Below are 121896 nucleotides of genomic sequence, written 5' to 3' on the forward strand. Positions count from 1 at the left end.
TCTGGTTCACCAGAAGCGGCTTAGTCAGTGGCGTAGGAAGGGTGGGGCGTAGGGGGCGGGGTGCCCCAGGTTCCAGGGGAAGAGGGTGACACTCCTCGGCCCATCCCGCCACTGCCCCGCTGCCTGCCACCCTGTCCGTGCCTCTTTACAGCCACTCGCTCACCGGCTTGTGGGGCTGCCCTGTCCGTAAAGCAGTACAGCCGGGGCAGCCCCACAACCCACCGCTCACTTGCCCACTCGTCGCGGGAGCAGCAACAACGGCAGGGATGCACTACGCATGCCTGGAAATTCCAGGCATGCGCAGTGCCGACACATGCGTCGTGATGTCAGCGCCCCCAGGGGTGTGCCTCCGCTCCGCTGCCCACGCAGCGAAGAGGCTTCCTCCGCCACTGGGCTTAGTCATGCACTTATCTACTTGCACTCTGACGTGCTTTCAAACTGCTAGGTTGGCAGGAGCAGGGACCGAGCAATGGGAGCTCACCCCGTCGCGGGGATTCGAACCACTGACCTTCTGATCGGCAAGCCCTAGGTTCTGTGGTTTAACCCACAGCGCCACCCGCGTCCCATCCTTGTGTCTAGGTGAGCTCTTTGGCTGACCAGTTAAGCGCCACGATTAGCATAACCAAAATACAGTGGTCCCTTGGTTCTCAAACGCCTTGGTACTCAAACGACTTGTAACCCAAACGCTGCAAACCCGGAAGTAAGTGTTCCGGTTTGTGAACTTTTTTCCGGAAGCCCAATATGCTCCACTGAGGTCTGTCTGTATTTGCTATTTGTTTTTTGTTTTCGCGGCTCTTTTTAGTTTTGTTTTTGTGACTGTGTGGAACCCAGTTCAGCTACTGTCAGGTTGATTATGTTACTGCAGTACATTGTTTATTGCTTTCATTTCATGGATCCATGGTCTCGTTGGAGAGTAAAATTCATGTTAAATTTGCTGTTTTAGGGGTTGTTTTTAAAAGTCTGGAACGGATTAATCCGTTTTGCAGTACTTTCTATGGGATTAATCCGTTTTGCATTACTTTCCATGGAATTAATCCGTTTCCCATTACTTTCCATGGGAAAGAGCGCCTTGGGTTTTGGAACGCTTTGGTTTTGGAACGGACTTCCGGAACGGATTCAGTTTGAGAACCAAGGTACCACTGTAAGTTGCTCTGTGCCATCAACTAAATGGCCTTCCCGTCAGCTGCCTGCTAGGCATGGGAGCAAGAGGCAAAATTTGGGTTGTGAGCTAAGCCGGAAAACAGGCTGAAAGGTGGAGACACAGAAACCTGCTTGCTCTGTGCTGGGTTCAAATTTGCAACTAAATGGGGAAGCAAGATCTGTCGGGGTGTCGATGCCACGAGCCTCTCCCTCCTCTGCTCAGGTTGCGCACATGCATAAATAAAACTATATATCCCAAGGACGCCACAGGCTCCGTGAACAAGCTGCTGTCTGTTATGTACGCCACTACTGCGGCCCATGTTTCATAGAATCCTAGAATCCTAGAGTTGGAAGAGACCCCAAGGGCCATCCAGTCCAACCCCCTGCCAAGCAGGAAACACCATCAAAGCATTCCTGACAGATGGCTGTCAAGCCTCTGCTTAAAGACCTCCAAAGAAGGAGACTCCACCACACTCCTTGGCAGCAAATCCCCCTGTTGAACAGCTCTCACTGTCAGGAAGTTCTTCCTAATGTTTAGGTGGAATCTTCTTTCTTGTAGTTTGAATCCATTGCCCCGTGTCCGCTTCTCTGGAGCAGCAGAAAACAACCTTTCTCCCTCCTCTAGATGACATCCTTTGATATATTTGAACATGGCTATCATATCCCCCCTTAACCTTCTCTTCTCCAGGCTAAACATACCCAGCTCCCTAAGCCGTTCCTCATAAGGCATCGTTTCCAGGCCTTTGACCATTTTGGTTGCCCTCCTCTGGACACGTTCCAGCTTGTCAGTATCCTTCTTGAACTGTGGTGCCCAGAACAGGACACAGTACTCCAGGTGAGGTCTGACCAGAGCGGAATACAGTGGTACTATTACTTCCCTTGATCTAGATGCTATACTCCTATTGATGCAGCCCAGAATTGCATTGGCTTTTTTAGCTGCTGCATCACACTGTTGACTCATGTCAAGTTTGTGGTCCACCAAGACTCCTACATCCTTTTCACATGTACTGCTCTCAAGCCAGGTGTCACCCATCCTGTATTTGTGCCTTTCGTTAGCCCCAAAATGGAAAACAAGCAAGGTCCCAACCGAAGGAGAATGCCAACTTAAACTGACGGAATATGCGCAGCTTGCGGACTTAAAATACAGAATATGAGGACAAGAAGTACATATGTTTAGAGAAGACTGGAAAACGTTTACTGAATATAAGGTGGGGGGGAACTGTGTACACTTGAAAACACTGGCAGCATTAAGATAAATTCAACAGTGTAAATAAGTTTTGATGGATGCAATAACGGAATGCTGAATGGTTTAGTTTATATAAAATATGCAGGGATTTAGGTTATGCAAAATGAACCACGGAAAGAGAAGAAGGGAAGTCATTGATGTTTTAAGGATGTTTAAATGGATATTTCAAATTGTGAAACAGAGAGTTTAATAAAAATGATATATATATATATATATATATATATATATATATATATATATATATTAAAAATGATGTGCCAATGTTGTGATTTTGGTGCCTGCGCTGTCGTTGTGTGTCACAAGGCTAGGAGGATAACGGATCGGGACCTCATCCTTTCCGCGCTCCCCCCCTTCCAAATCCTTTCTCCGCAGGAAGTGGGTTGGTGCGGCGCGGCGCTAAAAATACCCCAGCAGGAAAAGTGACTGCAGGCGTCCGAGAGGAATCTGAACAAAAGGGTCAGCGGCTGCTTCCCTTGCCTCAGACCTCCTGCGCCGCGTGGGTGGAAGCAAGAGACAGCGGTGCTGTAGCGGCAAAAAGGCCAGGAGGCCCCATTCGAGGCCTTAATCCAGCCTTCGCCATCCGGGTGCCCTCGAACTACAACTCCCAGCAGCCCAAGGCAGCCTGTGGCCGCGTCCACACCATACTTTTAAAGCACTTTGATGCCAGTTTATAAGCAGTCTTGGTTCCCCCCCCCGCACCCGAAATTCTGGGAGTTGTAGTTTGTTGAGGGTGCCAAAAGTTGTGAGTAGAGCCCTCCATTTCCCTCAGACTCAAGCAAACTATGGTGCTGCTCTGAACAGTCACACACACACACAAAAATAACTCTGGGGTATGTGGTTTGTGAAGGGCGGCGGGACTTGTTAGGAGCACGCACCCGTTCTCCGCCCAGAGCTACAATTCCCAGAGTGGTTTAACAATCGATCCCGTCTCTCAGGGAATGCTGGGAGCTGTTGCTCCGTGGGGTCGAATCGGTGATGGATTTACATATAAGCTAAACAATCGATAGCTTAGGGCCCCACTCTCTTGGGGGCCCCAAAAAAATTTAAAGGGGAAAAAAACTGGATGTACATTTCCAAAATATAAGATAAAAAACCAATAAAACAAAACCTACACACAGCAACGGTGCTTCCTGTTGTGTAGGCTCCTAGGATGTAAGTCATGGGCCCCTCCTGCTCGCCTGCTCCCTAAAATATGCCTCGTTTGCTGTTATTATTTCACGTTATAGCAAGTTTCTATAGGCTAGATTATGAGACTTTGTAAATTGTGTTTCTAAAGGAACTGTTGTTATTGCCAAAGGCCAATGTGTTTGCATTATGACGTTTGTTATGCATAAAAAATCATTTTAAGTTAGAGCATAATCATTATTTCACTATGAATATACTTCTTCTTAATTGTATTTCACTATTAATATACTTCTTAATTGTGTTCAAGTTCAACAATTACTTTGATAAAGTACATATTTTGTCATGTGCAAATGGCTTTTGGATACCTATTAGGTCCAAAAATTATCATATACTGTAGCATATATTCAGCACGAAAAAACAAACGACAATTTGTTGTTGACAAAGGACAGCTGGACATATAAAGGGCCCCATTACCTTCAGTAGCTCAGGGCCTCATCAAACCTAAATCCGGGCCTGGATCGAATAGTAGGGCTGCTGTATGCCTGGGTTTTCCCGGACATGTCTAGGAATCGGGCTTGTCATTTCACATCCGGGAGGATTTGTCCAGATTTTCACTCTTGGGGAAATGCCAACCCTAGGAATACGGGGGTATCCCATCAACTCTCAGCACCTTCAACAAACTACATATCCCAGAATTCTCTGGGGGGAGAAGAGCTGCAGCTGTTTAAAGGGGCGTCATAGTGCTTCGAGTGCGAATCCCTCACACAAGCCGGCTGGAGCACCTTTTGGAAAGCCAAGAGCCACTTCTGAGCCAGTGACTCAGCCGACTTTCCTCCCAAGCCGGGTGTGGTGGGTTCAGGAACAATAGGAGGACTGTCGGGAGCAGAATGTGTGGGGCGCAGGAGAGAGGACTGAACCTAGAGTTGAATGGCATCTGGTGTGGGGTGCTGGGGGGCGGATTGGGGCTCCACGGGGCTTTTTTCTGGGAGTGTGGGACCCAGCTTCTTGCCACGGTTCTGGGCACCACAGTTCAAGAAGGATACTGACAAGCTGGAACGTGTCCAGAGGAGGGCAACCAAAATGGTCCAAGGCCTGGAAATGATGCCTTATGAGGAACGGCTTAGGGAACTGGGTATGTTTAGCCTGGAGAAGAGAAGGTTAAGGGGGGATATGATAGCCATGTTCAAATATATCAAAGGATGTCATATAGAGGAGGGAGAAAGGTTGTTTTCTGCTGCTCCAGAGAAGCGGACACGGGGCAATGGATTCAAACTACAAGAAAGAAGATTCCACCTAAACATTAGGAAGAACCTCCTGACAGTAAGAGCTGTTTGACAGTGGAATTTGCTGCCAAGGAGTGTGGTGCTGCACACATTTGTGTATCAAAAACGACCATTTCCAACACCAAAGGCAATGTTTTTTTCTTCTTTTTCATATCTCTTGTAGGGGTTATAAGACTGCGATCAGCGCCGTGGCAAGACCAAAGTCAAGATCTTTCCACGTCGGAGACAGAAAAGCCAGGCGATCGATTACCCAGACCTCCTGCCTGTTTCCATGAGACTTGCTTGGGAGAAACCCCCAGCCTGACCCACAATTTTCTGCCTGCAGAAACTCTCTCCCCAGACCTGCCTCTCCAAAAGGTAACCTAGCAAAACCCCTCCGGAACTTCGCAGCCGTTCCGGAGTAAAGTTTGTAATCCTTATTTGTCCCTGTGCGGAGACTCTCCGGGAGAAAACACGTAATGCACACATCCGTCCCTGGTGGAGGGAGAACCCAGCACCAGGAAAACCTCGACCAAAACAGGATAGACTCCTGGTATCCGTAGTAAAAAAGTTTGCTTAATGCCTGCACCTTTGAGTTGAAAAAGGGCAACGGGGGGGGGGGGAGTCGCCTTCCTGTGAAGGATGAGCAAATTCTGACTTCGAAACCCCCTGCCTACCCTCTGGAAAGGAAAAGGGCAGAGGGATGTTCCGGATATGAGACTCGGGCCTTGCAAATGCAGCTCCCAATCCATCCATGTGCAGCTCCCCCAAGGGAGGAAAATCGGGTTTGTTTGGCGCACGAGGCGGCGGTACAGATTGTTGCAGGAATTTATGTATAGGGATGGGGGGGGGTTGCCCCTCCAGCAGATATCATGCACATGCAGCCCACTATCAAAATCAGCACAATCACTTTTGTGACTTTTTTTATTCCCCCCCCAAAAAACACTTCATCCGTATTTCTTCCTATCTGTTCCAAGGGCCACTGCTGCACAATGCCAAATGTAACAATTCGCTGATAAATGCATCTATGTCCCGGCTCACTGGGAAAACTTCAGAAATCCGTATAGACACGTGAGCTCAGCTACCCAGCAGCTCCTCTGCCTGAGTGATAATCCCCGGCATCCTGATACCTGAGAACAGGTAGCCATTCCAGAAATAGCAAACCTGGATGAAGACAAAAGGGTGTGATTAACTTGGCTGGGAAACAGAGGAAATGTAAATATCTCTTTTGTTTCACTTGATGGGTGTTTGGTGGAGGGCAAGAGGCGGCAGGGGGCAGGGTCCAGGATGCTCAGGTCACTCCCGCCAGACCTCCCCTTTCATGATGTAACCATAATGTATTAGTGATGTAGTTTTTTTGGGGGTGTAACATGGGGATTAAAGGTAATGGACTCCTGGCCGTTCGGTCCAGTCGCGGACGATTCTGGGGTTGTGGTGCTCATCTCGCTTTACTGGCCAAGGGAGCTGGCATACAGCTTCCAGGTCATGTGGCCGGCATGACTAAGCGGCTTCTGGCGAACCAGAGCAGCGCATGGAAACGCCGTTTACCTTCCTGCCGCAGTGATACCTATTTATCTACTTGCACTTTGACATGCTTTCGAACTGCTAGGTTGGCAGCAGCAGGGACCGAGCAGCGGGAGCTCACCCCGTCGCGGGGATTCGAACCGCCGACCTTCTGATCAGCAAGCCCTAGGCTCTGTGGTTTAACCCACAGCGCCACCCGCGTCCTAGCATGGGGATTAGGAACGAATAAAAGTTGGGGTCTCCCTTTGTGCAGGGCTTCCATCTTGTTCCATCTCGGAGCAGGTGGGAGACCTGTCGCGACCGTCTTCGATGAAGACCAAGCCTACTGGGTGCGCTGTTTTGCTCTGGTATTCCTGGCTGGTGTCCTTGGTTGTTGTTTTTTTTTTAGTCCAAGGGAACCCTCAGATTTCTCCGTTAACAAGATTCATCATCAGGATGCAGCTGCCCTGGGAGGCTTTGTTAGGCCAGGAAACGGAGCCAGGGTGGGTCCCCTTAACCATTCTTTTTTTCGGAGAAAGCAGAAGTCTTTCGGTTGGGCAGAAAGCTGGGCTGCAGCTGGGCGCTGCTGAGTTTGTGTGTGTGTGTGTGTGTGTGTGTTTGGCTACTGGTGCATGCAGGAACGCCCTACTGGGAACACCAGCTGCTGACAAAGCAGGCACTGCCTGTGTTATACTGTTGTGGGTTTTGTGGTGTAATAAAAATATTAAGGTCTTTTATATATAATAAATGTCCATAAGTGTGCCAAGCAAAAAGTCAAAACAAAAACAAAAAAAAATTCCTTCCAGTAGCACCTTAGAGACCAACTAAGTTTGTTCTTGGTATGAGCTTTCGTGTGCATGCACACTTCTTCAGATACACTGAAACAGAAATATCTATATAAGGATCTGGTGACTTCTGTTTCAGTGTATCTGAAGAAGTGTGCATGCACACGAAAGCTCATACCAAGAACAAACTTAGTTGGTCTCTAAGGTGCTACTGGAAGGAATTTTTTATTTTATTTTGTTTTGACTATGGCAGAGCAACACAGCTACCTACCTGTAACCCAAGCAAAAAGGCCACATGTCTGAAGCAGCACAGGAAAAAAAGCCCTGAAACCATTTTTGACTCCCAATCTGACAAACTGTTTCACTGCAAGGAAGGAGGGGGTGAGAGAACCTTCCCATTGTCTCAGGAATTAAAATGATTACCATACCAGGAAAGGCTGGACATACCAGGAAAGGCAATCAGAGAAGGCATTATCAGGTAGCCTGGCAGGCTGGCAGGTAGGGGATAAACCAAGTTCTCAGATTTCTGTTGCAGACCACCCTTTTCTGTGTATGCATGATGCTTCTGGGGGTGGGGTGGTCTTGAACTCCAGCGGGGGCAATTTCAAATGTCTATATAAGAGCGGACACCCCTTTTTTCTGGCTTCCTTCTTTGTTCTCCTTTGTGAGTGGAAGGGCCCTGTTGCAACAGTTCAATAAAGACTTTGCTTCTCAATTTTCTCTGGTTGGCATCTGTTATATTCTCCTACCGATGGAGGACTCTACAAGGGCTCTTCTGTACCCCGTAAGGGAAAAGGGGCCAGATTTTTTTTTTACAGCAGTGGGGAACGGGTCAGTCTGGATGATGCCCTGGGTTCCCTTCCCATTCTTGCAGCCCGAGAGCTCCAAGGTCAGCTGCGGAACTCGCTGCCACTGGAGGCAGGGAGCGCCGGCAACCTAAGATTTGCCTAAGAGGATTGGGCAAATTGACGGAGGAGAGGGCTAACGATGGCTCGGCCTCCGCAGTTGGGGGAAAGGATCGCTTCACCGTGCCAGGCGCTGGAAACCGCAGGAAGGAGAGAGGGCTCTTGTGTTCGGATTCTGCTTGCGGGTCTCTCATTGAGGCCGTGGGCCTGATCCAGCAGGCTCTTACATATGTTCTAACCCAGCATCTAAGAGAGAACCAGTCCGAAAAGTTTCTTGGCAAGAAAATGGATTTAGCTGGCCGCTCAAGTAGCCTCATTGACATCCCCACAAAAATGAGTTTGGTTTCAAGAGCTGGAACTAGACAATGGGGCTCTCTTAAGAAATGGGTGGGCCTTTCCCCCGACCCACTCACCTAGCTTTTAGGTAAGGGAACAATAGTCAGAGTTTGGGGTGTGATCAGAGCCGGAATCAGGCTGGGAGCTGGAAACACAGCTCAGCCCTGGGTTCAAATTTGTGACTGACGGAGGAGCAAGATCTGCGGTTGCAGAGATGTGTAAATAAAACCGTAGATCTTAAAGACACCACGGTCTCTGCTGATGTCCATTCCAAGGAAACTCAACCACGAGGAAGCGTTGAAACTTCTGAATCACTCACCATTCGGGAACTGGAGTGTGGCATGCAGTATCATTTAAACAGTTATGGTCCCCCCCCCCAAAGCATCCTGGGAGCTGTAGTTTATGGGCGCTGAGAATTCTTACCAGATCCCTGCTCCCTCTCGCGGAGCTACGACTCCCAGAGTGGTCCATCTTTCCTCCTAGGAAACTCTGGAAGTGGTAGCCCATAGGGGAGATCTCAGCACCCTTTAAAAAAAACTACAATTCCCAGGATTCTTCGGGGGGGGGAACCATGCCTATTTAAAGTGGTATAATACCCTTTTAAATGTGTAGCGCAGATGGGGCCAGAGTCCCTCCCCGCTCAGAGACTCGGGTATGTGTAACGGCATTTTAATTCATAACGATGCCTAATTCATAATAATCGTTTTTATTTCCTCTTTAAATCAGCTGTCTCCAAATAGGGAGACGTGCTCTTGCTTCAAGCCTTTCCCCAGCCTCAACCCGGTGGAAGCCGAGCAGCAAATCCTTAGCAGTAAATTACTGGCCTACCCAACAAGACAGGTTTTTTTAAAAAAATTATTTTAAAGTCCCCATTCAAGATGTTCGAGAAACGACGAATAATCGCCGGACAACTTTAGCTTTATTGAAACAATGCAAGGATATACAGTTTGGCGACCTTACAAAGAGATTGTTTTGTTGCAGGCGTGCATGAATAAATATACCTGTATCTTTCTGCCCCCCTCCAAACTTTACCCAGACCAAAAGGGAACCAGCCCGATTGATCCAATTCCTGGCACTGAAAGCCACAATTCCACGACATGCCGCTTTCCCCGTTTGCCAGACACACCAGGGACACCTTCGAAAGGCGCACCTTTCGAACCCAGGTCTTTGGGGACATTCGTTTTCCACTTGGGGGTGCCGCCTTCGGCCCCATGCCAACGCAGAACCTTCCTTCCTTCCTGTCTCACCGGAGGGGAGGCCTTTTCCTAACACCTCCGTTTGAAAAGGGAAATCATCTCATTTCCTGAAAACTTATGCAAAGAAAAAGTTTTAAAAAAGAAAGTGGAATCTGGAGGAGGCAGGCTGGTGCTCCCTCAAGGTGTCTCCTGTTGTTCCATTAGCTTTTTCCTCTGTTTCTGAGGTTCCAGACCTCTTCTAGAAACTTCTGGAAAGTTCTTAGGCCCCCTCCGTTGCAACCTCCGGAGCGGCTGAAGTTCCAGACCTCTCCGTGTCCCCGTTCCCTACTTTCTTTCTGCTCCTGCCAGGCCCAGTTCCGGATAAGGTTCTCTGAACATGCCTTCGTTCACACCATCCTTTAAAAGTGCTTTGATTCCACTTTAAACGGCCAGCGCTTCCCCCAAGGCATTATGGGAACTGACACCCGAGGCCATAAACCCGGATTTTCCCGGGATTCCAATGACGGAATTAGTGTCTGGGGGAAATCTGGGGCTCAACAACTTTCCTTTAAGAAAACTCAACAACTTTATGTGTCCGGGTTTTTACTTCTTGAAATATGTGTTATAAACCCTATCTTATCCTCCTGCCCAGAGGCACAATTCCCAGAATCCCCTGGGAAGAGGGGTTGATGGTTAAAGCACTCTGGAACTATAGTTCTACGTGGGGCAGATGGGGGGGTCTCCCCTCAACACTCTTAGCAAACTACAGCTCCCAGGACTCCCATGAGAGTCAGTCCCACTTCCCAGGGAATTCTGGGAACTGTTGCCCTGTAGGGGGGAATGGAAGGGTCCCCTCGCAACTCTCGGCATCATGAACAAACTACAGTTCCCATGATTCTCTGGGCCGTGGCTGTTTAAAGTGGTATCGCACAGGGCTTTAATGGAACAGGGTGGAAGCGGCCCACGTGACCTGCAACATCTCTTCGAGACTGAGGGGAAGATCGGCAAACAAAGCAGCATCGCAGTCGGAAGAAGGAAACAGCAGCAATAATAATTATAATAATAATAATACTCAAGAATAACAATGGAGCACTAGGAACAGACAAGACAGATTTGGCCAGCAAAATAACACATTTAGAAAGAGCAAAGTATAACGTTAAAAAAAAACAAAATGAAGTCAAACAACGATTCTAATAAAGTCCTCTAACTCGGCCTTCTCCAGTTTGGCGCCTTTTGGCGGCTTTGGACTACAACTCCCAGCAGCCCAGGGCAGCCATACTCCCAGCAGCCTCAGCAGCAGGCGGCTGCGCAGGCCAGGGGGCTGATGGGAGTTGTGGTCCAGGAGAAAGGCTGGCTAGAGGTTTCCGTGCAACATTTGCCACCCCGCTGTCGAAAGATGCGGCTAGCTTTTGTCCTGTGGAGGAGGAGAGCAGAATCCATAGCTGGGGTGTGGGGTTAGCCCCTGCTTTGCATGCAGAAGGTTCTGGGTTCAAATCTCAGGAGCAGGGGAAAGTCTGCCCGAGAGACTCTGCTGGTCAAAGGAGTCAAGTACTGGGCTGAATGTGCCCCAGAGGATTCTGGGAATCCACGGTCACAGCTTCCGCCCCCCCAAAGCACCTTGGGAATCCATAGCCGTGGCCTCCCTCCAGTGAATTACGGGAGGGAACTCTAGTTTGTTAAGGGTTTGATAATTGCTAACGAGCCCTCTCCCCGCGCTACAACTCCCAGCAGCCCCTAACAAATGACACCGTGTGGTATTAAGGCCACTCCACACCTCTAAAGCACGTCGGAAGCAAATTCTTTCCCCCAAATAATTCCGGGCGCCGTAGTTTTCACCCCTCGCAGCCTCAGCAAACTACAGTTCCCAGAATCCTTTGAGGGGAAGGGCGTGCTTTAAAGGGACGGTGCATTTATGCAGCCCGAGAGGTGTATATCAGATGTAACAGCTTTTTCTGCTCCTAACCTAAGAACCTGCACTGATTTCTCTGTGGGCCCAGGACTTTCGCGCATGCCTTACACCTCTCCTCCTTTGAGCACCGAATTTTTGCACCTCTCCTCTTTTGAGCACCGAATTTTGCACCGCTTCCCAGGCGGTGCTTTGGCAGGAAAAGTGAGGGGGTATGACCCCTTCCTCTACAAAAGTTAACATATAAACTAAAAAGGCAAGAGATTGGAAACTCTGCTTTTACTATTTTGGCACTGCCTGCAGAGCCGTACATCAGCAAAGGCTTCTGGGGTTTTTTCTCCACCCCCCCCCCCAAGAGGGGAGTAGGGCCTAGTGGGTTTATATCTTGGGAGTTGGGGGCACGAACCAAGAATGTTTGCTCAGTATCTCCCCTGCCCTGATTCTGAATAATAACCAGCTCTGAATCTAAACATTCGAAACTTGCCGAATTGTCTAAATTTGGGGGGGTTTGGATCTGGCAGGCGTCTGAATGTTTCTTCATTTAATTATTCGCAGGAACCTCTTTAAATAATGGAAAAAAATGCAGCCACAAAAGAATGTGAGTCGGATATTCTGAGTTTCAGACACCAAAAGGTCCAGCTCTCAGGTGCAGGACAGGGAAGATTCCAAACTGATACCTGAGCGCAGAATTTGCCGGTTGGCGGATTTGTGGATCTGGAAAAAAACCCTCACAATACGCTCCCCGCTCAGCAGAGACCGGCGTAAGGGCCTTCGAGGACTTTGTAGCGGATCTTGGTGTTGGTGACGGCGCCGTGTTTCTGCCGCAGGTGCAGCCGCAGCTGGCTCTTGTGGCGGAAGCGGACGTCGCATTTCTCACACTGCGGAGAGCAGACAGGTGTCAAGGCGGGCGCCTCCGTCCCAAAGTGCTCCGGGGCGGCTTCCCCCCCAACCTGGCGCCCCTTCGGCCGCGTCGGGCTACAACTCCCATCAGGCCCAGGGCCGTACGGCCGTGCTGGGAGTTGTATTCCGAAACAGCGGCACGCCTCTCCCCTTACATCTCTGTGGCAAAAGGAAACGCTGGGAAGGCAGCGTGGTGCAGTGGTTAGAGTATCAAAGTGAGACTGGGGAGGCCTGAGTTCGAATCCCTACTCAGGCAGGAGCCAAAGGACAGTCCACCGCTTTCTGAGGGAGTCTGTTCCTCTGCTGAACGGCCCTCACTGCCAGAAATTTCTTCCTAATGTGTAGGTGGAATCTTCTTTCTTGTAATCCATTGATTTGGGTCCTACCCTCCGGAGCAGCAGAAAACAAGCTTGTTCCACCCTCCTTGTGACAGCCCTTCAGATATTTGAACAGGCCTTCCCAGTCTCCTCTTTTCCAGGTTAAACACACCCAACTCCTTCAACCGTTCCTCATCAGGCTTGGTTTCCAGACCCTTTATAGTATTATTATTATTATTATTATTATTATTATTATTATTATTATTATCATCTGGCTGGGTTTCCCTAGCCACTCTGGGCGGCTTCCAACAAAAAATTAAAAATACATTAAAACACCAGTCATGAAATAAAACTTCCCTAAACAGGGCTGCCTTCAGATGTCTTCTAAATGTCAGGTAGTTGTTTATTTCCTTGACATCTGATGGGAGAGTGTTCCACAGGGCGGGCGCCACCACCAAGAAGGCCCTCTGCCTGGTTCCCTGTAACCTCACTTCTCGCAGGGAGGTAACCGCTAGAAGGCCCTCAGAGCTGGACCTCAGTGTCCAGGCTGGACGATGGGAGTGGAGATGCTCTTTTCAGTATATTGGGCCAAGGCCGTTTAGGAGCTGTGGTCAGCAAACTTTTACAGGAGGGGGCCGGTCCACTGTCCCTCAGACCTTGTGGGGGGCTGGACTATATTGTGGTTTTTTGGGGGGGGAATTGAATGAATTCCTATGCCCCACAAATAACCCAGAGATGCATTTTAAATAAAAGCACACATTTTACTTATGTAAAAACACAGATTCCCGGTCCATCCGCGGCCTGAATTGAGAAGGCAATTAGGCCAGATCCGGCCCCTGGGCCTTAGTTTGCCTACCTATGGTTTAGGGCAGGCATGTCCAACAGGTAGATCGTGATCTACCGGTAGATCACTGGACGTCTGCGGTAGATCACTGGTAGATCATTGGCTCCCCCCAAAGAAGCTGATCAACTGTGGCTCCCCTTAAAAAGGCTGAACATTTTACCTCCTCCCTGAAAAAACTCAACAACTTTGACTCAAACCCCAAAAAGGGGGGGGGGTAGATCACTGCCAGTTTTTAACTCTGCAAGTAGATCGCAGTCTCTTGGGAGTTGGCCACCCCTGGTTTAGGGCTTTCAAGGTCATCACCAACACTTTGAATTGTGCTCGGAAACGCACTGGGAACCAATGCAGGTCTTTCAAGACCTGTGTCATGTGGTCTTGTATTCCCTCCTCCGCACATCTCCCAACTTGTCAACATCCTCCTTAAATTGTGTTGCCCAGAACTGGACAAAGGACTCCAGGTGGGGTCCGACCAAGGCAGAACAGAGGGGGGGACAATGACTTCCCTTTGACTTTGGACATTAGGCTTTTGACGCAGCTTCAAATCGCGTTTGCTTTTCCCCTGCTCCTGCATCCGACTCCCAGCCTCTCGAGGTTCACCCTGGAGGCTGCCCTAGTGAAAAGGTGCCCTAAAAATCTGGAGGAACCAGAGGACACGGCGACGGGGCGAGAACAGGAGCCACCCGGAGTCACCAAGACCCATTTCTCGTCCGCCACACCAAACACACCGTGGAAAAACTCCCCCTCTCCCCACTCACGTGGTAAGGCTTCTCTCCCGTGTGGATACGGATGTGGCTCTTCAGGGTCTGGAGGTGCCGAAATCGAGTCCCGCACGTCCCACACGGGTAGGGCTTCTCCCCGGTGTGGATCAGGACGTGGGCCCTCAAGTGAGCGACCTGGGAGAAGGAAGGAGGAGTGAGCAGGGCTTTCCGTGTTCAGCTCTGCGGTTCCACGATTGCATACCTTCAGCCTCCAGGATAGCGCAGGCTGCCGGAAAGCCGGATGCGGGAATTAACCGAATTGACCAATCATCCGAACATGAACCTGGATGGCAGACACCCGACTGGCCCTCAACCAGGGTGCAATGCCAGCAGGCACCATGTGGGGGAGCCCTTTGCTGGGGCAAATAAGGAGGAAGCCTGCATAGAGAGGGTGGTTCATGGGCAGCCACTCAGATGATGATGATGAATAATAATAATAATAATAATAATAATAATAATAATAATTTATACCCCGCACATCTGGCTGGGTTTCCCCCAGCCACTCTGGGCGGCTCCCAACAGAATATTAAAAACACAATAAAACTTCAAACTTCCCTAAACAGAGCTGCCTTCAGATGTCTTCTAAAAGTGAAGATAGTTGTTTATTTCCTTGACCTCTGGTGGGAGGGCGCCACCACCGAGAAGGCCCTCTGCCTGGTTCCCTGTAACCTCACTTCTCGCAGGGAGGGAACCGCCAGAAGGCCCTCGGAGCTGGACCTCAGTGTCTGGGCTGAAGGATGGGGGTAGAGACGCTCCTTCAGGTATACTGGACCTTTGAGGCCGTTTAGGGCTTTCAAGGTCAGCACCAACACTTTGAATTGTGCTTGGAAATGTCCTGGGAGCCAATGTAGGTCTTTCAAGACCGGTGTTATGTGGTCTCGGCGGCTGCTCCAAGTCCCCAGTCTAGCTGCCGCATTCTGGATTAGTTGCAGTTTCCGGGTCACCTTCAAAGGTAGCCCCACGTACAGTGCATTGCAGTAGTCCAAGTGGGAGATAACCAGAGCATGTGCCACTCTGGCCAGACAGTCTGCGGGCAGGGAGGGTCTCATCCTGCATACCAGATGGAGCTCGTAGACAGCTGCCCTGGACACAGAATTGACCTGCGCCTCCACGGACAGCAGTGAGTCCAAAATGACTCCCAGGCTGCGTACCTGGTCCTTCAGGGGCACAGTTACCCCATTCGGGACCGGGGAGTCCCCCACAAGGAGGGTGTTGCCTCCCGCCCAATGCCAGGTACCCCCCTTTTTTTACCTGCACAAAACGAGATCCGCAGGTCTCACACTTGTAGGGCTTCTCCCCGGAGTGGATACGCAGGTGAGTCTTGAGATTCGCCGGGCGGTTGAACTGGGCGCCGCAAATCCCACAGTGGTACGGCTTCTCTCCTAAGCGCGACAGGTAGCAGTGGCACAGGTGAGACTTCAGGGGCCAGTCAGTTACACAGTTCTGCATACCCCCCTCGCCCACCGATATGGGACTCCATCGCCCCACTCTTAATAGACTCCTGGAATCACAGAGTTGGAAGGGACCGCCAAAGGTCATCCAGTCCAACCCCATCTCAACTAAAGCACCCCTGACAGATGGCCATCCAACCTCTGCTTAAAAACCTTCAAGGAAGGAGAGTCCACAACCTCCCAAGGGAGTCCGTTCCACTGTCAAACGGGAGAAAGATCTCCCTGATGTTTAGTCGGAATCTCCTGTCTTGAAACTTGAAGCCATTGGTTCGAGTCCTACCCTCCAGAGCGGGAGAAAACAAGCTTGCTCCCTCTTCCATGGGGCAGCCCTTCAGATATTTGAAGATGGCTTTCATGTCTCCTCTTCTCCTGGCTAAACATACCCAGTTACTTCAACCGTTCCTCATATGGCTTGCTTTCCAGACCCTTGATCATCTTGGTCGCCCTCCTCTGAACACCTCCCAGCTTGTCAGTATCCTTAAATCGTGGTGCCCAAAACTGAACACAGGACTCAAGGTGTGGTCTAACCAAGAAAGATAAGAGTAAGGCTATTCTTTCCATTGATCTGGAAACTAGACTTCTGTGGATACAGCCTAGAATAGCATTGGCCTTTTTTGCTGCTGCATCACACCGCTGGCTCATGTTAAGCTTGTGATCCACTGAGACCCCCAGGTCCCCTTCACATATAAGCCAGGTGTCCCCCATCTGACATTTGTGCATCTGGTTCTTCCTGCCTAAGTGCAGAACCTCACATTTGTCCCTGTTGAGGTTCAATTTATTGTTTTGATTATAAATATTGATATATAGATACAGTTACAGGTGGGTAGCCGTGTTGGTCTGCCATAGTCAAAACAAAAGAAAAAATTCTTTCCAGTAGCACCATAGAGACCAACTGGTATCTGAAGAAGTGTGCATGCACACGAAAGCTCATACCAAGAACAAACTTAGTTGGTCTCTAAGGTGCTACTGGAAGGAATTTTTTATTTTGTTTTGATATATAGATATATAGGGATGCGGGTGGCGCTGTGGGTTAAACCACAGAGCCTAGGGCTTGCTGATCAGAAGGTCGGCGGTTCGAATCCCCGTGACGGGGTGAGCTCCAGTTGCTCGGTCCCTGCTCCTGCCAACCTAGCAGTTTGAAAGCACGTCAAAAGCACGTCATAAATAGGTACTGCTCCGACGGGAAGGTAAATGGTGTTTCCGTGCGCTGCTCTGGTTCGCCAGAAGCGGCTTAGTCATGCTGGCCACATGACCCGGAAGCTGTACGCCGGCTCCCTCGGCCAGTAAAGCGAGACGAGCGCCGCAACCCCAGAGTCGTCCGCGACTGGACCTAATGGTCAGCGGTCCCTTTACATTTGAGTTTTATATGCACTGGCCTGGAGCCCATGTTCTGGATGAAAACCCAGTTTAGACATGTTCAAAATAAGGCAAAACAAATCCTGCACGCACCGGTATGCAGAGATCTGTGGCTTGCGAGGTTCCCTTTGTAGCGGAAGGCCGAGTTGCAGAAATGGCATTTGTACGGCTTCTCCTCAAGGGCGCTTCCTGAGGCTGGGGGGCTGCTTCCTCCTCCTCCTCCTCCTCCTCCTTCCCCCTCTTCTTCGTCTTCCTCCAGGTATCCTAAGTCACAGGCACTGCAGTCGTAAGGGCCAGCCCCTGCAGAGTCACAAGCGCGAGGCGTTTGGGCCTGCCTGGTCTGTGCAAGAACACACCCTCTGGCTTGAAATCCCTTTTTTCATAGACTCCCAGAATTGTAGAGTTGCAAGGGGCGCCGGGGGGGGGGGGGGTCATCTAGTCCAACCCCTTGCAATGCAGGAATATCATACAGGATTCGAACCTGCAACCTTGGCGTTATCAGCACCATGCGCTTACCAACTGAGCTTTATTTATTTATTTATTTATTATTAATGTTAAAAATGTGTTGCGATATGCAACATCGCATTGACAAAAATGTGAAAACGAGGCAAAACGCCATCCGACCCTGTGCACGTTATGAGAAATTCGCGCTAAAACCCGGGTGGGTTTTCAGGAGACCCTTTTAGAAAAAAATTAATGAATTGCGAACTGATGTGGAGAGGTGGATAAACTTATTTTTATTCATCGATTAAATCTATCAGTCACTTTCTTTTTTTAACCAGAGGAACTCAGAGCAACTTGCAACGTATAAATGAACAAAGGGATACGTTAGAACTGGCACAGAAGGAAAAGGAAGAAAAACTAATAATAATAATAATAATAATAATAATAATAATAATAATAATAATAAATTACTTATAACCTGTCCATCTGGCCGGGCCTCTCCAGCCACGTTGGGCAGCTTCCAACAGGATATTAAAAACACGATAAAACATCAAACATTTTATTATTATTATTATTATTATTATTATTATTATTATTATTATTATTTATTTATTTATTTATTTGTACCCCGCCCATCTGGCTGGGTCCCCCCAGCCACTCTGGGCGGCCTCCAACAGATATTCAAATACATTTAAAATATCACAGGTTAAAAGCTTTCCTAAACAGGGCTGCCTTCAGATGTCTTCTAAAAGCCAGATAGTTGTTTATTTCCTTGACATCTGGTGGGAGGGAGTTCCACAGGGCGGGCGCCACCACCGAGAAGGCCCTCTGCTATCTCACTTTGGGGGAAAGCAGGGTTTGAAACATCCCACCCGCTCAAGGAGGCTGCAGATAATTCAAAGCCAAAAGCCTGGCAGAAAAGAAATGCCCTAAGGATGTCTAATAATGGCGCCAGGCGAGCCTCCCTGAGGACAGCGTTCTACAAGTGGGGAGCCACCACCAAAAATGCGCTGTCCTCGTGTTGTGTTGCAGCCCTCCGGCCCTCCCGAGGAGGGGGCACACGGAGGCAGGCGTCCGATGGCGACCACAGCCCCTTCCTACTCACCAGAAACGCAGGGGTCTCCCTGCCCCATGGAAGCGTCCTCTGGAGGGTGGGAGCAAAGCAGGGGGGCTGGCTGGTTGCAGGCGGAGCAGTGGGGCTGAGAGGAAGGCAGCCTGGGCGAGAACGGAAGGAAGGAAGGAAGGAAGGTTAGAGCCGGGCAGAAACGTACCTTCCTATTTATAGCCAAGCCTTTCATCCCAGGTCTCAGAGCAGTCAGCAACAAGACTAAAGCAATTAATACGATGGATTGCAAACAATTACCGGTAAAACAAACAACTGATTGATGGAAAAATAATTGCACATCCCCAAAAGGCAGGAGGGAAATATGTGCCTTTGTGCGTTTACTAAAGAATATCTAGTGTTTGAGGCAGGGGTATTATTAGTATTATGATTGGATGGTCATGTGTCAGGGATTCATAGAATCATAGAATCCTAGAGTTGGAAGAGACCCCAAGGGCCATCCAGTCCAACCCCCTGCCAAGCAGGAAACACCATCAAAGCATTCCTGACAGATGGCTGTCAAGCCTCCGCTTAAAGACCTCCAAAGAAGGAGACTCCACCACACTCCTTGGCAGCAAATTCCACTGTCAAACAGCTCTCACTGTCAGGAAGTTCTTCCTAATGTTTAGGTGGAATCTTCTTTCTTGTAGTTTGAATCCATTGCTCTGTGTCCGCTTCTCTGGAGCAGCAGAAAACAACCTTTCTCCCTCCTCTATATGACATCCTTTGATATCTTTGAACATGGCTATCATATCACCCCTTCACCTTCTCTTCTCCAGGCTAAACATACCCAGCTCCCTAAGCCGTTCCTCATAAGGCATCGTTTCCAGGCCTTGGACCATTTTGGTTGCCCTCCTCTGGACACGTTCCAGCTTGTCAGTATCCTTCTTGAACTGTGGTGCCCAGAACTGGACACAGTATTCCAGCTGAGGTCTGACCAGAGCAGAATATAGTGGTACTATTACTTCCCTTGATCTAGATGCTATACTCCTATTGATGCAGCCCAGAATTGCATTGGCTTTTTTAGCTGCTGCATCACACTCTTAAACTGTGATTTTTGCATTGCTAGATGACTAGATGACGCTTGGGGTCCCTTCCAACACTATGATTATTTTTTTCCCCCAAAGCCAAAAAGATACAAATAAATACTAATAATAATAATAATAATAATAATAATAATAATAAAGTTATAAATCACAAAGAATACAAATAAAGGTACAGAAATTAACAAAGAAAAATAATAATTAGCAGATCACACCAACCATTCCCCCCCTTTCCCACCCACCACCTTGCCATATACTTCTAATATATTTTAACATAAATTGAACTAAAATATGACTTCCTTCCATCCATGCTAGGCCTTGACTATGATTCCATTATTGTTATTTAATATGTTTCTATCCCGCCTTTCTCCAGAGCCGGCGGCAGACACTAATTCCGCAATCTGGGGGGAGCCACAGAAAAAGTCCTCCCCCCTCCCTCCATCTCACCACCAAAGGTGTTGGTGGGAACAGAGAGATGTTGCATCAACGAACAGGGAGTTCCATAGTTGCAGAATCGGCCCTCTCACGTCAACTCAACCTCTCAGGGCAGCCAAGTCACCAGCCACATTTTTGCATCCTGGCCCGCAAAAAAAGGGCAGAAGTAAAAAAATAAGATACAAAATTCAACTGCCCACAAACATGAACCACACAAGACAGCCTTGCCTAATCCCACTTGAAATTGAGAAAAATTCCTTGTCTTTGCATGCCCCCGTTTTCACACTCTGAACTGTTGAACCCAGACCCATAGCTATTTCAGAGAACCACAGAGTTGGAAGGGACCCCAAAAGTTCATCTAGCCTGGCCCCCTGCAATGCAGGTATATGCAGCTGTCCCATACGGGGATTCGAACCTGCAGCCTTGGCGTAATCGGCACCATGCTGCGCCTGAGGAGTGTGTTTGGAGCAAGGTGCGATGGGAGAGAAATGGCGCTCCGGACACACTCAGAGGCTTATCCCTATGCTCCTAGACGTGCGTGCAACAACAAGATGCGGAGGAAAGGCACTCTGCACAAGCTCAGAAGCACCCTCCTCAATTGTTACAATCAGGGAATTTCTGACACCCAGCCAGGGCCGGATTTAGGTTTGATGAGGCCCTAAGCTACTGAAGATAACGGGGCCCTTTAGATGTCCAGCTGTCCTTTGTCAACAACAAATTGTCACTGGTTTTTTGTGTGTTGAATATATGCTATATGGTCATTGATGGACCTCATAGGTATCTCAAGCCGTTTGCCCATGCTGCCAGGCAACCAGTCCATTATGCAGAATGTAGGCACCCTATATATAGAAAGGAGCAAACCCGGGATATTTTAGGGAGCAGGCTAGCAGGCGGGGCCCATGACTTACATCCTAGGAGCCTACACAACACAAAACACTGTTGCTGTATATAGATTTCATTTTGTTTTTTAACTTATATTTTGGAAATGTGCTTCCAGTTGTTGTTTTCCCCTTAAATCCCCCCTTTAAATCTACATCCAGTTCTTTTCCCCTTTAAATCCCCCCCAAGAGAGTGGGGCCCTAAGCTATAGCTTGTTTAGCTTATACGTAAATCTGGCACTGAGCCCAGCTGACACCCCCCGCCCCAAGGAAACTAAACATCTTTTTTTTCCAACATGCAGGCCGGAGTCCATCTGTAAAGCCCCCTCCCACCCCACTGGCTCCCTGACCTGTGAAGGAGGCTCCTGTCCCCGGGGTCTCCATCCCGGCCGGCCTGGCCGTGCGATTCGGGGGGGTCCGGCCTCCCCTCGCGCAGCATAGAGTTGAGGACGATGAAGCGGTACTTCTTCCAGTGGCAGGCTTTGGGGTCCGCGCCTGGGGGGGCGCAGCCGCTGGACTCGCGGGGGGAGGCCGGCTGGCCCGGAGGAGACTGGTCCCCGGCCCCTGGCGACATCGCAGACCCCAATTCCTTGTCCTTAGGGCAGTAGGGAACTGGCAGAGGGCAGCCGGAGGCGGTGGTGGGGGGTTCCTCTTGCCCCTGCCGTGGGAAACTGGGTGCGAGGGACCCCCCGGCGTCTTCCAGGGGTTTGTGGCGGAGGAAGGTGGGCGCCGGGGGGGTGAGGAAGAAGGTCACCCGGTCGTAGCTGCGTAAGAACATAAGAACAGGACACAGTAAGAAGGACTAGCGTCCCGTTCTCACAGCCCATTATGGAAACCCACAGTCAGAATTCGAACACAGGAGCCTTCTCCTCTGACTTCCAGCAACTGGGATTATTCAGAAGCATTTGCTGCCTCCAACTGTGTGGTGGCAGAGCTTAGCCGTTCTGGCTAGGTAAAGGTAAAGGGACCCTTGACCGTTAGGTCCAGTCGCGGACGACTCTGGGGTTGCGGCGCTCATCTCGCTTTACTGGCCGAGGGAGCCGGCGTACAGCTTCTGGGTCTTGTGGCCAGCATGACTAAACCGCTTCTGGCGAACCAGAGCAGCGCACGGAAACGCCGTTTACCTTCCCGCCGGAGCGGTACCTATTTATCTACTTGCACTTTTGACGTGCTTTCGAACTGCTAGGTTGGCAGGAGCAGGGACCGAGCAACAAGAGCTCACCCCGTCGCGGGGATTCGAACCGCCGACCTTCCGATCGGCAAGCCCTAGGCTCTGTGGTTTAACCCACAGCGCCACCCGCGTCCCTAGCCGTTCTGGCCAGTTGCCGTCAATAGCTGTCTCCTCCATGAATCTGCCTGGACCTCTTTTCAAGCCGTCCTGTGGCAGTGAGTTCCACTGCGCTGCGTGGGGGGAAAAATGCTTTGTCTGCCCTGAACGAGAGAAAGAAGCAGAGAAGGAGGAGGAAGTGGGATAGGCCTTCTGAATTGAAGGAGCCTTTGTTGTCATCTCCCCAAATTTCCACGGCTGCCTTTAAGACAGCCGGTCTGCATCTAGCACCTGCTCAAAGCTTATTTCCTTAGGCAAGCCTACCAGGTATGTTTTAAGAACGGCAGAGTGCTTATATTTTGACGAATTTTACACCGACGTTGCCTCCCACGTTTGATTTCACTGGCCCTTCTTTGGTCCAGCAGCGTCCTGCTCTCACAGTGGCCAACCAGATTCCCAGGATGAGAAACCCCCAAGCAGGATTCGAACACAGGAGCCCACTCCGTTCCTGCGTTTCCCAGCGACTGAGACTCAGAAGCATTTGCTGCCTCTTACCATGGACTGTTCTGGATGATAGCCTCCCCCCCCCCCAGCCTTTTCGAATTGGTCCAGTCCTCTTTTAAAACCATCCAAGTTGGTGGCGGTCGCCGCCTCCAGTGGCAGGGAGTTCCGCAGTTCCTCTGCCTCGAATCTTCCAACCCATTTCTCAGCGATTCGTCCTCTTGCCCTCCCCGCCCGCCCGCGTACCTGGCCTGGATGAAGCGATGGCAACTCTCCACCACGTGCTCCATCTGCAGGTAAGAGGCGGCAGCCAGAACCGCGGGCACGGTGCCCGGCGTGAGGATCAGGCGGGACGTGTACATGAAGTCGAGGAGGGCCTGGAACCCGGCGGGCTCGATGGAGCTGGGCAAGGTGAGCACGCTGACCTCGTGGCCCCCCTGGCCCAGGAAGATGGAGTAGAAAAACCCACTGGGAAGGGCACACAGAAGAAGGAGGAGGAGAGGAGTCAGGGCAAGAGGACCGCAAGTCCCAGCATGCATTGCTCCCTTAAGCGAAGTAGAAGGGACCACAGTTCCCAGCATGCTCTAGCTGCAGCCACTTTCTATGCCAGGATGTGGGAAGGTCACATAGGGCAAACCATGGTTTCCTTTAGGAGACCATGGTTTCCTTTGGGAGACCATGGTTTCCTTTGGGAGACCATGGTTCTGGAGCACCCTGGTTAGGATTTGTGAATATTATTATTATTATTATTATTATTATTATTAATAATTTATTTATACCCTGCCAATCTGTCTGGGTTTCCCCAGCCACTCTGGGCAGCTCCAAACATAACAACAACAACAACAACAACAACAACAACAACAACAACAACAATGTGATAAAACATCAAAACGAGACCCTTGCTGTTCCCAGGATGACACAGCTCCTGGGTCTTCCCACGGCACATGGTTCAACTTCGTAATTGTAATACGAATACTTTTATATTGTGCTGGACGGTCCGGGAATCAGCGTATTTTTACATGAGTAGAATGTGTGCTTTTATTTAAAATGCATCTCTGGGCTATTTGTGGGGCCTGCATGGGTGTTTTCACACCAGCAGAATGTGTGCTTTGGTTTAAGATGCATCTCTGGGTTATTTTGTGGGGCATAGGAATTTGTTCATTTTTTTTCTTCTTCTTCCAAAATATAATCCGGCCCCCCACAAGGTCTGAGGGACAGTGGACCGGCCCCCTGCTGAAAATGTTTGCTGACCGCTGCCCTAAGCTATAGCTTCAGTTACAGGTGGGTAGCCGTGTTGGTCTGCCATAGTCGAAACAAAATAGAAAATTCTTTCCAGTAGCACCTTAGAGACCAACTGAGTTTGTTCTTGGTATGAGCTTTCGTGTGCATACACACTTCTTCAGAACTTTATTCTGTAACTTTATTCTGTTTGTTTGTTAACGAATGCCTTTCGTCTAGCAAGTTTTTCGTCTAGCGAGGCATTCGTCTAGCGAGGGACCACTGTATTGTGCAACAGCTTTAGAAATTAAAAAAAAATCCTTCCAGTGGCACCTTAGAGACCAACTAAGTTTGTTCTTGGTATGAGCTTTCCTGTGCATGCACACTACTTCAGATAACTTTCTTTCAGTGTGCATGCACACGAAAGCTCATACCAAGAACAAACTCAGTTGGTCTCTAAGGTGCTACTGGAAAGAATTTTCTATTTTGTTTAAGCTATAGCTTGTTTAGCTTATACGTAAATCTGGCACTGTATCACATGCCATGTGGTTGCTCTGTGTCCTGGCAGCGCCATGTGTGCGCCACAAAACCGGTGCCCCATATCTGGGGCCTCTCGCACTCCCTGAACCATGTGGGGCTCACTGGACGTGTCTCCCAACCAAACGCTCCTCATGCGCTCCCTCTTACGCTTTCACGAGCTGCCGCTGCCCTCCTGTGGATCCCCTTGGCCACGCGTGGCACGGACACACACAAGTAGGGTGGGACGCTCACCTGCAGGCGGTGAGGACGGCTTTGTGGGCCTGCAGAGGGCACCCCCCCACCCGCAAGGTGACGTCCGTGAGGATGTGGCGCTTCCGGAGCTCATTCAGGTTCATCAGGACGTCGCCGGAGTGGCGCGTGAACTCGCGCACGTCGCTCTGGTCGCGTGGACCGGCCATCGCGCCTGCGGGAGCGGGAAGAGCCTTAGAATCGCAGAGACCACCAAGGGTCATCTAGTCCAACCCACCGTTGCGGGACTCGAACCCGCAGCCCTGAGATTAGGAGCCTCCCACTCTGCTGGCCAATAGATATACAGGACATAATATATACAGGTAGAGGGAAGTCAGTTGACACACAAGGAATAGGAAGAATGTGATGGTAAAGGGGAGAAAGAAAGAGGGAATATGAAGGTGATGTGTTGCTATGAACTTTGTGTATAGAATATTTGAACGATGGTTTGTACTCCTTAAATAACTTTGTGTACTTGACAAGTATTTTTTTCTTTTTTTATATATTTTCTTTTATGTATCGTTTTCTTTTTGCTACATGTGGGTGCATGGATTAATTTGTTTTCTTTTTTTGGTGAATTTTTAAATGCAATAAAGATATCTATAAAAAGAAAAGAAAGAAAGAAAAATTAAAAGCATATACAGTTACACCAAAAGCAAGAAAACCTAAAAGATCACGGGGAGAAAGAGAGAGAAAGAGAGAGAAACACACACACACACACACACACACAAAATATAGATTTAAATCTCTGGGGAAAACTTTGGAAGAGTGATTTGAAGTTCACAGCATGTTATTCACCGAAGGAGAACTACCTGAAAATGATTTATAGATGGTATTTAACTCCGAGTAGACTTGCTAAAATGTATATGTCCGAATCGGATAAGGGCTGGAGATGTAATGAGGTTAAGTTTTATCACATGTGATGGACTTGTAAAAGGATAAAAGAGTATTGGGAAATGATATATAATGAATTGGGGAAAAAATGTTTAAAAGTACCTTTCCAAAAGAAAACCACAGAGTCCTCTTTGCTGGGGATAATTCAGATGGAAATTCCCAGGTGTCAAAAAAGGCTATTTATGTATGCTACTACTGCGGCCTGTGTTTTGTTAGCCGAAAAATGGAAAAGGAGCGAGGTCCCAACCGAAGGAAACTCGAAAAATTAGAATATCGTGGAGAGGTTCATTTCTTTCAGTAATTCAACTTAAAAGGTGAAACTAATATATGAGACAGACTCAGGACATGCAAAGCGAGATATGTCAAGCCTTTATTTGTTATAATTGTGATGATTATGGCGTACAGCTGATGAGAACCCCAAATTAACAATCTCAGCTTTGGGGTTCTCATCAGCTGTACGCCATAATCATCACAATTATAACAAGCAAAGGCTTGACATATCTCGCTTTGCATGTCACGAGTCTATCTCATATATTAAACTCCAGTAGCTAATGAAAACAATCGCTTACATAAATGGACTATTCCACGATATTCTAATTTTTCGAGTTTCACCTGTAGAATAAGAGAACAAGAAGAACATACGTTTAGAGAAGACTGTAAAACGTTTACTGAATATATGGGTGAAAATTGTGTTCGTTTAAAAACGCTGGTAGCATTGAGATAAAAATCCAGCAATGTTAAATAAATTTCTATGGATGTAACAATGGTTTACTGAACGGTTTGGTTCATGTAAAATATGCAGGGATGTTTGGCATGCAAAACGGAACAATGGAAAAAGAGAAGGAAGGGAGTCATTGATTTAAGGTTGTTTAAATGAATATTTTGAAATGTAAATTAGAAAATGAGGGAGAGAGAGAGAGAGAGGGAGGGAGGGAGAGAATGAGCCTCACACTCTGCCGACTGAGCTGCCTTGAGCTCGGGTGTCCTGGAGTCATATCGAGAACTCGAGAGTTGGAAGGGGGCACCCCAGCGGCCATCTAGCCCACCCCCCTGCAATGCAGGAATCATAGCTGAAGAACCCCTGACAGATGGCCACCTGAGCTGTGTTTAGAAACATCCATCAAAGGGGAGTCTTCCCAGGCCAGGGACGCAGCTCAGAGCTGGAGGGCACAACCCAGGAATCCTGGCTGCCAGCCGGCTCTTTGATCCTCCCTCCATTCATTTACTGAAGAACGCAGAGGTCTTGGCGCCCTGCCTTTTGCGGCCGCACGCAGCTCACCTCCAAGAAGTCATGGAAAACCCTCCCGGGAGTCCCTCGTTCCCACGATCCCTTGCACCCAATTTGTTGTGTTTATTTAATGCATTTGTATCCAGCCTTCTTCCCAAGTTAGGATTCGAGGCGCCTTCAAATATCTGATGGATCGGTCGACGACTGCATTTGCATCTCACCTTTTTTCTCTCCAATTTGCTCAAAGGGGCACGCATGGTTCTTCCCCCCCACCCCCACGACAACCCTGCGAGGCAGTGACTGGCTCCAAGGCACCCAGGGAGCTTCACGGCCGAATGGGGATTCGAACCCTGGCCTCTCCCAAGTCCTGGTCCTGTGCGTACGCACGGTACATTCGAAGCGCATTTCCTTCTCCTCAAGAGAATCTCGGGTGCTGGGAATTGTAGGTTTGCGAAGGGCTTAAACTTCAGTTCCCAGGGTTCTTAAACCTCAAAGGGATTTCAGATTTGCCCATGCGTTCGAAGCCCATGTCCCTGCCCCTTTAAGAGTAATGGAAACTGTAGTTCTCCAAGGGTCCTTGGAATCATCGCACCCCAAGGGGTAAACTACAGTTCCCGGGATTTTTATTTTTGTTTTGTTTTGTTTTTTGAAATCATTTTTATTTGATTTCACAAATATAAATTTATATTCCAAATGGATTTTTTTATTCCGAATTATATATTTGGAATATAATTTACCTGCACGATGATGTGGATATGGCTCTATTGTCCTGAGCCTTTGGGGAGAAAAGCGCAAGGCGAGCGCATGAGACCATGGAAACTGAGACCGCCTCTCCCCCACCAAACCACCCCCCCGGGTCCCGTTTCCTCCCAGCCCGCTGCTAAGAACCTAAGAAGACCCTGGACTCATCTAAACCCAACCACCCTCTTTTCACGTGAAGCAAGCTGGTGCCCACGATGGAGAAACCCGCAAGCAGAACCCGAGCGCACGAGAATCTCTCCCCAGCAACTGGCATCCAGACGCATTTACTGCCTCCGACAGGGGACGGCGTAGAGCATAGCCCTCTGGGCTAGCGGTAGCCACGGGTAGCCTCTCCTTCACCCCTTGAACCCCGTTCCCCCCCCCAAGAAAAAAAAACCCACCTGCCCTTCACCCCTTTTGCGCATTTTTGGGAACGCCTGGTTTTGGGTACTTACCCCCCTGTCCCGCAGGGTCTTTCCTGGAGCCGCCTGCAAGGTGCTATCCCTGCCCGCAGGTGGGGAGGGGGCCAGAGAGCCAGCTGAACCCCCTTTCACCCCCCCGAAGCCGCGGCGCCCCGAGAACCAGCCTCAGAGGACCGCCGGGCCGGCATGGCCTTTTTATAACGTCGGAAAGGAAACGGCGTAAGTCACACATCCTTCCTTTCAGAGTTTGGCTCAGCTGTACTGGGAAGCAGAGAGAGGTGTGTCTGTGTGGGGGTTTTTTTGGCTGGGGGGGACAGGAGTGGGTGTATTTATAGCGCTTTCAGGAAAAAGAGGGGGCGCTTGCAACTCAGGGAAACTCTGCTCCGCGTCTTAGCCGTACCCCACAACCCCAAAGATAGAAGCATGACACCCCCCCCAATAAAAACCCTGGCTGCCTTCTTCCAGTTCCCCAAATCTTGATATCTTGCCAAACGCACTGGGTGGGGGGGGGATGTCCCTGATTCAAAGCCCCCTCCCCACCCCTAAGGCTTTTTCTAGACTTTGCTTCACGCTTCCTTACATTGTGACATTTCTTGCAAAGCGGAGGGCGTGCGTTGGAGGGGTTTTTAGGTTTTTTTTTGTTTTTTTTTTGTTGGGGGGGTGGGCGAAGGCCGGAGAGAGGAAGCACCTGTTTGCATGAGACCATTTCCTCCCCTCTCCCCCCCCCCCCCACCATCGCGCTTTTCCTGAGTCTTTGGTCCCGAGTTCAAACGGAGCCAAAAGGACGGCGGGAAGAGTGGGGGGGGGGTCCCAGTTCCCTCGGCCGTGGACTATCCGAGGGCGTTTCTCTCAACCCCACCCCCTCCACGCAGCTGGGAATGGAAAGGTGCGCTGCATGGACAGAGTGGACGGAGAAAAGTCGATTTCCCCATCTCTCCTAACTCCAGTGAGTGTTGGAAGATTTAGGAAAGGGGGGGAAGGAGGACTTCTTCGCGCGGCGCGGAGCTAATCTGCGGAACTCCCTGCCACAGGAAGCAGTGATGGCCACAAATCTAGACGTCTACTGGCCAGGCCATGGCTATGCTCTATCTCCACAATAGTTTTTTCTGGCACCTGCCCCCGAGTGGTTTTGCAAAACCCAGAGGCTTGCTTCCTCTGATGCCAGGCACAAACAGAGGAGCTGCGATCACCGGATCTCTCTCCTTTCCTAACTGATATTGGACAGCAGGCGTCTCCCTCGCAGTGGACTCCTAATCTCTTGCCTTCGAATTCCTGAACCATAAATCTCAGATTCTGCAATACTTGCTCAATGAAGGTGGTGGGAGCACTCTGTGTATGTTTGGGGACACTCTTCCTTCCTTGAAACCTCTGCTCTTCTTGTGTTCCAGTTCTTCCAAACAGCAGGTGAGATAGCAAACCTGTCTCTCCTGAGTCTCACCTGAGTCTCAAAAGTCATGGGTAGGCAAACTAAGGCCCGGGGGCTGGATCCGGCCCAATCGCCTTCTCAATCCGGCCTGCAGACGGTCTGGGAATCAGTGTGATTTTACATGAGTAGAATGTGTCCTTTTATTTAAAATGCGTCTCTGGCTTATTTGTGGGGCCTACCTGGTGTTTTTACATGAGTAGAATGTGTCCTTTTATTTAAAATGCGTCTCTGGCTTATTTGTGGGGCCTACCTGGTGTTTTTACATGAGTAGAATGTGTGCTTTTATTTAAAATGCGTCTCTGGGTTATTTGTGGGGCACAGGAATTCGTTCATACATATTTTTCCAAAATATAGTCTGGCCCCCCACAAGGTCTGAGAGACAGTGGACCGGCCCCCTGCTGTAAAAGTTTGCTGACCCCTGTCTGGACTGTTATTTAGCAGGAGGGTGGTTCTCATGTGCTGAAAACAGGCCTGTTATAAAATCACAGAACCAGAGAGTTTGATGGGGACACCAAAGGGTCCTCCAGCTCAACCCGCTGCAGTGTCAGGGAGGGGACTCGGTTTCACCCTCGTTGCTGACAGACTAGCTTTCTAGGTGAGAGGATATTGTTATAGTTCTGTGCAGAAGAGCATTCAGTGATTGCAATGTGAACAGCCATCTGTCTGGAAGTATAAGGCCTCTGCTGGACATTGGTCAGTTGGAAATCCCAATATAGGTCACGGAAATTGGGTAACTATTTCTTGTGGCAGACAGGTCTTCCTTGAGCTAGCCACCCTGGCCAGCAGTCATCAATAGCCCTCTCCTCTGCCATGAATTTGTCCGATTATACTGTAAAGCCAGCCAAGCTGGTCATTGCTGCCTTCTGTGGCAGGGAGTTCCATAGCTTAACTATTTGCTAACCATAGTTTACCTACCAGATGTGCTCAACATAGTTCACCTACCAGTTTAACTATGTGCTAACCATGGTCTATCTGCCGAAAATTTGTCACTAGCCGTATCCCAGAGAGAAGTGAATTCCATAATTGGGGTGCCAACACCAATAAGGCCCTGCTGTCTGCCACGGACTGAGTTATCCTCACACTTGGTCCTCTTCCTACAATGTGTCGGAAAAACATGCCGCTGGAGAGACTTAGCCATGGTGAAATGGGCAGGCTGGATCCCAGAGCTGGCTTGAGACGAGTGCGAATTCTGCACTGCTCCAGAGGCTCCCTTTAAAGTTCTCTTCCAAACTTTGCCTTTTGCAGCGCGGGATTTCTTCCCAATGCCATCATCCCCTCTTGAAGCTCTCTTTCCTTCTTTCTCCCCCGCAAGACAGTCAGCGCGGTGTAGTGGTTAGAGGGCTGGACTAGGACCTGGGAGGCCATGGTTCGAATCCTGCCTCCGCTACCGTCTCTCAGCCTGGCCTACCACACGAGGTTGTCAGGAGGAGAGAAGAGAGCCATGCACCCCCCCCCTTCTGCTCGATGGGAGGAAAAGGTCGGATTGAAACAAAATGAGCAAATAAACAGCCCTCTTGATTGAGAGGCAGTGTGTTGCAGTGGTTAGAGCATTGGATTAGGGTTCGAATTCCCCCCACTCGACCCATGGGAGTCATTCTCTCGGCCTCAACTACTTCGCAGGGTTGTCGTGGGGATTCAACGAGAAGCGGGAGAGAACCATGTAGGCACCTTGGAGCAAACCGGAGGATAAAAAGCCGAGATGAAATGCGATGAAATAAATGGGAATGGACCCCAGGAAAGGTGCTATGGACTTCCCTGCGAAAAAAACCCAACAGCAAAAGACCCTCGCTGGGCAAGACAGGTCAGCTTTTGGGTGGTGTGGTGGGTGGAGGGGAAGGGGGTGTCAGGAAAACGTGCAAAGGCAGAAATGAGGTCCTGGAGTCAGCTGGGTAATTTCGGGAGACTTTGTGAGCTGTTGGAAGAAGTTCCCAGGTCCGAAATAGCAAAAGGACTCCGAGATGCTCCTGCAGATTCGTATTATATTTAGACTTCAGATTTCACAGAACGCTGCAGCGGTCAGCAGGGTGGGGTGTTGGGGGGGGGGGCGTGCCCAGCCTTAAAAATAGACGCTTGCTCGCCTCGGGCGGAAGAAGATTGTGGGCAGGCCTCATTCCAGACCGCCAGAGTGCCAATGTGGCAGCCGGTTGGAGAACCGCCCTTTGGGCTTTCTTTGCCAGATGCCTGTTTTTCCTGATCTATAGCCTTCTCTCCATCCGCCCCCCCCCGGCTTCTTTGGCCTGATAGAAAGGACCGACCTGCGCTCTAACCACTGCACCACCCCACCGTTCCCTCCCCGATTCATCTCGCACACAGAACTGCGGCAATATTTGCTCTTTCCGGCTCTCCAGTGTCTATTAAAGCATTTGAGCCGCGGCCAAGATTGATAAAGAGGCCCGGCGGGGCCCGATAAGGTTGGGAGAGTGCTAGGGCGAACGAGACGGTGATTCACGTCCGTTTCCCGTGTGTGTGTGTATGTGCGTGTGTGTGTGAGCTTGCTCAGCAGGTCAAATCCCCGCCTCCTTCCTCAGAAGCCTCTCCCGATCACCTTCAGGCGTATATATGAACGTGAATCATAGACTTGCAAAGTGGGAGGGGGCACCCAGGGGTCATCCAGTCCAACCCCCTGCAATGCAGGAATCAGAGCTCAAAAAATCCCTGGCAGGCGGCCTTGAAAAAACTCCAAGGAAGGAGAGCCCACTATGAGGGAGTCCATTCCGCTATCAAATGGCTCTTACCGTCACGGTCTTTTGCACTCTGCACATGCCTTGGTTTCTTTATACCTAGTTCTGGCGTCTAAATGCTTAGTTCTGGCGTTGGAAGCAGAAAATAGGCTCTGGGGACCTTCCTTGGCTAGCTAAGGCACTCTTTTTCCAACCTGGTGCCTTCCAGATGTTTTGGACTACAGCTCCCATCACCCCATGGGAAGGGGACCCGAGGGTCATCTAGTCCAACCCCCTTTGTTGCAGGAATCCTGCCCCCAGTCGCCCCTGGGCGGGCTCGAATCACCAACCTTCTGGCGCACTGACCCAATGCGCCAGCTATACTGTAGGAATGAGACACCACCATAAATTTCAATCCATGGCGAACAAAAACCAAACCACCAAGGATCGAGTTTGTCAGGCAGCGTCCAGAGGAGGCTTAGGAGATCCGGGTTCAGATCTCGACTCTGCCGTGAAACATATCAGGCAGCCTCGGACTGAACCCACGCAGCCTGGACCTAACTCACAGTGTTGTTGTTCTAAAGTTAATGGGGACGGTTGGGGGCAAGAACACCCCACACATCGCCCCTCAAGGCGCTTGGGTGAAAAATGTAATAGGGGAAGGTGTCAACTCTCATTTCAGGATAAAGGTAAAGGGACCCCTGACAGTTAATTCCAGTCGCGGACGACTCTGGGGTTGCGGCGCTCATCTCGCTTTCAGGCCGAGGGAGCCGGCGTTTGTCCGCAGACAGCCTCCGGGTCATGTGGCCAGCATGACTAAGCCGCTTCTGGCGAACCAGAGCAGCGCACGGAAACGCCATTTACCTTCCTGCCAGAGCGGTCCCTATTTATCTCCTTGCACTCTTGACATGCTTTTGAACTGCTAGGTTAGCAGGAGCAGGGACTGAACAACGGGAGCTCACCCCGTCACGGGGATTCGAACCGCCGACCTTCTGATCGACAAGCCCTAGTCTCTGTGGTTTAGACCATAGCGCCACTGCACCTCTCATTAGAATCACCAAAAGAGTTTTGGGATTCTAGTTTAGTTACAACCATTTAATTTAATTGCATTTAATTGCCTTCCCTTGCCTTGCAACCCCACCATTTTTCTCCAAGGAACTCAAAGTGCTGCACACGGCTCTCATTTAATCCTCACAACTGCCCTGTGAGGTAGGTTCAGCCGAGAGAGGCGGCGACAGGCCCGAGGTCGCCCAGTGAGCTTCATGGCCAAGCGAGGATTTCAACCCTGGTCTTTCCTGGGGGTCCACACCGGCCTTCCCTGATGGGAACCGTAGTCCAGGCCACCTGGAGGGTCCTCAGCTGGGGAAGGGTGAGCTCAGACCCCCCCTTGTGACGGCCACGAAATCCCACTCCTTCTTAAGGAGCTGGCACCCAAAGGTCATCTGGCAAACCCCTCCAGTGCTGCGCCGATGGGATTTGTAGTCCGAGGCGTCTGGAAGGCTGGAGCAAGAGCTCTGACCGGGAAACATGAGCGGCGGCCAAAGGCAGACAGCGGCAGAGGCAGGGTAGGATCCCCTCCCCTGCCAGGCGTGCCGTGACACGCAGACCCCCGACCGGGATCCTGGCACACCCTGTCCCTGTCTCAGACACGCAACTCTGCATCACAGCTCCCTAGGCGAGGTGGGGGGGGGGGAATAGCGCCAGGCCCCCCCCACTCCTTTTCCAAGCCTGGGTGCCTAGGCCTGCCTCCGCCCACTAGACCCAACTGCCCTCAGGAATCCTGGCTTCCCACCAGGCCTTCTTTCCTGGGGAAGGGAACCCAGGAGTCCTGCTCCCCTCCCCCACCTTCCCCTGCCCCCCACCCCCACCCAAGAGGACCCAGGAGTCCTGCCCTGCTGGTACCCACCAGGAAAAAAACACCACTTTTATTATTATGATTTTAAGAAACTTTTAATTTTTAAACTACAAGCAAAAGACAAACCACACTGAACATACTGAAATGAAACAAAGAGGACCCAGGAGTCCTGCCACGCCTCTTGAGCTGGCAGACCCCCTTTTTAGAGGACTCTGGAGACCTTCTCTCCCCCCCCCAAAAAAAATCCTGACACACTTCCTCCCAGAGGACCCACCTAGAGAGAGAGGCACACTCCGTCCCTGGAGGACCCAGGCGTCCTGTCCTTCCCCTCCCCCACCCTTGCCCCCCCCAAGTGAGCCAGAAGTCCGGGTCCCCCAAGCCCTTTACTCTAAAAACCCTATGACCTCCTCTTCCAAGAGGAACCCAGGAGTCCGAGGCCACGGCGGAGAGAGGCAAAGCGGGGGACGGGACCCTCCGCCCCGCCCCCTACCAGACCCCCCCACCCACCCATTCACCCTCGCCCTCCTCCCACCGGAAGTGGCAGGAATTCCCAGGCTCCACGTGACGCTCTGGAATGCGGTGACGTCACCCAGGGGGGTCCATTAAGAAAAAAAGAAGTGTTGCGTGGGGGGGCGGGGGAGGGAGAGAGAGAGAAAGGGAAGGAAAGTTTTCTGGGACGGAAGAAAGTTTGCAAGAAAGTTGAGCGCGGCGCCTCGGCGCGGGAGGGGATCGAGCTGGGGCCGCAGGAAGATCGACCCCACAAGCTGCCAGCTCCTGGGATCAGGTGAGCCCCTGGGGGGGGGTGTGTGGAGGAGACCCCCCCACCCCACCCCACCCATTGCATTCAAGCCTGATGCAATTTTTAGGGTGGGGAAATCGGCCCCTTATTTCGAGCTGGGCGCGTCCCTAAACCCCTTTCCCTTTCCTGGGATCCCCTCCCTCCTTTTCCCTCCCCATATTCTCTAGGGTGAAAGTTGGCTGGCACCCAGGATCCCTTCTCTTCCCCCCCCCACCCCGTGCATGGGGGCTCCCCGCTCCCACTTTGGAGGCGATAGACAGCCCCTTTGGAGATGGAGGGCGAGAGCTCGGACGCCTGGGTCCTCCTCCTTCCTGCCCAGAGTTGTGGGGCGGCAGCAGCAGCCTTGGGGATCCGAGGGGGTCGGAGGGTTTGGGAGCCGGGACGCCCGGGTTCTTGCAAGGAGGCGGGGGGGTGCAGTAGTAGGCCTCGTCCTGATCTGGGGAGCTCGGCTCAGAACAGTCCCTCGAGCCCAGCGGGTGGATGGAGCATGTGCAAAGTGCCTTAAAAACCTGGCCTATGGGGACCGACCCATAACTGCCTTCCAGAGGGTCTGGGTGTGGCTTCGGAGCAGACCCTGGCATGATTTCCAGGGGGAAACTGAGAAGCTGGGCGATTTGGGGGAGGGATGGGAGAAAGCCAGATCTCGCCTTGACCAAAAAAAGGGGGTTCGTTGCTATGACACCCTTAAAAATCTGCTAGCCCAATCTCTTGCGTGGCTTGAGGGTGCTTCTAGATCCCACATTTGTGCAATAATAGCAAGTGTTCCCCTTCCTTCCCACACCCCAAATCTCCTTGCGGAAGTCCTTTTCGGACTGCATTTGCAGAAGTAATAATGATAATAATTTTTTTATTTATATCCCACCTATCCGGTTTGGTAATGGGACGCGGCTGTCGCTGTGGTCTAAACCACAGAGCCTAGGGCTTGCCGATCGGAAGGTCGGCGGTTCGAATCCCCGCAATGACGGGGTGAGCTCCCATTGCTCGGTCCCTGCTCCTGCCAACCTAGCAGTTCGAAAGCACGTCAAAGTGCAAGTAGATAAATAGGTACCACTCCGGCGGGAAGGTAAACGGCGTTTCCGTGCGCTGCTCTGGTTCGCCAGAAGCGGCTTAGTCATGCTGGCCACATGGCCCGGAAGCTGTACGCCGGCTCCTTCGGCCAGTAAAGCGAGATGAGCGCCGCAACCCCAGAGTCGTCCGCGACTGGACCTAATGGTCAGGGGTCCCTTTACCTTTACCTATCCGGCTTGGTTGCTCCAGAAGCTCCTCATTTAAACCTCCCCAGTGAAACAGGATTTTTTTTTACCGAAACCTGGAAGTCATCCTCCTTCGATAATTCTCTTTATTGCATTTGCAGGCCATCTTTTTTCTTCAGAGAAACTCGGGGAGTTTCTCCCCTTCTCCTCCTCCCATCCTCACAACAGCCCTGCAAGGGAGGCGGCACCGCCGGCTTTTAGCAGTTGGCCTCGTTTTTGGTGTGTGCCCGATGACTTCTTAAGAAGGTGTGGATTCTCTGAACATCGCAGTGAGGTTGAAGCCACCTTTCCCCAACCAGGCGCCCTCCAGGCAGCCTCGGACGAGTCTGAACCACCTGGAGGGTTCCAGCTTGGTTGGGAAGGTTAGTTTCCTAGCTTCAAGGGGCATCTCTGTTGTGACTAAACTAGAATCCCCAAAACTGGTGAATGATGCTAATAAGGGGTGCACATTTGACCCACTCGCTATCCTGAAATGAGTGTTGAAACCCCACTGAAATCCCGCCTCGCAGGGTTGTTGTAGGGAATTAGTGAGTAGAACCCAGTGCTTTTTTCTTGGGAGGGGGTACGCATACCCCTAAACATTTTGTGAATCTTTGTACTTTTGTCCATTTACTTTATTTCCCTCTGGTTTGAACTATAAAATGGTGATTTTCTTGAGTCAAAATGAGAGTACCCCTAAACATCGTTTTTTGGGAGGGGGGAAGGAAGCACTGACTTCACCTGTAACTCCTTAGAGAAAAAGGTGGGATAGAAATGCGATAAAAAAACAAAATATTTCCTCCTGGGATTGTCCAAGGGCTTCAGGGTGTCTGGCAACGAGTTCAAACGCTGCGGAACGGACCCAGGAGTCCTGGGCCCCGAGAACGCTCTCTGCTAACGTTAGCAGGACTGTAGTGACGCTTGTAATGTAACGAGAACTATGGACGCGATGGAGTTATAAAAATTTGGATTGTTAAAAAAAAGATGCGGTAGAAAAGGTTTAGCCATTGAACCCACGGAAGGGGAGAGGGCGAAGTCCAGAGATCCGTGGGGATCTTAAAATATGTAAAACTTTGAAAATAAAATGCAAAATTCTCTCTTTTTGTCCATCCCTAGCTCCCCCACGTGATGTCTGGCCCCACCTGGCTTCCCCCGAAACAGGTGGGGGTCCCGGGGCAGGCTGGGGTCACGGTTTCTGCTCCGGCCTCCTTCAAGCCCCAGAAGAGTTTTGCTTCTTCTCCAGGTGCCCCCCAACCCAACTATGGGTCTCAGGAGGCCAACGGGACGATGAGCGTGACGGGGCTGCCCCCGCAGTACCTACCCCCCGTGCCAGGTACGGTGGCGGCGGAGAACGCCAATGGATTCTTTGCATGGCAGCGGGCTGGGATGGATGACCTTTGGGGGTCCCTGCCAACTCTACAATTCCAGGATTACCTGGGGGGGGGGGTGCTAAGAATCAAGGGGGCGGCAGTGGGTCAAATTCATCAGTTTTGTTGCATTAAATAGATTTTACTGGATTTTGAGTGAATATGCAGTTTGTTGTGACTGTTTTGAATTTTGTGCTGTTATTCTGAATTATGCTCCTCGCAGGGGGAGGTAGGGGACGCTTGGGCTGGAGTTTACGGGACCGAGCAGGGAGGGCACCCAAAAAAATTGGGATCCGGAAAAGTTTGGGATCCGCTGTTTTAAGTCTTATTAGCCAGCAAATCTCCAGGTCTATGTGGCATCTTAAAGGACTTGGATGTGAAATTGCTGGTCTTCCAAGGAAACCCTCCTCGCAGGGTCGTTGTGGCGTTTTACTGAGGGGAGGAGGGTGAACCACGTACTCCTTGGAGAAAAATTTGGGAGATAAATGGAAGAAATAAGCTCTTCCGCTCACCTGCTTAAGAAAGCTGGAGGGGCCAGCCGGGCGGAGATGTCCATCGCCAACCCGGCGCCCAGAGACCTCGCGATTGGTCCCACGCCAGTTGGATTCCCGCTTAACTAGGTGGGGTTACTCTCACGAGGCAGCTGCTTCCTACCTGGGCTTACCTGGAAAAATGAGGTCACTCCCCTCGCCTCAGTCCCGTCGGGTTCAAGCAGATCCTAACTGGCTGGAAAAACTCTTATTCCTACTGTTTCCGTGAAAAAACAATCTATCAAAGGACCTGTTGAGGGCATTTTACCACTGTATGGTGGGAAGTGTACTAACCTATGGTCTGTGTGTGTGGTTTGGGAGTTGCACGGTTGGGAAAAGAACAGCGCTGCCCAGGATTGTAAAGACAGCGGAGAGGATAATTGGGTGCACTCTTCCCACTTTGGACCAAATTTATCCCTCCAGGTGCTACAAGAAAGCAACAGATATTGTGCAGGATAGTGTGCACCCCAGAAATGATCTTTTTCAGCTTCTGCCTTCTGGAAGGAGGTATAGGGTCATAAAGACCAGGACCAGCTGCCTGAGAAACAGCTTTTATCCAAGAGCGATTTCTGTTCTGAATGCAATGAAAGGGCAGTCTATGAGGGAGGGTCTGTACTCAGATATGGGGTATCGGAGTTTTAGGGGTAAATTAGGGGAGGTATCAGAGTTTTTAGGGGCTTATTATGCAGAGGATAATAATTATGCAGAGGGGACGCGGGTGGCGCTGTGGGTTAAACCACTGAGCCTAGGGCTTGCCGATCAGAAGGTCGGCGGTTCGAATCCCCACGACAGGGTGAGCTCCCGTTGCTCGGTCCCTGCTTCTGCCAACCTAGCAGTTCGAAAGCACGTCAAAAGTGCAAGTAGATAAATAGGTACCAGTCCGGCGGGAAGGTAAACGGCATTTCCGTGCGCTGCTCTGGTTCGCCAGAAGCGGCTTAGTCATGCTGGCCACATGACCTGGAAGCTGTATGCTGGCTCCCTCGGCCAGTAACGTGAGATGAGCGCCACAACCCCAGAGTCAGACACGACTAGATCTAATGGTCAGGGGTCCCTTTACCTTACCTATGCAGAGGTGGGATGGGTGGGGATAGCAGGTTGATGGTTGTCGTAAGTTTCATGTAGATGTTCAATTTCGTTGTTCTGCATTGGACAATGACAATAAAGATTATCCTATCTTTATCCTATCCTGTCCTAAACTTCGGAACTCCCTGCCTCTTGATAACAAGCAGGTGCCTCCCACATCTTCCTTCTGGCACCTGCTGAAAACATTCACGTTCGGACAAGCCGACCCTATTTCTGGGCCTATTTTTTTTTCTTTGCATGTTTTTAAACCGTTGTTGCAAATTGTGTGTTTTCCGAAACCGCTTTGAGCTGTTGCTTCTCTTACGCAGTCAAGGGGTGTGTAAGTTTAATATAATAGATTGAAAAAACAAACTTCCCTCTTGGTTTCTTCTCAATCCCCCCCCCCCGCTCCCAAAATCCTTTTCTCCAGGCCCTCCGCCCCATATTCACGACCCCACCGCTGACCATCATTACTCGTCCGCGGACGAGAGAGGATCCGGGGGTTCCTGGGGCAGCGTTTCTCCTCCTGGATATCCCCTGCAGGTAAGCTGGGCTTGCAGTTGGGTTTGTGCGGTGACACCAGGTTTTGGGATTCACAAACGCCCGAAACCCCATTGCACTAGGACCAAATTTCTCATGAGATCTGAGGACCTGCCTGACGGTTGCTGTTACGATTTCTTTGGTGCTTGGCTCTAGATCCTTGCTCCAGCTCTATGGGTCCAGGGTTGGGGGGGTGGGAGAAGGGTGCCCAGTGGCCCTAGAGATCTATGACAGTGGGTACTGCTCCTGTTGAACCGCAAGGAAGGGGGGGGGGTCCTGTCCAAATCTGGCTACAGTGGTACCTTGGTTCTCAAACTTAATCTGTTCCGGAGTCCGTTCCAAAACCAAAGCGTGTTCCAAAACCAAGGCACGCTTTCCCGTAGAAAGTAACACAAAACGGATTAATCCGTTCCAGACTTTTAAAAACAACCCCTAAAACAGCCATTTAACATGGATTTTACTATCTAATGAGACCACGGATCCATGAAATGAAAGCAAAGATCAATGTACTGTACTATAAAATAAATAAGACAGTGCAGTCATACCTCATGTTGCGTATGCTCCGTGTTGCGTATGTTCGGGATACACACTCCCGTACCCCAGAAGTGTTTTCCGGAGCACGCGCGACCGCCGGATGCGCAGAACGCTTCTGCGCACTTCGCGCATGTGCAGAAGCACTCAAATTGCGCGACTTCCAGGTTTTTAACGTTTTTTGACCCGGAACAAATCGCGTGCGTAACCCGGGGTTCCACTGTATTGTAGATGATTTTTTAAAAAATTATTTTTTTTTCCTTACTTGCACTGATGACAGTCATTGCTTGGATGAGGGGCTTTTATCCATTTCCACAGTCACCCAATCAATCAATCAATCAATCAGTGGCTGAACTGGGTTCCACAGAGTCACCAAAAAAACCACAAATGAACCGAAAAAGGCTCAAAAACAAAAACGCAAAATAAATAGCAAAAACTAAAGCGCCAGACTTAATCCGTTCCTGAAGTCTGTCTGACTTCCGAAATGTTCGAAAACCAAGGCGCAGCTTCTGATTGGTGCAGGAGCCCCGGAAACGATAGCCGACATCGGACGTTCGGCTTCCGAAAAACGTTCGAAAACCAGAACACTCACTTCTGGGTTTTCGGCGTTTGAGAACCACCAAGGCGTTTGAGAACCAAGATGCCACTGTACTGCAAAGGGGCCAGCACTCCTGAGTCCTTGACCGATTTGCGTGTGCCAGGCAGAAATCCACATGGTGCAGCTCTGGCAGAAATCCACATGGTGCAGCTCTGGCACAGAGGGCAGCGTTGTGGAAAGCCCCGACCCACTCTGTTAAAGCCCATATTTCTCCTGCTCCCTCACATCCCAGCTCGGTCCCTGGCGTCATCTGCAGGGACATCGTCGGTCATCCCCTGAGTTGGCACGACTCGTTTGACAACAACGATAACCCAAGCCCTTTGTGTCATTGGCCCGGTCCTGTGGGACTCTCTGCCACTGGAGATTCGGCGGGCGCCTCCTTTTAAATGCCGGCCAAAAACGTTTCTATTCCTCCAGGCCTGTGCAGGCATTTAGGAACACGTCCGCCCGCAAGGCTTAACTGATGTGTGTTTTAAACCCATTTTATGGTTTTTATCGCACGTGGCTTTATTCTTTTATTGCCACAAACCGCTTTGAAGTATATATCTTTAGGATGTGGCGGTATATAAACAGTTTTATAGATAAATAAATGCCCCCACAACAGCAGAGGCAGCTGAGTCTGTTTAACCCATATGCCCCAACCCTGCTGCCAGGTGAGCGGCAGGTAAAGGTGTGTCTGCCGTCGCTGCGGAATCTGCTTGCGGTGTGCGCAGAAACTGTGCAGGAATAATAGCTGTATATCGATCGCTTCCTATACAATAAAAAACCCCAAACGGTTTACGTAAAACGCAAGAAAGATAATTGGGGGGGAAGGAAACATGCAGTGAATTTCGAAACCCAAAGGACAGAGAAGCACGTCGGCGAGAAACAAGAGAAGCCGCTAAAGAAACGTTCAGTTGAATATAAATAAATAGCAAACCAGAGCAGTGTGATCAATCTTAAATGTCTAGCGAGGCCTGCTTTTAAACAGATGGGTGTTTTCATTTCATTTCAATTTTAATCTGTACGCTGCCTTTCTATATTACTCTCCGCAAGGTGGTTTGCAAGCTGTAGAAGCAGCAAAATAGACAGCAGAGATCACACACTTAATAATCTGACCCCGTAAAGAATAGTCACAATAACTTTAATAATAATAATAATAATAATAATAATAATAATAATAATAATAATAATTTATTTATACCCTGCCCATCTGGCTGGGTTTCCCCAGCCCCTCTGGGTGGCTCACAACACAATCTTAAAAGATCAAACATGAGAAACGCCCAGAACATGGTAAGTCCCTCTGAAAAATATATATATATATATATATATATATATATATATATATATATATATATATATATATATAATTCGGAATGTCATTTATATTGGGATTTGATTGGCTTGGATTTGTTATTAATTGGAATGATTTTAATCGAATATATATACAGTGGTGCCTCGCTAGATGAAAATAATTCGTTCCGCGAGTATTTTTGTCTAGTGATTTTTTCGTCTAGCGAAGCACCAATGCAAATCGCGGTTTTCGCTAGACGAAAAAAAATTCGTCTTGCGAGGCAGCCCCATAGACTTTTTCGTCTAGCGAGGCATTCGTCTAGCGGGGCACCACTGTATATATATATATATATATAGGAATAGGAATAATTTATTATTGGCCAAGTACATTTCCCAACATACTTGGAATTTGTTTCGGCCACATTGCAATGTAAACATACAGACACTGTTCCTCTCACAAAACAAAGAAGCAAAGAAACCCCACCCGTAATTTACCTCCCCTTCAGCTATACAACTACGAATTTAACAATTTAATGGCACAAGGGAAAAAACTATTCTTGTGCCTGGCCGATTTTGTATATGAAGTCCTGTAGCGACGTCCAGATGGAAGTAAATCAAGCAGATGATGACCGGGATGTAAAGGATCTGCTACAATTCTCTCTGCCCTCTTCCTAACTCGGGTAGCATAAATTGTCTCTATTGAAGGCAAGCTAACACCAATTACCCTTTCTGCAATTCTTACAGCTCATTGGAGCCTTTTTCTTGTCTCTTTTGGAGGCTGTACCGTACCAAGCTGTTACAAAATTACAGAGAACAGTTTCAATGATGCCTCTGTAGAATCAGATCAAGACTTCCTGGGGCAATTTAAATTTCCTAAGTTGACGCAGGAAATACAGCCTCTGGTGGACCTTATACACACACACACACACACACACACACACACACACACACAACTTCCCTAAACAGGGCTGCCTTCAGATGTCATCTAAAAGTCAGGTTGTTGTTTAAAATAAACAACTGATATCAAATAAAGCGACATTCAACAATCCACTAGAATATAACAGTAAACCGCAAAGTGAAGCTACAATCAGTAAAAAATAAGTCACACACAAAACATACCAAACTGGGTAAAGGATCGAACCGGGGAACAAGGACACACAACTTATAAAATTACCGTATTTTTCCGTGTGTACGACGCCCCCACGTATAAGACGTCCCCTGATTTTTTGAGCCCGAAATTAAGAAATAAATAATTGCAGCATTCCGTGTATAAGACGAACCCCCCCCAAAAAAATTTAAACTTCAAAAAATTGTGGGGGAAATATAGTTTATACACGGAAAAATACAGTATTGTGTTTTTGCTTGGCCGCCGTTTCTGCCTCACAGAAAGGGAGAAAGGTGTTTGGTGAGAGTCCAGCATAGGTTCCCCATCTTTGGTTTAAAAGATAAACCCGACAGTAGGTGGGAGTTTTTTGGGGGGAGTAGGGGGGGTCTCCCAGGCTTCAAAGTGGTTTTTCTCACTGCCCATCGGCCGATCGGCACCGAGAGATCACCCCACCTACGAAGCCCCGGATTTATCCGGAAGGGGGCGGCCCACCCGCCTTTTGCCCACTCTTCTCTTTCTGCCAGCAGGGGGCGTCTCTTGACCAAGGTCCCCCCCGCCCCTCCAGCATCGACATCCAGATAGACTCCCTCACCAGCATGCTGGCCGATTTGGAGAGCGCCCGGCAGCGCCGCGGCGAGAGGCAGGTGAGAGATACCGTCCGGGAATTCGGGGTGGGGTGGGGGGTGTCAGCGCGGTACCTACCCCCTGTGCCTATCCACCTTCACAGAATCGTAGGGTTGGCAGGGACCACGAGGGTCATCGAGTCCTGCCCCCTGCAAGGTGGGCATCTTTTGCCCAACGTGGGTCTCGAACCCGCAACCCTGAGATTCAGAGCCTCCTGCTCCCTGACCGAGCTGGGTTTACCTGTAGCCCGGGTACCGGCGCTGGAAGACTTAAGAAAGTTCAAGGGCTCGTCGCCGCTACATTTTTAAAAAAAGCAGAAATCAAGTTTGCCGTGCGGCTGCCAGAGATCCGGGTTCGGATGTCGACTCCACCATGGAATTCGACAGGACCTCATAGGGCTGTCGTTGTCAAGATACAGGGGCAGCGATACGATGGAGGTTTCACAACTTACCGTATTTTTCGCTCCATAAGACACACTGTTTTCCTCCTAAAAAGTAAGGGGAAATATCTGTGCGTCTTATGGAGCGAATGGTGGCCCCTGGAGCTGAGTTGCCCAGGGGCCAAAATAGGATCGTGCTTTTTATTTTACAAAGAGAAAAGGGGGTGTTGAAAGGACCCCGCTCAGCAGCTGATCAGCAAGAGATCGGGAGAGAGATAAGAGTCCTGGCTCCCTTTCAGCCCCCTTGCCCCGCCCTCCATTGTTGAATGTGCTGCAGAGGGAGGTTGTTTGTTTCCCCAGCGACATGGGACTGGCTGATTAGATTATCTGTCTGGAAACTGTAGAAAAGGCTCCCTTTCCTTTAGAAGCTGCAGGAATGTGAGTTGAACCCCATAAAAACGGCGCTTTTCCTCTTTGCTTTTCCCCCTTTGCAAAAGAAGCTTTGCTTTTCCCCCTTTGCAAAAAAGCTGCAAAACTTTTAGCTGATCCTCAAAAAACCAGGGTTTTTCCCTTTGCAAAAAAAGCTGCACAAATTTGAGCTGATCCTAAAAAAACAACAGGGCTTTTAGAGGAGGAAAACCAGAAAACATTGTTTTCCTTGTTTCCTCCTCTAAAAACGAGGCACGCCCTATGGTCCGGTGCGCCCTATGGAGCGAAAAATACAGTATTTTGTGATAGCACGCCCCTCGCTAGTACCGTTCGCCAGTTTTGTCCCGGTACCTGAGCCATGTCCCTTCTTTCCCCCACAGAACTTGGAGCCCGCTCCCTACTCCCACAGCCTCCCTCAGGCTGGCATTGCCAAACCTGCCTCTGCCTACAAACCGGGCCCTTCCGGAACCTTCTCCGCCAAGCCTCCGGGGTTCGACGCCTACGCCAAGAGCGCCCCTTACGGCGGGTAGCCAGCCCCTGCCCAGTATGGCAGTGCCCCTGTTCCCGGAGACCCCTACGCTGCCAGCTACCACCGGCCGGGCACGGCCGCCAAACCGTACCCCCAGCCGATGCCCGCCTCGTACGCCACGGCTTCCTCGTCCGCCGGCCCGCCCTTCAACGTCCAAGTCAAGGTGGCGCAGCCTGTCGCCGGCTACAACCAGCCCCGGCGCCGGGCAGAGCAAGCATACGGCCCGCCGTCCCCCCGGCTGGGCTACCGGGCGAAGCCGCCCCCTCAGTACGCCTCGGAGGTGGGCGGCCGGCCCCGGGTCCACGACGCCGAGCCCTGGTACCCGGAGCCGCCGTCGTACGGCCGGCGGATGGCCGAAGGGGAGTTCTACCCGGGGCCCGGCAAGGTGGGGGCGCCGGTGGGGCAGTACCACCCCGGGTTGGCGAAACCGGGGAAGGAGGAGATGGCGGTCGCCTCACAGGTGCCGGCGGCGGGAGGAGGACTGAGGTTTCAGCACCAGGTAAAAGGAGAGCCCTGGGGGGAGGCGGTGGAGGGGCAGGTGTACGGCGTCCTCTCGGAGGGGCGGGGGGGGTCCTGCGTTCGAGTCAGAAGGGATTCTGGCAGGTTTTATTTTGTTTTCCCGTCGAGTGGGGAGCGAGGAGGGTTCCGGTCGCCTCTGCTGGAAAAGGATATTGCAAAGAGGGGGGGGGGATGTTTCTGTGGTTGGTGGTTAGAGGAACAAGAAGCTTCTGTATCTGAAACGCCCTGGGGGACTTCAGAGGAAGGGGGGCATACAAATTTAAGAAACCATCATTATCTACCTGTCTGTATCTGAACTGCCTTGAAGATCTTTGGATGAAGGGCAGTATACAAATTATTATTATTAATAATAATAATAATAATAATAATAATAATCAGTTTATATCTGAACTGCCCTGTGGTTCTTTGGATGAAGGGCAGTATACAAATTTTATTTATTTATTTTTTTTTATTATTATTATTATTATTATTATTATTATTATTATTATTATCTGTCTATATTTGACCAGCCCTGGGGATCTTTGGGTGAAGGGCAGTATACCGTTTAATAAATAATCATCATTATCTATCTGTTTATCTTTATTGGAGGTTCTCCAGCAGAGACTGGATGGCCCCCGTTAGCAATTATTTAGCTGTGATTCCTGCGTTGCAGGCGGGTCGGGATGGATGGCCTTTGGGGGGCCCTTCTCTGTGATTTTGCAGTATTGTAGAGTTGGGGAAGGTTCTGCAAAGGGCAGAGCCAGAAGGATCGAGTGGAAGGAGCAACCCCCCCTAGGAGGAAAGGGCTGCAGCATTTGCAATTTTTTAAGTTTGGACCAAAGGCATGTAAGGAGAGACACGTTAGAGGTTTATAAAAGTGACCGTATCCTGGAGGAAGAGGGAAACTTCCCTCCTTCTCTCTCATACCTCTAGGACTCATGGGCAACCAGTGAAGCTGGATGTTGGGAGATTCGGGGCACAGTTAGACTGTGGAACTCCATGCCACAGGAGGCAGGAATGGGCAACAACCTGGGTGGGTTTAAAAGAGGATTGGGCAAATTCACAGAGAGGGAGAGGGCTATGGCTGCTTGAGAAGGGGGGGGAGCTCATGGTTCTTTCTTTCTTCCATCTCAACCCACCAGGTCCCCCCCAGCCGGCCAGAAGAGGAGCTGGACCGGCTGACAAAGAAGCTGGTGTACGACATGAACAACCCTCCGTCGGGCGAGTATTTCGGTGAGGTTTCTTAAGCCTGCGGCCGCGTTTTCCCATCCCAAGAGGCGGGAAGATGACAACCGCTTGGTGGCACGGCTTCGAAACCGGGGTCCGCAGAGGCTGCTGGTGAAACCTCCACGTCGAGGGGCAGTCTATCTGCAGGCGGGAACCAGGGGAACTCTTCCCTTACCCCAAAGTCAGGCTGCTGCGCCACACTGGGTTGTGGAGAGTTGATGGCAGGGACATTTGCCCGGGGGGGGGGTGTGGGCTGGACGAGGGACCCTCTTCCAAGCGTCTGAACTCCTCCTTCCTCCCTGGCAGGCCGCTGCGCCCGCTGCGGGGAGAACGTGGTTGGCGACGGCACGGGCTGCGTGGCCATGGACCAGGTCTTCCACGTGGAGTGCTTCACCTGTGCCACCTGCCGCTGCCGCCTGCGTGGGCAGCCGTTTTACGCCATCGACCGGCGCTCCTTCTGCGAATCCTGCTACATTGTGAGTGTGGGGGGGTCAGGGGGTCCTGGCGGGTGGGGTGGGTGCAGGGGGGGGGTTCTGGGAGCCCCAATGCTTGGCTCCTCCCCGCTGGCCTGGCCGGGTTTGGCAAACGCGTCTTTGGGTCCTCTAGTGCGGTTTTCTCCTGGATCATAGGTTCAGAGGCACTCTGCGCATGCCCAGAGGTATTTGCACTCGTTCCACAGATTCGCTACTGAGACCAGGCTTTGGGGTTTAGCCTTTTGTCTAATCCTTTTTTAAAAAAACACACAACTTCATTCCTTCAGTTTTCCCTCCGGTTCTGGGTTAGAATCACAAGGCTGTAGAGTCAGAAGGGTGCCCCCAATGGCCATCTAGTCTGACCCCCCCTGCAGTGCAGGAATCGCAGCTCAAGAATCTGCGACGGGTGGCTGGCTACCCCGAACTCTTGTTTAAACCCCGCCACCTTCTGCGATGTTGAAAAGTTGCTTCCCCTCTGAAGGAAGGTTGCAGCGCTTGGGGCTTTTTACGTTCGAGAAAGTGCGAGTAAGAGTGGAAGTTTGTAAAAAAAGGTATGTAGAATTGAGAAAGTGGAGAGAGAAGAGGGTTTCTCTCCCCCCCCCCAATAACACTGCATCTTGTGGACATTGATAACCTCCTCGGTCAATTCGCCCCATCCACTTTTAATGTCATCCAAGTTGACGGCCGTCACTGCCTCATGTGGCAGAGGGTTCCGCAGTTTAAATCTAATAAATAGTAGTTCTGGTAGCCCTTTTCTGAAGTCCTAGATATCTGCACTGGGTGTGGAACCAAGAAAAAACACCTCTAAGTTTGCACCCGGAAGATCCGGCCTTCATAGATAAAGAGAGGTCTATTTTCATCTGAAATCCTTCTGCACGGTCTGTGGGTTGAAGCCCTCTTTTCCACCTCTCACCAGGTGACCTTGGAAAAATGTTCTATGTGCTCCAAACCCATCATGGACCGGATCCTGCGGGCGATGGGGAAAGCCTACCACCCACAGTGCTTCACCTGCGTGGTTTGCCATCGCTGCCTTGATGGCGTCCCGTTCACAGTCGATGCCACCAGCCAAATCCACTGCATTGAAGACTTCCACCGGTAAATCTCTCTCTTCCCCCCACAAGCTTTCTGCGAAATGGAACTTACTTGGGTGGGGATGGGGGGGGTTCGTGGGCACCCTTGGCTCTCCCCTCCCAGCATGCTTTGGGGTTTGGTGAAGATGATAACTCTCATTTGCCCACACACTTCCCTAAAGTCCAAAGTTACATCAATTTGAAATGCATCTTTTAAAACCTGCAAATTGCCCTGTTTTCCAGGAGTTTGTCTCGTCCTCTTTTAAACCCATCCAGGTTGGCGGGCATCTCCCTTCTCCTGTGGCAGGGAGTTCCACAGTTTTGACGACATTGTGGATATTCTCCCTCTTGTAGCATATCTGAGCTAAAAGTGGGAGAAAATTCACTTCTGAACTCCTTAATCCTTGTGTCCCGTCCCCCCCCCCCGGCAGGAAGTTCGCCCCCCGGTGCTCTGTTTGTGGTAATGCCATCATGCCGGAGCCTGGGAAGGAGGAGACCGTGCGGATCGTTGCCCTGGACCGCAGTTTTCACATAGGCTGCTACAAATGCGAGGTGAGACAACTTTGGCTGGGCTCCCGGGCTCTTTGTCCTGTTCCACAGGTTAACGTTATGCTGTGTTGGGGAGGAAGAGGAGCACCTCTGGTGGGCGGACACATGTGTTCCTTCTTGGGTAGTTCGTTCCCTTTTGGTGCCCACCTGCACTCAGCACTCACCTGGGGCTCCTAGATGCCGTCAGCATGGGATGGTGGCCACAATACCGGGAAACGGCTTTGACTGGCCAGCTAAACCAGGTGAGAGGAGCTGATGGGTCTCAAACCCTCAGTGAGCAGACGAGACCAAGTTTGGGTCCGACGGTCAAGAAGGCTGTTTCTGCACATGCTGTAGAGAGAAGTGTGGGGCAGATGGGGCTCTTCCACCTGGGAAGGGAGCCCGTCTTGGAGGAGGCAAACTCTGACCCTCAACCTCCGCCGCCTTGCGGGATATCTTCGGGAGAAGAAAATCCTACACAAATCCAGAGTGGAGTCCCTAAGGCAGTTGGATGGCACCTTGTACACTTCCTTCGGGCAACTCCTGCAGCTGAGGTGGTGCCACACGTTTTGCTCTGCTTTCCTTTGGACCACACCTGCGAGGCTGAGAGGGGGGTCTGGTTGTTTGGGCAGCCCAGGACCCCCAGACACACTTGCGCCCCGGGGGGATCACTTCGGCACTGCTGATTCAGAGGTTTGACTTTACCCCTGGAGGCGCACTCCGTGGTCTCTCGAGATGGACGGATGCCAGCCGCCAATTCTCTTCTCTCTCCCCTCCCAGGAGTGTGGGCTGCTCCTCTCCTCCGAGGGCGAAGGCCGAGGCTGCTACCCGCTGGACGGCCACATCCTTTGCAAGAGCTGCAGCGCTCGGCGGATCCAGGAGCTCTCCTCCAAGATCACCACGGACTGCTGATGGCTTCTGCCTCCCCCCGTCTCCTTGTTGGTTTTCTCTATGGGTTTCCGCCTCCTCAACCGCACCACATTTTGCACCCCACTTCCTGCTGCCTTTATCACTGAGTTGCAGGGGGTTGAGGTAGACAACCCGTTGGGGCATTTCCAACCCTTCTGTTCTATGAATTTATTGATGTTCATTTCAGCCCTCTTTTCCTTTGGCCATAGAAACCCTGCTGTGTGTCTTGGGGGCAGCAGCAGTGCATCTCAAGCCCCTAACTCTCCCAGTTTGAGATGCTCTTTCTCTCCCTGCCGCCCCACTTTCCTGTCCCGCCCTGGCTGCCTCTTCCCCCCCCCAATTCCCCTCTGCGGGTTGGCGGCCTCGAACATCGACCCTGCATTTCTCAAAGCAGAAATGGATTGTGTCTGTCTTCGCTCTGCATATCTCTGTCTTCGCTCTGCATATCTCTGTCTTCTCTCTGTACATCTCTGTCTTCTCTCCACCACCAGCCCCACCATTTCCCTGCCTTGAGGGCTCCCCCTAACCTATAAGCTGGTCTTAGCTATGTGCCATCTCCCCCCCCCCCCCGTCAATTACAGCAGCCTTAACCAAGCAGGATGATTTGGCCTACAACTCCCATCAGCCTCCAGTCAGCTGTGCTGGCTGAGGGTTGATGGGATTGGAGTCCAGAACACTGGAGGGCAGCACCAGCTTAGAAAAAGGGTGAATTTTACTAAAATACCCTTCCTCACTCCTCCAACATTGCCACTAACTGAGGGAAATGGGATATCAAACATCTGGGTTTATATCCCTAACTCTTGGTTTTATTTTTATTTTTTTATTTTTAAAGAATTCCTCAAGTTCCTTCTCTCTGTGTGTTTTTTTAAAGGATGGGTATTTTTTAAAAATACATAAAACTCCCCACCCCACAAGTGTCTTCCCCCAGGGCGTGGGGTGTTGTGTTCATGTGCATTATGTGTCAGAATTTAATTAAAGATGTGTCAAACTTCACCTTGTGTCTGCTAATTGGGGGGGGGGGCTTTTGCTGAACCGCCCCCCTGAACCCAACTCAGGGGACCGGGAGAGCTGTTACCTGGGCTCAGATTGCATCTGCCAGCAGATTATTTACTTATTTCATAAAATTCATTACTCCACTTGATTGTGTAAAAAAACCCCCCCACAAAAAACACAACCTAATAATAATTTTATTCTTTGTACCCCACCCATCTGACTGGGTGCCCCCTAGCTACTTTGGGTTTACCTAGTGAATGAAATTATCAGTCGAAACAACCCTTTAAAACATTCAAGTGATGAAATCTGCAGCAAACTGGAATCCGGATTAAAACACATGTCAACGGCTGTGGCTGGGACTATCAAAATGGGGAAACAAAAGAAAGCAAAGAAATATGCTGCCATTAAACGCATGATCAGCCTCCGTGACCAGCGCATCAAAGAGGCAGACCGAGCAAAACCTAAAGAGAAAAAGAAGGATGATTCCAGTGCAATAAAAGAGAGAGAGGTCCCTAAATATCCTTCCTGTTTGTTCTTCCAATATAATACACAACTGGGGCCTCCCTACTACATCCTGGTTGATACCAACTTCATTAATTTTTCCATTAAAGCCAAACTGGATCTGGTGCAGTCAATGATGGATTGCCTCTATGCTAAGTGTATTCCATGTATCACAGATTGTGTCATGGCTGAAATTGAGAAACTGGGGCAAAAGTATCGTGTTGCCCTAAGGATAGCAAAAGACCCACGATTTGAACGCTTGCCCTGCACTCACAAAGGGACCTATGCTGATGACTGTTTGGTGCAGAGGGTCACTCAGCACAAGTGTTACCGGTACATAGTGGCTACTGTAGACAGAGACCTCAAGCGGAGAATACGGAAGATCCCGGGAGTCCCAATAATGTATATATCAAACCACAGATATAACATTGAGCGGATGCCTGATGACTATGGAGCCCCCCGATTTTAACCACCAGTTGAAAAGCATCCAAGATAAGTCTGCTGGGTCCAACTGCCAATTTTTACAACACTGGGCCTGTTACAAGGTTCCTGTTTCTAATTTATTTCCTGCAGTGTTTGAAACTGAACTGATTTCAAACTTGTCTCTTTGAGAAAAATTGTATGAATTGTACCCTTGCTGTGTGTTCCAGAATATTCATTATTGTTTAGAAATTGAAAAAAAAAAAAAAAACACATGTCAACGTTCCACATCTCTGGGTAGGCTTGTCTAAACGAGAATGGTTTGGGAAGCACTGAAAAGAGCACAGCAAAGTTTCTTGCCTGGTATCAATAAGCAGGGAGTTCCAAAGTGTAAAGGACCGATCTTTTTCAAATTTCGGAACTGGCAGCTCTCGCCGTGATCTCGCAGGTAAATTATTCCCATCAGGTATGGGGCTGAGACGTAGTGATTCATCTGGGGTTGGGCCTAGACAGTGGAGTTGGGATATATTGCAAGCAGAGGTGTTGCAGTCTGGATATGGGGGTGTCAGAGACCAGTATATCTGCAGCAGGATCCCCACCTCCAGCACCCCAGAGCCGCTCGATCGGCATGAAAGCTGAGCTTTTTTTAGTCCCTGAGAAGGAAGTCTTCTCACCTTTGGGCTGTTGGAGCCAATTGTTGTTCAAGGAGACTTGCCGGCCACTGAGGATAGGCTCCTGGGGTGACTCTGGAGAGGTATAGCAAGGAAAAGTTCTGCTTGCTCCACAGCTAAGCGCTCAGGAACACAGAAAACGCCCAATGTGCTTCAGTATTGAGAGAATGGTGCAAGGAAAGTCGATTCCAGTCTGCGTCGACAGAGATCTAGCGTCCAGAGCAAGGGAAGTCAGTATTGCTCTTTACTCCCTTGGATCAGACCCTGCCTGGGGTTCTGTTCTGGGCACCCCACTTTCAGGAGGGTGTCGACAAGGTGGAAGGTGTGCAGAGGAATATGATCAAGGGTCTTGAAACCAAATCTTAGGAGGGAACAGTGGAGGAAGTTGGGTATGTTTTGCCGGACCAAGAGATGTTGTTGTAAACTGCCCTGAGATCAATGGATAAAGGGCAGAATATAATTACAGTCATACCTCATGTTGCGTCCGCTTCAGGTTGCGTGTTTTCGTCTCATGTACCTGCGGCAACCCGGAAGTACCAGAATGGGTTTACTTCCAGGTTTCGCCGCTCGCACATGCGCAGACACAGCACTTCAAGTTGCGGGCTTTTCACATTACAGACGGGCCTCTGGAACGGATCCTGTCCGTAACACGAGGCACCACTGTAGTAGTAGTAGTAGTAGTAGTAGTAGTAGTAGTAGTAGTAATTGCTTTTTTCTGGGGGGATGCAGGGGTACGCATACCCCTAAACATTTTGTGAATCTTGGTATTTATTTTTCCCTATTTGAACTACAAAATGGTGGTTTTCTTCAGTCAAAATGAGAGTACTCCTAAACATTTTTTTAAAATAGAAAAAAGCTCATGATGATGATGATGATGATAAGGTAAAGGGACCCCTGACCGTTAGGTCCAGTCATGGACGGCTCTGGGGTTGCGGCGCTCATCTCGCTTTACTGGCCAAGGGAGCCGGCGTACAGCTTCCGGGTCATGCGGCCAGCATGACTAAGCTGCTTCTGGCGAAGCAGTGCAACACACGGAAATGACGTTTACCTTCCCACCGGAGCGGTCCCTATTTATCTACTTGCACTTTGACGTGCTTTCGAACTGCTAGGTTGGCAGGAGCAGGGACCGAGCAACAGGAGCTCACCCCGTCTCGGGGATTCGAACCGCCGACCTTCTGATCGGCAAGCCCTAGGGCTCTGTGGTTTAACCCACAGCGCCACCCGCGTCCCTTAAGAATAGGATAGCCATCTTCAAATATCTCACGGGCTGCCCCATGGAAGATGGATTGAGCATGTTTTCCGCTGTTCCGATGGGCAGGACCCAAACCACCAATGGATTCAAACTGCAAGAATGATTCGATTCCAGCTGAACGTCGGGAAGAACATCTCTTGGAAATGGGATGACGAGTCCTGTTTTCGACTCCTGCCCTCCCCATTGGCTGCTGCCAGCCTCCCCCTGGGATTCCATTGGCTGCCTCCTTGCAGGGGAGGGGGAAGAGATTTATAAAAGGGGTCTGCCGGGCACCTGGTGTCCATTCAGGTGTGCCAACTTCTCCGCGGCTTCAACCATGAGGTCTTCTCCCCAGCTCTGTCTGTTCCTGCTGGCTGTTTGCTTGATGCCCAGGGCAACCCTTCATGCCAGCCCCTTGAAACTCCTACCCCCTGAGAGCCAGGTAAGGTTTGGGGAGAAACTAGGGGGGGGAGGTCTTCCTACTTGTAGCCCCCCCCCCAAAAAAAATAGACAACTAGGGTGTTAAGTTTGGGATCATCAAAAATAGGAGTGGGGAGCAATTGTGAAGGTGTGAGTTTTTTTTATTTCCCCAAATATCAGAGGGCAGGATGGTAAGTTTCTAGGGAAATCGGGGTATGTGTGTTTTAATATGAATTTTTATTTAAGAAAGGGCATGCACTTCAGCTGAATTTAAATTGTAATCCAAGCAAACGACACATTTTATAATTAAATTCATGCAAATTTGGGCCGTTTCGTTCACAATCCCCGGGAAGAATTATTAACAGGGAGTAGGGGAAGTATAAACACCCCTCCCTAGAGTTTAATTTATTTATTTTATTGCATAGAATTGTAGAGTCGCGATATATAAATGTTTGAAAGGTACAGAAGTGAAGGATGGCTTGCATGTTTGACATTATCTGGTCCACAACTTAAAAAAAAGAAGAAAGAAAATTATGGAAAACAAAGAATATTTCTAGGTTTGCTCCCAAATTCAGGGAAACAAGTGTGTGTTTGCCTGGTTGGGGGGGGGGGAGAGAAGATTGACAGACTTGGAGGAAATGAGGTCGTAGTCCTAAATCTGGGGTAGAAATTCTTCCAGGGGAGTTAAGCCGGTCTAGCATGGGGTGAGACACTTTCCTGTTGGAAGGCGAGAGAATTGACTTGTGATCTTCAGGCAGCTGCCAAACCTTGTGGGCTAGATTACTTTAGATCTCTGAAGACCTACAGATTTAATTTTGTAGCCTGCCCTGTGACATTAGGGTGAAGGGTGAGTAGAAATAACACATTTTTATTTATTCATTTGTATCCCCCACCAAGGAGCTTAAGGTGACTGGTGCCCGGCTCTCTCCTTTAACCCCCACACAATAATCCTGCTAGATAGGTTAGCCTGAGAGAGAGAGCGGCCGGCTGGAGGTAATCAATAAGCTTCATGGCTTGAGCAGGGATTCGAACCCTGGTCTCCAAGGTCTTAGCCCCAAATTCTAACCACTACACCACACTGCCCTCCAACGAATGCCTCTGTGGCGGCTGCTAAACTGAGGAGCTTCTTCCTTCATTTTTAGGTTCTGGAGGATGCTTGCAGATGCACCTCTTTAACCTGGTTGATAATAGATCTGTAGAGTCAGAAGGGACCCAGGGGTCATCTAGTCCAACCCCCTGCCAGGCAGGCATTGTGGGTAATTTGCAGACTTGCATGGATCGGAGTGGGGGTGTACGTATATATTGATAATGTGTTCTTTATATAATGTATGTATATTAAATTCTTGAATGTGTATGTATAAATTTATAGCGTCTTTATGGGGGGGGGAATCTCCCCCAATTTGCTTCCTTTCCCACACAACCAGGACTCCTCGGACCACCTCGTCCTGCGAGCCATCTCCGGCCTCCGGCGAGCCCACCACGCTGGCCCCCACCACTCCGCCCGCCCGCCTGCCCCCTGGCAGCCCCCCCGGGAGCGGAAAGCCGGCTGCAAGACTTTCTACTGGAAGACACTTACCTCCTGCTAGAGAATCGTCTCCAGGGCTGCGTGTGTTTCTGTGACCTCGTTGTTTTGGACTACGATTGCCATCATCCGCGGCAACTGGCTAAACTGACTCAGGATGATGGGATTTGTAGTCCATCTCTTTTTCCGGGAGGGGCCAGGTTGACGGAGGCCGCTCTAAGCCGGCGTTCTTCAACCTCGGGGTCTCCCCAGACATCGTCATTCAACTCCCATCGTCCGTGGCCGTCGGCAAAGCTGACCCGGGACGATGGGATTTGTAGTCCGTAACATCTGGAGTGTGCCAGGTTAGGGTTAGACTGGGTAATTGTGCTTGGAAATCTGCCTGCCTCGGTTTCTTCTTCTTCAACCTTCAACCTTCCCCAGATCTATGTGGGGCCTCTGGCCCAACCCCTCCTGGGTGGCTTTTAATGCGATGTGCTAGCAAATCTGTGCTCAAGGCCGTCTTAAGCATATCCGGCGCCGTGGTGCAAAGATCCCACGGCCTGCACCAAGTGAGCAAGGGTGCGTGCGCCTCTCCCACCGAGCGCCGGCTCGTTTTTTTCCCTTTTAGCCTTCTGGCGCCCTGCAGAATTTGGTGCCTGCAGGCTAAAAGGGAAAAAACTGAACTGACGCTCGATGGGAGCAGCACACGCACCCTTGCTCACTCAGTGCGCTCGTTCGGTGTTCCCCGGACTCCCGCCTCCCTCCACCCTCAGTCCAAATCGGGACCCATGTAACTTCTCTCTTCCTCTGTTGCCGCTTGTGAGATAAACTCTCTCTCCCCCTTTTTTTGAATATTGTAATATGTTGATGATTCGCAATAAAGCACCCATTTTTCCGGCTGTTTTGTGGGGTTATCCTCTTGCTAATTTCGGGGAGGGCCAATTGCCTTGCAGTCTACACAGGGATCATAGAATTATAGAGCTGGAAGGGACCCCGGTGGTCATCTAGTCCAACCCCCTGCGATGCATGAATATGCAGCTGTCCCTAGCAGGGATCGAACCTGCAACCTTGGCATTATCCGCACCGCACTCTAAGCAACTGAGCTCTCCTGCTGCCTTAATTGTGCATTAATGATCTGGACGATGAGACGTGATTCCACTATCCATTCTGTTTGTGAAAGTTTTGAGGCAGACGTAATTCTTCGTTTCCAGTTGGTGCATTGAAGGTGAGTTGGACTAGATAACCCCTGGGGTTCCCTTCCAACGCTTCCACTCTGGGCCCGGGAATCCAGTCTCTCAGTCTACCCTCTCCCTTCAAAATGGAAGTCCCCTTCCTCACCTCCCACAAAAACCTGGTTGGCATCTAGAGGTTTCTGGGATGATGATGATAATAATAATAATAATAATAATAATAATAATAATAATAATAATAATAATAATAATAATAATAATAATTAATTATTATTATTATTATTATTATTATTATTATTATTATTATTATTTTATTTGTACCCCACCCAGCTGGCTGGGTTTCCCCAGCCATTCAGGATGGCCCCCAACAGAATATTTAAAACACGATAAAACATCAAACATTAAAAACTTCCCTAAACATGGCTGCCTTCAGTTGTCTTCTAAAAGTCAGATAGTTGCTTATTTCCTTGACATCTGATGGGAGGGCGCCACCACCGAGAAGGCCCTCTGCCTGGTTCCCTGTAGTTTTGCTTCTCGCAGGGAGGGAACCACCAGAAGGCCCTCGGAGCTGGATCTCAGTGTCCGGGCAGAACGATGGGGGTGGAGACGCTCCTTCAGGTATACTGGGCCTTTGAGGCCGTTTAGGGCTTTCAAGGTTAGCACCAACACTTTGAATTGTGCTCGGAAACGTACCGGCAGCCAATGTAGGTCTTTCAGGACCGGATACAACTCTCATCCTCTCTAATCGTTGATCATGCTGGCTGTGAACAGCTGTAGCCTGTGAACATCTGGAGGAACATAGATGATGTTCTCTACCCAAGTCTCAACCCTTTCACCACTCTATAATTCTGTGTCTTGTACGTTTCTGACAATTAAAAGAAACCCCTCCAGTGGGCAGGACTCGAATCCACGGCTTCAGGTTAAGAGGAAGGAGATTCCAGCTAAACATCAAGAAGAACTTTCTGGCAGTAAGAGCCGTTCGGTGGCTGCTTCTCCTTCCTTCAGGGATTTTAAGCAGAGGTCGGGTGGACATCTGCCAGGGATGCTTTAGCTGAGACTAGTGCATTGCAAGGGGGCTGGGCTGGATGACCTCTGGGGGTCCCTTCTAGGATTCTGCAGACCTGAGGTTCCCCCCCCTCCTCTAGAACCCCATTCCACCTCCAGAAACCCACAGGTCTCCTCTGGGTCTGTGAAGGAAGCGTGCGACGAGCCTGGGTTATCTCAACGCTTTTCTACTGACCTTTCCCCTTGATGGAGATTAAACCTGATTGTGGTTTTTATGTAAAAGGGGTTTTAATTACCCCCTGGGACGAAGGAGAGCGTGGGCACGTCAGGAGGTGCGGGGAAGACGAAGCAGAGACGGGTGCCGCCACATAGGGTGGTCGGACGTGCCCACCCGTCACCCTAATATTCTGCTAATAGGAACTGCTGGGCTGGAAAGTTCTCCAGAGAGTCATCTGGGTTTGTCAATTCCGTCTGATCCTGTCCCTAACGGACACCGGGCCCAAGGTGTTTCGGGGCTGGAGGTGGGGGGAACCAAACGACATCTCCTCCTTCCATCCCATAATGAACGGGGAGCCCACCTCCAGAGGGTCTCCTCTGGGGCAAGGCCAAGGAAACGAAATGTTGCTGTGGATGTAAGAGTCTGCAGGATCAGGCCAAAGGCGGCCCATCTAGCCCGGCATCCAGTTCTCGCAGTGGCCAACCACGATGGGAAAACCCGCAGTCAGGATTCGAACCCAAGAGCCACTCTCCCCTCCTGTCAGGAACTTGTATCCGGAGGCAATTGTGACTGTGCTCACTTTATGAATTAAAACCAATCCTTTTTTAAAGGCACCCGTGTTTGGTGGCCTTTTAATGCTTCCGGGTCCCAGTTTCTGGCAACCCCAGGAGGCGAGAGTGCTGGTCTTGCGTTCGAATCCCGCTTGTAGGTTTCCTGGTTGGCCGCTGTGAAGACATTGGCCTGATGCAGCCGGCTCTGGTGTTCTTGTGTACGAAAAAGCAGACAGGAGTTTTAAAAAGGTCACAAAGGGTGTTTTTCTTCTGGAGGCTCCAACAGAAGCACCTTATGGATTTCCCTGGGGAGAACGTCTCGGGGCCTGGCGATCAGCAAGGGATCCCTGTTAAAGGTTGCAATTCCTGTTGACAGTTCCCAGCGGGGGGAGCGAAATGGCTATTCCTCCCACAGTTCTGTGGCTGTGGGTCAGGAAGGCCACTAGGCGTGGGTGGGCACGCCAACACATACCAACTCAGACCCTGAATAAAAAAAGTATTTATTTGCTTACTCATAGAATCATAGAATCCTAGAGTTGGAAGAGACCCCAAGGGCCATCCAGTCCAACCCCCTGCCAAGCAGGAAACACCATCAAAGCATTCCTGACAGATGGCTGTCAAGCCTCCGCTTAAAGACCTCCAAAGAAGGAGACTCCACCACACTCCTTGGCAGCAAATTCCACTGCTGAACAGCTCTCACTGTCAGGAAGTTCTTCCTAATGTTTAGGTGGAATCTTCTTTCTTGTAGTTTGAATCCATTGCCCTGTGTCTGCTTCTCTGGAGCAGCAGAAAACAACCTTTCTCCCTCCTCTATATGACATCCTTTGATATATTTGAACATGGCTATCATATCACCCCTTAACCTTCTCTTCTCCAGGCTAAACATACCCAGCTCCCTAAGCCGTTCCTCATAAGGCATCGTTTCCAGGCCTTTGACCATTTTGGTTGCCCTCCTCTGGACACGTTCCAGCTTGTCAGTATCCTTCTTGAACTGTGGTGCCCAGAACTGGACACAGTATTCCAGGTGAGCTCTGGCCAGAGCAGAATATAGTGGTACTATTGCCTCCCTTGATCTAGACGCTACTCCTATTGATGCAGCCCAGAATTGCATTGGCTTTTTTAGCTGCTGCATCACACTGTTGACTCATGTCAAGTCTGTGGTCTACCAAGACTGATGAATGAATCTATTCATTTAGTTATGTATTTGGGCTTCGCACTAGCACCTGGTTGGCCACTGTGAGAACAGGGCACTGGGCAAAATAGACAGCTGGCGGGTGGAGTTGTGGTCTAAACCACTGAGCCTTTTGGGCTTGCCAATCAGAAGGTCGGCAGTTCGAATCCCGGTGACGGGGTGAGCTCCTGTTGCTCGGTCCCAGCTCCTGCCAACCTAGCAGTTCAAAAGCATACGATTGCAAGTAGATAAATAGGTACCGCTCCGGCGGGAAGGTAAACGGCGTTTCCATGCGCTCTGGTTTCCGTCACAGTGTACCATAGAATCCTAGAATCCTAGAGTTGGAAGAGACCACAAGGGCCATCCAGTCCAACCCCCTGCCAAGCAGGAAACACCATCAAAGCATTCCTGACAGACGGCTGTCAAGCCTCCGCTTAAAGACCTGCAAAGAAGGAGACTCCACCACACTCCTTGGCAGCAAATTCCACTGTCGAACAGCTCTCACTGTCAGGAAGTTCTTCCTAATGTTTAGGTGGAATCTTCTTTCTTGTAGTTTGAATCCATTGCCCCGTGTCCACTGCTCTGGAACAGCAGAAAACAACCTTTCACCCTCCTCTATATGACATCCTTTTATATATTTGAACATGGCTATCATATCACCCCTTAACCTTCTCTTCCATTGTGCCAGAAGCGGTTTAGTCCTGCTGGCCACATGACCCGGGAAGCTGTCTGTGGACAAACTCCGGCTCCCTCCGCCTGAAAGCGAGATGAGCGCCGCAACCCCATAGTCGCCTTTGACTGGACTTAATGGTCCAGGGGTCCTTTACCTTTTATCTTTTAAGATGCAGTAGGAAAAGATTTGCAATGGAAACCATGAGGGGGCAGAGGGAGGTCGAAGGATTCAAGGAACCCTATACAGGTGAAACTCGAAAAATTAGAATATCTTGGAGAGGTTCATTTCTTTCAGCAATTCAACTTAAAAGGTGAAACTAATATATGAGATAGACTCATGATATGCCAATCGAGATATGTCAAGCCTTTGTTTGTTATAATTGTGATGATTATGGCGTACAGCTGATGAGAACCCCAAATTAACAATCTCAATTTTGGGGTTTTCATCAGCTGTATGCCATAATCATCACAATTATAACAAGCAAAGGCTTGACATATCTTGCTTTGCATGTCATGAGTCTATCCGTAGCTGACAAGTCTCCCTTTTTTGGCGGGAAACTCCCTTACTCCAAGCCGTTTCCCACTGCTATCCCTTATTGTTGATATCCCTTGAATTTCCCTTATTTCCAGGTAGAAGAGTTGGAGTCTGGGGACTCCTTGGGTCCCTGCATTTCTCAGCCCTGCCTGCCTGCCTGCCTCACAGGACTGTTGTGGGGATTAAATGAGGACAAGGACCAGGGAGCTCCTTGGAGAAAAAGGTGGAATATAAATACCTAATAACAAACAGACAGACAGACAGATATATAAAGAAGAAGATAAAATAGACGAATGTTTCTCGGCAACAGGTGCTCAGATTAAGCATTGCTGCCCCTAACTGGAGGCAGAGCAGAGCCAACCTGGCCAGAAGCCATCAGTGGTCCTCTCTTCCTGCATGAATTTGCCTAATCCTTTTCTAAAGCCATCCAAGTTGGTGGCCATCGCTGCTCCCTGTGGCAGGGAGTTCCAGAGGTTAACCGTGTGATGCGTGAATAAGTGCTTTCTTTTCTCTGCCCTGATTTCTCTTTCCTGGGAGGTCTTTCCTGGTGTAAATTTATTTGTAGCCTGGGGGGATTACCGCGGCGTGGACTGTCCCTGAGAATCGTAGACTGTCCCTGGGACGGGTGAGGGTGCTGATCCCTTATTTTCAAATCCGAAACTTGACAGCTATGAGTCTATCTCATATATTAAACTCCAGTAGCTAATGAAAACAATTGCTTACATAAATGGACTTTTCCACGATATTCTAATTTTTCGAGTTTCACCGGTATATGTTTAAAGTTGATTATATTTGAATGGAAATGATATTTGTAAAAACTCTAGATTGTTTTTTTTTAAAAAAAACCAACGAAAGGAAAACAGCCTTACAAAACTCCTACAGGCTTTTATTTACAGGTATAGTCTGTATTTCACTATGGAATCCTCTAATGTTTCACAGGAAGAAATCTGCATAAGGTAAAGTCTCCTGCGAATTTCTTCCTTCCTCTCCCTCTTCCCAACCAGGTTAGGCAAGTGAAATAAACTCTTTATGTACGGTATAAACCCTGCAGGGGGCGCTCTTTGACCTTCCCATTTAATAGGGAGTTCAGTGAGCGATCTTCTTCTTCTTCCCACTTTGCTGCAACCTCTGCAAGGCATCCCGATCCAGAACCATGCAGTGCAGATCCTCGGATTCGGTGGTGTCGTGAGCCCCCAGGTGGACGTAAATCTGCTTGGCCGCCTGGTTCCATTCCATGGTGACAAACTTCATCTCCACGCAGCCGGCTTCCAGGGCGATCTACATCCGAGGAGGAGGAGGAGGACAGAGAATGGACATAAAGCAAAGGTTCGCTGGATTTACGTATAAGCCAAACAAGCTGTAGCTTAGGGCCCCACTCTTTTGGGGGGCCCCCAAAAAAAATTAAAGGGGGGGAAAACTGGATGTACATTTCCAAAATATAAGATAAAAAACAAATAAAATAAAACCTATAGTGTTTTGTGTTGTGTAGGCTCCTAGGATGTAAGTCATGGCCCCCGCCTGCTAGCCTGCTCCCTAAAATATCACGGGTTTGCTCCTTTCTATATATAGGGTGCCTACATTCTGCTATTTCTAATTATTAGTAGTTTGCATCATTACACCTATTATTATTTCATGTTATAGTAAGTTTCTAGAGACTGGATTATGAGTTTTGCAAATTGTGTTTCTAGAGGAGCTTTTGTTATTGCCAAATGCCAATGTGTTTGCATTATTAAGTTTGTTATGAATAAAAAATCCTTTTAAGTTAGAGCTTAATCATTATTTCACTATTAATATACTTCTTCTTAATTGCATTTCAGTTCAACAATTACTTTGATAAAATACATATTTGGTTATTTTGTGCAAATGGCTTTAGATACCGATGAGGTCCATAAATTACCATATAGCATATATTTGACACAAAAAAAAGCGACAATTTGGACTTCTAAAGGGCCCCGTTACCTTCAGTAGCTTAGGGCCTCATCAAACCTAAATCCGGCCCTGGGTACATTGCAGGGGGTTGGGCTAAATGACTCTCAGGGTCCCTTCCGACTCGGCAATTCTAGGACCTTGCCTTGAAAACACTCCCCAGGCCACTCGGACAGGTGTGTTCATCAGTATGCAGATGATACCCAGTTCTACCTCTCTTTCAAATCAGAACCTGCGAAGGTCCTGTGTGAGTGTCTGGAAGCGGTTGGAGGATGGGTGGCGGCTAACAGACTGAGGTTGAATCCTGACAAGACAGAAGTGCTGTTTTCGGGGGACAGTCTGCGGGCGGGTGTGGAGGACTCCCTGGTCCTGAATGGGGCCTGAAGGACCAGGTGCGCAGCCTGGGAGTCATTTTGGACTCACCGCTGTCCATGGAGGCGCAGGTCAATTCTGTGTCCAGGGCAGCTGTCTACCAGCTCCATCTGGTGTGCAGGATGAGACCCTCCCTGCCCGCAGACTGTCTCTCAAGAGTGGCGCATGCTCTAGTTATCTCCTGCTTGGACTACTGCCATTCACGCTATGTGGGGCTACCTTTGAAGGTGACCCGGAAACTGCAACTAATCCGGAATGCGGCAGCTAGACTGTGGACTGGGAGCGGCCGCCGAGACCACTGGAAGACCTACATTGGCTCCCAGGATGTTTCCGAGCACAATTCAAAGGGTTGGTGCTGATCTTGAAAGCCCTAAACGACCTCAAAGGTCCAGTATACCTGAAGGAGCCTCTCCACCCCCATCGTTCAGCCCGGACACTGAGGTCCAGCTCTGAAGGCCTTCTGGCATTCCCTCCCTGCGAGAAGTGAGGTTGTAAGGAACCAGGCAGAGGGCCTTCTTGGTGGTGGCGCCCGCCCTGTGGAACACCCTTCCACCAGATGTCAAGGAAATGAACAACTATTTGACTTTTAGAAGACATCTGAAGGCAGCCCTGCTTAGGAAAGTTTGATGTTTTATCATGTTTTTAATATTCTGTTGGGATGCGCCCAGAGCAGCTGGGGAAAATATGATCAAAATATGGCCAGGATGTCAGGCTTCAAACTCACCTCTGCTACTTTGCTCAATAACTGCTTCCCAACTCCTTGGCCTGGCGGAGAAGTTGGACAGAAAGAGAAGTGGTATGAGTCACAAGAAAAATAGCCTTTCCCAACCTGGAACCCACTGGCCATTTGGAACCACAACTGTCATTCTACCATTCTACATACCCAGCACGAAAGCTGAGTTGTTGCATCTTCTCCGAGGAAGGAGAGAGGAAGCTCTTGATTGGTTGACAGAATCCCCCAGGTGTGTCACAGCCCCGACACTGCTGTAACTTGGCCGGGCACTCCCAGGTGATGCCCTCACGTACCTCTGAATTCTGCCACCACGTACAAGTTTTCCAGGTACACCATTCTCCCATGGTTGACGTTGTACCCAAAGAAGTACAGGGCATGGCCAATAGGGCGAGCTGCATTGGGGAACATAGCAAAGGAAAATAGCAAAGGTCTTCATGCAATGGAGTAAACGGCGGTAGGAGAAAAAACTTCCTCTGTCCCTTCAACTTACTAGCACTTTACACCTTGGAGTAATTTACACCAAGGAGCTGAGCTTAGGGTGGGGGTGCATTGGGGGAAATAACAAAGGATAGGTCTTCATGCAACGGAGTAAACGGTGGTAGGAGAAAAATCTTCCTCTGTCCCTTCAACTTACTAGCACTTTACACCTTGGAGTAATTTACACCAAGGAGCTGAGCTTAGGGTGGGGGTGCATTGGGTAAAATAGCAAATGATAGGTGTTCATGCAATGGAGTAAACGGCGGTAGGAGAGAGAAAAATACTTCCTCTTGCTCTGTCCCTTCAACTTACTAGCACTTTACACCATGGAGTAATTTACAACAAAGAGCTGAGCTTAGGGTGGGAGTGGCTCTTACCTGGCTTGCACCCCTTTTCCACAGGCTGTTCAGCCAGGAGGCATTTGAAGAAGGGGTCCTTGCCAAAACCGTCCGCTTTTAGAACTGTGTGCCGGGAAGGAAAACAAGGAAGGAAAAAGTGTTTTAGGTTGAGTGCACTCTGGACCTGGCCAAATGGAATTGCAGAGTTGGAAGGGACCCCTGGGGGTCATCTAGTCCAACCCCCTACAATGGAGGAATCGCAATTCAAGAATCCCCGGCAGATGGCTATCAAACCTGTTTAGAAACCTCTGAAAGACAGTCCACCGCCTTCCAAGGGAGTCCGCTCCAGTTTCAAACCGCTTTCATCACCATAAAGTTCTTGCTAATGTTTAGCTGGACTCTCCCGTTTTGCCGTCGGTTCGGGTGGAGCCGCAACCAATGAAAGAGGCAGAGTCAGCTAATTGTGGTAGTGTGGTGTAGTGGTTAGAAGGTTTCAAGAACTCAAGACGAGCCTTCGTGTTGATGATTTGATTGTTTCAGGGGGTCTTTTGGAAGCAGTTTTTTTTCGTTTTACAATCAAGAAGTGTACAAAATTTATCAAATAAATAAATATGAAACAGAAAAGTCCCAGTATGCTGTGCCAGCGGCGTCATTATGTTAACTATATTAACGAGTAAGAATTTAAAAGAAAACTTGGGACTGCATCGCAACTTGTTTAAGAGCAATGGGTTGATTTGTATTTGCAACTTTTTGGGGGGTAACAAGTTTAAAGGCAGTTTGCAGCAAAACTTCCTGGAACTCTTTCTTGGCGTGGAGAGAGCTTGTGGATTCATGCCCGACACGCCAGTAGCACAGCACCCCCCAGCCTTACCTTGAGAATTGATCGTCACGTCTTCCAGTAAGTGGTGAAAGTCAGCAATTTCCTGGGCGGAATAAAGAACGGAAAGCAGGCGTTCAAATCAACGTTCAAAAACTCCCTGGCGCTGGGCCAGGCTTCGCCCGGGATACTCTGTGTGCCAGACTTCTTCAGAGTAGGGATCTACTACGAGCGGTGTAGAATCATAGAACGGTAGAGTTGGAAGGGACCCCCAAGGGACATCTAGCCCACCCCCGCAATGCAGGAATCTTTAGCCCGACACGGGACTCGAACCCATGACCCTGAGATGTGAAGAGTCTCGTGCTCTACCGACTTGAGCCCAGCACCAGGGACGGATTTAGGCTGGATGAGGCCCTAAGCTACTGAAGGTAACCGGGTCCTTTATATGTCCAGCTGTCCTTTGTCAACAACAAACTGTCACTGTTTTTGTGTGTTGAATATATGCTATATGGACATTTATGGACCTCAAAGGTATAGCAGTTCGAAAGAACGTCAAAGTGCAAGTAGATAAATAGGTACCGCTCCGGCGGGAAGGTAAACGGTGTTTCCGTGTGCTGCTCCGGTTCGCCAGAAGCGGCTTAGTCATGCTGGCCACATGACCCGGAAAAACTGTCTGCGGATAAACGCCGGTTCCCTCAGCCAGTAAAGCGAGATGAGCGCCGCAACCCCAGAGTCATCCGCGACTGGACTTAACTGTCAGGGGTCCCTTTACTTTTACCTTTTTGATAGGTATCTAAAGCCATTTTCACATAACAAATAGGAGCCTACACAACACAAACCACTGTTGCCACATGTAGGTTTTATTTTATTTGTTTTTTTATCTTACATTTTGGAAATGTACATCCAGTTGTTGTTTTTCCTTTAAAAAATTTTTGGGGCCCCCATAATTTGTATAATTTGGAATATATAATTCGGTTTGATTGGAAATTTTTAATAAATATTATTTTTATTTTACAAAATCCCCCCCCCCAAGAGAGTGGGGCCCTGCGCTATAGCTTGTTTAGCTTATATGCGTAAATCCGGCACTGCCCAGCACCCTGTTCTCACAGTGGCGAGAAACACGTGGCGAGAAACCTGTCAGCCCTCGGGATTCGAACTAAAGACCGAACTCACATGTATCAGGCTCATGATGTGCTCGCAATCCTCGACGGTGGCTTCTCGGATGACACACTCCATCTTCCTCCGCCGGCGACGCGCGTCTCCACAGCCTCCTCTTGAGTTATCCTGAACCTGCTGCTTTTTATTATACGCCCCACCCCACCCGTGGCAGGCGCAGCCTTCCAGGATCTCTCATGAAAAAGTGAGACCTTTTCCCACCTGGGATTCGTGCCAGGTGGGAAAGAGCGACTCCGCAGTCGCCGCGCAAAGCGTGGTAGTTTCGACACCAGCGGAGCAGGAGCGCGTCTCTAAGACGCCTGGGGAGGAAGGGGAGTGGGCGCCCGCCCACGCAAGGGGGCGGGGCAAGCGGTAGAGAACAAAGGGAGAACGGCAGGCAGCCCCCACCGCCGCTGGAGCGACCCCCAGCCCTGAGGTGGGGGGCTGTTGCGCCCTTCTGCCACCCCCTCCCCAGATGCGAGCCTGTGTGGGGATGCGCCAACCATGGGCCTAGCCATGGGGGGGGGGGAAGACGCCAGCTGCCCCCCCCGCCACCCCCATTAGATCAAGTAAGACAGTAAAAATACTTCTCTAACTGACCGATCTTGTATCTGAAGAAGTATGCATGCACACCAAAGCTCATACCAAGAACAAACTTAGTTGGTCTCTAAGGTGCTACTGGAAGGAATTTTTTTAATTTTTAATTTTGTTTTGACCAATCTTGGGTTCCATGATCACTGCTTGGGAGAAAAGCAATGACAGACCTAGACAGCATCTTAAAAAGCAGAGACACCACCTTGCCGACAAAGGTCCGTATAGTTAAAGCTATGGTATTCCCAGTAGTGATGTATGGAAGTGAGAGCTGGACATCTGAAGGCAGCCCCATTTAGGGAAGTTTTTAATGTTTGATGTTTGATCGTGTTTTTAATATTTTGTTGGAAGCTGCCCAGAGTGGCTGGGAAGGCCCATCCTGATGGACAGGGTATAAGTAATAAATTGTTGTTGTTGTTATCAATCGCATGCTATCCTAGTCAAAACAAAATAAAAAATAAAAACATTCCTTCCAGTAGCACCTTAGAGACCAACTAAGTTTGTTCTTGGTATGAGCTTTCGTGTGCATGCACACTTCTTCAGATTTTTGTTTTGTTTTGTTTTGACTATGGCAGACCAACACGGCTACCTACCTGTAACGGATGCTATCCTAGTTTACTTGCAGGTGCCATCAGGGGTTTTTCCTGCATGCAAACCCAACCCCCTCAATCTTATAGCCAAGCACATTTAATATGGCCGAAGCCCATGACACTCTCCTGACGCACACAAAAATATGTCAGTCTTCAAGATGCCGCTGGAGTTTGTTTGTCTCCGAGTCAACGGCATTCTGCTCTGTGTGAACTCGGTGATCGCCCCTTTACGAAATCTTACATAATTTTACACAATCCAGATTACATAATCCAGATTACATGCACATTATGCCTCTGTCCCTGATACGTTATCGGCAAACAGGTATTTAAACCAACTTTGCCTTGGCAGCGTTTTCCCTTTTATATGCCTCAGAGAAACTAGTTGCTGAGTTAGGAGAAATTGTGGCTCAGTGGCCAGCTCCTCCCCGTTCTCCAGGAAAAGGTTCGGTCCAAGGCACAGCCTCATTCAACTCCCGCCCGAACTCAGCATTTTCAGAAGTGGATGCAATCGAGGGGGGGGGGCGTCTCCACTGACAACTCGCAGCCGGCGGGGTCATCTTCAGAGATTGTCAAATAAATGGCTCCTAGTGGCAATGGCTGTTGTTTTTTTCCCTGCAAGATCCCATTTATACCTACCGGACCATAAAACTAATTCCGCATTTGTAGGAAATCAATGCTTTAGTGTGGCAGCACCTGCGCTGTGGAACTCCCTGCCAATTGATACCACGCAGGCACTTTCACTGTGCATCACCTGCTAAAAACATGCTTGTTTGGCTGATCCGACCCAAATATGGAGAAAGTTGGCTGGTTTTTTTAGCTTATCCTTGGTGTTAATTGTACCTTGGTTTAAGGGATGTGGGTTAAACCACAGAGCTTAGGGCTTGCTGATCAGAAGGTCGGCGGTTCGAATCCCCGTGACGGGGTGAGCTCCCATTGCTCGGTCCCAGCTCCTGCCAACCTAGCAGTTAAAAAGCATGCAGTCCAAATAGATAAATCCGGCGGGAAGGTAACCGGTGTTTCTGTGCACTGCTCTGGTTCACCAGGAGCAGCTTAGTCATGCTGGCCACATGACCCAGAAGCTGTACGCCAGGTCCCTTGCTCAATAAAGTGAGATGAACGCCGCAACCCCAGAGCCGTCCACGACTGGACCTAATGATCAGGGGTCCCTTTACCTTTTACCTTGTTTAAGAACAGCTTAGTTTATGAACCTGGATTAAGAACGCTGCAAACCTGGAAGTAGGTGTTTTAGCCTGGAGAAGAGAAGGTTAAGGGGTGATATGATAGCCATGTTCAAATATATAAAAGGATGTCATCTAGAGGAGGGTGAAAGGTTGTTTTCTGCTGCTCCAGAGAAGCGGACACGGGGCAATGGATTCAAACTACAAGAAAGAAGATTCCACCTAAACATTAGGAAGAACTTCCTGACAGTGAGAGCTGTTCGGCAGTGGGATTTGCTGCCAAGGAGTGTGGTGGAGTCTCCTTCTTTGGAGGTCTTTAAGCGGAGGCTTGACAGCCGTCGGTCAGGAATGCTTTGATGGTGTTTCCTGCCTGGCAGGGGGTTGGACTGGATGGCCCTTGGGGTCTCTTCCAACTCTAGGATTCTATGATTCTATGGTTTGTGAACTTTGCCTTGGAATAAGAACATGTTCCGCTTCCAGTCGAGTGTGTTCCATTTGTAAATTGAGTCCCCCGCTGCTATGGGAAAGCGTGCCTTGGTTTAAGAACGCTTTGGTTTAAGAACGGACTTCCGGAACGGATTAAGTTTGTAAACCAAGGTACCACTGCATGTTGAATGTTTTCAGTATCTGCTTTTAACTGTTTTTTACTGTGCAACTAGGACCAGGGGGGGGGGGGACCTGGGTTCAAATTTCTGCTCTGCCACGAAGCTCACTAGGTGACCTTGGGGGCCGGTCGCTGCCTCTCTCAGACTAGCCTACCTTGCAGGGTTGTTGTTGTGGGGGGGTTAATTGAGGAGTGGGGGAGAGCTGTGTACGTTGAGCTGCTTAGAGAAAAAGATGGGAGACAGATGCAATCGTCCCGAGAACATTATTGTCTTATTCTTTTCGTAAACTGCTTCGAGGGGTGTGTTTGTGTGTGTTTGTGTGTGTGTGTGCTTTACAATCAAGCAATACATAAGAGGTTTGTGAAATAAAGCATAGAATCGTAGCGTTGGAACCACACCTAGCGCTTTCGTCTCTGCCAACACGGGGAATGGTGCCCGTCTTGATAACCGCGTTTCTCAGCACTTGGATGAGGCAGCATTTGTGCAGAAAAAGAGGAACGGGGGGGGGGGGGCGATGGCTGTCACACAGCGGAGACCTTTGAGCAGCTGAGGTTAAAGGCGTCTGCAAGTACCTGCCTTCCAAGCAGCGAGAGGCAATGTTTCAGACGGATGCACCTTGGAGCAGAGGCCAAGAGTTCAAGTCTGCCTTTACTGGGAAGGAAGGTTTAGATAAAAGAGAACGGTTTGCGGAGGGGATTATTTTTTTTTTTTTGCAGAGGCGGAGGAAAACAAAACCGACTGCAGTTTATTTAGCAATTCCGTTTCTGTCCTGATTTTCCAGCTCAAGGTGGCATGCACGGTTCTACCCCCCCCCCATTTGATCGTCACAACAACCCTGCAAGGCGGGTTAGGCCAAGGGTGGGGAATCTGTGGGCCGCAGACCAAGTCCACACATCCACACACTTGTCAGTCACTGAACATCACTCCGATGAGCGAAGGAGGGGGGGAGGGGGGTTCAGCTCCGCTTGGGCTGAGCACACCAGTTCCCTGTGGTGAACTGAGGAGTGGGGGGCATAGCTGTCAAGTTTTGGATTTGAACATAAGGGATCAGCGCCCTCACCCGTCTACGGTTCTCGGGGACAGTCCACGCCGCGGTAATCCCCCCAGGCTACAACTTAATTTACACCAGGAAAGAGCTCCCAGGAAAGAGAAATCAGGGCACAGAAAAGAAAGCACTTATTCATGCAACACACGGTTAACCTCTGGAACTCCCTGCCACAGGGTGCAGCGATGGCCACCAACTTGGATGGCTTTAGAAAGGGATTAGGCCAATTCATGCAGGAGGAGAGGACCACTGATGGCTTCTGGCCAGGTTGGCTCTGCTCTGCCTCCAGTTAGGGGCAGCAATGCTGAATCTGAGCCCCTGTTGCCGAGATACATTCGTCTATTTTATCTTCTTCTTTATATATATATATATATCTGTCTGTCTGTCTGTCTGTCTGTTTGTTATTAGGTATTCATATTCCACCTTTTTCTCCAAGGAGTCCCCTGGTGTCCTAGTCCTCATTTAATCCCCACAACAGTCCTGTGAGGTAGGCAGGCAGGGCTGAGAAATGCAGGGACCCAAGGAGTCAGCGGACTCTTTCCTGGAAATAAGGGAAATTTAAGGGATATCAACAATAAGGGATAGCAGCGGGAAATGGCTTGGAATAAGGGAGTTTCCCGCAAAAAAGGGAGACTTGACAGCTATGGTGGGGGGGAGGGGGTTAGATCTTGCTTAGGGGAAATCCTAAGGTGGGGAGGTAATCCAAAAACAGCCCGGTGAGGGCCAATCTTGCTCAGCACAGAGCATTGCGTTTTAGGGACTATTAAAAAGGGGGGGAGGGGGAGAAGGAATGGAATGGAGTGTACGGGAAGGGAGCCTGGCTGGAACCCTGAACAGGAGTACTCCATGCCACAGGGAGAATCAATGTGGCACCCTTCGAGTGTTGGACAGCAGCTCCCGTTGGCCCCTGCAGCAGCCAGCCCCTGTCGGCACCCGTCTATCTCGAGAGACAATGGAGTGCTGAGCAAGTGTTAGCAGCACCGAAGTGACCTCTTTGGGGTGCAAGCCTGGGCTGTGTGTGTGTGGAGGTCCTGGGCTGCCCAGACGCAGGGGCGTAGCAAGGTAAATTGGTACCTGGGGGCAAAAATTTTTTTGTCAAACCCCCCCCCCCAGGCATGGGAAGGTCAGGTGGTACCCAGTGCAGAAAATTTCTTGTCAACCCCCCCATTGATTCCCTCCCCGCAAAAACGGTTTTACGTTATTTCATATTTTCTTACAAAGGAATAATAAGTAATAATAATTAAAAAAAACTTTTATTTATATCCCGCCCTCCCCGGCCAAAGTCGGGCTCAGGGTGGCTAACATCAGATACATAACATTGGTATAAAATCAAACAATAATTAAATTACCTCCTAAAAACACCTCAAAATCAAATTAAAGTCTAATGAGATGGCTTTCCACAGGGTTAGGGTTGGGAACAGTAAAGTGCTCCACTGAACTGAAATTTCAGCCTTCACGACATAGGAGAGCCAGTTTGGTGTAGTGGTTAAGAGCGGCAGACTCATAATCCGGTGAACCGGGTTCGCTTCCCTGCTCCTCCACATGCAGCTGCTGGGTGACCTTGGGCTAGTCACACTTCTCTGAAGTCTCTCAGCCCCACTCACCTCACAGAGTGTTTGTTGTGGGGGAGGAAGGGAAAGGAGAATGTTAGCCGCTTTGAGACTCCTTCGGGTAGTGAAAAGCGGGATATCAAATCCAAACTCTTCTTCTTCTTCTTCTTCTTCTTCTTCTTCTTCTTCTTCTTCTTCTTCTTCTTCTTCTTCTTCTTCTAGGAAAACAGCCAAGTGAACAGATATTTTGGTGGAGGAGGGTCAAGATATTAACTGATATGCATGAAATTTCATATATAGCTATAGAATCCCTAGTATAGTAACATAAGACCTTCGGAGCAGGCATTTTCAAAAAAAAATTCAAAGAAATGTTTCAAAAAAATTTGTTCCTTGATAATTTGTCACCCCCTCCATTATGGAACCTGGGGCGGCCCCCCCTTGCTACGCCCCGGGTTTACTCCTGAGACTTTTATTCTCCGGAACAGATCCTGCAAAGCAGCGGAAGTTTAGGGTCAGAGCTTTCCTTCTCCGAGATGGGCTCCCCTCCCAGGCGGACGAGCCCCACCTGCCCCTCACTTCCCTCCACGGCATGTGCAGAAACCGCCTTCTGGACCATTTGACCCCCGTCTTCGCGTGCAGATGAAGTGCCTAACTCCCCAAGGGTTAGAGACCCATCGGTTCCCCTCACCTGGTTTAGCCGGCCACTCGAAGCTGTTCCCAGGGTGTGGCCGCTCTCGTAGAATCACAGAACTGTAGAGTTGGATGGGGCCCGGAGGATCATCCAGTCCAACCCCGTGCAATGCAGGAATATTTTGCCCAACGTGGGACTCGAACCCAGGACCCCGAGATTAAGTGCTATCTTGGCTGTAGTCAAGGAGCTGCAGGTGAAATCTTGAGTGCAGCCTGAGGACCAAAGGTGGACAAACCACCCCAGAAGGAACACAATGGTTCCCACTTGTACAGTATTTCAGAACAAAACTACTTTTCGTCCTTATGGTCTGGTGTCTGGTGCCACCTTGTGACCAAAGAGGGGAAAGGGACAAGGAAGTTGTGTGGTTCATCAGGAGAGAGAGAGAGAAACCCACAAACTATCCTTTGATACCTTGTTGTTTAGTTGTTCAGTCGTGTCCGACTCTTCGTGACCCCATGGATCAGAGCACGCCAGGCACCCCTATCCTCCACTGCCTCTCGCAGTTTGGCCAAACTCACGCCAGTCACTTCGAGAACACTGTCCAACCATCTCATCCTCCGTCGTCCCCTTCTCCTTGTGCCCTCCATCTTTCCCAACATCAGGGTCTTTTCCAGGGAGTCTTCTCTTCTCATGAGGTGGCCAAAGTACTGGAGCCTCAACTTCAGGATCTGTCCTTCCAGTGAGCACTCAGGGCTGATTTCTTTAAGGATGGATAAGTTTGATCTTTTTTGCAGTGAGATGATCTTTTTGCAATGAGATGAGCAAACGTCAATCTTCACACCCCATGATTGACAGAAGCTTCAGATTCCCTCCTGTAGATAGAGGAATGTCAGAATCATGATCAAAACTCAAATAATAAAGAACAACAATTTAACACCCATTGTCTAAAACACCATAAGCAATCAGAAGTACCCATTAACCCAATCACACCACTTACCTTATGATAGAATCTTGCTTTCCTGCCTTTTCTGTATCATTGAACTGTATGGAACCAAAAAAACTATAAAAGTAAAACCTTGCCATTGTTCAAGGTCTTTGCTCTGCCTATCACGCATGAGCTGGGACCCTCTTCATCCTCTTAAACTGGGATGAAATACCAGGGACTGAAAAGCTAGCAAAACCACACTTCAAGAACCTATGCAGAAAATACTCCCTCCAAAAGCGAGTATTTTCATTACCGGGCTAGGAAGACCTGAAATTTTATAACAAAGGAAAAGCTCAGTATTGTCTCTACACTGACCATCTGACTTCTACTTAAAAACCTCCAAGGAAGGAGAGTCTAGCGTGATTTGGGGAGCTTCAAAACCTCCATCTTTCTGTCTCCAAATCCTGAAAGACTTTCGATCTAAATAATTTGGATTTTAAATTGTCCCTATTTTCATTGGCGAAATGCTGGGAGGGTATGGGGTTTGGCAGACTGCCCTTCTTGAAAAGATATTGCAGAAGCAAAAAGCGTATCTTAAGGGCAGGAGCTCAAATGACTACATCTACCTGGCACAATTTTATTTACAGGTGAAACTCGAAAAATTAGAATATCGTGGAGAGGTTCATTTTTTTCAGTAATTCAACTTAAAAGGTGAAACTAATATATGAGATAGACTCATGACATGCAAAGTGAGATATGTCAAGCCTCTGTTTGTTATAATTGTGATGATTATGGCGTACAGCTGATGAGAACCCCAAATTAACAATTTCAACTTTGGGGTTTTCATCAGCTGTGCACCATAATCATCACAATTATAACAAACAAAGGCTTGACATATCTCGCTTTGCATGTCATGAGTCTATCTCATATATTAAACTCCAGTAGCTAATGAAAACAATTGCTTACATAAATGGACTTTTCCACAATATTCTAATTTTTTGAGTTCACCTGTATTTTTACAAATATTGTGTCCCATGATCACCCAGTGCCACCTATATATCTGGGTCGTTGGAGGCCATATACAACCTTTATTCTGTTTAAACAAACAAAAAAAAAATCATTCCAGTAGCACCTTAGAGACCAACTAAGTTTGTTCTTGGTATGAGCTTTCGTGTGCATGCACACTTCTTCAGAACTTTATTCTGTAACTTTATTCTGTTTGTTTGTAAATAAATCAACAACTTTATTGTAATTAAATCAACAACTTTATTCTGTAACGTTATTCTGTTTGGTTGTAAATAAATCAGCAAAAGGATTAATTCTGAATACCAGACACCAGAGCTGGGAGATGACTGGGAGCTTCTCTCTGCTGGAGACAGGATGCTGGCCACCTGATCAAGCACAAAGGGCTTTTGTTATGCTTTTAAACTGGGAAAGTACCTGCAAGAAGAAAAATGAGTCACCCAGCAACACAAAAACACACAGAGGTGGAAACCCAGCATCTTTCCCCAGATTTTTAAGAAGGGGGGAGGTATCACCCTCGTAACAAACTCCAATTAGCTCGCTAGATATTTCATAACAAAATAAAATAAAAAATTCCTTCCAGTAGCTACACCTTAGAGACCAACTAAGTTTGTTCTTGGTATGAAGTGTGCATGCACATGAAAGCTCATACCAAGAACAAACTTAGTTGGTCTCTAAGGTGTAGCTACTGGAAGGAATTTTTTATTTTATTTTGTTTTTACTGTGGCAGACCAACACGGCTACCTACCTGTACCTAGATATTTCATGAAAGGATTTGTAGAGATGGAAAGGGAACACAGGGGCCATCTTGTTGTTGTTGTTTTTGTTTAGTCGTTTAAAGGTAAAACGCCTGAGCATTAGGTCCAGTCGTGTCCGACTCTGGGGTTGCGGTGCTCATCTCGCATTAATGGCCGAAGGAACTGGCGTACAGCTTCCGGATCATGTGGCCAGCATGACTAAGCTGCTTCTGGTGAACCAGAGCAGCGCACGGAAACGCCGTTTACCTTCCCGCCGGAGCGGTACCTATTTATCTACTTGCACTTTGACGTGCTTTTGAACTGCTAGGTGGGCAGGAGCAGGGACCGAGCAATGGGAGCTCACCCCGTCATGGGGATTCGAACCGCCGACCTTCTGATTGGCAAGCCCTAGGTTCTGTGGTTTAACCCACAGCGCCACCTGCATCCCTTTGTTTAGTCGTGTCCGACTCTTCGTGACCCCACAGATCAGAGCATGCCAGGCACTCCTGTCTTCCACTGCCTCCCGCAGTTTGGTCAGACACATGTTGGTGTCTTCGAGAACACTGTCCAACCATCTCGTCCTCTGTCGTCCCCTTCTCCTTGTGCCCTCCATCTTTCCCAACATCAGGGTCTTTTCCAGGGAGTCTTCTCTTCTCATGAGGTGGCCAAAGTCTTGGAGCCTCAACTTCAGGATCTGTCCTTCCAGTGAGCACTCAGGGCTGATTTCCTTCAGAATGGATAGGTTTGATCTTCTTGCAGTCCATGGGACTCTCAAGAGTCTCCTCCAGCACCATATTTCAAAAGCATCAATTCTTTGGCGATCAACCTTCTTTATGGTCCAGCTCTCACTTCCATACATCACTACTGTTCTAGCCCAACTCCCAGCAATGCAGGAATGTTTGCCCAGAGATTAAGAGCATTGTGCTCAACCCAAAAGAGCTATTTCCTCCTTGCTTTATGCCTGGGGTCAGCAAAATTTTTCAGCAGGGGGCCACTGTCCCTCAGACCTTGTGGAGGGCTGGATTATATTTTTTGGGGAAAAAATAATGATCTAATTCCTATGCCCCACAAATAACCCAGAGATGCATTTTAAATAAAAGGACACATTCTACTCATGTAAAAACACGCTGATTCCCAGACCGTCTGTGGGCCAGATTGAGAAGGCGATTGGGCTGGATCCGGCCCACAGGCCTTAGGTTGCCTACCCATGTTTTGCACCTTCTAAAAGATCCTCTACCAGACTGCTTGCAAACTAACCTCATCATTCACAGGAAAAACAATCAGGATTTGATTCAAGAATTACATAGCAATACAGAGATGAGGGTCAGAGCTGGTGTAAATGGAGCCATTGCTGAAGTCTTTAAAACGTTAAATGGAGCGAAACAAGGATGTAGATTTAAGATTTTTTAAAAAATAATAATAATTTAAAAATAGATTATTTTTTTAGATGCTCTGGCTGCGAGGAAGATTGGAAACAGAGAGCTATGGTTGCTATATTTCAAGAGGTAAAAATCAGGACAGAAAAAAATGTTGCCTGAACCTGACTCCCCCCCCCCCAAAAAAAAACACCAAAATGGACATTTGCTATAAAATGTAAACGTCCCCCCAGATGGGCGTGTCAGCCGCCCGAAAGAGGACATGCCCAGGATTTCCCAGGCGTATGGCAACCCTAATGTTGGAAAAAGATCCCTGCACTTCAAGGGGGTTGGACTAGATGACCCTCGGGTCCCTTGCAACTCTACCAGACTTTTAGAAGACACCTGAAGGCAGTTCCATTTAGGGAAGTTTTTAATGTTTGATGTTTTATCGTGTTTTTAATATTTTGTTGGAAGCCGCCCAGAGTGGCTGGGGAACCCCAGCCAGATGGGTGGGGTATAAATAATAAATTATTATTATTATTATTATTATTATTATTATTATTATTATTATCACAATTATAAATGGAGATTTGGAGGCCTAACGGAAGTGAAGCTAGGTATGAGCTGCTAGCAGATGTTACTTACAGATTCCGGCAGCATTTCTTTAAATTATCGATGTCTTGCTTTGCGCCCTTGCTGTGAGCAATGTTGCGTTTTGCGGTTTGGCAAATTGCAATGAAATTGTTATGGCTTTTGGTTCATACAGTAAACCCTTTGGTACATGCACTTACACCCGCCCATGCCAATCCCTGCGTGTGCGGGCAAAACTGGTTGACACCCAACGGCTTCTGGGCACAAATTCCAGAAGCAGGTCCAAACGCCTCCGTTCTTCGCCCAAAGTTCACCTTTTTCTGCAAATCCAGACATGCCTCGGTTCTCGCCTCTTCCCACCTTGGGCTCTGCAGCAGTGTGCAGGATTTGACAATTCTGTGATTCTGTGAACCCTATTCACACCACGTAGAACCATACATTCAAGGCTTCCTGCCAATAATCCTGGGAACTTTAGTATGCAAAGGGTGCTGGAAACTATAGTTCTGCAAGTGGCAAATCTGCAATTGCTGGGATACTTAAGAGTGTAAGATGAGCCCTCCTGGGCCAGTTTGATGGCCGACCCAGTGATAGAATGATAGACATGTCGAGCTGCAAGGGACCCGCAGGGTCATCTAGTCCAACCCACTGAAATGCAGGAATCTTTTGCCCAAAGTGGGACTCGAACCCACGACCCTGGGATTAAGAGTCTCGTGCTTTACCGACTGGGATAGGTGGGATTCACTTGTCACCTGAGGGCTGTTAAGACTGGTTTAGAAATACAGCCAAACGAAACCTTTGCAATTTGGAGCATGTGTGACAGGCGCTGTTTTCAGATGCCTCAAAACAATTTAAAAATCAAAGCAGCTCCCTGCAAGTAGAAATGTAGGGTGTGGTGAGCAGGGCTACAACCTCTTTCTCTGAGGCCCCCCCCCTTTTTTAATTTCAGGGAATTGTTGTGAAAGGAAGCACTCAAAGTAACAGTGGTTAAAAGCGTTTGAGTAGGATCTGGGAGAGACCAATGGCCCATTTAGTTCAGCATCCTCTCATATCCTGCAACATTTTTCTGATGAAAATAGGGACGTCCCATTCCATAATGATAATTTTTATTATTCATACCCCACACATCTTACTGGGTTGCCCCAGCCACTCTGGGCAGCTTCCAACATATATAAAAACAATATTTTTAAAATATTTTTAACTTCCCTATACAGGATTGCCTTCAGATGGCTCATAGGTCAGATAACTCCGTACCCTCCAACATTTCTCCAATGAAAATAGGGACGTCCTAAGAAAAAGTGGGACATTCTAGGATCAAATCAGAAACTGGGATGGCTTCTCCATGAATTTTCCTAATCCTTTTTTAGCCATCCGGGTTTGTGCCCAGTCCTGACTGCTGTGGCAGGGAGTTCCATAGTTCCAACTATGTGCTCCACGAAGGGCTTTTATTTGATCTGTCCCGATTCCTCCAACGTTCAGCTTCAAGGGATGTCCTGGTGGGTGACACCCCCACTAAGCCATGAAGCTAAAGGGGGGACCCCGGGGGCCAGTCGCTCGCTCTCTAGCGAGCCTACCCCCCAGGGTTGTTGTGAGGGTAAAATGCATAGCTGTCAAACCTTCCCTTCAGCCCCGTCTTAGCCATTGCCCCTACTGGCGCAGGGTGCCAGGGCGCCGGCCCCCCCAGGGGCGCCCCGTGAGCGCAGCGAGCAGGGGAGCCGTGCAGCCCCAGCGGCAGCCTCCCCCCTCCCTGCATGCCACCAGATGGACACACCCCCACCCCATTGGCGGCTGGGTGGCTGCCCCACCTCCTGAGGGGCAGCCAGCGCAGGAAGAAGGCGGCCCCAGAGGTGGAGAGGTGCGAAGGCGGCACACCGGAGCTCCCTGCCCCGCACCCCGTGCTCTCACCGGACGCCCCGGATGCCACCCACCCCCCGCCAGCCCACCACCACCACTACTCCCCGGGGCACGGGGGCACCGGAGGGATTGCCGCGCCACGGCGGCCGATGTGCCTAAGACGGCCCTGCTTCCCTTTTTTGCAGGAAATTCCCCAATCACTACTATACTATAGACCAGGAGTGGCCAACTCCCAAGAGACTGTGATCTACTTGCAGAGTTAAAAACTGGCAGTGATCTACCCCCTTTTGGGGGGTTCAGGGCAAAGTTGTTGAGCTTTTTTGGGGAGGAGGAAAGCCCCGTTTTTTAGGCATTCAGGTCAAAGTTGTTGTTGAGCTTTTTTTTTAGGTAGAAGGAAAGCCCTGTTTTTCGGGGGTGCAGGGCAAAAAATGAGCTTTTTTAGGGGACCCAAAGTTGTTGAGCTTCTTTGGGGGAGCCAGTGATCTACCAGTGATCTACCACAGATGTCCAGTGATCTACCGGTAGATTACGATCTACCTGTTGGACGTGCCTGCTATAGACTATAGTACTGATAGGGGAATTTCCCGCAAAAAATGGGAAGGTTGACAGCTATGAAAATGGGAGGAGGAGAACGATGCACACTACCCTGGGCGGAAAGATGAAGCCCATATGCAACAAACAAAATAAATCCAGCATCGCCTGAGCTCTACGAGTAAAGCTTTCTCCCAATTGAAGAACAGAGTGTTTGAGGACCAGGACATTCGCAGGGAAACCAAAATACTCGTTTACAAACCTGTTGTACTACCAACCTTACTGTCTGCCTGTGAAACATGGACCACGTATAAACGCCATCTCCAACTCCTCGAAAGGTCTCTGAACATTTTTACACATCACTTGGGGAAGACAGGCGAACTAATGCCAGGGTACTGGAAGAAGCAAAGATCACCAGTGTCGAAGCAATGATTCTTCAACATCCACTTCGTTGGACTGGTCATGTTGTGCGGATGCCTGATGATCGTTCTTCCAAAGCGACTACAGTCATACCTCGAGTTGCGTATGCTCCGTGTTGCGTACGTTCGACTTACGGATCTCCGCGACCCAGAAGTCCTCCCCGGAGCGCGCGCGACACGCAGGTGTGTTCAGGTGTGCAGAAGCATTTTGCGCACTTCGCGCATGCGCAGGAGCGCAAAAACGCGCAAACTTCTGGGTTTTTGGGGGGGGCGTTCGTGTTAAGCACGCCCGTGTTATGTAGCGCGATCCACAACAGATCGTGTGTGTAACACGGGGTACCACTGTACTCTATTCCGAACTTAAAAATGGAAAGCGTAGTGCTGGTGGTCAACAAAAGAGGTTGAAAGACTGTCTGAAGGCAAATCTAAAAAAATCTAGTATAAACACCGACAACTGGGAAGCACTGGCCTGCGAGCGCTCCAATTGGAGAACAGCTTTTACCAAAGGTGTCATGGACTTTGAAGACACTGGAACTCAGGATGCAAGGGAGAAATGTGCTAAGAGGAAGGCACAATGGCAAACCCTCACCGTTATCAACTTCCGCCCGGAAACCTATGTCCTCACTGTGGAAGGATGTGTGGATCCAGAACTGGCCTCCACAGTCACCTACGGACTCATTGTTAAAACCGTGTTTATGGAAGACAATCTTACTCGGCTATGAGGGATCGCCAGAGAAGAAGATTTGATGACCGGCTCTTTCATCGGAGCCTGGAGAGTCAGTGGCCACGCTCCTTGACTGAGGCTATAAAGCTAAATTAGGCTTCCTCAACCTCAGCCCTCCAGATGTTTGGACACTACAATTCCCATCATCCCTGGCCACTGGTCCTGCTAGCTAGGGATCATGGGAGTTGTAGGCCCAAAACATCATGGAGAGGCGAACTAAGGCCCAGGGGCCGGATGCAGCCCAATCGCCTTCTCAATCCAACCCTCTGGGAATCAGCGTGTTTTTACATGAGTAGAATGTGTGCTTTTATTTAAAATGCATCTCTGGGTTATTTGTGGGGCCTGCCTGGTGTTTTTACATGAGTAGAATGTGTGCTTTTATTTAAAATGCATCTCTGGGTTATTTGTGGGGCCTGCCTGGTGTTTTTACATGAGTAGAATGTGTGCTTTTATTTAAAATGCATCTCTGGGTTATTTGTGGGGCCTGCCTGGTGTTTTTACATGAGTAGAATGTGTGCTTTTATTTAAAATGCATCTCTGGGTTATTTGTGGGGCCTGCCTGGTGTTTTTACATGAGTAGAATGTGTCCTTTTATTTACAATGCACCTCTGGGTTATTTGTGGGGCATGCCTGGTGTTTTTACATGAGTAGAATGTGTCCTTTTATTTAAAATGCATCTCTGGGTTATTTGTGGGGCCTGCCTGGTGTTTTTACATGAGTAGAATGTGTCCTTTTATTTAAAATGCACCTCTGGGTTATTTGTGGGGCATGCCTGGTGTTTTTACATGAGTAGAATGCATCTCTGGGTTATTTGTGGGGCATAGGAATTCGTTCATCCCCCTCCCAAATATAGTCCAGCCCCCCATAAGGTCTGAGGGACAGTGGACCGGCCCCCTGCTGAAACAGTTTGCTGACTCCTGAATTAGAGGGCCGAGTTTGGAGATCCCTGAGCTAAATGAATGGATCCTCCATAGCCAGAGGCAGTCTATCTCTGAATGCTAGGGATTAAGAGGGCTGTGGACTCCCTCCGTGTAGATTTCCTGGGGGATGTGGGCGCGGTGGGGGTGGGCATCTGGCCAGCCACTGGCCTTGCATTCTTGTGTCTGAAACTTTTATTTTCAAAACAAAATAGAAAATTCTTTCCAGTAGCACCTTAGAGACCAACTGAGTTTGTTCTTGGTATGAGCTTTCGTGTGCATGCACACTTCTTCAGATACCCTTTTTTATTTTCAAGTTCAACACAAAGCCCGGTGAGAGTGTCCAGAGAATTAACTGACCCCGGTGGGGTGGACAACAGCTTCCCCGCCCCTCTCTTCACCTGGACTGGGGCGCGCAGCGGCTCGCCTCGCTAAGCCCCGCCCCAACCCCCGTGCCCTTCCTCAAGATGGCGCCCGCGGCTTCCGCTCGCGAGGACGAGCTCGCTCGCGGGAACCAAACAGGGGAATCCCCGCAGCATGGCCATTTCCACGCCTCCCCTTATCCCATCCGATTTTGCCGCGGCTTTCAGTTCAGTCGGGCGGAGGGCGTGGGTCTGCTTGTGGAGGGTCCGCTACCTGGAGCAGGTAAAGAGATTGCCACAGCCTTTTTCCTCCTCTTTTTTGGAGGGGGGGGGAGGGTAGAAAACCTAGTTCCTGCCCACCTGGGTAAAGGCCAGGCCGTGGTGGGCGCGCGAGAGTTATGCGGAATTGTTTATTTTGTTTCTGGCGGGTATGAGTCACCGGGCGATGCGCCGCTTCCGTCCCATTGATAAGCCCCATTGAAAAAGGAGCGGGGGCGTCGAACGTTGCCAGCGCCAGGGTTCGGAGGGCAGAACGGTGAAGGCCGTCGCGTTCCATTCCGTGGAACGTTGGCGGCCGCGGCGTTCCATCTCGTCGAACGTCGGCGCGGCCGCCCCCGGGATCTGACCGTGCAGGGGACGCGGAGGAGGAGGCCTCGCTTTGGTGAGGAACTTTCGCTTAGCACGAAGAGAGAAAGGAGAGGCGCTTCCCGAATCTCTCCCCCACTCCACTTTGCCCCCAAAGAGGGTTGGAAAAACGGGGCTTCCTTCTCTTACACCCCCTTCCCCCGTCCTTGTGCGTCCCTCGGAGATGAAAAGTAGCTCGCGGCCCGATCCCAGCAGGCGTTTACTCGGGAAGTAAGCCGCACTGAATCCCTACGAGTGAATGCAAAAAACGGAATTGTAACTTGCGAGTGTTTTTTATTTATTTACTATTTATATACTGCTAAGAGCCCACGTGCTTGCTTGGAAGGTAGATACATTGTGTTCAGTGGCGCTTACTCCCAGGTAAACGGTGCGGAGAGGCTGAGCCCGGGAAAGGCAACGTTTCTAGATCTTTCTTGAAGGGGGGGGGGGAATGTTGCTTTATTTCGGGGGGGGGGGCGATTCCACCCGGGCCCCCCAATGCAATTTTTCATTGAAGTGTGCAAAATTGCAGGGAAGGGCAGGCAAGAGGGAGGGAGAGAGCAAAGATGCGCGGAAGTTCCCTGCTTAAAAAATGTTTCCAATTCGGAGTTTTCGACCGCTCCACCCTCCTGGAAAGGAAAAAGACCCTGGCTCCCTCCAGCTGTTTTGGAATGCAAACAAAAACACATCTGGAGGGCGCCAGATGTTGAGAAAGACTGCTATTGTGTATATGTGTTTGTGAGAGGGTAAATGGAACCGACGTAATATCTCTTCCCCCCCCCCGAAAATCTGACACCCCCCCCCCGCAATATTCTTGATTTATCAGTGTGTCCCGTGTCGGAGGTATTTCATATGCAAAGAAGTTTACTGCGAGGGGATGCTGCGGCTACAAACATATTCCATGCAGTAAATTTATTTGCATATGAAATTCATTTGAGTGAAAATACTGGACGATTTCCCACTTAGCAAAACGTTTAAGAAAACTTTTAACGTCTGCTTCAGAGCGTACTATCCTTTATTGTGATTTTACCAGGTATGCAAAACTTAGTAATGACTTCTGTGTCCTAACTGCAGCTTTTACTTGCTTTGCACATAAATCCAACACTAGTCCAGTCATTGATTTCCTTGTTAAACTAGCAGACAAAAAAACCCCCACCGTGGGAACGAAGCCCCGTCTTTAATAGAATTAAACCCTTGCCGTAGATTTACCATCTCCTCTTCCTCCCCCCCCCTCCGTCCGGAAACCTGATACATGGTACAGTCCGCTCTGGCATCCAGCCTGGTGTCAGAAGGGACCATTACCATGCAAGGAGGGGTGATGGGGAACTGCTAGGCGCCTTAGACATTTGTGTGCGGCGCTTTTGGCTCTTCTGATAACTCGAGCTTCGTGTGTAAAGCGATGCGGCAGTGCAGAAAGGATTGTGCGTGGAGACACGATGGGGAGCGAAGCGCAGTTGCCGAGCTTTCTCATTATACACCCCCCCCCGCCTTAAGGAATGGTATGGCCCGGCCCAAAAAACCTTTTCCTGCCTGGAGGCCGAAACGTACTAAGAACGTTTCTGGCTGAGGAAGGAGAGTTTAGGCCTTCCTCTTATCTGTTTTTGTTTTCCCTTTCCTGCACTGATTGCCTGCTTAGGTTTATTTGTTTGTCCATACACAGAAAAGAATCAATTTTATTTATTTATCAGTGCAATGGTTATTATTAAAATATATATCCTGCTCTTCCTAATGAATAAATGGATTTATTTTTATTTTTTATCCCAAAATGCATTTAACTCAGTGGTGTCCAAACTTTTTTCAAAGAGGGCCAGATTTGATGAAGTGAAGGGCCGCGAGGGCCGACCAAAGTTGTTCGCCTTTTTTACGGATTGAAGTTGAGCTTTTTAAATGATTTTTCTCCAAAGTTGTTGAACTCTCTTTAGGATCGAAGTTGTTGAGGTTTTTAAAGGATTTTACCCCAGGAAATAAACTGCCACAGGGGTTAGGCCCCCGAAACGGATTTTGGACATGCCTGATTTAACTGGTGGGGATTCCGGTTTCAAATGCAGAGCTGCTGGAAATTTTGGATTTCATATTTTTTCCCTGTTGGCCCCAAGAAAGGCAACAAGGGAGGTGGGGAAAGGAGTGTAAGGGAAAGGGAGCAGTATTTTTCTTTATAACAAAGTGCAAACTTGGATTGCATTTTGTATTTTAGTAAAGACAAAACACACACGGACGCGCACACACACACACTGAGGACCAGTGGCATGTTCAGTCCTGAATAAATATTTTTGAGAGATTAGCATCAGGTATCGAAGAATGCCTTAGCCTCCTCTCCAAATACTCAACATTTTAAGCCTGCCTGGTTTGTGGGGATATGGGAAAGACATAATATTGCGTGGTGCCCACGAGTTGCTGCACTCATGATCAGATAATTGAGTTAAGTCTGTTTCCTGTGGTCAGTATTATTTGGTAAAACTTAGTGATGTGCCAAAAAGAGTTCAGCTTAGTAGAGCCTGAGAATTTCGGAATCTGTAAGATTCTGGGAGAATCCATAAGGCCACAAGGATCTCTTCCTTGGCTTCTTGACACCTGTTTGGGGTCTTTGGGCAAGCGAAAAGGGCCGTAAGCTTTCCTGCCTTTGCCATGTTTCATTATCCTCCCCATCCAATGAGAAACGATGCGTCTAGATGCGTCTAAACATTAGGAAGAACTTCCTGACAGTGAGAGCTGTTGGGCAGTGGAATTTGCTGCCAAGGAGTGTGGTGGAGTCTCCTTCTTTGGAGGTCTTGAAGAGGAGGCTTGACAGCCGTCTGTCAGGAATGCTTTGATGGTGTTTTCTGCCTGGCAGGGGGTTGGACTGGATGGCCCTTGGGGTCTCTTCCAACTCTAGGATTCTATGATAGTACTGAGCTACCTTGGTTCTCAAACTTGATCCGTTCCGGAACTCCGAATTGATGTAGCAGAGAATTTAGCAGCTCAACACAATCTTCCATGCACACTCAAATGGATAACACTCAAAACAGAAGCATTGGTGGCTTCCGGGGGAAAAAGTTCCCAAACTGGAACACTTACTTCCTGGTTTGCAGTGTTTGGGTTCCAAGTTGTTTGAGTACCAAGGTGTTTGAAAACCAAGGTACCACTGTGGCTAGACATCAGCTCAGCATTGTGATGCAGCAGCAAAAAGAGCCAATGCGATTGTAGGCTCCATCCATCTTGCTGGTATAATCTTAATATTTACAACCAAATGAAGGTTTCATTTTTGGAATAATAAATTTTCACAGTAGTTTTTTACAGTTCAACATCAAAAATTACTTCCAGTAGCACCTTAGGGACCAACTAAGTTTGTTCTTGGTATGAGCTTTCGTGTGCATGCACACTTCTTCAGATACACTGAAATAGAAGTCACCAGACCCTTATATATCGTTAGTTGGTCTCTAAGGTGCTACTGGAAGCATTTTTTAATTTTTTTGTTTTGCTTTGACTATGGCAGACCAACACGGCTACCTACCTGTATCAAAAATTACTGATTTGGATATGCTATTAGAAATACACAGACTGATAATTATGAAATTATTGTGAGGTTTAATAAGTTAACTGTGTATATTTGGACAACTTTTCTGCTGTACTTTATAGGAAGGAGAAAAAGAATCATTTCCTTAAATTGTTATTATTTAAAGCAACTTATTTAACTAAAAAAATAACATTATAGCACATGTATCCATGTTTGTTAACTGGTATCCATGTTTGTTAATTGATGCGGATAAACAATTAAAAAGAAAAACTTAGACTGAGTTTTAGCACATGAAGAAACGTAAACAAATCCTTATTTCCTGATGAATGGCCTTTGGACTGAAATGTAACTTAAATAGAAAACTATACAGTGGTGCCTCGCAAGACGAAAATAATTCGTTCTGCGAGTGTCTTCGTATAGCGAATTTTTCGTCTTGCGAAGCACCAACGGAGAATAGCGGTTTTGACGGGAAAAAAAGATATATTTTTTTCCGTCTTGCGAGGCAGCCTTCCGCTAGCGAATGCCTTTTGTCTAGCGAGTGGGTGGGATGGGGGAAGGGTTGGTGTGATATCTTTTTATGTATTTTTTTTGTATTTTTATATGTATTTTCTGAGGTTTAGTTGTACTTATTTGTAGTTTTACTTTTGGCATCTGCACTGAATTTAATAATTAAAAAAAACAACAACTATATTAACAGAGAAAATGGTAGCTTTCCCCAGTCTCGTTCCCTCCAGATTTTTCTGGACTACAACTCCCGTCGGCGCCAGGCTCATGGGAACTGTAGTGCAAAGCGTCAAGATAGAACCAGGTTAGCGAAAGCTGTGAAGAGTTGCTACCTGCCTTTATTTTGTCGCTGCAGTGGGTTTTTTCTCTGGTCTGGTCGATTGCAGCTATTTGATGATGAGCCTTTTAATATATATGTGTGTGTATCGTAAACATTTTGGGGGGGTTGGACTAGATGACCCCTGGGGTCCCTTCCAGCTTCGCAATCCTGTGTTTCTATTGCAGTGCAGAAATATTGCAAACGAATGCATGTATACGAGTGGCCTCTGTGCATCCCTCTTGATGGTTGTCTTTGTTGTAAGGGGGAGAAAGAGAACCATGATTAACAGATTCCTTGCTTTTTTAATATATTTTTATTGAAGATTTTCTTGGTTTACAAAAGTTTGTGCAATCTATCACTCTCTCTCTCTCTCTCTCTCTCTCTCTTTCTTTCTCTCTTCCCCACCCCACCAGTAACATTTTTTACAGACCAGTTTTGTTTAGGAAGAAAAAAGGGGGAGAGAGATAATTTGTTTTGAACCGAGGTCCTCCTCCCTCAATCAGGTCCCCTTTCCAGATGTTTTGGACTACAACTCCCATCATCCACAGCAGAGGATGATGGGAGTTGTAGTCCAAAACATCCGGAAAGGCATCGGATCGGAGAAGGCTGAATTAAGGAAACGGAGGGGCCGGTATCTAACAAATCTGTATCTTTATTTTCAAGCAACACCTGTCTGTTTCTCCTGCTCCCGGGCTTTTGAGATGGATGAGTTGGAGCCATTGTTTGAAGCCGACACAGCAGCGTTCAACGAGCTGTGGAGCTGCGTGCAGTCCAGAGAAGATTTTGAGGTAAGTGGAATTGGAGAGTTGGAAAGGGACCCCCAAGGGTCATCCAACCCAACCCCCCTGCAATGCAGGATTTTTTTTTATTGTGGTGGCGCCACCGTCACTGTTGAGTGAGAAGGAGGACCCAGTAGTCCTGGGATGAACCAGAAAAACCCACATCATATCACCCCAACTGGATTAACTGGGGAGGGCACCCTCAAACGGTTTGATCTAATACAGGGTAGATATGATTTAAATCGAATTGATTTAAATCACTAGTTAGTAAGACTTGGTTTAAATCACTAGTCAATGAAATGAACAAATTAAGCTCTTAATGCAGTGGTACCTCGCAAGATGAAATGAAAAACTCGCTAGACGAAAGGCATTCGGTAACGAAAGGCTGACTCCCTGCCAACTACCCCTCTGTTACCAAGTGTATTGCTTCTGAGGTGTTCAGGGTCACTTTTTCCATACACCCCACCTCCATCCTTGAGGTCCGTCTGTGAGGATAATCCCCCTTTTTTTCTTTTTTTTTAAATTTTAAGAAACTATTGAAATTTTAAATTAAAATATACAAATCCATAAAACAAGAAAAACATACATACTAATCAAAACAAGCAAATCTTACTCCCATAACCCCTCCCCCCCTCTGACTCCCCTCCAGCAACATTTCTTCTGTCATAAATCCTTTTCTCAATATGCATTCTGTATTATCATTCTTTATAATACATTTTCTTATCCTCTTAAATCTCTTTATTTTCCCTTTATTAATCTCCATATCTCTTAATCTAGACATGGAAGCACATCGTCCCTTGAGTAATGTTTGGCCATATATTCCTCATAACATAGCCATTCATTTTTTTTTAAATTTTGCTTTGATGTATTCCTTATTACCGCTGTTAATTTTGCCATTAATAGATACTCATTCAATTTATAGATCCTTTCCTCTTTCAATGGTGCCTTTTCATCCTTCCACTTAGCTGCTATAACTACCCTGGCTGCTGTACTAGCATATAAAAATACTTTTTCCTTCCCTTTTGGTATGTCTTCATCTATTAAACCTAACAAATATGCCTCAGGCTTTTTCATTATTGACTTTTTCAATAATGTTATATATATATATATATTGCTCTGGGCTCCTGGGTTAAGAATACCTCTCAGCTCTATCAGTTCCGGGGCTCTCTCTCATTAGATCCCCCCCACTGCGTCAGTTAGCTAAACCCTTTTAGTAACTGTGTAGCCTTACCGAGGTTTCTGCCCTTTTGCCCCCCTTGAGTGAAACTCCAAGACACAAACTATCACCCTGCAGGTCAGTTTTGTCTTTTCCCTGAGTTCACCTCCTCATGAGCATCCATATATCGCTGGACCAAATAAATGCCTCTTTTCTCTTGGCTCAACAAAAACAAAATCTTTATTTACTTCAGAACATCGTGCTTCACGTATTTCGATAGTTCATCAGCTTAGTTACATCTAAAATATTAACTCTTTCAGTATAACTGACTAATCTTCATCCTATCCTAGCCTAACCACCACTATCCTGGCCCCACACCCCTCTTCTCCCGGTCTCCACACACTTTCTATGGGAAAGCTCATATCTAGCTACAGTGGTACCTTGGTTTTCAAACACCTTGGTACTCAAACAACTTGGAACCCAAACACTGCAGACCCGGAAGTAAGTGTTCCAGTTTGGGAACTTTTCCCTGGGAAGCCACCATGCTTCTGTTTTGAGTGTTATCCATTTGAGTGTGCATGGAAGATTGTGTTGAGCTGCTAAATTCTCTGCTACATCAATTTGGAGTTCCGGAACGGATCAAGTTTGAGAACCAAGGTAGCGCCGTACTACCATAGAATCCTAGAGTTGGAAGAGACCCCAAGGGCCATCCAGTCCAACCCCCTGCCAAGCAGGAAACACCATCCAAGCATTCCTGACGGATGGCTGTCAAGCCTCTGCTTAAAGACCTCCAAAGAAGGAGACTCCACCACACTCCTTGGCAGCAAATTCCACTGCCAAACAGCTCTCACTGTCAGGAAGTTCTTCCTAATGTTTAGACGCATCTAGACGCATCGTTTCTCATTGGATGGGGAGGATAATGAAACATGGCAAAGGCAGGAAAGCTTACGGCCCTTTTTGCTTGCCCAAAGACCCCAAACAGGTGTCAAGAAGCCAAGGAAGAGATCCTTGTGGCCCTATGGATTCTCCCAGAATCTTACAGATTCCGAAATTCTCAGGCTCTACTAAGCTGAACTCTTTTTGGCACATCACTAAGTTTTACCAAATAATACTGACCACAGGAAACAGACTTAACTCAATTATCTGATCATGAGAGCAGAAACTCGTGGGCACCACACAATATTATGTCTTCCCCATATCCCCGCAAACCAGGCAGGCTTAAAATGTTGAGTATTTGGGGAGGAGGCTAAGTAGAGATGTAAAATTTCCGGAAATTTTGAAGCTTGGAAAAAAACTGAAATTTTTGGGAAAATTGAAAAAAATAATGCTACATTAGCACTTCTTTTTTCTTTTCCAGATTGAAAGTCATTCTGTTACTTTAGAAACATAAAATATAATTATGGACAATTTTAATGGGCATAAAATTATCACAGCTAGCATATTAAAAATATAGTGTAGCCAAACAATTATTTCAAACATAATTTACTTTTAAAATAATCTTTATTTGTATTTGTAACAAATGGAGCAACAATCTCCTGAACTGTTTTTACTAGTTTATGTGGAACAACAACAAAAAAAACAATTTAAAAAAAAATCCAGTAGTAACAATTATTCATTGGAGAGTTCAGTTTGTAACCTAGGACTTGCTTGTCCTCACAGAAATTAGAATAATCTGATGCCATACATATTTTTTAGAAATGGTTTATAAAATATTTGAACCCCTTATCCTAAAATATTTTATTCATCATGTTAAAATAAAACATTCCACAATATATTTTTTATTTTTTCAATTTTTCGGAAAAAAACCAAAAAAGGCTTCAGGAAAAAAACGGTTTCCCCCTGGGCCTTCACATCTCTAAGGTTAAGGCATTCTTCTATACCTGATGCTAATCTCTCGAAAATATTTATTCAGGACTGAACATGCCACTGGTCCTCAGTGTGTGTGCGTGTGTGTGTGTTTTGTCTTCTCCTCTCCTCCTCATCTATTCCCTTTTCTCTGCTTTTACTAAAATACAAAATGCAATCCAAGTTTACACTTTGTCATAAGAAAAATTCTGCTCCCTTTCCCTTACACTCCTTTCCCCACCTCCCTTGTTGCCTTTCTTGGGGCCAACAGGGAAAAAATATGAAATCCAAAATTTCCAGCAGCAATGCATGTGAAACCAGAATCCCCACCAGTTAAATCAGGCATGTCCAAAATCCGTTTTGGGGGCCTAACCCCTGTGGCAGTTTATTTCCTGGGGTAAAATCTTAAAAAAACCTCAACAACTTCAATCCTAAAGAAACTTCAACAACTTTGGAATAAAATCATAAAAAAGCTCAACTTCAATCCGTGAAAAAGGCGAACAACTTTGGTCGGCCCTCGCGGCCCTTCACTTCATCAAATCTGGCCCTCTTTGAAAAAAGTTCGGACACCACTGACTTAAATGCATTTTGGGATTAAAAAAATCCATTTATTCATTAGGAAGAGCAGGACATAAATTTTAATAATAACCATTGCACTAATAAATAAATAAATTTGATTCTTTTCTGTGTATGCACAAACAAATAACCCTAAGCAGGCAATCAGTCTAGGAAAGAAAAAACAACAGATAAGAGGAAGGCCTAAAGTCTCCTTCCTCAGCCAGAAACTTCTTAGTACGTTTCAGCCTCCAGGCAGGAAAAGGTTTTTTGGCCCGGGCCATACCATTCCTTGAGGTGGGGGGGGTGTATAATGAGAAAGTGCATTTACGAGAGAGACCTGCGTTCGAATCTTGCTACGAAGCTCGCCGAGTGACCCTGGGCCAGCCTGAGTTGCATCATAGGTTTGTTGTGGCTGGGGCAAACCAGACGTATGGGCAGGGTACAAAAAATAAAATAATAATGATAATTTATTATTGTTGTTATTATTATTATTATTAATTATATGAGGAAGAGGGAACCATTTATGTCCACTTGAACTCATTGGAGAAAAAGGTGGCCTACAAATGCTGTGAATAAATAAAGGAAATCACTATTTATTTTGTGTTTTGCTTCTATTTGTTTTGTTTTTCTTTTGTGACTGTGTGGAACCCAGTTCAGCTGCTGTATCACTGTAATAATAATAATAATAGACTTCCGGAACGGATGAATTTTGAGAACCAGGGTACAACAACAACAACAACAACAATAATAATAATAATGGACTTCCGGAATGGATGAAGTTTGAGAACCAGGGTACCACTGTACTGATGATGATGATGATGTTTGGGCGCTTGTCCTGCTCCGACCACATTGCTGTGCTGTGTCTCGCTCAGGTCCATTCAACTTGCAGCCCCGTAATTCTCTCTCTCGTTTCTCTCTCTTCCCACCCTCCACCCCTTCCAGGACCTGAACAAGACCCTGGAGTCCTTCCCCCTTTCTTTCCCCGAGGAGGTCATCGCCCCCCAGGCGGGCGAGCAGAGCAGCGAGGCCACCATTTCCTCCACCAACGGCGCCTCCTCCTCCGTCCCTTCCACGGAAGACTACCCTGGCGAACACGGGTTCGAGTTGGCGTTTGAGCCATCGAGCACCGCCAAATCCGTCACCTGCACCGTACGAAGCTGGGAGGGGCTGGGTGGGTGGGTATGGGGCGGGGGGGGGAATCTAATTTATTTATTTTTTAATGGACTGGGGCACATTCAGGGCCAGATTTAGGTTTGATGAGGCCCTGAGCTACTGAAGGTAACAGGGCCCTTTCTATGTCCTGCCGTCCTTTGCCAGCAACAAATTGTCGCTGTTTTTTTGGGTTGAATATATGCTATATGGTCATTTATGGACCTCATAGGTATCTAAAGCCATTTGCACATAACAAAATGCACTATGTATTTTATCAAAGTCATTGTCGAACTGAAATACTGTACAGTTAAGAAGTATGTTAATAGTGAAATACAATTAAGAAGTATGTTAATAGTGAAATAATTAAGCTGGAACTTAAAATGGATTTTTTAAAATTCATAACCATAATGCAAACACAATTGCATTTGGCTATAACAAAAGTTCATTTAGAAACATGGTTACAGGTAGGTAGCTGTGTTGGTCTGCCATAGTTAAAATAAAAAATAAAAAAATTCCTTCCAGTAGCACCTTAGAGAACTAAGTTTGTTCTTGGTATGAGCTTTCGTGTGCATCTGAAGAAGTGTGCATGCACACGAAAGCTCATACCAAGAACAAACTTAGTTGGTCTCTAAGGTGCTACTGGAAGGAAATTTTTAATTTTTAATTTTGTTTTGACTTTATGAGTCTTTGCAAACTGTGTTTCTAATCTCGTCTTGGGAAACTTGCTGTAAGTATAACATGAAACGATAATAGGTGTAAATATAGGATGCAAACTACTAACGCAGTTCTACCTCGTGTTGCGTATGCTGCGGGTTGCAAACGGCACGGGTTACGAACGCGCCGGACCCGGAAGTAACGGAACAGATTACTTCCGGGTTCGGCTGGTCGTGCATGCGCCGAATTGCGACCTGCGCATGGCCAGAAGCGGCGCTGCAGGATAAGAACCGGGCTCCGGAACAGATCCGGTTCGTATCTAGAGGTACCACTGTAATTAGAAATAGCAGATTGTAGGCACCCTATATATAGAAAGGAGAAAACCTGGGATATCTAGCAGGCAGGGCCCATGACTTACACATCCTAGGAGCCTACACAACACAAAATACGGTTGCTGAATGTAGGTCTTTATTTGTTTTTAATCTTATATTTTGGAAATGTACATACAGTTTTTTTCCCTTTAAATTTTTGGGAGCCCGCAAGAGAGTGGGGCTCCTCTAAGCTATATATAGCTCGTTTATCTTATACGTAAATCTGGCACTGCAAACACCTGCCTTCCTTGTTTTTTTGTCTCTGGAGGGACACTGTCAAATGTCGGTTTTGGAAAGATTTGGTTGCATGTCAAAACTCAGATAAATCAGCTAATCACGAAATGGCACGTTAAACAGGTTATGGTCGCCAGAAGAGAATGTCTAGACTTCTTTATTTTATTTTTTCAGTTGAACTTATTATTATTGTTAATTTTGTCTCTATATCGAAAGCCGAGGGCCTTTTCGGTGGTGGCGCCCTCCCACCAGATGTCGAGGAAATAAACAACTATCAGACTTTTAGAAGACATCTGAAGGCAGCCCTGTTTAGGGATTTTTTTTAAATGTTTGATCTTTTATTGTGTTTTTAATATCCTGTTGGGAGCCGCCCAGAGTGGCTGGGGAAACCATGGCAGGTGTTTACAAATATGAAACCATTCTGAATAAACCAAATGCAAGCGGAAATATTCCAGATCCATCTCTAAATGGCATTTTGCTTTCCCCAAATTTATTTACCTGGTTAATTGGTACAGCTTCCCCATAGCAGAAGGACACTAGGAAGGCAGTGGGGTGTAGTGGTGAGAGCGTCGGACTGGGACCTGGGAGATCAGGGTCCAAATCTCCGCTGGGCGACCTTGGAGTCAGTCCCAGCCTACCTCGCAGGGTCGTTGTGGGGATTAACTGAGCAAGGGGGTGAACCATGCACCCCTTGGAGAATTAAGTGGGACATAAATGCAATTAATAAACGATTCTGCTCACCGGCTTAAGAAAGCTGGAAGAGCCAGCCAGGTGGAGATGTCCATCGCCAACCTGGTGCCCAGAGATCTCCACGGGGCCGTAATTGGGCACGTGCTTGGGGGATTTCGAACAGGGGTGCTCCCCCTTGGTGCCCTAAAATCATCCCTAGTTCTCCCTAAAAGCGTGATTCCGAATAGCGGCTTGCAGGACCCACAACAGCACGGCAAAATGCAAAGCATTCACAATGAAAGGCACACACCCGTTCGAAAACCCCGCTAAAACCAACACGGATCTAGCACGAAAGTCTTCATCGCAGGGCCGTGGGTTCGAGTCCCACGTTGGGCAAAAGATTCCTGCATTTGCAAGGGGTTGGACTAGATGACCCTCGGGTCCCTTCCAACTCTACAATTAAATCTTTTTTACTTTTTTATTTATTTTTTAATAAATCGGCTTAATGAATCGATGCGCACCTCCTTCTTTCTTATGTTTAGGGGGAAGGGTTCCGTAGTTTTGATTTATTTTCCATTTAAATAACATACATTCACACCATCGTTATCTACCGTATTTTTGCGTCTATAAGACGCCCCTATGCATAAGACGCTTCCTATTTTTGAAGACTCAGATTTAAGAAAATTGGGAGGGGGGTGTATCCGTGTATAAGATGCCCCCTAATTTTTGACAATTTTTAGGAAAAAAAACCTAGTCTTATACACGGAAAAATTACGGTACTTTACCGCCATGGCTCTTTAGAAGCCGATCGACTTCCATCCCTCCTGCCTCATGGCTTCCAAAATTAAGTAACTGTACAATTAATTCTTAATTAGTTTAATCGATTTATAGAATCGTAGAATTGCAGAGCCGGAAGGGACCCCCAGGGTCATGTTTTCCTGCCCCCTTGCAATGCAGGAATAGCTGAACTTGGGTCCAGCGATAACAGCTTTTCAAAGTCTTATCTCTTGGCGCCGATCTCCGGGTTCCCACTGTCCCCCATTAACGCTTCATTTTCACAAATGGAAGACCGGCCTTCCCAAAATGTTTGGAAACACAGTTCGGGCGGATGGCGCCCATCCTTGACTCCTGCCGTGCCGCCCGATGGGAGTTGTAGTTCAAAACAGGTCTGGGGCACCCAGGTGAAGGATGTAGGCCGCCTTGGCGCCATGCGTTTGAAGCGTTGTGATGCCACACGTCAAATAATCATGGCTTCCCCCCAAAGGATTCTGGGAGCCGTAGCTTGTTGCAGGTGCTGAGAGACCCCCTATTCCCCTCACAGAACTATAATTCCCAGGGTAGTTTAGCAGTCCATCCCTCTTCCCAGGGAACTCTGCCCATTGTAACAGGGATATTTAGACAGCTTCTAGCACCCTTTATAAACGAGTTTCCCTGAGATAGATAGATAGACCTTATATATATATACACATACATACATATATTGGGAGGTTCTCAGTCTTTACCATTTAAAGAGTTTAAATGTATGGCGCAGATGGGCCCTGGGATTTAAAAAAATTCACTTTGAAGACTTGTCGAGAAATTCCTAAGGCCCCATATTCGCTATACACTTAAAGCAGCACCGTCCCACTTTTATTTTATTTTATTTTTCAAATAATATTTATTGTATTTTCAAAATCAACAACAAATTTAACAAAAAAGACAAAAAAAACCAAATACAAAACAGTAAAAAAAGAAAAAAGAAACATCCAAAAATAACAACAAAAAATACATCAATATGCTAAAAAACTCCATCTTCTTATCATCTTTTACGGACTTCCTCCTGTTTCCCCTTATTTACGTCCCTCAAGAATATTTCACGTAACTTCCGAATTTAACCCTTATCACATGTTTTATAAATACCATTCAATCTTAAACATAAAATCTTTTAAATCTAAAACCATTTATATCTAAGACTATTTCTGAATCAATTTCTATAATCTATAATCTCCTAAAATTCTCATTATTTACTTCCCACTTTTAACCCGTCATGGCTTCCTCCCACCAAAGAGTTCTGGGAGTTAGTTTTTTAAGACTCCCTTCTTCCCCTCACAGAGCTACAATTCCCAGAAAGGGGTGGTGGTTGATTATTAAACTGCTCTGGGAATTGTCGATCCCTCGGGGGGGGACACTAGGGAGGGGGCCTCCTCTCGCCTCTGAGCACCCTAAAAAAACTACAGTTCCCGTAATTCTTTGGGCGAAAAAACTCCCGGCTATTGGCAGTGGTGCTTTGAATGCATGCTGTGACGCTTTCCCGGGTCTCGCAGCTTTTTAAAGGCGGGTATTTGAGGAGGCTGGACTTGAGACCAGACCCCTTTTCTCCACGCCCCCCCCCCCAAAAAACAATTCTGCAAGGCAAGTTTGGGCTTGTTTTGCTCTCCTCCTTGCGCATTTCATTGAGTTTCCTGCGATGCTGGTGTTCAGCTGCTCAGAGGAACTGTAGGGTTTTTTTTGGGGGGGGGGACAACGGGCGGACGGACAGTGTTTTGCTTGGTCTCCGAAATTAAATCCCTCGGTCTTGTTGCCGTGATGGCCGAAAAGGTTAGTTGAACTTTGGGGGTTGGGCATGTTAATAGGATTGTGGTGTGTGTGGGTTTTTTTTGGGGGGGGGAATCCTGTGTGGTCGAGATCGCTATCTCCCTCCCCCCCCAAAAAGTGCCAGGAAAGGAAGTTGAATGTAAAGTAAAGGGCTAGCAAACAGACTGCCAGGGTTTGGGGGGGGTGACTAAAAGGATGGGTGTAAATTGATTCCTGCATTTTCTGAGGGGTCCTAAAAATTCTTGGGTCGGGGTCAGGCTTAATACATTCCTATGAGGGTGAAGGGGGGGTGGATTATCCTGCAAGCCTGTAAGATCTAGGGTGGGTGGGGGGGCAACTCCCAAGAGGCTGCGATCTACTCACAGTTAAAAACTGGCAATGATCTACCCCCGTTTTTTAGGGGTTCAGGTCAAAGTTGAGCTTTTTAGGAAGGAAAGCACTGTTTTGGGGGGTTGAGGTGTAAGTTTTTCAGCTTTTTTTAAGGGAAGCCAAAGTTCCCGAGCTTTGTGGAGAACCAGTGATCTACCACAGACGTCCAGTAGATCTACCAGTAGATCATGGATCTACCTGTTGGACATGCCTGGGCATTTGGGGAGAGAAGAGGGGAGCTGTCGTGATGGTGGGGGGGGGAGAGAATTGTATAGGGTTTTTCAGGTCTGCTTCCAAAAAATAGCGGACAAGCGGGGGGGGGTGTAAATTAAATTAAATTAAATTAAATTAAATTAAATTAAATTAAATTAAATAAAATAAAATATTTTCTTACAAACATTTTAACACATATTAAAATACCATTTCATCATAAAGCTTTTGTTTTGTTTTTTACAAAATTTTTATTGGTTTTCCACACATAAAGCTTTTGAATAAAATGTACATAATGTGAAAAAAGTGGACTGTCCACTCAAATAAGTGGACACCTGGCAACCCTGGAATTGTAGGGCTTACAGCTCCGGAATTAAAACAGATTCGACTCCAAGGTTGGCCGGGGGGGGGGAGGAGGGCGGCCGGATGCCTGGGTTCCCTCGGTGGATCTGCTGTTTGGACATCTCACAGTTATCCTTTTTAACTTGCTTTTAAAGCTGGTTTTTTTAAATGTTGCTTGGGTGTTCAGATAATAAATTGTATAATTTTCGTGTTCTGATGTTCTCTCTTTCTCTCTCCGCCCCGACACAGTACTCGCCGGATCTCAACAAGCTGTTCTGCCAGATGGGCAAGACATGCCCCGTTCTGCTCAAGGTGTCCACGCCACCCCCTGCCTGGGCCATCGTCCGCACCACGGCCGTCTTCAAGAAGTCCGAGCACGTCGCCGAGGTGGTCAAGCGATGCCCGCACCACGAGCGCACTGGCGAGGGCAGCCGCGGTGAGCTCCGGCAGAGGGAATGGGCTGGCTCTTTGGGGGCAAGGGGGGCTGGAGCGATGCCATGAGGAGTTGTCTATAAAGGTTTCGAACCCGGCGCACACCGGCCCTCTTTCCTTCCCCGTCCAAATGCATGCTTTGTGCTCAGGGTGGTTTCGATTCAAATCAAATCAAATCAAATCGCAATTTAAATGACTAGTCGGTAAGACTTGATTTATATATTTTTAAATTTTTAAAAATCCATATTTTTTTATTTGCAAATATGTACAAATTGGTCAGGGTGGGTTTGATTTAAATCAAATCAAATCACGATTTTAATGACTAGTCAGTAAGACTTGGATTTATATTTTAATTTTTTCCAGGTTTTTTTTTGCAAATTCGTACAAATTGGTCAGGGTGGGCTCGATTTAAATCAAATCAAATCACGATTTAAATGACTAGTCAGTAAGACTTGATTGATATATTTCATTTTTTTTGCAAATACGTACAAATTGGTCAGGGTGGGCTTGATTTAAATCAAATCACATCACGATTTAAATGACTAGTCAGTAAGACTTGGATTTATATTTTTAAATTTTTTCCAGTTTTTTTTGCAAATACGTACAAATTGGTCAGGGTGGGCTTGATTTAAATCAAATCACATCACGATTTAAATGACTAGTCAGTAAGACTTGGATTTATATTTTTTAATTTTTTCCAGTTTTTTTGCAAATACGTACAAATTGGTCAGGGTGGGCTTGATTTAAATCGAATCAAATCACGATTTAAATGACTAATCAGTTAAGACTTGGGTTTATGTATATATATATTTTTTAAAAATAGATTTTTCAATTTTATTGCAAATGCGTACAAATCAAAACATACATACTTGAAAAGGAAAAAGAAATTAAGAAAGGTTACCAAAAAAGTAGAAGAGAGGAAAAGGGGGGGGGGAGAGAGAAACAGAAACATAAATGTCATACACCGATGCAGTTAAATCTTAATAAAGAAAAGAGAAAATCACAACTAAAACGACATTAAGTCATTCATTATTAAACTAATACTTTGCAGATCAAACCTATGTTTTAAACAATTACCTCTACCTTGATTTAAATCACTAGTCAGTAAGACTTGATTTAAATCTCTCTCTTTTTTTAACAGAAAGACTCAATTCTTGTGGGTATAATCTTAATATTTACAACCAGATGAAGGTTTCATTTTTGGAATGAATACATTTCCAGAGTAGTTTTTACAGTTATATCAAAAAAATTACTGATTTGGTTGCACTGTTAGAAATAAAAAGACGGGTAATTATGAAATTATTGTTTATATTTGGACAACTTCTCTGCGGTACTTTATTGGAAGGAGAAAAATAAACATTTCCTTAGTAACAATTTAAACAATTTATTTAACTTAAACAACAACATTGTAGCATATGCATCCATGTTTGTTAACATGTGGTTAAACGGTTTTTAAAAACCCCCAACCAACTTAGACTTATAATTATGATTATTATGACTTATGATTATGATTAGATTGATGATTATGGCATGCAGCTGATGAAAACCCCAAAGTTGAAATTGTTAATTTGGGGTTCTCATCAGCTGTATGCCATAATCATCACAATTATTACAAATAAAGGCTTGACATATCTCGCTTTGCATGTCATGAGTCTATCTCATATCTTAAATTCCAGTAGCTAATGAAAACAATTGCTTACATCAATGGACCTTTCCACGATATTCTAATTTTTTGAGTACTGTGCATGCACACGAAAGCTCATACCAAGAACAAACTTAGTTGGTCTTTAAGGTGCTACTGGAAGGAATTTTTTATTTTATTTTGTTTTGACTATGGCAGGCCAACACTGCTACCTACCTGTAAGCAGTTCTCAAGAAAAGTTTGCAAGCAATAAAACAAAAGCATTGTGTAGTATAACTAGCTTCTCATACTCACGGAGCAGAACTTAGAAAACAAAGCAATGTATCAACCCCTCTCCAGTGTGTGTAGAGCCAGTGTGGTGTAGTGGTTAAGAGCGGTAGACTTGTAATCTGGTGAACCGGGTTTGTGTCTCCACTCCTCCACATGCAGCTGCTGGGTGACCTTGGGCTAGTCATACTTCTCTGAAGTCTCTCAGCCCCATTCACCTCACAGAGTGTTTGTTGTGGGGGAAGAAGGGAAAAGGAGAATGTTAGCCGCTTTGAGACTCCTTGGGGTAGTGAAAAGCGGGATATCAAATCCAAACTCTTCTTCTCCTGAAGGCAAGGCTTGAGGGAAAGTCCACAGCTGACAGACACATCCCAGACAATGGCTTAGAGCCATTAGCATTACAGATCGTTGGGTTCTTATCCCCCAAATCCCCATGTAGAAAAGCCAGTCAAATTAAAGGTTTAATTGTGGATTGACCAATGGCAAGGTGATAACCATTCATCTTCCACTTGTCAAAGAACAAGGCAGCTGCTAGCTGATTACTCTTCAGAGCAAATAGCAAGAGGAAACTCCCTTTCGCACTCAGAGCCAGCTTGGGGTTAGATAGCCTTTTGGCTGACTCACACACATCCTTTTCACACAGCTAAACCAGATCTCACATTAACATATAAATCAGGTAACCTCCTTCCAATTAAACTAGCATAGTCCCATTTCACTTAAGGGGCCCCAGCATATTGCCAGAATGCTGCGGCCTGACCATTTCCCCAATATTCACCACGATTCAGAACCAAAGATATAATGCACAGTTTCTCTAGTTCACTACAATATACGATCAAATTATAAAGAAGCTGCGTTCTTCACGATGAACGGAGCAGTTCTCTGTTTTCATTTTCCAACGTATTTCTCGGCAATAAGGTGTAGCACGAGCAGGTTTTTATACTGAAAGTGCAGCCCAGGGGGGAAAGTTTGAGAACCAGATGCCCTGCGCTGCAAAAAGCGCGGTGGCGGGTGGGACGCGGGCGGCGCTGTGGGTTAAACGACAGAGCCTAGGGCTTGCCGATGGGAAGGTCGGCGGTTCAAATCCCTGTGACGGGGTGAGCTACCGTTGCTGGGTCCCTGCTCCTGCCAACCTAGCAGTTTGAAAGCACGTCAAAGTGCAAGTAGATAAATAGGTACCACTCTGGCAGGAAGGTAAATGGCATTTCCGTGTGCTGCTCTGATTCGCTTAGTCCTGCTGGCCACATGACCTGGAAACTGTACGCCGGCTCCCTCGGCCAGTAAAGCGAGATGAGCGCCGCAACCCCAGAGTCGTCCGCGACTGGACCTAATGGTCAGGGGTTCATTTGCCTTTACAAAAAGCATTATTCGGAAGAGCGTTTCAGACAGCACGCTAAGGGAGATAAACATAATACCATAAATCTCAGAACCAGAGTGATGAATTGCACATTGGTTCAGAATCTGATTGAAGCTAGTTTGATTAATTCAACGAAACGGGATGAGCTTGATCCGGCGAAACGACCTTTCCTAAGTCGGGGGGTGGTTTATGTCCCCCGGCGCTTGCCTGAAACCTCCTTGCCTCTTAGCGCGCACCCCCTCCCTGGTAACCCTCCTGGTTGAGATTTACTCCCAGCTATGTGGAGCAGGCGGTTTTGGGGTGGTTAGCCTCTGTTGTGGGGTGGGGCCTCTGTGCGCGCTCAGAGTCCACGGCATCGAAATCATCACGCGGCACACGTTCCCGTTTGGGATGCCTCCTGTGCCGTCCGCACACAATCCTTAGTCCCTTTTGTAAAGCAGCTGTCCCCACGCTTTTCTCTCCCCCCTCTTTCTCCCTCTCCTCCTCCCCCCCACCCCCGCCCGGCCCCGATCCGGTTTTGTGTCCTCCAGGAGGCGTTGCCCCCGCCGAGCATCTGATCCGGGTGGAAGGGAACCTGCAGGCCCAGTACTTTTGTGACCTGAACACCAAGCGCCACAGCGTCGTCGTTCCCTACGAGGCACCCCAGGTTATCGAAGTTGGGGCGTTGGGGGAGGGGGAGGGGGGTCGGACCGGGAAAAGATCCCTGGATCACACTGGAGATCTACCCTTGGCGTTCAGCTGTCGTGGCAGTCGGTGCCGTCGGGCCAGGATCGGTGCGATAGGGTCAAGCTGTCTTTTGTCCCGGTGAGCGATCTGGCTGCCGAGTTCTGCTCCAAGCCGAAGTTCCCGGAATTGTCAAGGCGGAGCGTTTTTATCTTGTGTTGTCAGCGAAACCTCGGTTTTCCAACAGTAATCCGTTCCGGAAGATCCGGAACGTTCGACGACGGAGGCGCAGCTGCCGGTCGGCAAAATCCATTGACAGTCTACAGCTATTTGCAAACAAAATAAACAAATAATTCAAAAAATAATAATAATAATAATAAAGCCCATTGACAGAGATGGAGAAAACGGATGCATTCGCTTCTGGGTTGTCAGCGTTTGGGTTCCGAAGCTTTCGACGACCGAGGTTCCGCTGTATTTTTAATGCTGTGATCTGCCCGAGATCTTCGGATAAAGGGCTGTAGTATGCACGTTTAAGTAATAATATTAATTGTGATTATAATGCAATGCGGCTTTCAAAGAAAGTTACACACTTTCACTCTGATGATGATAATAATAATTTTGCATTGCACCTTGCAAAGAAACTCCCCCCCCCCGTTCCTTTCCCCTTGAATATTCTGGGGGGAGATCAACAGGTGCCTAGCCCCCAACTGCTGCCCCCTCTTTTCCCTTTCAGCTGGGGACAGAGAGCACCAAGATCCTCTACAACTTCATGTGCAACAGCTCCTGCCAGGGGGGCATGAACCGCCGCGCCATCTTGATAATCATCACCCTGGAGACCCATATGTGCGTAAAACCCTTCTGATCCTCTTCCTCTCTTCTCTCTCCCCCCCGGCACTTCCATGCCCCCCAAGGAGGGCTCTCGAGATTAAATTTGGGGCTCTGTCTCCTGGGTTCCAGGACTTCTGTGTTCTCAGGGAAGGATGAGGGGGCATGGCCCCGAGGGGAGCCAGCGCCCCAGGTCTGTGGCCAGGAGATGGGGCTCGGAGCTCCTGTTCGCAGATAGAGAGGTCACAGGCAGCATTGAAGCAAGCCCTTAACTCTAGAACCAAATTTCTCGTGAGATCTCAGGACCAACCTGATGGTCACTGTTAGGATTTCTTTGCTGCTTGGCTCTAGATCCTTGCTGTAGCTGTGGGTCCCCAGGGTTGGGGGGTAGGAGAAGGGTGCCCACTGGCCCTAGAGATCGGTGACGGTGGGTGGGTACTGTTCCTGTAGAACCGCAAAGAGTGAGGGGGGGGGTCCTGTCCAAATCTGGAAGTCCGTTCCAAAACCAAAGCGTTTTCCAAAACCAAGGCGCTCTTTCCCATAGAAAGTAACGCGAAACGGATCGATCCGTTCCAGACTTTTAAAAACAACCCCTAAAACAGCCATTTAAACACGAATTTTACTACTCTCTTAATAAGACCATGGGTCCATGAAATGAAAGCAATAAGCAATGTGCTGCAGTCACACAATCGATCAGTAGCTGAACTGGGTTCCACACAGTCACAAGAACAAAACGAAAAGAGCCGCGAAAACCAGAACGCAAAATAAATAGCAAAAACAGACAGACCGCAGCGTAACACTCAAATAGGAAGCGTAACACTCAAAACGGAGCACGTTCGGCTTCCGAAAAGCATTCGCAAACGGGAATACTTCCGGGTTTGCAGTGTTTGGGTTCCAGGTTGTTTGGGTACCAAGGCGTGTGAGAACCAAGGGGCCACTGTGAGGACCTGGGAGAACGGCCCTCAAACTCTTCTTCTTTGCCTGCATGGAGAGCCTAGTTTGCGGCGGTAAAAGCCCCATTCCCTGCTTCGTCCCTTTCTGCCTCTGCCGCTTGCATGCGGCCCTCAGAATCTTCTCCAGATGAGAATGCGGCCCTTGAGCTACAAAATAAAAAAGATGGCTTCCCTCGCCTACTGTGCGTGGAAAGTGATGTCTCCTTCTCCTGCCCCCTTTCCCCGCAGGGGTCAGCTCCTTGGACGCCGATGCTTTGAGGTCCGGGTCTGCGCCTGCCCGGGCCGGGACCGCAAGACGGAGGAGGAAAACTTTCAGAAAACGGCTTCTGCCGGAAGGAACGCCAAGAGGAGTCAACCCGACGCCAGCAGCAGTGGGAACGCCAAGCGGAGTCGACAGGAAGTCGGCAGCAGGAATGCCAAAGAGTCCAAGCCTGAAATGGAGGACTCCCAAGACTGGTTGTCGGGGAGCCCAGGAGTGTGTAAGCAAGCCTGCTACTCATATATAATTTTTATTTATTTTCCATTTAATAATATGCATTCACATCATCATTATCCGCTTTTCCTCCCTGGCTCTCTAGAGCCTATCGACTTCCTTCCTTCCCTCCCGCCTCACGGCTTTCAAAATTAACCTTTTCCCAATTCTAATTGCGCTCGTGACAAAATGACTCGAAATTTAAATAAATATAGAAAGGTAGAAAATTTCTCATTGCAAGTCTTCAGACAACCCTGCCAGTGATGTTAGTTGCTTACAATAGTCTTTCGGATACCGTATAAAAAGTTACTCCAGTCCTTTTGGAATAATACTTGATTCGGATGCTGGTTTCGGATTTTCCTTGTCAAATCCGCCAGTTCTGCAAAGTCCCATCATTTTCATTTGCCACTCTCCTTTTCGTCTGTATTTCTTGTTCTTTCCATTTGGGGGCTAAAAGAATTCTTGCCGCAGTCTTTTATCTTCCCTCGGTATCTCTTCACCCACTACAGTATACCCAATAAAAAGGCTTCTGGTTTTTTTTAACAAAAGTATTTTTAAATGCAAGCCTGCTACTCTGAATGCAATTCTCTCCCTTTGTTCTAGGGTTGGGTTGGGGTTGGGGTTTTTTGGGACGCATATACAGTAGTACCTTGGTTCCCGAACTCAATCCGTTCTGGAAGTCCATTCGACTTCCAAAATGTCCACAAACCAAGGTGCGGCTTCTGATTAACCCCGGAAACAATAGCCGACAGCCTCATCCTTCGTTCGGCTTCTGAAAAACGTTCGCAAACCGGAACACTTACTTCCAGGTTTGTGGTGTTTGGGAGCCAATTTGTTTGGGAACAAAGGTCCCACCGTATAATATTCATTCCTCTTCAACCAGGCCTTGGGCTGGTGGACATCATTCACATGTGAGATTATTTTAAATGTATTTTAATGTTTGGTTGGAAGCCGCCCAGAGTGGCTGGGGAGACCCAGCCAGATGGGCGGGGTACAAATAATAAATTATTATTATTATTATTATATATGTTTACTTTGATTTTTATTGTTGTGAATGCATTTTGCGTTTCTTCCATTGCAAACCGCCCTGAGAGCTGCGCATGAAGTGGGGGGCGTACAGATTTAATTATTAATAATAATAATAATAATAATAATAATAATAATAATAATAAATTTATTATTTATATCCCGCCCATCAGGCTGGGTCTCCCCAGCCACTCTGGGCGGCTTCCAACAGAATGTTAAAATACAATAATCTATTAAACGTTAAAAGCTTCCCTAAACAGGGCCGCTTTCAGATGTCTCCTAAAAGTCTGGTAGTTGTTTTTCTCTTTGACATCTGGTGGGAGGGCGTTCCACAGGGCGGGCGCCACCACCGAGAAGGCCCTCTGCCTGGTTCCCTGTAATTTGGCTTCTGCCAGCGAGGGAACCGCCAGAAGGCCCTCGGAGCTGGACCTCAGTGTCCGGGCCGAACGATGGGGGGTGGAGACGCTCCTTCAGGTATACTGAGCCTTTGAGGCCGTTTATAAAATAAAAACGACAATTCTTCCTGTCCCTTCCCACAGCTTTCTCTCAGAGCAGCGATTCAGGAGGCTCCAAGAAGCGGACCGTGGACGCTCCCAGCGGCAGCAGCTCCGAAGGAAGAGTTTACACCATCCAGGTGACTTTTGCAGGGGCGCCAGGAAAGCCGGAAAGCCTGGGCCTTGTGTAAATGTTTGCGCCGAACTGCATCCGTTCGGCTTACGTCTTCCCCCACCGGCTGCGAGGTGGCTGCAAGATGGCCGCTCCCTGGTTCGGCGGCTGGCTTAAAATTCTGCCCTTGAGAGGGGAGGAAGGGGGAGAGATTTGGGCATCGGGTCTGGAAAAGGCAGGGGTGGGTGCCCTGAGGCAGAGAACGGGTGCAACTGGATTTCCGCCTGGGTGGGGCCGCCTTCGCACGGAAAGCCCTCTCTAAACTGCCGTGACGTCCCTCCCCCAGGGAATTCTGGGAAGTGTGGTTTCTGAAGGGCGCCAGGGATTTTGAGGAGACCCCCTCTGAGCCCAGCCCTACCTCACCGAGCTACAGTTCCCAGGGACGGACAGGGGATGGTCTGCTCATCTTTCTGTTTTATTTGTTTATTTATTCCACGCCTGAAAATTATTCTGCCTCCCCCTACAGCTGAAAATGTAGGGGGAGGCAGAATAATTAAACAAATAATTAAACACACACACACACACAGAGTAATAGAAAAGATCCCTTAGAAACATGCAGATAAGCACAGCGCCAACTTTTTCCGTTAAAAGCAGTCAGTTTCCCAAAGCATGTTGGAATAAGAAGGTCTTCACCTTCCGGCAGCAAGGAGGGAGCCAGTCTGGCTTCTCCAGGCAGGGAATTCCAAAGTTCCCTGGGAGGAGCCACCACCAAGAAGGCCCTGTGTATGGCTTGGGCCCAGGATGCCTGAGGACTATATTTCCCTCATACGAACCTGCCCAGGCTCTGAGATCTTCGGTGGGGTGGCTTCTCTCGGTCCTGCCACCCTCGCGGGTGGGGACACGAAAAAGGGCCTTCTCGGTGGCTGCTCCCAGACACCTTTGGAACTCCCTGCTTAGAGGAGCCAGACTGGCTCCCTCGTCCTTCTGCCGGCAGGTGAAGATGGTTTTATTCCAACAGTCCCCTGGGAACCAACCAGGAAAGGGCTTGAAAATGGTCTAGTACCGCACTGCTTTTTGATTATCTGCATTTTAATAGGCCTGTGCCCTCACCTAAAATGGCTGCCGCAGCTTCGCATGCTCTGAGGGAAAAAAAACACGGAGCAGGAGGCATGGCCGAGAGGTCGCACTGAGTAAGACCAGCTCTGAGGGGATTGTGTCGATGGGGTGCGTGATTTTGGGACTGGGTAATTTTGGGACTGGGGTGGGGGAGAATGCTCTTTAAGGTCGCCAGTGCCCTCACCTAAAATGGCTGCCGCAGCTTCGCATGCCTGGTGTTTTTACATGAGTAGAATGTGTTCTTTTATGTAAAATGCATCTCTGGGTTATTTGTGGGGCATAGGAATTAGTTCATTCCCCCCCCCCAAAAAAAAGATATAGTCCGGCCCACCACATGGTCTGAGGGAAAGTGGACCGTCCCACAGCTGAAAAAGGTTGCTGACTCCTGCTCTAAAGGGACAGGAAAGAATGAAAACAGGAGCTTCCAGAATACTCTTGGGGTCAGGAGAATTTTAAAAAGCAAAAAAAAAAAACCCACAGCAACCCGTGGCCGGGTCAGCTAGTATATATATATTCTTACAACAATTGGCTGAGGGAGCCGGCGTTCAGCTTCCGGATCATGTGGCCAGCAGGACTAAGCCGCTTCTGGCGAACCAGAGCAGTGCACGGAAATGCCGTTTACCTTCCCGCCTGAGCGGTACCTATTTATCTACTTGCACTTTGACGTGCTTCCGAACTGCTAGGTTGACAGGAGCAGGGACCGAGCAACGGGAGCTCACCCCGTGGCAGGGATTCGAACCGCCGACCTTCTGATCGGCAAGCCCTAGGCTCTGTGATTTAGACCACAGCGCCACCCGTGTCCCTACATCTTAATTACTTTGGAATAATTGTCTTCCGCCCGCTTAGCTTTTTCGTATCTTAATCTGCGCTGTTTAAGTTTGTGTAAGCCGCTTCAATTCCTGGTCTGTGGGGAAAGGCAAAGGTATGAATAAATACGATAAGAGTGATTGATAACAACATTATTTCCACCTTCCTTTCCAGACTCATGACCGGAAGCTGTACCAGCTGCTGAAGAAAATAAAAGAGGCCATCGAGTTTCAAGATCTGATGGAGCGAAACAAGGTGCAGGCAAAGATGTGAGTAGTTAACCACTGCCTCCTTCGCCCTTCTCCTGACTCCATCTATCTCAAGCGTCGACTGGCACCGACTTCTACATGCCAAGCAGGTGTCCTACCCCCCGGGTTGCAGCCACTCAGAAAAGTCCATCCGGCTTGTGGGGAGGGCAGTTGGTCCTCCCATCTCTCCAGGTCCATCGCCAGTCCGGTCAGAAAGGAGGGTGGGGTTTTCGCCTTGCTTGCTTTTGCCGGGCGCGGCGTGGCTCGCTGACCCGAGCCGCTCGAGGCTCATTACGCCCTGCCTTAAGAGCTTGCAGATCCCCCCCCCCCGCCATAATGGCTGCTCGCTCCTCCTGTTACGAGTGTGGGTGCTCTCGCCCGAAGAAATTGAGAAAGCTTGGTTTTATTATAGGAGACGGGAGGTGGCAGAACATATAAAAATGCTGTTTTTGACGGCAAAGTGGCAGTCGCAAATTGAAATACAGGTAACGCCTTGAGTGAAGAGTAAAAAAGATTCGCTCTTTCCCAAGAGGCCTGCAGAAGCCTGGGCATAAGCGAGAAGGGGAGAGAAGTAGTATCTGTCCTGAAAACGAAGTATCTCGGGGTTCATTTGTGTCTTGTGAAGCGATGAGAGCCACAAAACCTTTGCATCTCGCTGTTTTTTTAAAATTACCTTTCTGCCATTGGAGGGGGGGGGGAGAGCGGGTTGGGAAAGGAACGATTCCAGAATCCCCTCCGGATTTCCCTGCCTGGTTCTCACTAGATCCGAGCGATCCCCCCCCCCCCCCCCGTTTATCGCCTGAAACCGGTGTGACGTCCAGATCGTGATACCGGCTTCAGACTTTTGGAGCTGGCGGCCCATCGTGGTGGCCAGGGGACCCCCGATGTATTGCCAGCTCAAACCACCTGCTGGCCTGCCTGCGGCCGGACTCCTTCCTCTCTTGCTCGGCTGGCCGCCCTGCTTGCTCGTGAGGAGGCAAACACAGCCAGGCAGGTGGGATGGGGCCCTCCTGCCTCCCAGCGGAGCTGTTTAAGGGAGCCCCCCAGGACTCTATGCTCCGCGGTTTGGCCTGGGGGCTTGCTTAGCTGAAGGCCACCAGCCGATGTATCTGGCTTAGCGCAGTGCTACTTAGCAACTGATATCTTCTTTTTTGGTGATCCCTCGTAGCCGAGTAAGATTGTCTTCCACGAACGCGGTTTTAGCAGGGAGTTCCGTAAGTGACAGTGGAGGCCAGTTCTGGATCCGCACGTCCTTCCGCAGTGGGGACATCGGTTCCCGGGCGGGAGTTGATCACGGTGTGGATTTGCCGAGCGTGCCTTCCTCTTAGCGCGTTTCTCCCTTGCGTCCTGAGTTCGAGTGTCGTCGTCTTCTTCTTCTTGAGAAATGAATTTTTTTTATTGCAAAACTTAACAACAAACGGCAAACATAGAATACCGATTAACAATTTCAAAACGGGTATAAAAGTACAATTTGCATACGTGTGTTTTATGCAGATTGTCGCTTTTTGAAATATGGCAAGCCTAGATTAACACCTGTGCTCTCTCTCTCTCTCTCTCTTTCTTTCTTTCTCTCTCTCTCTCTCTCTCTCTCTCTCTCTCTCTCTTTCTCTCTTTCTCTCTTTCTCTCTCTCCCCTAGGCTCCAAAAGAAGATTTCTCTGTTTGTGAAGGACGACTGAATAGGGGCGCTGCTTCTCCTACCCCCCACCCCCTGTTTTTATCCCCCCCCCACTCCTCACCCCATTCCCCCCTCCCCCAAAAAAAGTCCGTTCTTATGGTTGAGCCATTCTCCAGGGGCCTGATTGGGCCAGGTCACAGCAGTGCTGAACCCTCCCTGGACCAATCAGGCTTTCCCTGATAGCTGCTGCGGGAGGGGCACCTCTTTCTATCGCCCCTCCTGCCGTCAAATAGTTTGGGGCAGGCTGTGCCCCAGATAACTGCCAGTTTTTTTCCGTGAACTGCCTCACGGAGGACTATAAAACTGTTGCTCTGGTTTTTTTTTTTCATTTTTATAAAAATTGTATCTCAACAGTATTCCTTTTTTTAATTTCTATTTTTCTTTTACAAAAGCTGCTGCTTAGTTAGTAACACGGGTGGCGGAGGGCTGCAACCTGCCCCACCTGTATTCCCCCCAGGGTGAGGGCTTGCTAAGGAGCGGGAACGGGGAAATGGAGCTCTCGTTTCCAGAGGGGGGGCTCCCACCCCCCACCCCAATTCAGTTCAGTATTAGACTGCAGAGACCCAGCTATGCTCCACACTCCTTGACAGCGCAGCCTTTCCCCAACCTGTTGCGCCCACTGGGCGCTGTGTGCTACAATTCCCAGCGCTCTGTGCTGGCCATCACTGTCGGGAGTTGAGCACCAGAACATCTGGAAAGGCGAATCAGGTTGGCAGTGGCTGGGCTGGGGAGGAGAGGGGAGGGGGTTTCAAAAAACAAAACCCAAAACTACAGTGATCTGAAGCATTAGCAAACATTTTCATACCGCCCTTCCCCTGCAATGAATTGTCCCGAAGTTTAGCATAGCCCTCCCCTTTTTTCCTCCGCCTTGCGCCCCCCCCCCGGTTAATTGCTTCGTAGTTTATTTTATACGCTTCGGTTTTCCTTGCATGGCTTTTTGTAGGAATCTCTTTTTTTGTACTTTTAATAAAAGATTGATTTTGGTTCTGTCCCTGTTTTTTTTCTCTTGACGTCCCTCTGAGCAGTATTTGCGTGCTCAACTCTAAATCGGGTGGGGGGGTGGGTACACCCCAGAGGTGTGTATTTATATTATTTTGTTGCTGCTTACAGGTGGCACTGGGTGATCATGGGACACAATATTTGTAAAAATACAGGTGAACTCAAAAAATTAGAATATCGTGGAAAAGTCCCATTTATGTGAGCAATTGTTTTCATTAGCTACCGGAGTTTAATATATGAGATAGACTCATGGCATGCAAAGCGAGATATGGCAAGCCTTTGTTTGTTATAATTGTGATGGTTATGGCGTACAGCTGATGAAAACCCCAAAATTGAGATGGTTAATTTGGGGTTCTCATGAGCTGTACGCCGTAATCATCACAATTATAACAAAAAAATCTGAAGAAGTATCTGCAGTGTGCATGCACACGAAAGTTCATACCAAGAACAAACTTAGTTGGTCTCTAAGGTGCTACTGGAAGGAATTTTTTATTTTATTTTGTTATAACAAACAAAGGCTTGACATACCTCGCTTTGCATGTCATGAGGCTATCTCATATATTAGTTTCACCTTTTAAGTTGAATTACTGAAAGAATTAGAAGGGGAAGAAATGGAGGCAGTGAGAGATTTCACTTTCTTGGGTTCCATGATCACTGCAGATGGTGACAGCAGTCATGAAATAAGAAGACACCTGCTTCTTGGGAGAAAAGCAATGACAAACCTAGACAGCATCTTAAAAAGCAAAGACATCACCTTGCCGACAAAGGTCCGCATAGTTAAAGCTATGGTTTTCCCAGTAGTAATGTATGGAAGTGAGAGCTGGACCATCAAGAAGGCTGATCGCCGAAGAATTGATGCTTTTGAATTATGGTGCTGGAGGAGACTCTTGAGAGTCCCATGGACTGCAAGAAGATCAAACCTATCCATTCTGAAGGAAATCAGCCCTGAGTGCTCACTGGAAGGACAGATCCTGAAGCCGAGGCTCCAGTACTTTGGCCACCTCATGAGAAGAGAAGACTCCCTGGAAAAGACCCTGATGTTGGGAAAGATGGAGGGCACAAGGAGAAGGGGACGACAGAGGACGAGATGGTTGGACAGTGTTCTCGAAGCTACTAACATGAGTTTGGCCAAACTGCGGGAGGCAGTGAAGGATAGGCGTGCCTGGCATGCTCTGGTCCATGGGGTCACGAAGAGTCGGACACGACGGAACAACAACAACTGAAAGAAATGAACCTTTCCACGATACTGTAATTTTTCGAGTTTCACCTGTATTTCTTTTATCGGTCGCCCTTTGCCATAAGCTAAACATTGCTTTTCATTCTGGTTTTTAATAATATTAATATTAATAATAATAATAGTACAATGTCAAACAACTTCCAGCCGCAAAAATTAAGGTGGGTCCCCAAAAACATAACACCTGGGGCACTGAAAGAGGTGTTTCTTCTGAGTCCTCTGAAATCTGGGCAATGTAGGTGTTTGACGCACCTCTGGTGGGGGGAGGCAGCCCCACAGCGTAGTCCCCTCTGCCTTTTTTATGTACCACCTCCCCTTCCAAGCTCGGGGAGAGGTACACGGTTCGACTGCCCTTCACCTGAAGATCTCGGGGTGGTCCCTCCCCACAACCACCCTGCGAGGTAGGGTAGGCCAGGAGAGGCAAGAGAGTGCCCCTCTGCCTGCAAGACCACCTTGCGAGCCTCAGATCTGGAGGTCGCAGCGGCTCTTGCACCGCACCAGCTTCCCGCTTGCTGTGCTACAACTCCCAGACTGTCGAAAGCAGGCAACCACCGCAACGGAAACCAACCACGTTAGAATCATAGAATCCTAGAGTTGGAAGAGACCCCAAGGGCCATCCAGTCCAACCCCCTGCCAATCAGGAAACACCATCAAAGCATTCCTGACAGATGGCTGTCAAGCCTCCGCTTAAAGATCTCCAAAGAAGGAGACTCCACCACACACCTTGGTAGCAAATTGCACTGCCGAACAGCTCTCACTGTCAGGAAGTTCTTCCTAATGTTTAGGTGGAATCTTCTTTCTTGTAGTTTGAATCCATTGCCCCGTGTCCGCTTCTCTGGAGCAGCAGAAAACAACCTTTCTCTCTCCTCTAGATGACATCCTTTGATATATTTGAACATGGCTATCATATCACCCCTTCACCTTCTCTTCTCCAGGCTAAACATACCTAGCTCCCTAAGCCGTTCCTCATAAACGTTCATTAAAAGCAGTCAGTTACAGGTGGGTAGCCGTGTTGGTCTGCCATAGTCAAAACAAAATCGAAAATTCTTTCTAGTAGCACCTTAGAGACCAACTGAGTTTGTTCCTGGTATGAGCTTTCGTGTGCATGCACACTTGTCGTATCTGAAGAAGTGTGCATGCACACGAAAGCTCATACCAGGAACAAACTCAGTTGGTCTCTAAGGTGCTACTAGAAAGAATTTTCGATTTTGTTTTAAAAGCAGTCAGTTCCCCAAAGCCTGTTGAAAGAAGAAAATGTCTTCGCCTGCCCTCGAAAGGATGGCAAGGAAGGGAGCCAATCTAAACTTCTCCAGGAAGGGAGTCAGCACTGAAAAGGCCCTGTCTAACCGTCGCCGCCAAGCATTCCTGGGAGGGTGGTTGGTCAGAGAACGGCCTCCCCCCAAAGATGGCAGAGCCTGGGAAGATTCATGGGGGAGAATATGGTCTTTCAGAGAGCCTAAGCCAGATGGGGATTTCTAGGTCACAACCAGCGCTTAGAATTGTGCCTGGATTTCTTTGGCGATCCCTCGTAGCCGAGTAAGATTGTCTTCCATGGACATGCTTTTAGCAGTGAGTGTAAGTGACTGGAGGCCAGTTCTGGACCCACACGTCCTTCCACAGTGGGGACATTGGTTTCCGGGCGGGAGTCAAATCACGGTGAGGGTTTGCCAAGCGTACCTTCCTCTTAGCGCGTTTCTCCCTTGCGTCCTGAGTTCGAGTGTCTTCAAAGCCCGCAACACCTTTGGTAAAGGCTGTTCTCCAATTGGAGCGCTCTCAGGCCAGGGTTTCCCAATTGTTGGTGTTTATACTACTGTACATTTTTAAAGATTTGCCTTGAGACAGTCTCTGAACCCAACCACCAGCATTACGCTGTCCATTTTTAAGATCGGAATAGAGTAGTTGCTTTGGAAAATGATAACCGGGCATCCGCACAGCATGACCAGTCCAACGAAGTTGACGTTGAAGAAACATTGCTCCGACACTGGGGATCTTTGCTTCTTCCAGTACACTGGCATTAGTTCACCTGTCTTCCCAAGTGATGTGTAAAAATTTTCGGAGACCCCGTTGATGGAATCTTTCGAGGAGTTGGAGATGGCGTTTATAAGTGGTCCATGTTTTGCATGTTCCATGTTTCAGAAACAAGCTGGTGTCTGTGCCTTTTTCTCAGCGCCACCTGGAAATGCCGGAGACCAAACCAGGGGCCGTCTGCATGCAATGCAAATATCTGCATGCAATGCAAAGAAATTTCAGAAATAGACTGGAAAGAGAAGTGGCTGAATTGCAACTAATCACCAAACTTAAAACCATGGAGAAACCTGGTCTGAACAAAGACATTGGATTCTTATCTCATTATACATAACAAAGCTATCTTTAGCCATCTCACCCCTTGCCTTTCCCTGCAAGACTAAGTTTCCACCCCTATCAGCTGATCACCCATTCCCACCACCCTTCTGAGTAATACCCCTCCCCACTCCCTCACTATATTTAAGGATCTGGTGACTTCTGTTTCAGTGTATCTGAAGAAGTGTGCATGCACACGAAAGCTCATACCAAGAACAAACTCGGTTGGTCTCTAAGGTGCTACTGGAAAGATTTTTTTATTTTGTTTCGACTATGGCACACCAACACTGCTACCCACCTGTAACTGCAAATATCTTGTAACTACAGCTCTTCTACCACAAGGATCAAAACGGAGACACTTCTGCCTGCTGAACAAGGGGGAATCAGAATTGTGGAGTTGGAAGAGACACCCAACGGTCATCTAGTCCAACCCCCCCCCCCCTGCCATGCCAGAGTCGCAGCAAGCAAACCCTGGACAGAGACTGCCATCTGACCTCTTTAGAAAATCTCCCAAGGGAGGAAAGCCCATCATTTCTTGCCCTCTGAATCCGCTGGATCGGGTCCTCCCCGCCCCATCGCCCACGTGACAGCCCTTCAGCTGTTTTTTTGAGGGTGGCGATGTGGCCGCGACAACGGCCTTGTGGAAGGCTGGGCTCCTTGGCCCGCTAAGCAGTTGCCCAGAAAAGCGCTGCAGTTCCCGCGCTGCGCCAGGAGGGGGCAGCGTCGCACAAGGCAGAAATGAGTCTCCCGGGGACCATTTTAGCTGCGTCCATTCAAGAGCAAAAATAGGACTCTTGTGAATGGGAAATGCAGGACTGTAAAAAGAGGGGGGGAGAACGTGGCCTGAATGGAAGCAGAGGACACAGCTTGCCTTTGCCGCTGCCAAATCCCTGCTCTCCCCCGCCATAAAGAAGTCTTGAGGACCCCCCCCCACCCTCAATAAATTGGGTTTTTTCCTTCTATGCAAAGGGGGGGGGGGCTAAGCCAATACACCCCACACCCTCCTTTAAGTTCCGTGCAAAGCAGACCCCACACACGTCTTCTGCAACCGCCAACCTGGCACCCTCTAGATACTCTTCGCTGTCTTTTTTTTCCTGCAAGGAGTTTGAGGCGGTGGGGGGGGGGCACGCACAGTTATTGCTCCTCCCCCTCATTTAACCCCCACAACAACCTTGCGAGGTAGGCTGCGTTGAGAGGCAGCGGGCTCAGTGAGCTTGCTTCAGGGCGGCAGAGTGGGGATTCGAACCTGGGCTCTCACGGCTCCGGCACACTAACCACTAGGCCGCGCTGCCTGGGAGCTGTGGCCCAATGCAACCGGAGGGCGCCAGGTTGGCGGTGGCGGGGTGACTTCGCCACGTTTGGGGGTGGGGAGGAAAGGGAACGGAGCCCGGCTCTCCTCCTCTCACCCGAAGCGTCCCCCCCCCACATCCCCCAGTGAGTGGGTGCTGCCAAGTTCCTCCTGCAAAGAGCAGTCTGGCACCCTGCCCTTCCTTTGACCTTGAAGTAGCCCTGATGGTGAGGTTTTTGCAGGGACAGGAGGGGAACGAGCCTGGTTTCATTCCATTCCATCTCGTTTCCTTCTCTTTCTCACACGCTCGGCCCGCCTTGCAGGGTTGTTGTGTCAAGCTCTTTGGAGGAAAATAATAATAACCAACAACAACAATTGGTACCCCCGCCCATCTGGCTCGGCTGCCCCAGCACATAATAAGAACATAATGAAACTTCCCTATATATAATTTCTGCAGTTTATTAAAGTTTGGCGTCATTAGAACAAGCTTTGTTCCTGTTACAGGTAGGTAGCCGTATTGGTCTGTTCCTGAGAGCTACCTGTAATCTATGGTGGACCACTGTGCCTAGGACTTGCTGATCTGAAGGTCGGCAGTTCGAATCCCCGCGACGGGGTAAGCTCCCGTTGCTCGGTCCCTGCTCCTGCCCACCTAGCAGTTTGAAAGCACGTCAAAGTGCAAGTAGATAAATAGGTACCGCTCCGGCGGGAAGGTAAACGGCGTTTCCGTGCGCTGCTCTGGTTCGCCAGAAGCGGCTTAGTCATGCTGGCCACATGACCCGGAAGCTGTACATTGGCTCCCTCGGCCAGTAAAGCGAGATGAGCGCCGCAACCCCAGAGTCGTCCGCGACTGGACCTAACGGTCAGGGGTCCCTTTACCCTTTATGAATGCAATAAATAAGCAATATGGGGTCAGAAAAAAAGCCATTTTGCAAGTGAGTGGCCTTATTTAACATTCTTATTGGTGCAAAATACAAAAACAGCCTGGAGGGTCCTTAAATATTGCGGTTTGGTGTATTTTATTGCGATTAAAGCCCATCTTTTCCTCCAAGGTGTCGCCTGCTGCTCCTTATTTAATCGCTACAACAACCCTGAGAGGCAGGCCGCTCTGGGAGAGGCAGCGACTGTCGAGTGTGAGATTTGAACCCTGGTCTCTCCCAGGTCCTAGCCAGGCACTCTCAACCATCCTGCCACGCCAAGGGCCGCAACACTTTGTAGCGCACAGACACACGCCCAACTTTTAAAAACCAAACAAGCCCTACACAATTCAGACCCCTAGAGACCTTGGGTTGGCTGTGGGGGCTGGTTTACTCCTTTCAAGCATTTGTAGACAGCTTAATATTAATACACAGTCCTATGGGTTTGCAACAGGGGGAAAAACCTAAGGTGAAAACAGTTAAAAGAGCATTATTATTTTTAAAGAAAAAGGATAAAATAGGAACAGGTTTCAAATGAACTGCCGGCGATATCGGAGCTCTTCATGGTGCTTATTTCCTTTCTTGCCCCTCTTCCCCGCCCCCCAAAAGTTGATCCTCAGATCTTCTCATTGCCCCCCACCAAGGAAAAAACAAGAACGCCCACCGCCCAGGCTACACTGGAGAAAACGGAAGGTGGCAGGAGGCAATGGAAGTATTTATAGTCCCGCTATAAATACAGTATGGTGCCTCTCTTTGCCGAGACCACAGGCCAGTGGGAAGCGGGGGGGGGGGCCTTTGAGAGATGCTGTCTAAAGCCCCCCTCCCTCCACGAAGGCCAGATAATCCCACCCCACCCCAAGGAAAATCCCATAAGCTGCTGCTCTTCCTCTGTCCTTGTAGAAGGATTAGTCCAAGTTAACGCTTTAGGTCGTGGAGGCTGCACAGGTTGGGACAGAGGGACATTCTGGTTGGGGTCTCTCTTTTTTGGTGGGGTGGGGGTTTGGGGACACGTGTGGTGGGGCCATGTGCAGCCATGATGCGCCCCTGTGGGTTTGCCTTTTTGCAGAGATGTTTTTATTTCTAATAATAATAATAATAATAATAATAAATTTTTATTTATACCCCAAACCGGGCTCAGGGCAGCTAACACCAATAAAATCACAACAAAAACATAAAACAATTCATTAAAATACAGATTAAAATACAATTTAAAATTAAATCTAAACTGCAGCCTCATTTTTAAGTAGCCCACCAATCACACCAAAAGAACGAAACATCAGGGTTAAACTGAAACCAACCCAAAGGCTAGATGGAACAGCTCCGTCTTGCAGGCCCTGCGGAAAGATGCCAAATCCCGCAGGGCCCTGGTCTCCTGTTCCACCAAGTCGGGGCCAGTACTGAGAAGGCCCTGGCCCTAGTTGAAGCCAACCTAGCATCTTTGTGGCTCGGGACCTCCAACAAATTATTATTTGAGGACCTTAAGGTCCTACCCGGGACATACCAGGAGAACCAGTGCTTCCCCCCCACAAAAAAATGTTCAGGGGTACTTTCATTTTCCTGCTCATATTGAAATATTGACTCTCAATGAGGCCAAATTTAGATTCACAAAATGTTACAGGGGTATGCGTCCCCCTGCGTCGCCCCCAGAAAACAAAACACTGCAGAGAACAGTTATAACAGGTGGAAATTAAGAGAGCATAGCATTATCAGGTTGGAAGGGGCCACATGGGTCATCTAGTCTAACCCCCTGAAATGGAGTTTGTTTTTTGTTTTTTTGCACAAGGTGGTGCTCAAACCCATAACCCTGAGATTAAGAGCCTTGTGCTTCTACTGACTGAGCTGTCCTTCTGGAAAAGCAAAAATGTAAAATGTAGCATGAGTACAGTTGCTCATGGGTTCATAGAACAAATGTCCCAGGAAAATAATACAGTATTGGCATTTTCTGATCGTCAAATGTAGTTTCAGGTTTGCCAGGCTCGTGACGAGGGCAGTGTGAAAATGATGGTTCTGTTGCATAAGTAGTAATCAGTCAATAAGGCCACAACCATTTATTTGCAATTTAGCAACCCACAAACATAGTATATAGAACAGAGCAAACATCCATAGTACAAATCAGATATATCTGTAATAAAGGAATGTATAAAGGGAGGATGGAGGGTCTTGTCAAATTATTATCTAGTCATAATCTCAAATTATGTGTGATTTTCTCCATTATTGCTCTGTACCAGAATGAGTGGCACCAATTGCTCAGTGTACGATTTTCAGCTGTTTTGGGTTGAGCTGCAATTAATATTTGAGCCGAAAAGATAACCATGAGACCAGTTATTTTGACAATGCATCAACAAATATTCATTTGGGACAGCAGACAGAAGTTCCTCTGGTAAGACTTGTCGCTTTCTGTCAGAACTGAATCCCAAAAATCTCTCGCCGACTTACACCCCCGTCACAATTGGTAATATGACTCAATACCTTGAGGAGCAGTAGGGCAGGCATCGACAGCACAGGTGCTGCTTATAGCAGCAGCAGCAATGACGGAAAGCTCCACCAGGTGAGTTTCAGCCTGTTGGTTAGCTTTGGAGCAGGAGAGGCGACGGTGTGGCAATAGCTATACTGTTTCTCCGGGGAAAGAGTTGGGAACATTCTGTGCCGAAAGCCTTGGACCCCCCCCCCCTCCGCCACAACACCCCCCCCCTCCCCAAGCGGTCTCGCTCCTTCCATTCACAAAAGCCTGGAGGTTCCTGGGCCAGGTGCCAGGAGAGAGAGAAAGGGAGAGAGATTTTTTTCTGCAAGGATTTTTATTTACGTTGTCCAAAGAGTGCCATCCCCATACAGGCGAGGCACCGGGGGGGGGACGACCCTGAGATTTACAGAAGCACAGGAAATATTTAACTCCGGGCAGTGAGAAAAACGACTTTCTTTTTTCGTCTGCCCAGAACCCTGCAGAGTTCAGCTTCACTGAATGCCTAGTATTGGGAATGAGAGAGAGAGATTCTGATTATTGGAAAGCCAGGGGAGGGAGGGCTGGATATCCAGGACGAGGCAAAGCCTGGCTAGCAATAATCACGTCATCCCATGCTGCAACATTTTGTTGCAGCTTCTACTTCGGCCTTAACAAAATTCGCATTCCCCCTGCACACTCGCGCACCCACAGTCTTTCTTGCTTTACTCGCCAGAATGGCGCACGCTCTGGTTATCTCCCGCTTGGACTACTGCAATGCTCTCTACGTAGGGCTACCTTTGAAGGTGACCCGGAAACTGCAACTAATCCAGAATGCGGCAGCTAGACTGGGGACTGGGAGCGGCTGCCGAGACCACATAACACCGGTCCTGAAAGACCTACATTGGCTCCCAGTACATTTCTGAGCACAATTCAAAGTGTTGGTGCTGACCTTGAAAGCCCTAAATGGCCCCAGAAGGCCCAGTATACCTGAAAAAGTGTCTCCACCCCCATCGTTCAGCCCGGACACTGAGGTCCAGCTCCGAGGGCCTTCTGGCAGTTCCCTCCTTGCGAGAAGCCAAGTTACAGGGAACCAGGCAGAGGGCCTTCTCGGTGGTGGCACCCACCCTGTGGAACTCCCTGCCTTCAGATGTCAAGGAAATAAACAACTACCTGACTTTTAGAAGACATCCCTGTTTAGGGAAGTTTTTAATGTTTGATGGTTTATCGTGTTTTTAATATTCTGTTGGGTGCTGCCCAGAGTGGCTGGGGAAACCATGCCAGGTGGGCAGGTTAGAAATAATAAATTATTATTATTATTATTATTATTATTATTATTATTATTATTATTATTATTAGTTTGTCCAAATGCAAGCCTGCCCACCCACACCCGACAACCTCTTCTGGAACCCCCAGGCTTTCTTCCTCCCTGTCCAAGTGCTTCTGTGACCCAGAGCAACAGCACTGTAACAGACAGGTTCCAGAGGAATTGCAAGCTTTAATTGGCATATTAAATTAAATTATATTATATTAAGGGTAATTGGTGTTAGCTTGCCATCAATAGAGACAATTTGTGCTACCCGAGTTAGGAAGAGGGCAGAGAGAATTGTAGCAGATCCTTTACATCCCGGTCATCCTCTGCTTGATTTACTTCCATCTGGACGTCGCTACAGGACTTCATATACAAAATCGGCCAGGCACAAGAATAGTTTTTACCCTTGTGCCATTAAATTGTTAAATTCGTAGTTGTATAGCTGAAGGGGAGGTAAATTACGGGTGGGGTTTCTTTGCTTCTTTGTATTGTGAGAGGAACAGTGTCTGTATGTTTACATTGCAATGTGGCCGAAACAAATTCCAAGTATGTTGGGAAATGTACTTGGCCAATAATAAATATATTCCTATTATTCCTATTCCTATATCTCTGCTGGGGGTTGAACCTGGTACCTTCTTCACGCAAAGCGGATGCTCTGGCTCCTGATCTACAGCCCTTGCAGACCCCTTTCACCGAGCCAGACCATTGGGGTCAGTAGCAACAGGGGCCCATCTCTCGTCAAACTCTAAGCCCCTCCCCTTTTATAATGTGACACCTGTGTGGACCATTGGCAAGGTCTACACAGGCTGGGGGTGGCTCTGCACAGTTTTGAGCAAGGGTCAGCAAACTTTTTCAGCAGGGGGCCGGTCCACTGTCCCTCAGTCCTTGTGGGGGGCCGGACTATTTTTTTGGGGGGGTGGACTAATTACTATGCCCCACAAATAACCCAGATTCCCGGAATGCTGATTCCCGGACCGTCCGTGGGCCGTATTGAGAAGGTGATTGGGCCAGATTTGGCCCCCGGGCCTTAGTTTGCCTACCCATGGTTTTGAGACTTAGGTGATTTCCCCCAGTCCTACCTAGGGAGGCCATCGCAGATTGAATTTGGGGCTTGGTGCCCTAAATCCCTTCCCAGGATCCGCTGTCCTACACCACATACCCCCTCCCCTCTTCTTCTTTGGCGATCCCTCGTAGCCGAGTAAGATTGTCTTCCATAAACACGGTTTTAGCAGGGAGTCCGTAAGCGACTGTGGAGGCCAATTCTGGATCCGCACGTCCTTCCGCAGTTGGGACATTGGTTTCCAGGCGGGAG

General features: G+C 48.4%; 5 protein-coding genes across 6 annotated transcripts; 3 read left to right on the plus strand and 2 right to left on the minus strand.

The window, feature by feature from the left end:
• Positions 1-12122: 12122 nt before the first annotated feature.
• Positions 12123-28185, minus strand: BCL6B (BCL6B transcription repressor). Its single transcript, XM_033169556.1, has 9 exons — positions 27984-28185; positions 24669-24840; positions 22926-23147; positions 21262-21675; positions 18559-18668; positions 17103-17309; positions 15454-15584; positions 14200-14337; positions 12123-12261 (listed from the first exon to the last, which is right to left on the minus strand). Exons 2-9 carry the CDS (start codon positions 24833-24835, stop codon positions 12130-12132), a joined length of 1521 nt encoding a protein of 506 aa, XP_033025447.1. The 5' UTR covers positions 24836-24840; positions 27984-28185; the 3' UTR covers positions 12123-12129.
• A 6352-nt stretch (positions 28186-34537) lies between these two features.
• TRIP6 (thyroid hormone receptor interactor 6) lies at positions 34538-49692 on the plus strand. Its single transcript, XM_033170494.1, is given in 10 exon segments — positions 34538-34675; positions 37039-37255; positions 39312-39424; positions 43452-43571; positions 44740-45387; positions 46529-46619; positions 46920-47089; positions 48003-48181; positions 48588-48708; positions 49465-49692. Coding segments are annotated over 9 exon segments (1779 nt in total). The 5' UTR covers positions 34538-34675; positions 37039-37050; the 3' UTR covers positions 49597-49692.
• Positions 49693-50934: 1242 nt separating this feature from the next.
• On the plus strand, positions 50935-51695 carry LOC117059127 (rRNA-processing protein FCF1 homolog). Its single transcript, XM_033170658.1, has one exon. It carries the CDS (start codon positions 50954-50956, stop codon positions 51554-51556), a length of 603 nt encoding a protein of 200 aa, XP_033026549.1. The 5' UTR covers positions 50935-50953; the 3' UTR covers positions 51557-51695.
• Positions 51696-61760: 10065 nt separating this feature from the next.
• LOC117058862 (diamine acetyltransferase 2-like) lies at positions 61761-66603 on the minus strand. Its single transcript, XM_033170263.1, has 6 exons — positions 66511-66603; positions 65392-65443; positions 64560-64643; positions 63999-64097; positions 63697-63737; positions 61761-61952 (listed from the first exon to the last, which is right to left on the minus strand). The coding sequence occupies exons 1-6, from the start codon at positions 66571-66573 to the stop codon at positions 61761-61763; spliced, it is 531 nt and encodes a 176-aa protein (XP_033026154.1). The 5' UTR covers positions 66574-66603.
• A 15610-nt stretch (positions 66604-82213) lies between these two features.
• Positions 82214-110101, plus strand: LOC117059132 (cellular tumor antigen p53-like). 2 transcript variants are annotated; one of them, XM_033170669.1, is made up of 10 exons: positions 82214-82403; positions 87724-87848; positions 92341-92547; positions 98223-98409; positions 102199-102314; positions 103065-103174; positions 104338-104588; positions 106147-106241; positions 108311-108405; positions 110022-110101. In XM_033170669.1, the coding sequence occupies exons 1-10, from the start codon at positions 82226-82228 to the stop codon at positions 110059-110061; spliced, it is 1404 nt and encodes a 467-aa protein (XP_033026560.1). In that variant the 5' UTR covers positions 82214-82225; the 3' UTR covers positions 110062-110101. The 2 variants fall into 2 exon arrangements, with proteins under 2 accessions (XP_033026560.1, XP_033026561.1); XM_033170670.1 differs by lacking the exon at positions 82214-82403 and adding an exon at positions 82605-82781.
• The last annotated feature ends 11795 nt before the right edge of the window (positions 110102-121896 follow it).

This window comes from Lacerta agilis, chromosome 14, assembly GCF_009819535.1.
Source record: "Lacerta agilis isolate rLacAgi1 chromosome 14, rLacAgi1.pri, whole genome shotgun sequence".
Classification (NCBI taxonomy): Eukaryota; Metazoa; Chordata; class Lepidosauria; order Squamata; family Lacertidae; genus Lacerta; species Lacerta agilis.

Coding starts and splice junctions, on each gene's coding strand:
- BCL6B (XM_033169556.1), bottom strand. CDS start 24,835: ATGGCCGGTCCACGCGACCAGAGCGACGTGCGCGAGTTCACGCGCCAC. Junction 23,148..24,668: donor GCCGTCCTCACCGCCTGCAG/GTGAGCGTCCCA, acceptor TGCCCTTCCCAG/TGGGTTTTTCTACTCCATCT. Junction 17,310..18,558: donor GGGAGACCCCTGCGTTTCTG/GTGAGTAGGAAG, acceptor GTGACTCTGCAG/GGGCTGGCCCTTACGACTGC.
- LOC117059127 (XM_033170658.1), top strand. CDS start 50,954: ATGGGGAAACAAAAGAAAGCAAAGAAATATGCTGCCATTAAACGCATG.
- LOC117058862 (XM_033170263.1), bottom strand. CDS start 66,573: ATGGAGTGTGTCATCCGAGAAGCCACCGTCGAGGATTGCGAGCACATC. Junction 65,444..66,510: donor ACATCATGAGCCTGATACAT/GTGAGTTCGGTC, acceptor TATTCCGCCCAG/GAAATTGCTGACTTTCACCA. Junction 64,644..65,391: donor CGTGACGATCAATTCTCAAG/GTAAGGCTGGGG, acceptor CCCGGCACACAG/TTCTAAAAGCGGACGGTTTT.
- LOC117059132 (XM_033170669.1), top strand. CDS start 82,226: ATGGCGCCCGCGGCTTCCGCTCGCGAGGACGAGCTCGCTCGCGGGAAC. Junction 82,404..87,723: donor GGGTCCGCTACCTGGAGCAG/GTAAAGAGATTG, acceptor TTTATTTTCAAG/CAACACCTGTCTGTTTCTCC. Junction 104,589..106,146: donor GTCGGGGAGCCCAGGAGTGT/GTAAGCAAGCCT, acceptor CCCTTCCCACAG/CTTTCTCTCAGAGCAGCGAT.